Genomic DNA, 144179 nt, shown 5'->3' on the forward strand with positions numbered 1-144179 from the left:
CGCGCCGGTGACGGGCGGGCCCGCACCGAAACGCGCCGTCAAGCGACTGACCTCACGCCAGAGTGTGATTCTAGATTATCGAATCCGACGCAAAAGTGATAGTTAATTGTAACGTTCAGGGCCCCCTAATGTTGATGGAACACTCAATTGGCGTCCCGATTCAATACATCGTCTTTCAGCCGTCTTGTCTCCATGGATCGATTGCTGCCTCGGGCACCTTATGGTCGTCCTCCTGTGAGTCTAGATTATCGAATCGGACGCAAAACTGGTAGTTAATTGTAACGTTCAGGGCCTCCTAATGAAGATGGAAGACTCAAATTGCGTTCCGATTCAATACATCGTCATCCAGCTGACTTGTCTCCATGGGTCTATTGCTACCTCATGCACCTTATGGTCGTTCTCCTGTGAGTCTAGATTATCGAATCGGACGCAAAACTGATAGTTAATTGTAACGCTCACGGCCTCCTAATGACGATGGAACACTCAAATTGCGTCCCGATTCAATACATCCTTCTCTAGCCGAATTGTGTCCGAGGGTCTATTGCTGCCTCTGGCACCGTATAATCGTTCTCCTGTGAGTCTAGATTATCGAATCGGACACAAAATTAATAGTAAATTAAAACGTGCAGAGCCTCCTAATGACGATGGATCCCTCAAATTGCGTCTAGATTCAATACATCGTCCTCCAGCCGACTTGACTCCACGGGTCTATTGATGCCTCGGGTACCTTGTGGTCGTTCTCCTGTGAGTCTAGATTATCGAATCGGACGCAAAACTGATAGTTAATTGTAACGTTCAGGTCCTCCTAATGACGATGGAACACTCAAATTGCGTCCCGATTCAATACATCGTCCGCCAGCCGACTTGTCTCCATGGGTCTATTGCTGCCTCGGGCACCTTATGGTCGTTCTCCTGTCAGACAAGATTTTCGAATCGAACGCAAAAGTGATTGTTAATTATAACGTTCAGGGCCTCCTAATGACGATGGAACACTCAAATTGCGTCTAGACTCAATACATCGTCCTCCAGCCGACTTGACTACATGGGTCTATTGCTGTCTCGGGCACCTTATGGTCGTTCTCCTGTGAGACTAGATGTTCGGATCGGACGCATAACTGATAGTTAATTGTAACGTTCAGGGCCTCCTAATGACGATGAAACACTCAAATTGCGTCCCGATTCAATACATCGTCCTCCAGCCGACTTGTATCCATGGGTCTATTGCTGCCTCGGGCACCTTATGGTCGTTCTCCTTTGAGTCTGGATTATCGAATCGGACGCAAAACTGATTCTTAATTGTAACGTACAGGGCCTCCTAATGACGACGGAACACTCAAATTGCGTCCCGATTCAATACAGCGTCCTCTAGCCGACTTGTTTCCGAGGGTCTATTGCTGCCTCGGGCACCTTATGGTCGTTCTCCTGTGAGTCTAGATTATCGAATGGGACGCAAAACAGATAGTTAATTCTAACGTTCAGGGCCTCCTAATGACGATGGAACACTCAAATTGTGTCCCGATTCAATACATCGTCCTCCAGCCGACATGTCTCCATGGGTCTACTGCTGCCTCGGGCACCTTATGGTCGTTCTCCTGTGAGCCTAGATTATCGAATCGGACGCAAAACTGATTCTTAATTGTAACGTACGGGGCCTCCTAATGACGATGGAACACTCAAATTGTGTCCCGATTCAATACATCGTCCTCCAGCCGACATGTCTCCATGGGTCTACTGCTGCCTCGGGCACCTTATGGTCGTTCTCCTGTGAGTCTAGATTTTCGAATCGAACGCAAAAGTGATTGTTAATTGTAACGTTCAGGGCCTCCTAATGACGATGGAACACTCAAATTGCGTCCGGATTCAATAGTCGTCCTCCAGGCGACTTGTCTCCATGGGTCTATTGCTGCCTCGGGCACCTTATGGTCGTTCTTCTGTGAGTCTAGATTATCGAATCGGACGGGAAACTAGTAGTTAATTGTAACGTTCAGGTCCTCCTAATGACGATGGATCACTCAAATTGCGTCTAGATTCAATACATCGTCCTCCAGCCTACTTGACTCCACGGGTCTATTGATGCTTCGGGTACCTTGTGGTCGTTCTCCTGTGAGTGTAGATTATCGGATCGGACGCAAAACTGATAGTTAATTGTAACGTTCAGGACCTCCTAATGACGAAGAAACACTCAAATTGCGTCCCGATTCAATACATCGTCCTCCAGCCGACTTGTATCCATGGGTCTATTGCTGCCTCGGGCACCTTATGGTCGTTCTCCTGTGAGTCTAGATTATCGAATCGGACGCAAAAGTGATTGTTAATTGTAACGTTCAGGGCCTCCTAATGACGATGGAACACTCAAATTGCGTCCCGATCCAATACATCGTCCTCCAGCCGACATGTCTCCATGGGTCTACTGCTGCCTCGGGCACCTTATGGTCGTTCTCCTGTGAGTCTAGATTTTCGAATCGAACTCAAAAGTGATTGTTAATTGTAACGTTCAGGGCCTCCTAATGACGATGGAACACTCAAATTGCGTCCGGATTCAATACATCGTCCTCCAGGCGACTTGTCTCCATGGGTCTATTGCTGCCTCGGGCACCTTATGGTCGTTCTCCTGTGATTCTAGATTATCGAATCGGACGCAAAACTGATAGTTAATTGTAACGTTCAGGGCCAACTAATGTTGATGGAACACTCAAATGGCGTCCCGATTCAATACATCGTCTTCCAGCCGTCTTGTCTCCATGGGACTATTGCTGCCTCGGGCACATTACGGTCGTTCTCCTGTGATTCTAGATTACCGAACCGGACGCGAAACTAATAGTTAATTGTAACGTTCAGGGCCAAATAATGACGATGAATCACTCAAATTGCGTCTAGATTCAATACATCGTCCTCCAGCCGACTTGACTCCACGGGTCTATTGATGCCTCAGGTACCTTGTGGTCGTTCTCCTGTGATTCTAGATTATCGAATCGAACGAAAAACTGATAGTTAATTGTAACGTTCAGGGCCCCCTAATGTTGATGGAACACTCAAATGGCGTTCCGCTTCAATACATCGTTCTCCAGCCGACTTGTCTCCATGGGTCTATTGCTGCCTCGGGCACCTTATGGTCGTTCTCCTGTGATTCTAGATTATCGAATCGTACGCAAAACTGATAGTTAATTGTAACGTTCAGAGCCTCCTAATGACGATGGAACACTCAAACTGCGTCCCGATTCAATACATCGTCCTCCAGCCGACTTGTCTCCATGGGTCTATTGCGTATTTGGGCAGCTTATGGTCGTTCTCCTGTGAGTCTAGATTATCGAATCGGATGCAAAACTGATAGTTAAATGTAACGTTCATGGCCTCCTAATGACGATGGAACACTCAAATTGCGTCCCGTTTCAATACGTCGTCCTCTAGTCGACTTGTCTCCAAGGGTCTATTCCTGCCTCGGAGACCTTATGGTCGTTCTAGTGTAAGTCTAGATTATCGAATCGGACGCAAAACTGATAGTGAATTGTAACGTTCACGGCCTCCTAATGACGGTGGAACACTCAAATTGCGTCCCGATTCAATACATCGTCCTCCAGCCGCCTTGTCTCCATGGGTCTATTGCTGCCTCGGGCACCTTATGTTCGTTCTCCTGTGAGTCTAGATTATCGAATCGGATGGAAAACTGATAGTTAATTGTAACGTTCATGGCCTCCTAATGACGATGGAACACCCAAATTGCGTCCCGTTTCAATACGTCGTCCTCTAGTCGACTTGTCTCCAAGGGTCTATTGCTGCCTCGGAGACCTTATGGTCGTTCTACTGTAAGTCTAGATTATCGAATCGGACGCAAAACTGATAGTGAACTGTAACGATCAGGGCCTCCTAATGACGATGGAACACTCAAATTTCGTCCCGATTCAATACATCGTCCTCCAGCCGACTTGTCTCCATGGGTCTATTGCTGCCTCGGGGACCTTATGGTCGCTCTCCTGTGAGTCTAGATTTTCGAATCGGACGCAAAACTGATATTTAATTGAAACTTTCAGGGCCTCCTAATGACGATGGAACACTCAAATTGCGTCCGGATTCAATACATCGTTCTCCAGCCGACTTGTCTCCATGGGTCTATTGCTGCCTCGGGCACCTTATGGTCGTTCTCCTGTGATTCTAGATTATCGAACCGGACGCAAAAGTGATAGTTAATTGTAACGTTCAGGGCCCCCTAATGTTGATGGAACACTCAATTGGCGTCCCGATTCAATACATCGTCTTCCAGCCGTCTTGTCTCCATGGATCGATTGCTGCCTCGGGCACCTTATGGTCGTCCTCCTGTGAGTCTAGATTATCGAATCGGACGCAAAACTGGTAGTTAATTGCAACGTTCAGGGCCTCCTAATGAAGATGGGAGACTCAAATTGCGTTCCGATTCAATACATCCTTCTCTAGCCGACTTGTGTCCGAGGGTCTATTGCTGCCTCTGGCACCGTATAATCGTTCTCCTGTGAGTCTAGATTATCGAATCGGACACAAAATTAATAATAAATTAAAACGTGCAGAGCCTCCTAATGACGATGGAACACTCAAATTGCGTCCCGATTAAACACATCGTCCTCCTGCCGACTTGACTCCATGGGTCTATTGCTGCCTCGGACACCTTATGGTCGTTCTCCTGTGAGTCTAGATTTTCGAATCGGACGCAAATCTGATAGTGAATTGTAACGTTCACGGCCTCCTAATGACGATGGAACACTCAAATTCCCTCCCGATTCAATGCATCGTCCTCTAGCCGACTTGTCTCCGAGGGTCTCTTGCTGCCTCGGGCACCTTATGGTCTTTCACCTGTGGGTCTAGATTATCGAAACGGACGCAAAACTAATAGTTAATTGTAACGTTCAGCCTCTCCTAATGACGATGGGACACTCAAATTGCGTCCCTATTCAATACATCGTCCTCCAGCTGACTTGTCTCCATGGGTCTATTGCTGCTTCGGGCACCTTATGGTCGTACTCCTGTAAGTCTAGATTATCGAATCGGACGCAAAACTGATAGTATTGCTGCTTCGGGCACCTTATGGTCGTTCTTCTGTGAGTCTAGAATATCGAATCGGACGCAAAACTAATAGTTAATTGTAACTTTCAAGGTCTCCTAATGACGTTGGAACACTCAAACTGCGTCCCGATTCAATATATCGTCCTCCAGCCGACTTGTCTCCATGTGTCTATTGCTGCCTCAGGCACCTTATGGTCGTTCTCCTGTGAGTCTAGATTATCGATTCGGACGCAAAACTAACAGTTAAATGTAACGTTCAGGGCCTCCTAATGACGATGGAACACTCAAAATGCGTACTGATTCAATACATCGTCCTCCAGCAGACTTGTCTCCATGGGTCTACTGCTGCCTCGGGCACCTTATGGTCGTTCTCCTGTGAGTCTAGATTATCGAATTGGACGCAAAACTGATACTTAATTGTAACGTTCAAGGCCTTCTAATGACGATGGAACACTCAAATTGCGTACCGATTCAATACATCGTCCTCCAGCCGACATGTCTCCATGGGTCTATTGCTGCCTCGGGCGCCTTATGGTCGTTCTCCTGTGAGTCTAGATTATCGAATCGGACGCAAAACTGATAGTTAATTGTAACGTTCACGGCCTCCTAATAACGATGGAACACTCAAATTCCGTCCCGATTCAATGCATCGTCCTCTAGCCGACTTGTCTCCGAGGGTCTATTGCTGCCTCGGGCACCTTATGGTCTATCTCTTGTGGGTCTAGATTATCGAAACGGACTCAAAACTAATAGTTAATTGTAACGTTCAGCCTCTCCTAATGACGATGGGACACTCAAATTGCGTCCCTATTCAATACATCGTCCTCCAGCCGAGTTCTCTCCATGGGTCTATTGCTGCTTCGGGCACCTTATGGTCGTACTCCTGTGAGTCTAGATTATCGAATCGGACGCAAAACTGATAGTATTGCTGCTTCGGGCACCTTATGGTCGTTATTCTGTGAGTCTAGAATATCGAATCGGACGCAAAACTAATAGTTAATTGTAACTTTCAGGGTCTCCTAAGACGTTGGAACACTCAAACTGCGTCCCGATCGAATATATCGTCCTCCAGCCGACTTGTCTCCATGTGTCTATTGCTGCCTCAGGCACCTAATGGTCGTTCTCCTGTGAGTCTAGATTATCGATTCGGACGCAAAACTAACAGATAAATGTAACGTTCAGGGCCTCCTAATGACGATGGAACACTCAAATTGCGTACTGATTCAATACATCGTCCTCCAGCAGACTTGTCTCCATGGGTCTACTGCTGCCTCGGGCACCTTAAGGTCGGTCTCCTGTGAGTCTAGATTTTCGAATCGGACGCAAAACTGATACTTAATTGAAACTTTCCGGGCCTCCTAATGACGATGGAACGCTCAAATTGCGTCCGGATTTAATACATCGTCCTCCAGCCGACTTGTCTCCATGGGTTTATTGCTGCCTCGGGCACCTTATGGTTTTTCTCCTGTGAGTCTATATTATCGAATCGGACGCGAAACTAATAGTTAATTGTAACGTTCAGCGCCTCCTAATGACGATGGATCACTCAAATTGCGTCTAGATTCAATACATCGTCCTCCAGCCGACTTGACTCCACAGGTCTATTCATGCCTCGGGTACCTGATGGTCGTTCTCCTGTGAGCCTAGATTATCAAATCGGACGCAAAACTGATAGTTAATTGTAACGTTCAGGGCCTCCTAATGACGATGGAACACTCAAACTGCGTCCGGATTCAATACATCGTCCTCCAGCCGACTTGTCTCCATGGGTCTATTGCTGCCTCGGGCACCTTATGGTCGTTCTCCTGTGAGTCTAGGTTATCGAATCGGACGCAAAACTGATAGTTAATTGCAAAGTTCAGGGCCTCCTAATGACGATGGAACACTCAAATTGCGTCCCGATCAATACATCGTTCTCCAGCCGACTTGTCTCTATGGGTCTATAGCGTCCTCGGGCAGCTTATGGTCGTTCTCCTGTGAGTCTAGATTATCGAATCGGATGCAAAACTGATAGATTATTGTAACGTTCATGGCCTCCTAATGACGATGGAACACTCAAATTGCGTCCCGTTTCATTACGTCGTCCTCTAGTCGACTTTTATCCAAGGGTCTATTGCTGCTTCGGGCACCTTATGGTCGTTCTCCTGTTAGTCTAGAATATCGAATCGGACGCAAAACTAATAGTTAATTGTAACGTTCAGGGTCTCCTAATGACGTTGGAACACTCAAACTGCGTCCCGATTCAATACATCGTCCTCCAGCCGACTTGTCTCCATGGGTCTATTGCTGCCTCAGGCACCTTATCGTCGTTCTCCTGTAAGTCTAGATTATCGAATCGGACGCATAACTGATAGTTATTTCTAATGTTCAGGGCCTCCTAATGACGATGGGACACTCAAATTGCGTCCCGATTCAATACATCATTCTCCAGCAGAATTGTCTCGGGCACCTTATGGTCGTTCTCCTGTGAGTCTAGATTTTCGAATCGAACGCAAAAGTGATTGTTAATTGTAACGTTCAGGGCCTCCTAATGACGATGCAACACTCAAATTGCGTCCGGATTCAATAAGCGTCGTCCAGGCGACTTGTCTCCATGGGTCTATCTCTGCCTCGGGCACCTTATGGTCGTTCTTCTGTGAGTCTAGATTATGGAATCGAACGCGAAACTAATAGTTAATTGTAACGTTCAGGGCCGCCTAATGACGATGGATCACTCAAATTGCGTCTAGATTCAATACATCGTCTTCCAGCCGTCTTGTCTCCATGGGTCTATTGCTGCCTCGGGCACCTTACGGTCGTTCTTCTGTGAGTCTAGATTATGGAATCGAACGCGAAACTAATAGTTAATTGTAACGTTCAGGGCCTCCTAATGACGATGGATCACTCAAATTGCGTCTAGATTCAATACATCGTCCTCCAGCCGACTTGACTCCACGGGTCTATTGATGCCTCGGGTACCTTGTGGTCGTTCTCCTGTGAGTCTAGATTATCGAATCGGACGCAAAACTGATAGTTAATAGTAACGTTCAGGGCCTCCTAATGACGATGGAACACTCAAATTGCGTCCCGATTCAATGCATCGTTCTTCAGCCGACTTGTCTCCATGGGTCTACTGCTGCCTCGGGCACCTTATGGTCGTTCTCCTGTGAGACTAGATTTTCGATTCGAACGTAAAAGTGATTGTTAATTATAACGTTCAGGGCCTCCTAATGACGATGGAACACTCAAATTGCGTCTAGATACAATACATCGTCCTCCAGCCGACTTGACTCCATGGGTCTATTGCTGTCTCGGGCACCTTATGGTCGTTCTCCTGTGAGACTAGATTATCGGATCGGACGAATAACTGATAGTTAATTGTAACGTTCAGGGCCTCCTAATGACGATGAAACACTCAAATTGCGTTCCGATTCAATACATCGTCCTCCAGCCGACTTGTATCCATGGGTCTATTGCTGCCTCGGGCACCTTATGGTCGTTCTCCTGTGAGTCTAGATTATCGAATCGGACGCAAAAGTGATTGTTAATTGTAACGTTCAGGGCCTCCTAATGACGATGGAACACACACATTGCGTCCCGATTCAATACATCGTCCTCCAGCCGACATGTCTCCACGGGTCTAGTGCTGCCTCGGGCACCTTATGGTCGTTCTCCTGTGAGTCTAAATTTTCGAATCGAACGCAAAAGTGATTGTTAATTGTAACGTTCAGGGCCTCCTAATGTCGATGGAACACTCAAATTGCGTCCGGATTCAATAATCGTCCTCCAGGCGACTTGTCTCCATGGGAATATTGCTGCCTCGGGCACCTTATGGTCGTTCTCCTGTGATTCTAGATGATCGAATCGGGCGCAAAACTGATCGTTAATTGTAACGTTCAGGGCCTTCTAATGTTGATGGAACACTCAAATGGCGTCCCGATTCAATACATCGTCTTCCAGCCGTCCTGTCTCCATGGGTCTATTGCTGCCTCGGGCACCTTACGGTCGTTCTTCTGTGAGTCAAGATTATCGAATCGGACGCGAAACTAATAGTTAATTGTAACGTTCAGGGCCTCCTAATGACGATGGATCACTCAAATTGCATCTAGATTCAATACATCGTCCTCCAGCCGACTTGACTCCACGGGTCTATTGATGCGTCGGGTACCTTGTGGTCGTTCTCCTGTGAGTCTAGATTATCGAATCGGACGCAAAACTGATAGTTAATTGTAACGTTCAGGGCCTCCTAATGACGATGGAACACTCAAATTGCGTCCCGATTCAATACATCGTCTTCCAGCCGACTTGCTCCATGGGTCCATTGCTGCCTCGGGCACCTTATGGTCGTTCTCCTGTGAGACTAGATTTTCGAATCGAAGGCAAAAGTGATTGTTAATTATAATGTTCAGGGCCTCCTAATGACGATGGAACACTCAAATTGCGTCTAGATTCAATACATCGTCCTCCAGCCGACTGGACTCCATGGGTCTTTTGCTGTCTCGGGCACCTTATGGTCGTTCTCCTGTGAGACTAGATTGTCGGATCGGACGCAAAACTGATAGTTAATTGTAACGTTCAGGACTTCCTAATGACGAAGAAACACTCAAATTGCGTCCCGATTCAATACATCGTCCTCCAGCCGACTTGTATCCATGTGTCTATTGCTGCCTCGGGCACCTTATGGTCGTTCTCCTGTGAGTCTAGATTATCGAATCGGACGCAAAAGTGGTTGTTAATTGTAACGTTCAGGGCCTCCTAATGACGATGGAACACTCAAATTGCGTCCCGATTCAATACATCGTCCTCCAGCCGACATGTCTCCATGGGTCTACTGCTGCCTCGGGCACCTTATGGTCGTTCTCCTGTGAGTCTAGATTTTCGAATCGAACGCAAAAGTGATTGTTAATTGTAACGTTCAGGGCCTCCTAATGACGATGGAACACTCAAATTGCGTCCCGATTCAATACATCGTCCTCCAGCCGACTTGTCTCCATGGGTCTATTGCTGCCTCGGGCACCTTACCTTCGTTCTCCTGTGAGTCTAGATTATCGAATCGGACGCGAAACTAATAGTTAATTGTAACGTTCAGGGCCTCCTAATGACGATGGATCACTCAAATTGCGTCTAGATTCAATACATGGTCCTCCACCCGACTTGACTCCACGGGTCTAATGATGCCTCGGGTAACTTGTGGTCGTTCTCCTGTGAGTCTAGATTATCGATTCGGACGCAAAACTGATAGTTAATTGTAACGTTCAGATTCTCCTAATGACGATGGAACACTCAAATTGCGTCCCGATTCAATACATCGTCCTCCAGCAGACTTGTCTCCATGGGTCTATTGCTGCCTCGGGCACCTAATGGTCGTTCTCCTGTGAGTCTAGATTTTCGAATCGAACGCAAAAGTCATTGTTAATTGTAACGGTCAGGGCCTCCTAATGACGATGGAACACTCAAATTGCGTCCGGATTCAATACATCGTCCTCCAGCCGACTTGTCTCCATTGGTCTATTGCTGCCTCGGGCACCTTACGGTCGTTCTCCCGTGAGTCTAGATTATAGAATCGGACGCGAAACTAATTGTTAATTGTAACCTTCAGGGCCTCCTAATGACGATGGAACACTCAAATTGCGTCCCGATTCAATACATCATCCTCCAGCCGACTTATCTCCATTGGGCTATTGCTGCCTCGAGCACCTTATGGTCGTTCTCCTGTGAGTCTAGATTTTCGAATCGAACGCAAAAGTGATTGTTAATTGTAACGTTCATCGCCTCCTAATGACGATGGGTCACTCAAATTGCGTCCGGATTCAATACATCGTCCTCCAGCCGACTAGTCTCCATGGGTCTATTGCTGCCTCGGGCACCTTATGGTCGTTCTCCTGTGATTCTAGATTATCGAATCGGACGCAAAACTGCTAGTTAATTGTAACGTTCAGGGCCTCCTAATGACGATGGAACACTCAAATGGCGTCCCGATTCAATACATCGTCTTCCAGCCGTCTTGTCTCCATGGGTCTATGGCTGCCTCGGGCACCATACGGTCGTTGTGCTGTGAGTCTAGATTATCGAATCGGACGCGAAACTAATAGTTAATTGTAACGTTCAGGGCCTCCTAATGACGATGAATCACTCAAATTGCGTCCCGATTCAATACATCGTCCTCCAGCCAACTTGTCTCCATGGGTCTATTGCTGCCTCGGGCACCTTATGGTCGTTCTCCTGTGAGTCTAGGTTATCGAATCGGACGCAAAACTGATAGTTAATTGTAACGTTCAGGGCCTCTTAATGACGATGGAACACTCAAATTGCGTCCCGATTCAATACATCGTCCTCCAGCCGACTCGTCTCCATGGGTCTATTGCGTCCTCGGGCAGCTTATGGCCGTTCTCCTGTGAGTCTACATTATCGAATCGGATGGAAAACTGATAGTTAATTGTAACGTTCATGGCCTCCTAATGACGATGGAACACTCAAATTGCGTCCCGTTTCAATACGTCGTCCTCTAGTCGACTTGTCTCCAAGGGTCTATTGCTGCCTCGGAGACCTTATGGTCGTTCTACTGTAAGTCTAGATTATCGGATCGGACGCAAAACTGATAGTGAATTTTAACGTTCAGGGCCTTCTAATGACGATGGAACACTCAAATTTCGTCCCGATTCAATACATCGTCCTCCAGCCGACTTGTCTCCATGGGTCTATTGCTGCCTCGGGCACCTTATGATCGGTCTCCTGTGAGTCTAGATTTTCGAATCGGACGCAAAACTAATTCTTCATTGAAACTTTCAGGGCCTCCTAATGACGATGGAACACTCAAATTGCGTCCGGATTCAATACATCGTTCTCCAGCCGACTTGTCTCCATGGGTCTATTGCTGCCTCGGGCACCTAATGGTCGTTCTCCTGTGATTCTAGATTATCGTATCGGACGCAAAACTGATAGTTAATTGTAACGTTCAGGACCCCCTAATGTTGATGGAACACTAAATGGCGTCCCGATTCAATACATCGTTCTCCAGCCGACTTGTCTCCATGGGTCTATTGCTGCCTCGGGCACCTTATGGTCGTTCTCCTGTGAGTCTAGATTATCGAATCGGACGCAAAACTGATAGTTAATTGTAACGTTCAGAGCCTCCTAATGACGATGGAACACTCAAACTGCGTCCCGATTCAATACATCGTCCTCCAGCCGACTTGTCTCCATGGGTCTATTGCTGCCTCGGGCACCTTATGGTCGTTCTCCTGTGAGTCTATATTATCGAATCGGACGCAAAACTGATAGTTAATTGCAACGTTCAGGACCTCCTAATGACGATGGAACACTCAAACTGCGTCCCGATTCAATACATCGCCCTCCAGCCGACTTGTCTCCATGGGTCTATTGCGTCCTCGGGCAGCTTATGGTCGTTCTCCTGTGAGTCTAGATTATCGAATCGGATGCAAAACTGATAGTTAAATGTAACTTTTATGGCCTCCTAATGACGATGGAACACTCAAATTGCGTTCGGATTCAATACATCGTCCTCCAGCCGACTTGTCTCCATGGGTCTATAGCTGCCTCGGGCACCTTATGGTCGTTCTCCTGTGATTCTAGATTATCGAATCGGACGCAAAACTGCTAGTTAATTGTAACGTTCAGGGCCTCCTAATGACGATGGAACACTCAAATGGCGTCCCGATTCAATACATCGTCTTCCAGCCGTCTTGTCTCCATGGGTCTATTGCTGCCTCGGGCACCATACGGTCGTTGTCCAGTGAGTCTAGATTATCGAATCGGACGCGAAACTAATAGTTAATTGTAACGTTCAGAGCCTCCTAATGACGATGGATCACTCAAATTGCGTCCCGATTCAATACATCGTCCTCCAGCCGACTTGTCTCCATGGGTCTTTTGCTGCCTCGGGCACCTTATGGTCGTTCTCCTGTGAGTCTAGGTTATCGAATCGGACGCAAAACTGATAGTTAATTGTAACGTTCAGGGCCTCCTAATGACGATGGAACACTCAGATTGCGTCCCGATTCAATACATCGTCCTCCAGCCGACTCGTCTCCATGGGTCTATTGCGTCCTCGGGCAGCTTATGGCCGTCCTCCTGTGAGTCTACATTATCGAATCGGGTGGAAAACTGATAGTTAATTGTAACGTTCATGGCCACCTAATGACGATGGAACACTCAAATTGCGTCCCGTTTCAATACGTCGTCCTCTAGTCGACTTGTCTCCAAGGGTCTATTGCTGCCTCGGAGACCTTATGGTCGTTCTAGTGTAAGTCTAGATTATCGATTCGGACGCAAAACTGATAGTGAATTGTTACGTTCACGGCCTCCTAATGACGGTGGAACACTCAAACTGCGTCCCGATTCAATACATCGTCCTCCAGCCGACTTGTCTCCATGGGTCTATTGCTGCCTCGGGCACCTTATGGTCGTTCTCCTGTGAGTCTAGGTTATCGAATCGGACGCAAAACTGATAGTTAATTGCAACGTTCAGGGCCTCCTAATGACGATGGAACCCTCCAATTGCGTCCCGATTCAATACATCGTCCTCCAGCCGACTTGTCTCCATGGGTCTATTGCGTCCTCGGGCAGCTTATGGTCGTTCTCCTGTGAGTCTAGATTATCGAATCGGATGCAAAACTGATAGATTATTGTAACGTTCACGGCCTCCTAATGACGATGGAACACTCAAATTGCGTCCCGTTTTAATACGTCGTCCTCTAGTCGACTTGTCTCCAAGGGTGTATTCCTGCCTCGGAGACCTCATGGTCGTTCTAGTGTAAGTCTAGATTATCGAATCGGAAGCTAAACTAACAGTTAATTGTAACGTTCAGGGCCTCCTAATGACGATGGAACACTCAAATTGCGTCCCGATTCAATACATCGTCCTCCAGCAGACTTGTCTCCATGGGTCTACTGCTGCCTCGGGCACCTTATGGTCGTTCTCCTGTGAGTCTAGATTTTCGAATCGAACGCAAAAGTGATTGTTAATTGTAACGTTCAGGGCCTCCTAATGACGATGGAACACTCAAATTGCGTCTATATTCAATACATCGTCCTCCAGCCGACTTGACTCCATGGGTCTATTACTGCCTCGGGCACCTTATGGTCGTTCCGCTGTGAGTCTAGATTATCGAATCGGACGCAAAACTGATAATTAATTGTAACGTTCAGGGCCTCCTAATGACGATGAAACACTCAAATTGCGTCCCGATTCAATACATCGTCCTCCAGACGACTTGTCTCCATGGGTCTATTGCTGCCTCGGGCACCTTATGGTCGGTCTCCTGTGAGTCTAGATTTTCGAATCGGATGCAATACTGATACTTAATTGAAACTTTCAGGGCCTCCTAATGACGATGGAACACTCAAATTGTGTCCGGATTCAATGCATCGTCCTCCAGCCAACTTGTCTCCATGAGTCTATTGTTGCCTCGGGCACCTTATGGTCGTTCTCCTGTTATTCTAGATTATCGAAGCGGACGCAAAACTGATAGTTAATTGTAACGTTCAGGGCCTCATAATGTTGATGGAACACTCAAATGTCGTCCAGATTCAATACATCGTCTTCCAGCCGTATTGTTTCCATGGGTCTATTGCTGCCTCGGGCACCTTATGGTCGTTCTCCTGTGAGTCTAGATTATCGAATCGGACGCGAAACTAATTGTTAATTGTAAGGTTCAGGGCCTCCTAATGACGATGGAACTCTCAAATTGCGTCCCGATTCAATACATCGTCCTCCAGCCGACTTGTCTCCATGGGTCTATTGCTGCCTCGGGCACCTTATGGCCGTTCTCCTGTGAGTCTAGATTATCGAATGGGACGCAAAACTGGTAGTTAAATGTAACATTCAGGGCCTCCTAATGACGATGGAAGACTCAAATTGCGTTCCGATTCAATACATCGTCATCCAGCTGACTTGTCTCCATGGGTCTATTGCTACCTCATGCACCTTATGGTCGTTCTCCTGTGAGTCTAGATTATCGAATCGGATGCAAAACTGAAAGTTAATTGTAACGTTCAGGGCCTACTAATGACCATGGAACACTCAAATTGCGTCCCGATTCAGTACATCGACCTCCATCCGACTTGTCTCCATGGGTCTATTGCTGCCTCGGGCACCTTATGGTCGTTCTCCTGTGAGTCTAGATTATCGAATCGGACGCAAAACTGATAGTTAATTGTAACGCTCACGGCCTCCTTATGACGATGGAACACTCAAATTGCGTCCCGATTCAATACATCGTTCTCTAGCCGACTTGTCTCTGAGGGTCTATTGCTGCCTCTGGCACAGTATGGTCGTTATCCTGTGAGTCTAGATTATCGAATCGGACGCAAAACTAATAGTTAATTAAGACGTGCAGGACCTCCAAATGACGATGGAACACTCAAATTGCGTCCCGATTAAACACATCGTCCTCCAGCCGACTTGTCTCCATGGGTCTATTGCTGCCTCAGGCAACTTATGGTCGTTCTGCTGTGAGTCTAGGTTATCGAATCGGACGCAAAACTCATAGTTAATTGTAACGTTCAGGGCCTCCTAATGACGATGAAACACTCAAATTGCGTCCCGATTCAATACATCGTCCTCCAGACGACTTGTCTCCATGGGTCTATTGCTGCCTCGGGCACCTTATGTTCGGTCTCCTGTGAGTCTAGATTTTCGAATCGGACGCAAAACTCATAGTTAATTGTAACGTTCAGGGCCTCATAATGTTGATGGAACACTCAAATGTCGTCCAGATTCAATACATCGTCTTCCAGCCGTATTGTCTCCATGGGTCTATTGCTGCCTCGGGCACCTTACGGTCGTTCTCCTGTGAGTCTAGATTATCGAATCGGACGCGAAACTAATTGTTAATTGTAAGGTTCAGGGCCTCCTAATGACGATGGAACTCTCAAATTGCGTCCCGATTCAATACATCGTCCTCTTGCCGACTTGTCTCCATGGGTCTATTGCTGCCTCGGGCACCTTATGGTCGGTCTGCTGTGAGTCTAGATTTTCGAATCGGACGCAAAACTGATACTTAATTGAAATTTTCAGGGCCTCCTAATGACGATGGAACACTCAAATTGCGTCCGGATCCAATACATCGTCCTCCAGCCGACTTGTCTCCATGGGTTTATTGCTGCCTAGGGCACCTTATGGTCGTTCTCCTGTGATTTTAGATTATCGAATCGGACGCAAAACTGATAGTTAATTGAAACGTTCAGGGCCTCCTAATGACGATGGAACACTCAAATTGCGTCCGGATTCAATACATCGTCCTCCAGCCTACATGTCTCCATGTGTCTATTGCTGCCTCGGGCACCTTATGGTCGTTCTCCTGTTATTTTTTTTTTAAAAAAAAAGAAAAAATCTTTATTATCAAAATCATTATAATCATACAAGTTTAACCCACTACCTTAATGCATTAGTGGGTCCTAACAGTGATACATTATTTACACTTTTGCAGCTTAGTATACTTAATAGTAGGTGAGCTACAGTTAACATTAACATTAGTAACAATGGGCATCTAATCTACTTATATTGTTTATCCTAATTCCTATTTCTAATCTAGTTTATATATATATTTACTGCAGCGTCACATGCGTGCCAGTAGAGATATAAACCTACTTTTACTGCCCTGCTCTTCGAGCTAACCCCGAAGAGCATGCCCCTGGCACTGGGCGGGCCTCAATGATTATTCGCTGCAGTCCCTATCTTAATTTCCTATATCTAATTCCTACAAACTAATCTATCCTACGTCATGTCCGGTGTGTGTGTCGCAATCGGTAGTAGTTCCCTACTTCCCCTAGTCCTGCACGTGGCGGTTCCCAACTTAGAGGTAGTCGGCCAGTCCTCGCACAGGCGGTATGGGAATAGGCCTCTCAGACTCAGTTGGTGGTTATTGTCGCTCGTTATTTACTGTATCTCTCCTAGATAGTCGATTAATATTTTTCGTGATATCTCGTTTGCCAGAGTGTTCAAGGTCTGAAACGTTTCTTCTCGTCTAAGTAATTGGTGTGTGTCTCGGTTGGGTAGTCTGTCTCGTAGTTCGTTGGCGATATCATTGAAGAGAGGACGTTCATAAACCACGTGCTCGGGCGTGCCCTCCGGATCGCCACAGTCGCACGCTGGTGTTGCCCTTTTCCCAAATCGACATAAATATGTCGGGTAGGGACCATGGCCAGTGAGAAAGTGGATCAACCCTCGCGTAGGCTCAAAGTACTTCATGCCAAGTCGTTCCCTCACATCAGGTAGGAATTGGAAGGTTCTTCGTCCAGTCTCTTCTGCCTCCCAAATCTCCTGCCAGAGCTCTTCCCCTCTTATCCTTATCTCTCTTTTGTCCCTCAATCTGGTACCCATAATGTCAACTATTTTCTCATTATTTCCCTTCTTGGCCCAATACCAAGCCGCCTGTTCTCTAATCTTTATGTCCAGAGGGCAGAGCCCCATTATGATTAATAGGGCTCCCCCTGGAGATGTTCTGTAGGCACCTACGGATCTTAATATCATGCTTCTCTGAACCCTTCTCACTGCCATGGCGGGCACAACCCTCGTGAGCCTGTGCGCCCAGACTCCCGAGCCGTAGCCCACTACTGAGGTTAAAATACTGTTATGATAAAGTCTAATTAGGTGTGGAGGAAGATGAAATCTTTTGTGACCTATGGAGATTAAATTATTTAATATCTGAAGTGCTCTCTGAGTGACAGTTTCAATATGCTTCCCAAAATTTCTCCTCTCATCAATGATAACTCCCAGGTAGCGTGTCTCTCGTCGTCGGAGAACTAGTGATCCGTCTATTCTGACAGTCGGGTTTCTGATAAGATTTCCTTTTAGTAGTAAGTAGGTCGATTTACTAGGTGATATCGTCATCTTTGTCGATTGGCACCACTTCTGAAGTTTGTCTAGTGCTGTCTCTATTTTTGGTTCTATGTCTTCGCGGCTACGGCCGCCAACCAACAGAAGGAGGTCATACGCGTAGGCTATCACCTCTAGCACCTCATCGCTCCGTTGTAATCTGTCTAATAACGGCTCCATATGTATGTCCCAGAAAAGGGGTCCTAAGACTGAACCTTGGGGACATCCTTTGGTGATTTTCTTACCGATTCTTTCGCTAGATGATGATAGCCAGACCTCCCGTTCGTTGCAATAGCTCCTCAGGCAACCATATAGCGGCCCTGGACACTCTTTCTCCCGCAAGCAGGAGAAGAGCGAAGGCCACCAAAGGTTGTCGAAGGCGCCACTGATATCCACCATGATGCCAACCACGTATTTATGCGGGGTCGAGCTGCAGACCTCGGCCGCCAGGGCAATAGCATCAGATGCTGATCGCCCCGGCCTGAACCCGAACTGCCTGTCGCTCATCCCGCACAACACTCGGTGTGCCGTCAATCTGTCAGCCAGCAGTTTCTCCAATATTTTTCCGAAAATGTCCAACAAGCAAATCGGCCTGTAAGATTTCACATTAGCAGGGTCCTTATCTATTCCTTTCTTTATAATGATTACATTTGCTGTCTTCCATCTCTTCGGAAATTTCCTCTGTCGGAGACATTCATTATAAAGATGTGTTAATGGCGCGATTAACTGAGGCGCCAGGAACTGCACTACCTCCGCCACAATGCCGTCCGGCCCAGATGCTTTACCTTTTTTCAATGATCTTATATGAGCTGCCACCTCCTCCTCTGAAAAAGGGTAGACAGCCGTCTCATTATCGTATTCCTCCTGATCTTCATTTCTAAGTTGTTTCTGCCCTTCTGTTTCCCCTTCCGCGTTGTCGTCAGGCAACAGGGACCGGAGGAGGACCCCCGCAGTTTCCTGCCAGGACTCCGTCATCCCGTCCCCGTACCTGACTGTAGATAACTCCAGAGGAGAGCGGATTTTTTCCCTTACCAGCTTGTATGGAAGCCCCCATGGGTCCGTGACTAGCTGGTTAAGCACGAAATTCTCCCAACTTCGCATCCTAACTTCGCGTAGTTCCTTTTGGAACTTCAGTTTTTCCTCCCTGTATAATCTCTGCCACCTTTGGCGTTCTTGCCAGACGACACTGCGCTGGTAGTGCCTCCTTAGCCGTCTGACAGATCGACGTAGTTCACCTAGTTCTGCAGTCCATGGTGACGGAGAGGCCGCCATGGCCCTCCTCCTTGTAGGTACGGCTGCCTTCACCGCTCTTGTCACTGCGTTCACCAGTTCCTCAGTTCTTTGGTCAACGTCTATGTCTAGATACATGTCACCTTCCGGTAATGGAGGAATGTCACACTCCCTCGCTAGGCGCTCCCAGTCAGCTCTTCTGTAATTTAGTTGCACCTCCCACCCCGTGGCCCAGCGGCATTCTCTTTCACCCAAGGTGAAAGAAATCAAGTTGTGGTCGCTTGTGGTGGCATTTTCTAGGACTTTCCAATTTTGAATAAGGTTAGCCGTATTTGGTGTTACAAGGGTCACATCAATATTCGTGCCCTGTCCTCCCCCTGCAGCGTAGGTAGGAGGATTGCCAGGCCTGTTAGCCACCACAAGTTGTGATGCCATTATAAGTTCTTCAATTTTTTCACCGTTGGCATCCCTTGTGCCACTGTACCACAGGGGGGATTTTGCGTTAATGTCAGCTGTTACTACTACTTTTCTTCCCTGCAACGCCGTGGTGACTCTAGCCAGGTGGTCTATATAGAGTTCTATGTTGTCCCCATATTGGAAATACATGTTTATGAGGATTATTGTTCCCATGGGAGTTTGAAGCTCCACGACGTTGCAGTGGCTAGTTGCGAATTGTGACAATATAGTAACTCTGAGGAGCTTATTTGTGATTATAATCACCGCCTTCGGGTTATCTCCCGTGCTGACTATTTGCCAGCCTGTAGCGGCAAAAGCTATTTTTCCAGCCAGGGAGTATGGCTCCTGTAGACAGAGTACATCCAATCTCCTCTCTTCCACCTCCCTCCGGAGCTCCTGCATGACGAGTCTGCTGTTATGACTGTTTAGTTGTCCAATGGTTATTTTCGTCATTAAGGGTAGTATGTATGTATTCGGTCATGTGGCCAAGTCTTATTCCAGTCGAAAGCAATTCGTCCGTGTGCTATTACTGATTGCTCGTAAATTTCGTTAAGGTCAAATTTCTCACCTCGTCTGTCGAAAACTTTCTTAAGTAGATCACGCAAGGCTCCGAAGTCAGTGGGGAGATTCACTGATTTTAGCTGGATCCTGTCAACAGCCTCCATAACCGAGAAGGTTACCTTTCTGCCTTCTTCATGTCCTACCCGGACCACATGTCGCAAGGCCGTGGTCAGGGTTGCCGGCTGCTCCAATCTGAACAGTTGCATAGTATACTCCAAGTTGGGGTATACCCTCACCGGATCGACCAGTGGGACTCTGACAATTGGTGAGCTTAGTACAGTGGTGCTCGTGCAGGAGCTCGTCACTGTATTATCTTGAATCAGTAATTGCTTTATATGATTAATGTGAATGTCCTTTGGCGTTACTATGTGATTGTCTCTTGGCGTTACCACAGTCACAGGATGCCCTTGCCGTTGTAGATGTGATGTCGGCTTTGTTCCCCGGCATTCAGAGGAGAGAGTTTCAGTCGTGAGGGTGAGATTGGTTTGTATACCAATGTCCATTGTTGAAAAGTCAGTCTGGGTTGCTTTGTCTTGTATTTCAGATCTAGAGGCGCCAGAGAGCGACCTCAGAAACTCCTTAAATCTGTTTGCCCTCACGGCATCCCTCCTCCTTTTGCTCGGGGACTTCCGTTTTGGCATCCTCTTTGGTGTACTTGACTCAGCCATAGTCTGTTCTGGAGATAAGTCTTTGCTCCAGCATTCTATATGTAGGGCAATTCCTGCCTGTGGCTCCGCAAGACTTCTTGCCTCTATTTCTACACGGTATGCAGACCGCCGCCGCCTTACAATCTTTGCGGCTGTGACCATGTTCTCCACATTTAGTGCATGCCGGCTCCCTGGTGCACAACCTTAAGACGTGATCCAGGTCACCACAGTTGTGGCAACGAGGTACCACGACATAGTCTCTAGCGTTAACGGCGTGAAAGCCGATATATATTCTGCCCATTGTTGTAATGTTTCGCCACATTTGTGCTGACACCTCGGCGACGTGATGAACAACATCACGACCCCTTGGCCCAGTCTTAAATTTTAATTTAAAGCAGTTTCTGAATTCTTCTTCATTAATCTCTTCGAAATTTTGCAGCCTGATTGTTTCCATTAATTCCTCATTAGTCATTACTGATGGTACGTCATATAGTATGACTAAAGGATTACGTTTCCTCGGTGGTTCGCATTTGACCACCGAGTTCAGCTTTTGGTTGTTCAGCAATTTTTCTTTATCATTCTCTGAGGCAACTTCCACTATGACTGAATTTCTACTTGGTTTTATTCTTTTGATTCGTATCTTGTCTTTAACAGGATCTATATTTTTGGTAAATAATTCTTGGATCTTCTTGACACTGGTGTCCTGCCCAGGTAGTGTCCTGAGGAAGACTGCCGTGTCAGTTCTCTTTGTGATTCTGTCAATTGTGTCTTTTGTTGAGTTTTATGGGCGCTTTGTGGGCGCTTGCGCGGCCACAGCTGCCCACGTCTTAGCTGGTTGTTTCCTTAACCTGTCATTCTCTTTTTCCAGTTCTTCAGCCCTTCCTTCTAGTTTGGCGTGGGCAATAGCCCATGCTGCCAAGTCATTCTTAATAATGGCAAGACCAGCCTGGCTTATCTTGCCGTTTTTAATTTGTTGCTCCATGAGCGACGCTATCCGAGTATACCTCTCCATAACTGTTTCATTCGTTGCCTGTCCCTGCTCGTCCTGGGGAGAGGGATCAGGCGCAATGGAAGCTCGTTGAGGCGCACACGTATCACTCGTATCGTTAGCAGCCATGATTGACTAGTGATAAAAAGAAGTGGGAGCCCGTCTCTTGCCCCGGACCGGCTCCTCTGGCATGGGGGGGGGGGGGGGGGGGGGGGGGACTTCTGCAGCTCGCCCACCGACCTCGCCCCTAGGTCAAGGGCACTCCAGAGCTACCGGGTTCAGCGCGCCGTCGCCAGCGCACTGGTCCCCATCGATGGCCTCGTCGCCGACGATTTCACACGACGCTCCTCGGCAACTGCACCCCGCACTCCGGAGAGGCGGATGCACCTCTCGCCCTTCGCCGCCTACTTGCCCGAGTTTCCACCTGAAGGCCAAGGACCCACTCCTACTCAGGTGGTGGGTCGGTCCCCCAGTCGTTCGGCGGTCTGGGCCCATCTAACCTGGCCCAGGCGATGTCACCACCACCTGGGTTTGGCAGAACACGCCCCGGTTACCCAGGGGCGCGGCGAAGCACCCTTGCCGACTCGCGCCGTGATCCCACGCCGACAAACGAGGTCGCCGGCATGCAGAGCACCTGCTGGTCTGTGCCCTGCGAACAGAAAGGGACTGGTGTTCGGTCCCTCGACACAGCTCCCCCTGTGCCACGCACCCTTCGCTTTCGCATCGGGTTGGGTCGCAGCTCTCCCTTTTGACGCAAGGCAGAATGCCAAGCTTGACGTCTGGCACCACGGGAAGGCGGAAAGAGCCACTTGGGAAGGAGAGGCTGTGAGAGACGCATCACTTCCCCAAGTGAGGACTGTCGCGGCACGCTAGACGTGAAGCGATACGCTCCAGTGCGAGCATCCGTGCCTTACGGCGCGCCGGCGACGGGCGGGCCCGCACCGAAACGCGCCGTCAAGCGACTGACCTCACGCCTCACTGTGGAGCCTTATGCTGAAACTTCCTGGCAGATTAAAACTGTGTGCCGGACCGAGACTCGAACTAGGGAACTTCGCCTTTCGCGGGCAAGTGCTCTACCAACTGAGCTACCCAAGCACACAGTTTAATCTGCCAGAAAGTTTCATATCAGCGCACACTCCGCTGCAGAGTGAAAATCTCATTCTGGAGCCTTATGCTGTTCTCCAGGCATACATCCGTCGCTATAAGTGGATGCAGTATATTATATGCTCGGATTCGCTCAGCTCTCTTCTCAACCTCCAAGCTCTTTATCCCGTCTATCATCTGGTCCACCGGACTCAGAACTGCCTCCACATGCTCCACAGCGGCAAAGGCTGCCGTTCTCTCCCTCGGCCCGCTGTTGGCATGGCTTCCTTTCCCGACCTACAGAGCGCTTTATGTCGTCGTGTTGCTCTTTTATGGCACACACATTGGTCTGTATTTCCCAATAATAAATTACGGGATGTCAAACCTCTTCCCTGAGCTTGGACCTCTTCCTCTCGGCCTCGTTGTCGGGAGGAGGTAATTTTGACTCCGGATGGGGCACTGACTTTTTAGCCATCGACATCTTTTACGTGGCGATCCTCCCCCGCATTGCCCCCACTGCTCTCAACCCTGCATGGTGAGAAACTTTTTACTTCACTGCCCCTATTTTAATCTGCTATGCGCCCGTTTGCAGCTGTCGCCTGACATATCTTCCCTTTTAGCTGATGACACGCACTCAGCCGATCGCGTCCTTGAGTTTATCAGTGTCAGAGAGATCACATCGGTCATTTGCAGCTCTTTTTCGGGGAAAGCAACCCACCTTCAACTGCAGTTTTCTAAGATTTACTTCCGTTTTTAGTTTCCGTCTTTCTTGAGTTTCGCTCCCATTGCTGCTCATTTGAAATCTGATTTTTTACCCTTCGCTAAGGCACAGAATGGGCGCTTATGGCTGTAGCAGTTTTGCGCCGTAAAACTATAACAAAAAAACCCTGCAAGCACTTAATGAGGCAAACACCCAGACAATTGCTACCATTCCACCGTAAATGCACGAAGAACTGTGGAAAACTTCCTGGAAATACTTTGTAGACGTGTCAACACTGGAGGACGCCATTTACCGGACTTAATTTTAAAAAAAACAGCTAATGTAATATGGCACAGTATTTTTTGTTCAGAAATAAAAGTATTTTATCTGTATCTCCGTTTGTTTGTAACTACATTTTGGAATACGAGAGGTATTTTTGCCGTACCCCGTAAGTTTGCAGGACATAACAGCTGTTGCGAGTAAACTAGTTTTCTTTCCTTATTTTGTGTGGCTGTAAGCAAGAAAAAATTCAGATATGGTTTGAAATTATGTCTGGTGGGAGATGACCTGGGGAGTCGCTGTTACAATCTTGCGACTCTGGTTGAAAATGGGGGTGATATGCGAATACAGGAATTCAACAAGAGAGTTCATCTTAGCCTCTCTCACCCCAGTTCTCCACAATCCTATCTACACGTGGTGCCCTTGTTAAGCTTAGCAACTGACAGGATGTTGAGGACAGTGGAAGGCAACGGGATACCACCAATGGAATTACTTCCCTAGACGCTCATGGGATGGACCTCTCTGTACAATACTCCAGAGGTAAAGCTTCCCCTCAATCGGTTTTCCGGGAGGAGGACTCAAGAGATTAGGGCAAATGGAAAAGGAAGGAAGGAGATGAAGAAGGAAGACTTATTGAGGATTGGGACTTGGAATGTTTCAACATCTCCAGGAAGGGAAATTAGAAAATTCCAAATATGAAATGACAAGAAACAAATTGAATGTACTCGGAATGAGTGAGGTGAGATGGGGTGATTGTGGAGAACTAGAAAGTGCCGACATTCGATTGTACTATTCAGGTGAAGATAAAAATGGAATATATGGGGTTGGAATTTTGATAGGTAAAGCACTGAAGGATAAGGTTATCAAAGTTGAACATGTTAGTGGAAGAATAATGATGATGAGACTGAAAGGGAAAAAGAAGGAAGGAAGGTCTGTATGCCAACAAGTAATCATTCAGATGAAGAGGTAGAAGAATGTTATGAGAAAATAGAAAACTTCGCAGAGAGAGAGAAAAGAAATGCATGTATTGTTATAAAGAAATACAACAATGGACTGAAGGAAGCAGAGGCAGCAGATAGTAAAATGATGAGTGAACCCCAAGAAATAATGAGAAGATTGGAAGAATACGAGTATATATAGTGGATATACGCTGCAAACACCCGACCAAATAAGAAGACGTTGGGATAGAAGAAGAAGAAGAAGAAGAAGAAGAAGAAGGAGAAGATAAAGTAGATGACAAAAAAAATGCAATACTAACTAGTGAGATTGAAGAATCTATGAAGGAGATGAAAAATGGAAAGGCAATGGGAATCGATGACATTCCTGCGTAACTGTTAAAGTCATTGGAGAAAGAAGGGAAAAGGGAGTTAACTACATTGTGTAATCAAATATAAATGACAGGAAAATGGCCAAAGGACCTTACAGAAAGTATCTTAATATCTATAGAAAAGAAAAAGAGCAGCAAAAAGTCTGAGGAACGAAGAACCGTGAGCCTGATTTAGCATGCAAGATAAGTCTTGCTGAGGACGCTCAACAAAAGGCTATATGGAAAGCCGAATTGCGGAATAGGGGACGAACAATGTGGTTTCAGGCGAGGAGTGGGAATTAGAGATGCTATTAGGCTACTGAGAGTGATATGGGAGAAGTACATGAAGAACAAAAGGAAGCTGTATGTTGTGTTCATTGATTTTGAGAAGGCTTTTGACTATCAGATGGGACAAACTGATGGAAATCCTAAAGAAACATGAAGTTGACTGGGGGGACAGACGGCTGATTAGAAATTTATTAACCAGAGAGCAATTGTAAGAATAGGAGGTGTGATGAGTGAAGTAATTGAACTGGGAAGAGGTGTCACACAAGGTAGTTGTTTATCACCAATACTGCTCAATATCTATCTGGAGGCAATTAGTAATGAAAGTTTTGATGAAAGGAGAGGAGAGCGTATAGGGGGTCGGAGAGTGGAGTGTATAAGATTTGCAGACGACATGGTTGTGACGGCAGAGAGTGCAAGAGTGGTGGAACAAATGTTAGATGATCTAAACACAAAATTAGAAGAATATGGAATGAAGATTAACAAGAAGAAAACGAAAAGCATGGTAGCTGGAGAAAAGGGGAGAAAATGCCGCATGAAAGTATAGGGAGAGGAAATAGAGCAAGTGAATAACTTCAATTACCTGGGAAGTGTAATAATGGATGATATGTATCGCTCAACAGAAATTAGGAAAAAAATTGCAATGGCAAAAGAAGGATTCAAGAGGAAACAGAAATTATTTTGTGGACCACTAAACAAAAATCTGAGGAAAAGATTTGCCAAATGTTACATCTGGAGAGTTGCACTGTATTTTGCGGAGACCTGGACACTGAGGAAGGAAGATGAAAGACGACTGGAGGCACTAGATATGTGGATGTGGAGAAGACTGGACGAAGTGAAATCGGAAGACCGAGTAAGGTTCAAAATGGCCCTAAGCACTATGGGACTTAACATCTGAGGTCATCAGTTCCCTAGACGTAGAATTACTTAAACCTAACTAACGTAAGGACATACACACATCCATGCCATAGGCAGGATTCGAACCTGCGACCGTAGCAGACGCGTGGTTCCGGACTGAAGCACCTAGGACCGCTCAGCCACAGCGGCCGGCACCGAGTTAGGAATGAAGAAGTGTTGAGAAGAGTTGGAGAAGAAAGAAACATGCTGAAAGTCATCAGAAAGAGAAAACAGAACTGGATTGGACATTGTTTGAGGAGGGACTATTTACTGAAGGAAGGAATAGAAGGAATGGTGGAGGGAAAAAGGGGAAGAAGAAAAAGAAGATATTAAATGCTGGACATTATCAAAGGAGACAAATAATCAGAAACAAAAAGACTGGCTATGGACAGACAAAAGTGGAAGAGGCTTAACCCATGACAAGACCGGCCGTAAAGCAGAATACCATACTACTACTACTACTACTACTACCGAAAGTCGCCAAGTACTCTCCTTATCAAATACAGGAAAGTATCTAACCATTACCATCCTCACACTTTCCATTTTTCTTTTCAATATGCAAATCACATCTGAGAGCGATTAAAGGCTTGTGTAGGCCGATCGGTTCGCTATTTTTGATTCCAATCACGAGGATTACGACAGTGAGTGTATGCATCAGCCCAGAATTATTAATTTCTTTCCTCTCTGGCATCTGGAAATTGCTGCGTTCATGTAGAGTACTCGCTTGCAGTCCCAAGCTGTGAACTGCCAGCAGAAAAGGAGGGGCAGTCAGCATCAGCGACCCTAGACGGCAACCTACAGGGCAAGACACCGGCTGGGGCAAGTACGCTGGGAACGTACTGCCCAAGTGGCGAACACAGTAGCCGTCTACGGAGACATTCTGAAGGAAAAGAACTGCGCGTGCAGCCGACGGGTGCTCTAAAAGGATAGCCTGTGGAAATGTCCCTTCCGGCAGTGCTCTTCCCGCACAGGGCACTGCACACTAGCTGGCGAGTTCACAGAAGGCACGTGACGTAAAAGAAAACTTTTTCATCCCATCATCCTGGCTAGAGTTTTCTGAAAAAAGAAAGCTGAGGAATATAGTAATGGAGGCTGCTTTCAAAATATTTGAGAGGAGAGCGCGAATTGGTTCTTCAAAACTCGAGGCTCTAAGGTAGGCACGCTTTCCTGTGGTTCTCGGAACTTCTTGTTTTTTCACTGCCGCTGCTGTTCTTTGTAATAACCCGCCATCTTTAAACATAAGACGGTCCTTTCTAGCCTATATGCTGGTCTCTTAGCCGACACACAGAGCGATACCGCAGTACTCTTTGTGTCGTCGCCTGTGCCCCACCAACGTGGAGGTGGACCACTACGCCCTCTTTCTGAGTATTGATTTGCAGCCATAAACACTCATTGAAAAATGACTATACAAAGATTTGACAAAATTATAATTATAGAGTTTTAAATTAATTTTAAAGTTGGGATATTACATAAAGTTAATTAATGATTTAAGATTTTTGTCTTAACATGCAAGAGTGCACTGATAAAATTTTCGTTTCAGTTAACTATAGCTTGAACTTACAGTTCATTTAGCAAGAGTGCAAACTTTAAACCTTACCTATCTAGGACGTGATAGCATAAAACCTGATATTGACATAAGCATTGAAATTGACATAAACAGTGTTATTGAGTCAGGAGCTTAAAATTTTCATACGCAAGTGTAAAGCTTCATATATTACTACTGCGGCAGTTCATAAAACTTACAATTAGTCAGTTCATTAAACTTACAATTAGTACATCATAGCTGTAATATCTACACTCCTGGAAATTGAAATAAGAACACCGTGTATTCATTGTCCCAGGAAGGGGAAACTTTATTGGCACATTCCTGGGGTCAGATACATCACATGATCACACTGACAGAACAACAGGCACATAGACACAGGCAACAGAGCATGCACAATGTCGGCACTAGTACAGTGTATATCCACCTTTCGCAGCAATGCAGGCTGCTATTCTCCCATGGAGACGATCGTAGAGATGCTGGATGTAGTCCTGTGGAACGGCTTGCCATGCCATTTCCACCTGGCGCCTCAGTTGGACCAGTGTTCGTGCTGGACGTGCAGACCGCGTGAGACGACGCTTCATCCAGTCCCAAATATGCTCAATGGGGGAGAGATCCGGAGATCTTGCTGGCCAGGGTAGTTGACTTACACCTTCTAGAGCACGTTGGGTGGCACGGGATACATGCGGACGTGCATTGTCCTGTTGGAACAGCAAGTACCCTTGCCGGTCTAGGAATGGTAGAAAGATGGGTTCGATGACGGTTTGGATGTACCGTGCACTATTCAGTGTCCCCTCGACGATCACCAGTGGTGTACGACCAGTGTAGGAGATCGCTCCCCACACCATGATGCCGGGTGTTGGCCCTGTGTGCCTCGGTCGTATGCAGTCCTGATTGTGGCGCTCACCTGCACGGCGCCAAACACGCATACGACCATCATTGGCACCAAGGCAGTAGCGACTCTCATCGCTCAAGACGACACGTCTCCATTCGTCCCTCCATTCACGCCTGTCGCGACACCACTGGAGGCGGGCTGCACGATGTTGGGGCGTGAGCGGAAGACGGCCTAACGGTGTGCGGGACCGTAGCCCAGCTTCATGGAGACGGTTGCGAACGGTCCTCGCCGATACCCCAGGAGCAACAGTGTCCCTAATTTGCTGGTAAATGGCGGTGCGGTCCCCTACGGCACTGCGTAGGATCCTACGGTCTTGGCGTGCATCCGTGCGTCGCTGCGGTCCGGTCCCAGGTCGACGGGCACGTGCACCTTCCGCCGACCACTGGCGACAACATCGATGTACTGTGGAGACCTCACGCCCCACGTGTTGAGCAATTCGGCGGTACGTCCACCCGGCCTCCCGCATGCCCACTATACGCCCTCGCTCAAAGTCCGTCAACTGCACATACGGTTCACGTCCACGCTGTCGCGGCATGCTACCAGTGTTAAAGACTGCGATGGAGCTCCGTATGCCACGGCAAACTGGCTGACACTGACGGCGGCGGTGCACAAATGCTGCGCAGCTAGCGCCATTCGACGGCCAACACCGCGGTTCCTGGTGTGTCCGCTGTGCCGTGCGTGTGATCATTGCTTGTACAGCCCTCTCGCAGTGTCCGGAGCAAGTATGGTGGGTCTGACACACCGGTGTCAATGTGTTCTTTTTTCCATTTCCAGGAGTGTATGTGTACCGTCAGAACATTATAACTCTACAACTCTTGATTTGAGACATCGTGGTAGCTCCCGTCCCTGCCATCTTCCCTGTTTCCTCGCTGACGCTGTCGTTGCTGTGGCCAGAAATGCGCAGCTTGGCGTTGCCTTTCTCTCCTGTACTGCTCCTTAAGGGCCCTTAAGACTCTGTGTGCTTTGTCATTGATTAACTTACATTTATCAGGGTCCCGAAGCGCTCGTCTTGTAGCAGTTGTACTTCCTCACTTGGTTGATGTCTGTTGCACTGGAGAACAACATGCTCTGGTGTTCCCAGGTTTCCACATATGCAGTTGGCGGCTCTGTCCCGATGTATACGGTTAAAGTATGTTGGGTACAGTTCGCGACCTGTAAGGAAATGCATCATGCCTGCGCCTGGTCAGCATATCTCATTTTTAGGCGCTCTTCAATATTAGGAAAGAACTCAAATACACGCCTGCCTTTTACTCTGGTGTCCCTTGCCTTTGCCACTTCATCAATATCCATCGCTCTAAGTCGTGTGTAGTCGGATATCCTCGTGAGTTATCTCTTTAACTTTAATAACGGGAGATTGGAGGACAACGTTTGCGCAGGAGATAGTGGCAGCGTTTAACACTATTAAAAATTACACTACTGGGTTGCGCCAAGCGAACCTTGTGCTCATTCGTTGGCGATGTTGATCGAATGCGACTCTGAACGAAGTAAGCATGGGAGGCAGGTGCTTCGATTATTCTTGTCGCATTCCTTTGGTAGATTTCAGTCTAGTAGTAAATATCTCATGTCAGGCAGCAGTAGCCGGCCGAGACACAAGCAGCAACAGGAAAGTAACCGATTTTGTAACTTTACGAGTTCCTAACCAGGGGCGAATTTTATAATATCTTCTGTGTGTTTTGCGCTGTGTGTTTCTTGAGCTTCTGCATGTTTATTTAATATCTAATAGCCACAGTTATCACGTTTTAGTTTGCGTCGGAAAGTAAACCGATTTTGTGACATATTACAAGTTCCTAATCAGGGGCGAATTATTTACTTACACTTGAGTGCTTCGGTAGTTAGGCATTAGAATCTCTGCGTATTAATCTAATTTATTAGAGACAGTTCCTGCGTTTTCGTCAAGGTCTACAGTAGAGTTGCGCAGCACGTGTCGATAGTCCCTTTCTCAGCATAGTTTAAGTTTTCCATTGTCTTTAGTATGGACAAGGTCTGCGATTGTTGTGTGCGGATGCGAACCGAGTTGGTGAGACTTCGCCCTCAGCTTCTGGCTGTGATGGCTTCGGTTACACAACTTGAGGCTGTAGTGGATGGGCACCACGGTTGTGGGCCGTCCGTGGGAATCCAACGGACGTCCAGAACGGCCGAGTCCTCCGATACGTCCTCACCAGAGGCCAGCCCAGTTACAGCTCCCAGTGAGGTCGACCCCATACATGTGGTCGAGTGGGAGGTCGCTCCGGGTTGTAGCAGGTGGCGAAAGACTTCCCAAGCGGTCGCAAGTAAGGCCTCCCGGGTTTGTCTAACAAACGGGTTCCAGGTGCTGTCTGTGGCTGACACTGTCGCTGAGCCATATGCTGTCGCCTGTCCTTTTTCATTGAAAATCTCTCATCCTGCAAGATCTGGACAGTCACAGTGGGTGGGGTTACTGAAAGTTGGGAGCTCCAAGGTTAGGCGCGTTATGGGGCCCCTTAGCGACATGCCTGCCAGAAGGGAAAGAAAACCAATGTGTACTGCGTGTGCATATCGGGTGGAGTCATTCCAGATATGAAATGGGTTCTTACAGATACCATTCTCCCCTGGACACCAAGTGGATTTAAACCCAACCGAGAATCTGTGGACTGTTCGTGCCACGGATCACCGGCCAAGAAATTTAGCACAGTTGGCCACGGCAATGGAGCCGGCATGGCCCCACAGCCCTGTCGATACCTCGCTGACTGTCTTGTTGCACGTCTCGCAGGAGTTCACGTTGCAAAAGGTGGTTACTCAGGCCTTTACGAGGCGGTCACAATTTTCCAGGGAGGAAGACGACGCTGGGAACCTGGATTTGTGTGTCTTCATTGGTGGCTCTGAGCACTATGGGATTTAACTTCTAAGGTCATCAGTCGCCTAGAACTTAGAACTACTTAAACCTAACTAACCTAAGGACATCACAAACATCCATGCCCGAGGCAGGATTCGAACCTGCCATCGTAGCGGTCGCGCGGTTCCCGACTGTAGCGCCTTTAACCGCTTGGCCACCCCGGCAGGCTGTGTGTCTTTATTCTCACCCTAATTATAAATGACATTTAGCAGACATGTACCTATGACCACTTGTCCAAACACTGATGATCATTCATTTTGAATGAATGTGGGTGTAATAACAAATGCCTGCAACAAGGCAAATTGACGTGGAGGCTCCAGCTTTAGCTTTCCAGTAGCAGCCTGGGAAGGCAGTTGTACGTCATTTTTTAAGCCCGCTCCAGTGGTGACAATATGTCGTCAGACGTGGCGGAAAACGGTGTGTCTCCAGGAGTGGAGCCTCGTGATTGACTATTTCTAATCCGAGCATCGTGGACGTCGTCTTCAAAATTTCAGCTGTTGAATGGGATGGAAAACTTTAGGCTGGGAGGATCACACGTTTCCTCTCCTGTCTTCTGATTCGAAGAAACCCCTGCTCTTTCTAAAAGAGGCAGTTTGGGGCTTGGTCATTACACTCCCACCATTGTCGGTCTTTGTATGCAGATGAGAGGACATTGAAGGGAATAGTCACAGCAAGCAGTCGCTGCTTCGTGATCAAGTAAGTACTGATTTTGGATGGGAGTTAGTTTTGATTTCAAGCCTGGTTTCTCTATAATGATTTCTCCATCGTTTGGAGCAGTGTGGAATTCTTTCGACTAATTATTTCATTATCGTCTAAAGTAAACTAAGATGGAACAGAATTTGGTGTTTGATTGGTTATGTAGCATTCCATATAGCGTGTGCTCAGTTGATTGTCGTGATTCTTTGCACTGAGAGTCACTATCTGGGTCTGATCATTCAATTAGTAACGTAAAGTCGTGAACTTGGCTTCCGAATCGTTATGTGCCAGAAAATTCAGCCATGGTTTGGCGTAGCATCATTGATTGGTAAACATAACATCCTCGCTCCTAGGTGCGAAACTAGCCACTGCTCAAATGTTGATTAATAATCAGCATTGGCCGCCGAAGACAACCGGCATAAGAAGTCACCCCTATTCTGCTAATGGCCTTGTCAAAGAGGGCGATACAGCAGACAGAGGTTCAGCAGCAGATACAGACTCAAGTCACAATACAGTAGTGATAAGAGCAGACTGAAGTTCAAGCATTAGTCAGGAAGGATGAATACGAAAGAAATGGGATATGTAAGTACTAAGGAATGACGTGATATGCTTTCACTTCTCTAAGGGTGTAGGTACAGCAATAACGAATAGCTCAGTACGCAGTACAGATAAGAAAAATGGACATCTCTAAAAACGGCGCCGGCCAGGGTGGCCGAGCGGTTCTAGGCGCTTCAGTCTGGAACAGCGCGACCGCTACGGTCACAGGTTCGAATCCTGCCTCGGGCATGGATGTGTGTGGTGTCCTTAGGTTAGTTAGGTTTAAGTAGTTCTAAGTTCTAGGGGACTGATGACCTCAGAAGTCCCATAGTGCTCAGAGCCATTTGAACCATAGCCACCTAAGAAGGGACATCACATAAGTTGGAAAGAAAAACATAGCTACAAAGAAGGTAACTGCAACGAAACCATGGGCAACAAAATAAACACTTCAGTTCATCGATGAAAGCAGGAAGTACAAAAATTTTCCAGAAAACTCAGGAATACAGAAATACAAGTCGCTGCGGAATGAAATAAACAGGAAGTGTAAGGAAGCTAAGACGAAATGGCTGCCTGAAAAATCTGAAGAAATCGAAAAAGAAACAATTGGCAGAAGGACAGACTCAGCATACAGGAAAGTCAAAACAACCCTCGGTGACATTAAAAGCAAGGGCGATAATATTAAGAGTGCAACGGCAATTCCACTGTTAAGTGCAGAGGAGGGAGCGGATAGGTGGGAAGAATACACTGAATGCCTCTGTGAAGGGGAAGATTTGTCTGATATGATAGAAGAAGAAACAAGAGTCGATTTAGAAGAGATAGGGGACTCGGTATTAGAGTCATAATTCAAGAGAGCTTTGGAGGGCTTAGGGTCAAATAAGGCAGAGGGGATAGATAACATTCCATCAGAATTTCTTATACCATTTGGGGAAGTGGCAACAAAACTAGTATTCACGTTGGTGTGTCGAATGTATGAGTCTGGCGACATACGATCTGACTTTCGGGAAAATATCATCCACACAATTCCGAAGGTTACACGAACTGACAAGCGAAAGAATTATCGCATAATCATCTTAACAGCTCTTGCATCCAAGTTGCTGACAAGAATAATATACGGAAGAATGGGAAAGAAAATTCAGGATGTACTAGATGACGATCAGTTTTGCTTTAGGAAAGTTAAAGGCACGAGAGAGGCAATTCTGACGTTATAATGAAAGCTAGACTAATAAAAAAAATCAAGACGAATTCGTAGGATATGTCGACCTGGAAAAAGCGTTCGACAATGTAAAACGGTGCAAGATGTTCGAAATTCTGAGATAAATAGGGGTAACCTATAGGGTGAGACGGGTAATATACAATATGTACAAGAACCAAGAGGGAATAATAAGAGTGGATGACCAAGAACGAAGCACTCGGAGTAAAAAGGGTGTATGACAGGGATGTGGTCTTTCCCCTCTACTGTTCAATCTGTACATCGAAGAAGCAATAATGGAAATAAAAGAAATGTTCAGGACTGGAATTAAGATTCAAGGTGAAAGGACATCAATGATACGATTCGCTAATGACATTGCAATGCTGAGTGAAAGTGAAGAAGAATTAGATGATCTGCTGAATGAAATGAACAACCTAATGAGTACAGAATATGGACTGAGATTAAATCGAAGAAAGACAAAAGTAATGAGAAGTAGCAGAAATGAGAACAGCGAGAAACTTAAAATCAGGATTGATGGTCAGATTAGATTAGATTAGATTAGATTAATACTAGTTCCATGGATCATGAATACGATATTTCGTAATGATGTGGAACGAGTCAAATTTTCCAATACAAGACATAATTAAGTTAATTTAACAACATACTTAAGTTAATATAACAACTTTTTCATTTTTGTGTTTTTTATTTTTATTTTTTTATTAATATTTTTTTGTTTTTTTTTTAAATTTATATCTAAAAATTCCTCTATGGAGTAGGAGTTGTCATTCAGAAATTCTTTTAATTTCTTCTTAAATACTTGTTGGTTATCTGTCAGACTTTTGATACTATTTGGTAAGTGACCAAAAACTTTAGTGCCAGTATAATTCACCCCTTTCTGTGCCAAAGTTAGATTTAATCTTGAATAGTGAAGATCATCCTTTCTCCTAGTATTGTAGTTACGCACACTGCTATTACTTTTGAATTGGGTTTGGTTGTTAATAACAAATTTCATAAGAGAGTATATATACTGAGAAGCTACTGTGAATATCCCTAGATCCTTAAATAAATGTCTGCAGGATGATCTTGGGTGGACTCCAGCTATTATTCTGATTACACGCTTTTGTGCAATAAATACTTTATTCCTCAGTGATGAATTACCCCAAAATATGATGCCATATGAAAGCAACGAGTGAAAATAGGCGTAGTAAGCTAATTTACTAAGATGTTTATCACCAAAATTTGCAATGACCCTTATTGCATAAGTAGCTGAACTCAAACGTTTCAGCAGATCATCAATGTGTTTCTTCCAATTTAATCTCTCATCAATGGACACACCTGAAAATTAGGAATATTCTACCTTAGCTATATGCTTCTGATTAAGGTCTATATTTATTAATGGCGTCATACCATTCACTGTACGGAATTGTATGTACCGTGTCTTATCAAAATTCAGTGAGAGTCCGTTTACAAGGAACCACTTAGTAATTTTCTGTAGCTGAAGTAGCTGAAGTTAAAGAATTCAGCTACGTAGGCAGAAAACTAACCAATGATGGACGGAGAAGGAGGACATCAAAAGCAGACTATCAATGGCAAAAAGGGCATTCCTGGCGAAGAAAAATCTAGTGGTATCAGACATAGGCCACAGTTCCTTGAATACTGCTGTCTAAAGAAGGTAGCCTTCCTTCTTTATACAGGAGTATTCAAGGAACTGTGACTGACGCCCGAACAACAGGGAACTGACATGCATAGGGACTAGAGAATAGTGCATTGATAATGGCTAGACACTTGCCAAAATATGGATTTGCGTAATAAAACCTGCAAAAAAAAAAAAAAAAAAGGAAGACGACTGATTGCTGCGCTCTATAATTTATAGATCACATAACAGTCACTGAGTGCACCCACTTTCCTAATGGAAGGTAACCTGGTTAAGTGAATCTTGTGTTTGCTGTGTTAATTGTTCGCTAATCATTTCTGCTCCTGTCCGGCTTTCCTAAGATGACAGTTGCCACACAACTTTGTAGCCGACCCCTCTGTTTTGTAGGAAGTCGTACACAACACTCAGTTAAACTTCTCCCCCTCAACGGCCACACCGGCATATTTTGCCTCATCCCATAATCTTTAACTTCCACAGTGTTGTACCTGTTCAGTAGTTCTGGAGTTCACGAACTGAAATTAAGTCGTGCAGTTTTCTCTTTAGCATGGAGACCAGGGCTAATAATCAATTAAAATTCATGGACCTTTTAGAGATTTAGCAGTTAGGGAGAATAAATCATGTTGGGCGTGGTATTTTTTTTCCACTCAGTGCTCAACTACTGAAGGTCCTTGAGATAAGGCAACGTGAACTTTGGTATAAAAGACACAGCTAACTACTAATAGTAGGGGAGACTGTTGTACGTTAAGGATAGTGTACCTAGAAACACATGATGTATTGTGGTCGGTGTTTCAATCTGCTGATAGATTCTACAGTCACATGAATTAATGGATAACAGAGACCGCCATAAACAGTTTTCGTCCTTCTATATTGTTTTTGTTGTTGTGAGACACGAGGTTGTGTTACGTACAGCATTTGTAAATATTTCGAGTTTTGTGTGTGTAAGTGTTGTATAATATATGAAAGCTATCTTGAAGATATTGTCAATTCTTCAGTTACAGAAATTTGGGGTGGGTAAAAGTCCGTATATTAAAAAAAAAAAAATATGTAACATGTGGACAGGGAATCCATACTTCATCAGTCGCGTACAGTTTTGTACCTTGAAAACGGAAGGAGGTTGTCCGCTACAGAAAATGTGATATTCGCAAGTGAAGTGAGTTTTTTAAATGTATCAACACGTTTATCTGTCTGGAGAATGGAAATTTGTGTCAGTTTGCATAATTTCTACAGTGTTGGAATTATTTATTGCATCATATTCTATTACTTTCGTTATAATCGTTGAATATCTTCGGTAAATTGGCTGGATTTCCCTCTGTTGCTGTAGCAGGCAAATATACAGAAGAACATGTATCAAGGTATTTTATATTTCCGTAAATTCAATTGTTATTTACATTTCAACACTTTCTAAGGAGCCACGTAGAATATGTCATCAGATCTTGTTTTCGTCTAACCTATAAGTGTCGGTCTCGGAAAAAACACTTGATATTAATCTTACGACGTAACACGGATAATTTTTAGTGTTTGTACATCCATTGTTGCCATTTAATACTTGGTCAGTCACTCACGTGCCTCAAACACTGCTACGCATCGTGCAGGCAAAGAGAGAATTAACTTTTTAATCTATTCCTCGCTCAGTCCATGAAGACACCCACACCCACATACACACACACACACACACACACACACACACACACACACACACACACACACACACAAACCCAAGAGTCTTACACAATTACCGTCTATTCTTTAGTTCCTTTTGGCTACAGAATTCCCCGTAACCTTCGAACATTTCTCGATAAGATTTAGATCTGAGCTATTTCCATGTCATTCTAACCTTTGAATTCCATTTAGTTCAAGGATATTTTTAACCTGAAATGCACAAATTCCTAGCAATTAATTTGGAGTATTGTCTGCTTCATGCTTGATAGAAACGTTGATCAAAGTACTTAACCTTCAAAGTTCTGTGGCATGGAGCAGAATCATCCTGGAAAATTCAAATGGAAACGTCTCCAAACTAGTCTCTTATTACGGTCATATACTTTCTTTCGAGAATGCTGAGATATTCATTGGCATTGGCTGTAACATTTATTAGGCTCAGACGACCTACTCTGTGGGTAGAAATTCATCCCCAGACCATCTCTTCCCCTGAATGTTTGACTGGTGGTGTTATACACGAATGCAAAAATTCTTCACCTATTCTCTTATGAAAGAACGCTTTACCGTTGGAGCCATGAAGATTAAACTTAGACTCATTTGGAACGATCACTCCGTTCCACATCACGTCACATGTAGCTTTTGTCTATTTTAGCCGCTGTTGTCGCATTGTTTTTGTCTATAAAGACTTCTTTCTAGCGCAGCGACTCCAACTTCCAGCAGTCTCTTTCTAGCAGTTCTACTGGTTACTGAGGCGCCACAAGTTTCTTCAAATGGCTCTAAGTACTATGGGACTTAACATCTGAGGTCATCAGTCCCCTAGACTTAGAACTACTTAAACCTAACTAACCTAAGGACTCGAACCTGCGAGCGAAGCAGCATCGCGGTTCCAGACTGAAGCGCCTGGAACCGCTGGGCCACAGTGGCCGGCACAAGTTTCTTCCCAGTCGCGCTTTAGTTCATATGATGACAGACGACGATCGATGAGACAAAGTGTTTTCAGTATCCTTTCTTGTTTGACGGTAGACCTCTTCATTTCTCGGATCAACATTCCCTTTCTCCTTATAGTTTTCCAGTAACCTCGAAATTGTAGACTGATTAAAACCTATTTTAGAGGATACCTCTCTTTTGCCAAGAGCTACTGACGCGCAAGCAATTATAGCAGATTTCTTCCTTGGCGTCAACTCCATCGACCTGCCCATCTTTCAGTTCAGTGTATCAGCAAAAAGTTACTGTAGTTATTGTAGATGACAACAACATCAACGTAGAGTTGGACATAGCTGGGAAAAAATTGACAGGAAGGAGATGTAACAACGGACTGGTGTAACCTGAAACAAAGAGCCACCAAAAAACAATTATGAAGTAATAACTGGTGACACCATAAGTAATTCCACCACTGTATTTCAAATTGTATTTAACTTGTGCCTGGTTTTTCATAATATATCTACTTAATTTGATTTCATTCACTGATTATTGGTGAGAAGCAGAGTAATAATGTAACAGTCTATTGAATACAGTATTGACAACACTTTTCACAATTGCAACACTTTAAATTACAGTAGAATATTTGTTCGTGGGTAAATGACCATGTTCTACCTCGGAATATCTTTGTCATATTTTGAAAAATCTCAGTTTTCTGAGGTAATTTTTGTCATTTCAGAACAAGACTACAGCACTATCATATAAAAACAGAATAAAAAATTACATTAAAACTCTGCTAGAGGTGAAAACCTGGGAAGTGTTCGGAGCTACAGCGACCTGCCATAAATGATTAAACGAAGACGAAAGAGACTGAAAATTTTCATTGAGGCTGAGACGTATGCAGAAGGACGCACTGAAAGTGAAAACGGAGCAGAGGCGATGAGAGATGGAAACGGAGGTGGAAAAATAGCGGCTGACTGGTCCCGCTGTGTAATCGCAGCACAGCAGTCGCATCTGCTTCGGAAGACGTTGGGTGTAATTGAGTCTGCGAGGGAGAGAACGACAGTAAGCGACAGGAAAATAAACAGACTGCAGGGACGGCAATTAGCTGCTCCACAGAACAATTTTCCAGAGAGCCAGCCATCTCCTGAAAGCCCTGCCTCACGAGCTGCACCTCAGTAGGGGGGAGGAGGGAGGCACCTCGGGGGACTGGGCGCCAGTCAACTGTCACCCACCCACTGCATGCAGCTCACAGGCAGAGGAAACCGGCGCCGACGTGGACCTCGTCTACAGTACGATAGTAAGTGCAAATCCAATGAACTAATACTCTAGAAAAAGAGGAAATGAAAGGATATAAGTTGATGATTACACTTGGTAATGGAGCATATACATTCCTGGAAATGGAAAAAAGAACACATTGACACCGGTGTGTCAGACCCACCATACTTGCTCCGGACACTGCGAGAGGGCTGTACAAGCAATGATCACACACACGGCACAGCGGACACACCAGGAACCGCGGTGTTGGCTGCGCAGCATTTGTGCACCGCCGCCGTCAGTGTCAGCCAGTTTGCCGTGGCATACGGAGCTCCATCGCAGTCTTTAACACTGGTAGCATGCCGCGACAGCGTGGACGTGAACCGTATGTGCAGTTGACGGACTTTGAGCGAGGGCGTATAGTGGGCATGCGGGAGGCCGGGTGGACGTACCGCCGAATTGCTCAACACGTGGGGCGTGAGGTCTCCACAGTACATCGATGTTGTCGCCAGTGGTCGGCGGAAGGTGCACGTGCCCGTCGACCTGGGACCGGACCGCAGCGACGCACGGATGCACGCCAAGACCGTAGGATCCTACGCAGTGCCGTAGGGGACCGCACCGCCACTTCCCAGCAAATTAGGGACACTGTTGCTCCTGGGGTATCGGCGAGGACCATTCGCAACCGTCTCCATGAAGCTGGGCTACGGTCCCGCACACCGTTAGGCCGTCTTCCGCTCACGCCCCAACATCGTGCAGCCCGCCTCCAGTGGTGTCGCGACAGGCGTGAATGGAGGGACGAATGGAGACGTGTCGTCTTCAGCGATGAGAGTCGCTTCTGCCTTGGTGCCAGTGATGGTCGTATGCGTGTTTGGCGCCGTGCAGGTGAGCGCCACAATCAGGACTGCATACGACCGAGGCACACAGGGCCAACACCCGGCATCATGGTGTGGGGAGCGATCTCCTACACTGGCCGTACACCACTGGTGATCGTCGAGGGGACACTGAATAGTGCACGGTACATCCAAACCGTCATCGAACCCATCGTTCTACCATTCCTAGACCGGCAAGGGAACTTGCTGTTCCAACAGGACAATGCACGTCCGCATGTATCCCGTGCCACCCAACGTGCTCTAGAAGGTGTAAGTCAACTACCCTGGCCAGCAAGATCTCCGGATCTGTCCCCCATTGAGCATGTTTGGGACTGGATGAAGCGTCGTCTCACGCGGTCTGCACGTCCAGCACGAACGCTGGTCCAACTGAGGCGCCAGGTGGAAATGGCATGGCAAGCCGTTCCACAGGACTACATCCAGCATCTCTACGATCGTCTCCATGGGAGAATACCAGCCTGCATTGCTGCGAAAGGTGGATATACACTGTACTAGTGCCGACATTGTGCGTGCTCTGTTGCCTGTGTCTATGTGCCTGTGGTTCTGTCAGTGTGATCATGTGATGTATCTGACCACAGGAATGTGTCAATAAAGTTTCCCCTTCCTGGGACAATGAATTCACGGTGTTCTTATTTTAATTTCGAGGAGTGTACTTTACACAAATTTCAGCTAGCTAAATTACAACAAAAATTTTATCCTCTTCCAGTTTCGGTTGAAAAAATGTGGAATTTGTTGGCGGACGTCATAGACTCCCGCTTCAGTCCCTACAGTTTCATGAAGCTCTAATAGATGGCGGCACTATGCGTAGCCTTCAAAATGGCGTCGGCATCGGAGATGCGTCCCAAGCCGAGAGGCTTCTTTTGGCGGAAAATCAGAGCTTCGCTGATGTTCATAGGCGCCCATACAGACTGTCTACAGGGACCCGGCAGTGAATAAAAGCACGGTGAGTCGTTGACCGTGGCGTCTGTCGCCGTCAGAACAAGATCTCGCAAACCTGTCCGACCTCCCGCGTGGCTGCCGCCCTCACATAATTGTGACTCTGGAATGTTGGAACGTGAGGACACTCTCATTCGAGGTGATCACTGGATCACAAATACTTCGTTGCACAACTGGACGTCTGTGACAGTACTGCTGACACACCCGTCCACCAGTTGTTGTTGTTGTGGTCTTCAGTCCAGAGACTGGTTTGATGCAGCTCTCCAAGCTACTCTATCCTGTGCAAGCTTTTTAATGTCCCAGTATTTACTGCAACGTACATTCTTCTGAATCTGTTTAGTGTATTCATCTCTTGGTCTCCCTCAACGACTTTTACACTCCACACTGCCTCCAATACTAAATTGGTGATCCCTTGATGCCTCAGAATATGTCCTACCAACCGATCCCTTCTTCTAGTCAAGCTGTGCCGCAAATTTCACTTCTCACCAATTCCGTTCAATACCTCCTCATTAGTTATGTGATCTACACACCTTATCTTCAGCATTCTTCTGTAGCACCACATTTCGAAAGCTTCTATTCTCTTCTTGTCTAAACTATTTATCGTCCACGTTTCACTTGCATACATGGCTACACTCCATACAAATACTTTCAGAAAGGGCTTCCTGACACTCAAATCTATACTCGATGTTAACATATTTCTCTTCTTCAGAAATGCTTTCATTCGCAGTCTACATTTTCTATCTTCTCTACTTCGACCATCATCAGTTATTTTGCTCCCCAAACAGCAAAACTCATTTACTACTTTAAGCGTCTCATTTCCTACTCTAATTCCCGCAACATCACCCGATTTAATTCGACTACATTCCATTATCCTCGTCCACCAGTAGGGGCGTTCAGAGGCGTGCGTCCGCTGGGTTCCTCGTCACCTAACAGAGGACCATAACGACCAATGAAGCCACATCTGTGCAGAATTGCTTGAGCTCTAAAAGGCTGATCGTGACAATTTTTTGTCGAACATCGTCACAGGTGATGAAACGTGGGTTCATCACTTCGAATCGAAAACAAAACGGCAATTCATGAAGTGGCGTCACACCAGCTCTCCCCCAAAGTAAAAGTTCAAAGCCGCATTCTCAGCTGGCAAAGTCACGGCGAGGGTCTTCTGGGGCACCACAGGCGCTACTGTTTGATGTCTTCTCTCATTGTGCAACTGTCAACTCCGAAGTGTATTGTGCTACCCTCAGAAAATTAAAGATTTTAGCGTGTTCGTCGTCACAAAAGACGCTAACGATCTTCTTCTCTTCCATGACAACGCAAGGCCTCAACAAGTCTCATACACCGTACAGCCATGGTATCGGATCTTCCGACATCTATCTATTTTCCCACTGAGGGATGCACTTCGTGGGGAGCAGTACGTGGGTGATGGGAAGGCCACTGATCCAGCAAAACGTTGGTTCCAATGTCGACCAGTAGAGTCGTACCATGCGGGCGTACAGGCCCTGCCAGTAAGGTGGTGTAAGGTCGTCACGTTGAACGGAGATTGTGTTGCAGAGAAGGGTTTTGTCGCTAAAAGAGTGGGGATAATATGGTGTATCAGATTCCCTAATAAAACAAACTTGCTTTCAGAAAAGAAGCGCTGCATTACTTACTAAACGTCCCTCGTACATTACAGTAACGTTTGATTTGCCCTTGGCTGATGTTCGAAATCGTGCACAGCAAATGAATTGCCGATGATTAATCTAGAGTTCAATGCTTACCTTAGAATTCTGAAAAGTACCAGAGGCATATTTGCTATGGGCACACAACAGCGAACTGCACAGTCTACATAACCCACCAGACAAGTATCTTACAGCACTCTTTAAAATTTTAAGATTCTACTCAAGCTAAAAATGGAATTTTAAGTTCTCAATTGGCACTGGTGTGAATTGGTGGCATCCACTCTGATGAAAATCTCGATGTAACAGAAAAAGACTAATACAAATGTCCTAATCTGGACGGACGCGTGGTTCTAGGGCAGCAAACATTTAATGGAAGTAACACGGAATACTGAATTGAAAAACGTATTACTCAACTTTAGCAACGCTGCTTTACAGCAAATGTAGAGGGCTGGTGTCGCCTGTCTATCCTGCGTTGACTACAGTGCCATGAACACAAACTAAAAGTGGTTCTCTGTACTAAAATCGGAAGAAAAGTATTGTTCTGTCTATATGTATTATTCGAAGAACAGTTCCAATTGCAGTACTCGGCGAATCTGTAGGCAGACGCCCTGTGTTCATACACCAGAATTCTATTCACTGTCTTGTTTCTGTTGAAGACTAACAACTGTCTGTCTATCGGCCACTGTTTCTACCTCACTCGAAGACTTGGAGACAAGACGAAAGTTCTACAGGAACTCTCCAGCAAGACTCGGACCGACGTACGACCTCCAACTGAGAACTTCTGCTCTTGCACGGTTACTTAAGCGCGCGTCTCCATTCGTGATTGCGCTGCCGCTCCTGAGGGCGTGATTCTCGCGAACAGCGTGATTGGTTTACGCCCAGCGACGCTCCTGCTGCGGACGGACTTCTGGTACCAACGGTCGCAAACTCTCCTTCTGTGGTATCTCTGTACAATGCAGGCACGTCCCTTGCTGGGAATAATTTAGAGCATCATCAAAGGTGCGTCATATTGCTGTAATCCATTTTATTGCTTACTTCTAGACAAATTGTTTCATAAAACAGGTGACCGTTTCTTTTTCAGTTTTTATTTTTTTGTTTCTCCAATTTTAATCAGAAAGGCAAGAGAGAAAACGTAAACTTTTGATACAAAACTCGTCAGTCTAGTGTCCGCTGTTCTCGAAATGTACTAAATGTAATACATGATTCGAAGGAAGCCAGGGAATCTATTTTAAAATCAAATACCACAAAAGCGCACATTTCGTACTCAAAATAGCTATCCCTGGAAGAGATGATTTTTCTGACACGTCAATTTGCTATCGAAGGGTCTTCTCCTCTCGAAATGTTCTGATTCAGAACTTAATGTAATGGATGTCATTTTGACTAAATACCACAGCAATGTAAGTTTTTGTGCACGATCCGTGAACGCTTCGAAGAGATGATCTTTTTGACACTTCGTGCGCATAGCTAGCAGCTGTTCGTCAAATATTTCAATTTTACCTCAAATTAACAATTAAGCTTCTTTCAATTACCCTGATTACTTTCAATCGATTAAACCTTTTTTTTTTTCAAAACTAGACCTCAGTTCGGTCTGTTTGATAACCCAGCTGTCCACTTCCTACTCTGCCTTTGGCTGTGAAAATTTTGACAGTAATCCATTGTGTAACTTCTAGAGAGTATTGTTACCTATAGAGGGTGAGTCGCCTAACGTTACCGCTGGATATATTTCGTAAACCACATCAAATACTGACGAACCGATTCCACAGACCGAACGTGAGGGGAGGGGCTAGTGTAATTGTTTAATACAAACCATACAAAATTGCACAGAAGTATGTTTTTTAACACAAACCTACGTTTTTTTAATGGAACCACGTTAGTTTTGTTAGCACATCTGAACATATAAACAAATATGTAATCAGTGCCGTTTGTTGCATTGTAAAATGTTAATTACATCCGGAGATATTGTAACCTAAATTTGACGCTTGAAACCTCCGACGTTCAGTTGCGTGTTGTAACAAACACGGGCCACGGTCGGCGAGCAGCAGTGACATGTTTACGATGACGACCGTGTTTACTAGTATGGCTGTAGTGCACTGTTGTGGTTTGGTCTAGCTGTCGCAGTGTCCGCATGTAGCGCTTGCTGCTATTGTTGTTCTGCATTCGTCTCCGCAAGCAGACCAACTGTAGTACACCAGACGTCTGTGATAGTGTAGTGTTGTAGGAACTGTGATCATGGTGTATTCGAACTCTGAAAAGGCGGAGATGATGCTCATCTATGGCGAGTGTCGACGAAATGCAGCTGAAGCCTGCAGGGTGTATGCAGAACGGTACCCGGACAGAGAGCATCCAACGTGCCGCACATTGCAAAACATCTACCGCCAACTGTATGCAACAGGTATGGTCGTAGCACGCAAACGGATCCGTAACAGGCCCGTCGCAGGAGAAGCGGGTGCAGTTGGTGTGTTAACTGCTGTTGCCATGAACCCTCACATGAGTACACGGGACATTGCGAGAGCCGGTGGACTGAGTCAAAGTAGTGTCATGCGCATACTGCATCGTCACCGCTTTCACCCGTTCAATGTGTCGCTACATCAGCAATTACATGGTGATGACTTTAATCATCGAGTGCAATTCTGTCAATGGGCATTAACAGAGAATGCGTTGCAGTTCTACCTGTTTACCGATGAAGCGGGTTTCAATAACCATGGGGCAGTGAATCTACGGAACATGCATTACTGGTCCGTGGACTATCCTCGCTGGCTCAGACAGGTAGAGCGACAGCGACCGTGGACTGTCAATGTATGGTGCGGAATCATTGGCGACCACCTCATTGGTCCTAACTTCATTGCAGGGGCCCAAACAGCTGCAACATACACTCCTGGAAATGGAAAAAAGAACACATTGACACCGGTGTGTCAGACCCACCATACTTGCTCCGGACACTGCGAGAGGGCTGTACAAGCAATGATCACACGCACGGCACAGCGGACACACCAGGAACCGCGGTGTTGGCCGTCGAATAGCGCTAGCTGCTCAGCATTTGTGCACCGCCGCTGTCAGTGTGATCATGTGATGTATCTGACCCCAGGAATGTGTCAATAAAATTTCCCCTTCCTGGGACAATGAATTCACGGTGTTCTTATTTCAATTTCCAGGAGTGTAGAAGTTGTGGCTAGTATTGGGCACACTGATGGAATTTCTTTTATCCAGCGCCGATTAGCATCTCTGTGCACGAACCCGGATGAAGGCGGTGGTACGTGAGATGACCAGAAGTTTGCTTCTCACCACGTTCCCACGGTGACTCTGAATCTTGCACAATGTCCCATATCTTAAGGTTGTCGTTGGATCTCGCAATGCCTGTGCGCAGTCTATTTAAGAACTTCCACGCACACTAACCCTCTTCATGGCCAAGTGTAAAGCCTTGAGCAGTTTTGATATGTTACAGAAGAACAGGATATATCCGTTTCCAGACGTCACCCCTCCCTTTTCTCGGAAGTTATTCAAGCACAAGACTGTAAGAAATTTTTCCTGGAGCCTCATGTTCATCAAGAGGATGGGCTGAGGTGTTATAATAGCTTTTTCTGCCTATATTAACAAGCACTTTGCGTATGATATTGGGTTATGCCTGCATGTGAATACAATTTCTGTGTACGTGCTAGTTTTAAAGGGCCTGTGCGTCACGTGCTGGTTTCATTCAAGGTAATACAGACTTTTTTTTTTTGCATGATATCATTTGAAAGACACAGGGCTAGCATAACGATCAGCACAGTAACGTAGTACGGGGGACGTTCGGTAAGTAATGCAACACAATTTTTTTCTGAAAACATGTTGGTCTTGTTCAGGATCCCAGTACATATTATTCCCCACTATTTTGGCTGCGACACCCTATTTTTAACATAATCTCCGTTGAATGAGGCGGCCTCTTATTCCGCGTTACTGACAAGGGAACCTCCCCATCGCACCCCCCTCAGGTTTAGTTATAAGTTGGCACAGTGGATAGGCCTTGAAAAACTGAACACAGATCAATCGAGAAAACAGGAAGAAGTTGTGCGGAACTACGAAAAAATAAGCAAAATATACAAACTGAGTAGTCCATGCGTAATATAGGCAACATCAAGGATAATGTGAGCTCGGGAGCACCGTGGTCCCGTGGTTAGCGTGAGCAGCTGTGGAGTGAGAGGTCCTTGGTTCAAGTCTTCCCTCGACTAAAACTTTTACTTTCTTTATTTTCGCGAAGTTATGATCTGTCCGTTCCTTCATTGACGTCTCTGTTCACTGTAATAAGTTTAGTGTCTGTGCTTTCCAGCCGCACCGCAAAACCGTGCGATTAGTAGACGAAAAGACGCGCCTCTCCAATGGGAACCGAAAACATTTGATCGCAAGGTCATAGGTCAACCGATTCCTCCACAGAAAAACACGTCTGATATATTCTATACGACACTGGTGACGGCATGTGCATCACATGACAGGAATATGTTGTCGACCCACCTAACTTGTACACTTAGCGAATGGGTAAAAAGATTCTTCTACCTTGCCCGATTTAGGTTTTCTTGTGGAAGTGATAATCACTCCCAAAAAAGTGATGAAAACATATGAGTTTGTCACATAAACTGCAACAAATGAATGTAACAGTTCCACAGTCGCACAGTTTTCCATGTTCTCTGTCAAAACGTATGTTTTTAACGTTTTCAAATTTTTCCGTGAGTAGACCGTCAAATCCTGCATATGTCCTAGCAAACCTGAAAATGTCCTGGAATTTTGGAGAGCGAAGTTGATTATGTGTCAGTGCCTGAACTTTGATAATTGTCTGAAAATAAAAAAATTAAACTTTTCACTCGGGGGAGGACCTGAACCACGGACCTATTGTTCCGCAGCTGCTCACGCTAACCACGGGACCACAGCGCTCCTGAGCTCACATTATCCTGGATGTTGCTTATGTTACACATGGACTACTCAGTTTGTATATTTTGCTTATTTTTTCATTGTTCCACACAACTTCTTCCTGTTTTCTCGATTGATCTGAGTTCAATTTTTCAAGGCCTATCCACTGTGCCAACTTATAACGAAATCTGAGGGGGGTGCAATGGGGAGGTTCCCTTGTGAGAGACCCTGTATGCCCGCGTGGTACCACTCTGCTGGTCGACGTCAGATCGAATGTCTGGCTGCATCAATAACTTCCCTATCATCCACGTACTGCTTCCCGCGAAGGGCATCCTTCATTGGGCCAAACAGATGGAAGACGACAGGTGCGAGATCAGGGTTGTAGGGAGGTCGAAGAAGAACAGACCAGTGAAATTCTCTGAGCTCCGTGTCGGGTGCACAGCCTTGTGTCAGGTCTTGCGTTGTGAACAAGGAGGAGGAATTCGCTTCCATTTTTGCGGTGACGAACACCGCAAAAGTCACAGATGTGTGTGGCTGATCGGCAAGAGGAAGATCAGACAGGTTTGCGGGATCTTGTTGCGATAATGACAGACGCTCACTTCAGCCTAAAAAAGGTGCAGCTCTAACACCAACTACTATAGGAATTTTTCCATGAGTGATCCCACCACCACCGGCCGGAGTGGCCGTGCAGTTCTAGGAGCTTCAGTCCGGAGCAGCGCGACTGCTGTGGTCGCAGGTTCGAATCCTGCCTCGGGCATGGATGTGTGTGATGTCTTTAGGTTAGTTAGGTTTAAGTAGTTCTAAGTTCTGATGACCTCAGATGTTAAGTCCCATAGTGCCCAGAGTCACTTGAACCATTTGATCCCACCGCCACCCACCAGACTGTCACCTATAAGCTTTGGCAGCCTCCACTTCCAATACCTATTGAGGTGCAAGCCATGTCTAGTGAAACCCTCAACTGACATCACTGTAATGCGATCCACGCCCTCTGCCATCAATGCCTTCTCCATCCCAATGAAAACGCGCCTAACAGCCGCATTAAGAAGAGGCCGATCATGACGCTGAAACAGTTGCGCGAAATGCACATTAGTGCCACCAGTTCGAGTAGCTGTCCTTACCATGTTGCCACCTACATCATATTCCCTGTCCCTATCAAGACTACACTGAAGGGATTGCAGAGAGTGAATGTCTCTTCTTCTGTATTTCTTTGAAGCTTTGGTGGTCGTTCTCGATTACCTGTTTTTTTATCATGTATTACGTGCTGATAAGCCTTCTGATTGGCTATAATGTTCGAGCGTAGAGGGCCGTTCCTTCGGCCATTCTTCAGACGCCTCAAGAGCTTCCATGTTTCTCTACTTCTTTTGTCATGTCTAGCTCTTCCACCAACTTAATCCAACGTTTTCTCTTTCTTTCACCCGTAAACTGGATTAGCGCTTGATCAATCTGAATTGTACTCACTAAATGGTTTGTTCTCAAAGAGGGAGAAATATTCGTTAAACTGATCTGCTGAACTGTTGTCTGAAGCTGGTACGAGACCTACAACCTCTTCGGACCTAGTTATGGAGCATTCTTGTAGAACATCTATAAGAGCGTCCTATGGGTTCGGGACGGATTCGATATCCGCTACTACTATTTCATGTAAAAAACACGTCGTGTGTTTCACCCAGTCAGCAGTCTTGAAGTTATATCGCTTCTTCAATTTTATACATTGTGGGTATACCACTAAGACATATGATGGATCTATGTTGTGTATTTGGTACGGCTGAACTCACAAAAATGAGATTGGATTGCACTGACGTTTAATTGACCACAATTAAGAGAGGCGGGAAGCTTACTGTCTTGTGTTAAGGACAGATGGCTGGACTCCTCCCATATAATCACAGCTTCACCATTTTCACTGTTTCCACTACATACTCGTAGGCGTGTATGGCTATTGAAATCACCCTCCTCTCACGTTGCAGCTGTTCAGGAAGGTGGAAAGGAACACTCGCAGGTTTATGGATAGATGTTAGACACAATCTGATAGTTCTACTTATAATAATTCTATATCATTGTTGAGTGCGATGGCAGTAGCTGTTATGATTAGTTCTGGCCTTGTGAATATAGCGCTGCTGTACTTTTCGTGGTCTTTCAACTACGAAGCCAATTTGCTGTTGGTTGCTACTCCTGTGGGTGTAGTGAACACAGAGCATCCCAGAGAAGGCCTCTTCTGGCAGTTTCAAATGCTTGTATGACCGTTCTGTGTGTTCTATTGACATGGGAAAGACTATGTACGGCACCTGAAGCGTTGCACAGCCATCTTAACTTTTTCTGTATTTTTTATTAATCCAGTCTCGAAACTTTATAGGCTGACAGGGTATAAAATGGGACCTGGTATCGGTGATTTATCGGTAAAAATATCTTACTTTATGAACACTTTATGTAAAAAGTCAATAAGGTAGCATCACATTTTACTGAAAACTGTAATTAAACGTAAATTTTTATTTCATAGGTTTTTTCAGGCAATTTTCAACAGTCGATATACGTTTCAAAAATTCGTGACACGGAACTGCATTAACTCGGTTTTACTAGTGCTACCGGTTTCGGTCGTAAGCCATCACCTGGTACGATATTCACTTAAAACATTTCATTTGTCATGATTATTGGAACACAAATCACTGGATATTTTAATCCACATGAAACACGTAATAAAAAACTCATTCATAGCATTTACATGTAAAGACAGAACGATTTCTGCAGTTGTAAATGCTAAAAAGAGATTTTTGTTACATGTTTCACTTGGATAAAAATGTTCAATGCTTTGTGTTTCAGTATTCATGACAAGTGAAATGTTTTAAATGATTTTCGTACCAGACGATGGCTAACATCCAAAATCGGCAGTGCTAATAAAATCTGGTTCATGCAGTTCAGTGTGATGAGTCTTTTATTTTTTATTTTAGTTTGTAACACCATACATAGCTACATTAGAGTTATTCTACAGTCAGTGACATTTCTTTTTGGTAGAGTCGTTCATTCTTTGTGTAACTGTGCTGTAAAATGTTGACATAGCAGTACACAATACCAAGCTCTTAGTTTTGTAAGCTATGTCAATACCTCATATTTTCAGTACATATGTTGACAGGCCAAAATATTATGACCACTGCGATGCTGGATGCCGCCTGTTAGCGTTGTGGGCGCGTGACGCGGTGACAAAAGTATGCAAGCGGAGCAGACACGGACGGGGGACGATCCTAGCGAAGACATGGACTGCAAATGGCAAAATCCATTGAGATAAGCGACTTTGACAAAGGTCAGATACTTATTACGCAGAGCCTGTGAACGAGTATCTCGAAAACGCTGGCAGTTCACGTGCTACTGTCGTGAGCGTCTACGGAAAGTGGTAGAAGAACGGTGAAACTACCACTAAGCGTTAAGTGGTTGGATGTCCACGATTCTTCACGGAACGTGGAGTTCGGAGGCTTGTCTGCTCTATGAAGTAGGATATACGGGTATCTGTCGTATCTCTGCCGAGAGAGCACAACGCTGTTGCACGAACAAGTCTTTCGGAGTACGTCGTTCATCGTACATTGTTGAAAATGGAGTTCCGCAGCAGACCACCATTACTGTTTACATGTTGACCAGACGGCGTCGTCAGTTACGTTTGTAGTGGGCAGGGAACCATCGGGATTCGACCGTCGACCAATGGAAAAGGGTCGGCTCTTCGGGTGAGTCGCATTTTTTGCTACACTAGCTCTATGGACGTCTCCACAAACGCCGTCATCGTGTGAACGGAGGCTCGAAACGCTCAGCACGCCACAGATGCAGGCTGGTGAGAGCAGTATTGTGCTCTGGGAAACATCCTCCTGCGCTTGCACGGTACCTGTGGTAGTGATCGAAGACACGCTGACAGCTGTGAACCGCCTGCATCGCTTCATGCTTGATGACTTCCCCCGACTATGGTGTCGTGTCTCAGCAGTATAATTGTCCGTGTCCCGGAGCCAGAACCGTGTGGTTTGAGGCACAGTATAGTGAACTCACGTTGATATCTCGGCGACAGTCGCTTGATGTAAATCCTGGGGAACTCATCTCGGTCGCTATCGGACGCCATCACCGCGTACGCAAATCACCAGACCGCGTTAATCAAGTGTTCAAATGTGTGTGAGTTCCTCAGGGACCACTGCTCAGGTGATCGGTCCATAGACTCACACACTACTTAAAATAACTTATGCTAAGTACAACACACACACACACCCGTACCCGTGGCAGGACTCGAACCTCGGGCGGGAGCGGCCGCGCAGTCCGTAAGATGCCGCCTCAAACCGCGCGGCTAGCCCGTCCTTCACGGGAATTACGTAACCTGTGCGTAATGCCACATACCTCCACAAACGTACCAACAAAATGTCGGATCCCTGATACGCAGAATCAGTAATGTATTTCGATCCAAAGACGGACGTATAACCTATTATGCAGGTGTTCATAATGTTTTTACTCATCAATTTATCACGTCTGTGTGTTTCTACAAATGTTGAAATATCTGTTGTATGTAGTTTCATATTATTTATGGATCATATGTTGAAAACAATAGACTGGCTGGGTGAGATTTCGATATGTGAACACAAAATAAGCAGTCTTGCATATGCGGATGACTTAGTTGTGATGGCAGATTCGATTGAAAGTTTGCAAAGTAATATTTCAGAGCTAGATCAGAAATGTAAGGACTATGGTATGAAGATTAGCATCTCCAAAACGAAAGTAATGTCAGTGGGAAAGAAATATAAACGGATTGAGTGCCAAATAGGAGGAACAGAGTTAGAACAGGTGGACGGCTTCAAGTACTTAGGATGCATATTCTCACAGGATGGCAACATAGTGAAAGAACTGGAAGCGAGTTGTAGCAAAGCTAATGCAGTGAGCGCTTAGCTACGATCTACTCTCTTCTGCAAGAAGGAAGTCAGTACCAAGACTAAGTTATCTGTGCACCGTTCGATATTTCGATCAACTTTGTTGTATGGGAGTGAAAGCTGGGTGGATTCAGGTTACCTTATCAACAAGGTTGAGGTTACAGATATGAAAGTAGCTAGGATGATTGCAGGTACTAGTAGATGGGAACAATGGCAGGAGGGTGTCCACAATGAGGAAATCAAAGAAAAACTGGGAATGAACTCTATAGATGTAGCAGTCAGGGCGAACAGGCTTAGATGGTGGGGTCATGTTACACGCATGGGAGAAGCAAGGTTACCCAAGAGACTCATGGATTCAGCAGTAGAGGGTAGGAGGAGTCGGGGCAGACAGAGGAGAAGTACCTGGATTCGGTTAAGAATGATTTTGAAGTAACAGGTTTAACATCAGAAGAGGCACCAATGTTAGCACTGAATAGGGGATGATGGAGGAACTGTATGAGGGGGGCTATGCTCCAGACTGAACGCTGAAAGGCATAATCAGTCTTAAATGATGATGATGATGATGATGATGATGATTATGTAGTTTCATCTTTACTGTTCTAGCTTCTGTCTGTAGTGTAAATATTCCTCTCAATGTTAATACACATTTAAGAAATATTTGCAGCTGTTTCTTCGAATAAGTCTTTTTTTCTTTCGGGCTACGATATGATATTGAGCTTAGGGATTTTTAAGGTGTGGTGTCAATCATTGGCTTACTTCCCTGTGTGATGACGACCGGTTTCCGCTCTCAAGTTACGCGAGCTTTCAGACCGCGGTGTGTGAGTGCCCCTCGTACCGTGATGCTTCTGACCCGGCCATTTACACCACAGTTTTTCCTACAACGGGTTTCGTCGTTGCTGATTCACGCTAGTCGTCATCAGCAGCGGGTGTGTCAGCAGCATGTGCCCTCGTCCACAGCCTTCGTTTCCATGTAGTTTTGTACGCCGAAACCTCTTAGTCCTATACACTGACAGTAATTGAATTACGAGGTAAGTCAACAATTACGCCTAAATTTCATAAAACACTTTATTTACCTCAAAAAGAGAGTTAGGTTTACACATTATTTTTCAATAGAGTCTCCCTTCTTTGAAATACACTTAGCCCAGCGGTCCACAAGCTTGTGTATTGCTGCCGAAAAGAAGGTTTTCGGTTCATTGCAAAGCCACTGATGCCCGCTTCTTGCACCTCTGAGTCTGGGGAAAATGGATGAGCTCAAAAAGCATATTTCAGCCGTCCAAACAAATTAAAGTGTGAAGTAGCTTGACCTGGAGAGTAAGGTGGCTGTTTCAGCATCTCAAAACACAGATTCTGTTTGGTTTCAGAGCTGAGGTGTGTCGTGTGAGAATAGGGGTTATCGTGCAACAGCAACAATTTCTGCGACAAAAGACTTGTTCGTTTGCTGCGAACTGCTGGTTTAAGTTTGTTAGTCAACTATGCACAGTAACAGTCTTTGTTGATGGTTTTCTTCTTCTTCATGTAATCTTCCAGCATAGGACCTTTTGCGTACCAAAACACCATTAGCATATCCTCTCCCGACGATGCCACAAACTTGAATTTTTTCTTCAGTAGTGTTTCGGGGTGCTTCCCCTCCATACTCAGGTGGAGTCTGGCTTATAGTGATGAGCCCACATTTAATCACAGGTCACTATTCTTTCGAAAAATTGCCTGCGTCCTCTGTTACGGTCGAGCTCAATATCATATCGTTGCCTGAAAAAAAAGTACTTCTTCGAAGAAACAGTTACAAATATTTCTTAAATGTGTATTAATATTGAGAGGCATTTGTACGCTACAGACGCAAGCTAGAACAGTAGGAATGACACTACGTGCAAGATACATTTCGATATTTAAAGACAAATGGCAAGACGTCTGAGTTTGTCTTCGTCAGCGAGTTGTCGTAGCATCCATCGCCAACAAACTTTATGGGAGCCAAGTTCGTCATGGATAATGGTAAAGGCAGAACCATGACTGATATTCAACGCAGGCGCTACACCATCGATAGTAAGTCACCTATTCGTCAAAACCATCAACTGAGCCTGCCACATTTTGTCGGCCATTGTGGACGTTGACGGGCGCCCTGTTTCCTTTTCTTGCGTCACATTTGTGCGGCTCTTTTGGACTTAACTGCGGCAATGCATTGTCCCAGTACTGGTGCTAACAGTTTACGACGATTTTCAGACCCTGCACTCCTTTTGACCAAAGAAATCATATCACTGCCCTTTGTTCTTCCTTCCCGTAAACTGCTAGCGGAGCGGACATGTTTCCACTGCCACTGCCGTCTCACTTCTGTTGAGATGAGGGCCACGCGTGGCGCGCGTCGCCACAGTAGTACCAAGTATAAGCACGCATTCGTGGAATGCAGTACGACTACTGCAAAAGTGTTTTTTTTAAGAAACTCGGGATAATTTTTTACTTACTCTCGTAGTTATAACAAGGAAAGGCAAGCAATGATTTGTCAGGGATGGGTCATCGCTACCAGGTGCACAGAAAATATGATGACTGTACGAACTGCGCGAATTCCGAACGGAGTAAGTCCCAAGACTGTTTAAAAATTGCAAGTGGAAGAATCACAACTGAGTAGCAACACTGTAGACCACTTGACGAGGCAGATGTGCAGATTAAGAAACGAATGAATAACTGCAGGAAAATAGTCCACGAAGAATATAAAGTCCCTATTTTCTACATACATAAAGAAAAATTTCAAAATCTTGAATATAATGCCTTAGATTTAGTCTCAAATGTCAGATATTGAGAACACCGCGACTGCATTGCGTAAAGCGAGAACGGAAGCTATTGAGACGATCCAGAACCCTGGCACTAGTTCGGAGGTTCAACTGACGAAAGACATTCAGAAATTAATAGATGGTAAGAGTTCTTTTTTAAACCATTTTTTTTTTCAGTGAGACTGTTCCTGGCAAATCAATCCTAGTATTCCGTTGTGGAGAAGCTGAGACAGTTCTGTGTGAATGTGGAACTGTTCTTATGGTCGGGACATTTGACAGTTGTTCGAAATAACTTAAATAGTTATACACCATAGACATTAACATCGGAAGCACTTAATAAATGAAGTATTTCCTGTTTTATTTGGTTTGCTACCATGCAAAAGTCAAAATACATGAGAGGGTATGCTGAAAAGTAAGGCCTCCGAGTTTTTATGTAAAAATTCATAAAGCTTTTTAAATAAAACTAACCTTGTTAAAATTATACGTTTTTATTCTTCATGTTTACATATTTATTTCTCGAGATAGTCACCCTGGCGTACGCATTTCTCCTAATGAGAGACAAGTTTTTTCACACCATCACAGGACAATGTCTGACTTTGTTGACGAAGCTGCAACCCCACTCTGCTTGCACCGCTTCATCGTTACCAAAGTGAAGTCCTTGAAGGCATTCTTTAAATTTGGGAACAAATGAAAACCGGATGTGGACGAACTCTTCGAATTTGAAACACTATTACCGCACCCTGTTTGTCACGCACCGAAATACACTCCTGGAAATGGAAAAAAGAACACATTGACACCGGTGTGTCAGACCCACCATACTTGAACCGGACACTGCGAGAGGGCTGTACAAGCAATGATCACACGCACGGCACAGTGGACACACCAGGAACCGCGGTGTTGGCCGTCGAATGGCGCTACCTGCGCACCATTTGTGCACCGCCGCCGTCAGTGTCAGCCAGTTTGCCGTGGCATACGGAGCTCCATCGCAGTCTTTAACACTGGTAGCATGCCGCGACAGCGTGGACGTGAACCGTATGCGCAGTTGACGGACTTTGAGCGAGGGCGTATAGTGGGCATGCGGGAGGCCGGGTGGACGTACCGCCGAATTGCTCAACACGTGGGGCGTGAGGTCTCCACAGTACATCGATGTTGTCGCCAGTGGTCGGCGGAAGGTGCAAGTGCCCGTCGACCTGGGACCGGACCGCAGCGACGCACGGATGCACGCCAAGACCGTAGGATCCTACGCAGTGCCGTAGGGGACCGCACCGCCACTTCCCAGCAAATTAGGGACACTGTTGCTCCTGGGGTATCGGCGAGGACCATTCGCAGCCGTCTCCATGAAGCTGGGCTACGGTCCCGCACACCGTTAGGCCGTCTTCCGCTCACACCCCAACATCGTGCAGCCCGCCTCCAGTGGTGTCGCGACAGGCGTGAATGGAGGGACGAATGGAGACGTGTCGTCTTCAGCGATGAGAGTCGCTTCTGCCTTGGTGCCAATGATGGTCGTATGCGTGTTTGGCACCGTGCAGGTGAGCGCCACAATCAGGACTGCATACGACCGAGGCACACAGGGCCAACACCCGGCATCATGGTGTGGGGAGCGATCTCCTACACTGGCCGTACACCACTGGTGATCGTCGAGGGGACACTGAATAGTGCACGGTACATCCAAACCGTCATCGAACCCATCGTTCTACCATTCCTAGACCGGCAAGGGAACTTGCTGTTCCAACAGGACAATGCACGTCCGCATGTATCCCGTGCCACCCAACGTGCTCTAGAAGGTGTAAGTCAACTACCCTGGCCAGCAAGATCTCCGGATCTGTCCCCCATTGAGCATGTTTGGGACTGGATGAAGCGTCGTCTCACGCGGTCTGCACGTCCAGCACGAACGCTGGTCCAACTGAGGCGCCAGGTGGAAATGGCATGGCAAGCCGTTCCACAGGACTACATCCAGCATCTCTACGATCGTCTCCATGGGAGAATAGCAGCCTGCATTGCTGCGAAAGGTGGATATACACTGTACTAGTGCCGACATTGTGCATGCTCTGTTGCCTGTGTCTATGTGCCTGTGGTTCTGTCAGTGTGATCATGTGATGTATCTGACCCCAGGAATGTGTCAATAAAATTTCCCCTTCCTGGGACAATGAATTCACGGTGTTCTTATTTCAATTTCCAGGAGTGTAGTTACGTTGACATTGCCATATCACACGCTACAATTCGGAGCCCTCTAACGGTGGAGGGCTGCAAATACGTAGACGTGAATAATAAAGATGTAGGATGTTAACAGCGTTTGTTTTGCTTAAAAAGCTTTCATATAAAAAATTCGAAAGCACTGCTTTTCTGTAAGCATTCGTATGATACATCTTTCTCTGTATTGCAGAACGAGGTGCCTGAGAGGTCACCGAAAAGAGTAGTGCTAGCCTTTCAAATGGCTACAATTAAAGCCATAAAAACAGTGGTCACCGAAACATTTGCAATTTTCGCTTCAACCACTGTCTGCGGAAGAATGTACAAGAACTGCGATTAACGGAGGAATACAGGGATAGAGAAAAAATTCGACTGCTTGCCACAAGTGTGCCGCAGTGGCACGCAATCCACAAAACATTGTTAATTAAGCGTGCGCGGAGGAAATATCCAGTGGAGAACAGGTCGTGAAATTCGCATAATATACAGGGTGTTACAAAAAGGTACGGCCAAACTTTCAGGAAACATTCCTCACACACAAAGAAAGAAAATATGTTATGTGGACATTGTCCGGAAACGCTTACTTTCCATGTTAGAGCTTATTTTATTACTTCTCTTCAAATCACAATAATCATGGAATGGAAACATACAGCAACAGAACGTACACTTTGTTACAGGAAATGTTCAAAATGTCCTCCGTTAGCGAGAATACATGCATCCACCCTCCGTCGCATGGAATCTCTGATGCGCTGATGCAGCCCTGGAGAATGGAGTATTGAATCACAGCCGTCCACAATACGAGCACGAAGAGTCTCTATATTTGGTACCAGGGTTGCGTAGACAAGAGCTTTCAAATGCCCCCATAAATGAAAGTCAAGAGGGTTGAGGTCAGGAGAGCGTGGAGGCCATGGAATTGGTCCGCCTCTACCAATCCATCGGTCACCGAATTTGTTGTTGAGAAGCGTACGAACACTTCGACTGAAATACGCAGGAGCTCCATCGTGCATGAACCACATGTTGTGTCGTACTTGTAAAAGGCATATGTTCTAGCAGCACAGGTAGAGTATCCCGTATGAAATCATGATAACGTGCTCCATTGAGCGTAGGTGGAAGAACATGGGGCCCAATCAAGACATCACCAACAATGCCTGCCCAAACGTTCACAGAAAATCTGTGTTGATGACGTGATTGCACAATTGCACAATTGCGTGCGGATTCTCGTCAGCCCACACATGTTGATTGTGAAAAGCTACAATTTGATCACGTTGGAATGAAGCCTCATCCGTAAAGAGAACATTTGCACTGAAATGGGGATTGACACATTGGTGGATGAACCATTCGCAGAAGTGTACCCGTGGAGGCCAATCAGCTGCTGATAGTGCCTGCACACGCTGTACATGGTACGGAAACAACTGGTTCTCCCGGAGCACTCTCCATACAGTGACGCGGTCAACGTTACCTTGTACAGCAGCAACTTCTCTGACGCTGACATTGGGGTTATCGTCAACTGCACGAAGAATTGCCTCGTCCATTGCAGGTGTCCTCGTGGTTCTAGGTCTTCCCCAGTCGCGAGTCATAGGCTGGAATGTTCCGTGCTCCCTAAGACGCCGATCAATTGCTTCGATCGTCTTCCTGTCGGGACACCTTCGTTCTGGAAATCTGTCTCGATACAAAAGTACCGCGCCACGGCTATTGCCCCGTGCTAATCCATATATCAAATGGGCATCTGCCAACACCGCATTTGTAAACATTGCACTGACTGCAAAACCACGTTCGTGATGAACACTAACCTGTTGATGCTACTTACTGATGTGCTTGATGCTAGTACTGTAGAGCAATGAGTCGCATGTCAACACAAGCACCGAAGTCAACATTACCTTCCTTCAATTGGACCAACTGGCGGTGAATCGAGGAAGTACAGTACATACTGACGAAACTGAAATGAGCTCTAACATGGAAATTAAGTGTTTCCGGACACATTTCCTCATAACATCTTTTCTTTATTTGTGTGTGAGGAATGTTTCCTGAAAGTTTGGCCGTACCTTTTTGTAACACCCTGTATACTCAATCAATGGCTAGAAAATCCTTGAATACCGATTGACATGTGGATTGTCTTAAACTAGTGCCACCGGACTACGAATACTGTCGAAGTTCGGCATAGGAAACTAAACTCCTCCATAACTCAAAAAACATCCGAATGTATATTTCTAACACACAAGCCGAAGAAAGCAGAAATGAATGCTATATTTGACATTAAAAGAGGTTGTACTGGCTTGCCTCTGCAAAAAACAACTTGACAGGAGATTAAAATGTATTAAAAGAAGATATAACGAGTCTGTAGGATTTAAGATGTTTAAAATCTCTGGCGTCATTGCAAAAAGCTGAGTGATAGATCAAAATTCACAAAATAAGACTAGAAGTTTATTACTTTACTGTAGTAATGTTTTAGAAACAGAAAAGGTAAATATAAAAAAATAAAACATTGTAAAAAGAAAAATTAAAAAGCCTTTAAATATGCCTACGTACTTTATGTACAGGCAATCCTAGATAAAATGTGAAGCGATATTATTACAAAGCGGTCGACAGTGGCTGCCTCACTGTTTGTGGCTTCCTTTGACGGCCGGATGAGATATTTAAAGTCGGAAACAAGACGCTGACGTCACGGGTTGGAAACCCCACTGTCGGAAGGCCCACCACACCCTGTGACGTTATTTCCATTGTGAGTAGTCTTCCGCGTGCGTAAAGAGTTGCCGTCGACTGAGAAGAAAAAGATGTTGCAAGGGAATTCTTTCCCAGAAAAAGTCATGAACGCTGTAAGCCGCTGGCGGTGCGAGAAGCAACCACATTTTATAATCTTCTTCCAGAGCTCGCAAGAGGATTATTAAGTTTCCCCTATTGATATCTTTCGTCCATCGAAATTCTTCTCTCCATTACCCATTACGTCTCAGTATGTTAAACATTTCCCTCAATAGCGTAACTGAAATTTTCTTTAACTTTACTAGTCGAACACCTAACTTCATCCTATCAAGAAATGAACGTTTCATAGTTCTTTCTCTCTGACGTCTGTGTGAAAGTACATTCACATAACACAAAAATCACTTGTCTCTTAGAAACAGTCGTTCCGTCGCAAGCAGTTTGCGCCGTTAATTTCATTTTCAGTTGATTTTTACTTCCATTAATTGTCATTTCATGTTCTCCACAGCTGATGTTAAGTTCTTTTGAGATAACTACCTTTTCTTCTCAGTAATAGCATGTCATCAACAAATACTATGTATTTAATGATCTTTCCTTCTATTTTCACACCATCCGTTCTTGAAAGCAGTTTTTAACTGTCTCATATTAACAAATATTAAACAGAGAAAGAGAGTAAGTATAGCTTTCTTTTTTTTCTAAGTACTGCAAAATGCTATTCTAGGCAGACTGTTCACAGTCATTCCTACTGTATGATCAGCACAGCTCAGCCTTCTCTTCTTTAAAACTTCGACGATATTACCGTGTACATACAGCACTCATAGTTCTTTAATTCTTATTCTTCATTCCATATTTTCAAAAAAAACGTCGTCCAAAAGTTTTTCTTAATGTCTTCCTTTCGAATATCAACAGTTTTAAATAATTCTTTATATATTGTACCCGTACAGTTACTGAATGATACAACTTAATTTTTTTCTTTTCCTTTCCTCTCTTTTCCTCAAGACATTGGTACAACTAAAAAGTGCTTTGTTCGCTGCTCCTAGACGGACATCTATTTCGGTACCCGATCTGTTATTGTTAGCGAAAAGAGTCCCTCAGTACTTGAAGCGGTTAAGTGACTTGAACGTAAATTTATCTACAAAGGTGCCTCATCTAGGATTTTCTTACTTATGACCATACATTCCGTCCTCATACATAATACTGCTTTCTCGGCAATTTTGTAATAATTTTGCCTTGTTCTGAATTATTCTGATTTGAAATTACTTATTAATGCTACGTCACATGCGTGGGCAAGTCTAGTAACGCTCACCGCCTGCAGTTGGATCTCTTGTGGATCAGTTTTAGAAAATTCTCTGTCGATCTTCTTTAAGAGAAGGTGAAATAGAAAGGATAAAATAGCGTCCCGCTCGTCTCAGTCTAGCGTACAGCTTAAAATTTACACTTACTCCTACAAATGTCTTATACGACATGAAGTTTTTTTCTACGCAAATTTAACTAAATTGATTAACGTTGAGGGTGTTTCATGTTTCAGATTCCCTCATTATGTTCTGAAGTGTCTGTCGGTGTATACCATCACAGGCCTTCTTGAGCTCTAAAACTGCATGTGGATATCTACACTGAATTTCCATGACTTTTCAGTTTCTTTGTCTTACAGAGAATAAATGATCTATTTCTGCAGAAACTGCATTTTTACTTCGCAGTTAGTTCTTCAGTTACAGGGATCAGCCTGTTTAATAGGCAAAAGAATAAGTTTTCGTGAGTGAAAAATGAAATGAAATAGGCGTATGGCATCTCTGGCCGAGAGGCCCCATCCGAGGAAGTTCAGCCACCAAGTGCAAGTCTCATTTCAGTCGACGCCACATTGGGCGAATGGCGCGCCAGTGATGGAGATGAAATGATGATGAGGTCAACACAACACCGAGTCCCCGAGCGGAGAAAACCTTGCTGGGAATCGAACCCGGGCCCGTTTGTATGGGAGGCGAGCACGTTACCACCCAGCTAAGGAGGCGGACTTTGTGACATGCAGCAAAGTAGTTCCTCGGTGGCCATCGCACACAAGGGCTTCATTCATCTTAAAAATGCGTCGTACAATTGCGGTTCTCAAACCTGTAGGCATACATTCTCTCCTCCAAATTGTTTCTGTTCAAGACCACAGCTCTAATTCCAGTTGTGGGCTGTCATTTTTGAACAGCTCAGCTTACGTCTGGTCTTCACCGCAAGCCTTGTTATTCTTCAAATTTCTTATTGCTTTCTGTAATTCGTTTACTGATGGCGTAGTGACTTTTACATCAACTGTGTCAAGTTCTTCGCATTTAAAGTTTGACTGTGGATCGCTGCGGTTAAGTCACAGTGAAAATTGTGTCTTCTATGTTTCTGATATGCCACTCTGACTGATTAGTATTTTCCCAAGGTGATCCTTTATAAACTGTTCTGCCGCCCGCGGTGGTCTAGCGGTTCTGGCGCTGCAGTCCGGAACCGCGGGACTGCTACGGTCGCAGGTTCGAATCCTGCCTCGGGCATGGGTGTGTGTGATGTCCTTAGGTTAGTTAGGTTTAAGTAGTTCTAAGTCCTAGGGGACTTATGACCTAAGATGTTGAGTCCCATAGTGCTCAGAGCCATTTGAACCATTTTTTTAATAAACTGTTCTCTTTTAGAGAATTTACCAAAATATTTTTGTTTGTATTTCGAAACACCTGCCTCATCGCCTTGTGACGCTCGAAACAATTCTACATTTACGTTAGCATGTTGTTGTGGTGTTTTTTTCCTCTGTCTTAGGGCTAATTCTGTTTCCTGGTGGATTTTGTGGTAACTTGCCTTCAGCGAATTCGTGATTTTCTTCGCATTTCTTTTCTCCGGCACATTTCTTGGCACCTTGTGGTCTACATCTACATCTGCATGATTACTCTGCAATTCACAGTTAAGTGACTGGCTGAGGGTTCATTGAACCACCTTCAAGCTAATTCTCTGCTGTTCCACTCTAGAACAACGCGCGGGAAAAAACGCACACTTAAATATTTCTGTGGGACCTCTGATTCCTTCTATTTTATTATGATGATTATTCCTCCCTATGTTGGTGGACGCCAACAAAATATTTTCACAGTGTGAGGAGAAAGTTGGTGATAGAAATTTCACAAGAAGGTCCTGCTACAACGAAAAACGCTTTTTCTTAAAATGATACTGTTGTGACTTGGCAAGACAGCCAAGCCACTATGATTGGTAGCCGAAAGGCACGCGTTAAGCTCACGCAGGCTGGCGTGAGGTCTGGAACAGTTATAGGAGTTTATAGTAGGAGGAAAAGTACGTAGCTTCTGGAATACTTAACTTTAATCCATAATTGGTGAACATCGGTCTGACGGTACATGCATCACAAGATAAGTAGCAAATGATAATGGCGCCTTGCTAGGTCGTAGCAAATGACGTAGCTGAAGGCTATGTTAACTATCGTCTCGGCAAATGAGAGCGTAATTTGTCAGTGAACCATCTCTAGCAAAGTCGTCTGTACAACTGGGGCGAGTGCTAGGACGTCTCTCTAGACCTGCCGTGTGGCGGCGCTCGGTCTGCAATCACTGATAGTGGCGGCACGCGGGTCCGACGTATATTAGCGGACCGCGGCCGATTTAAAGGCTACCACCTAGCAAGTGTGGTGTCTGGCGGTGACACCACAGATACCACCGTAACTCACGTATCGTATCCATGGCGCTCTCTTCCTTATTTCGCGACAGTACAAAACGAGATGCACTTCTTTCAACTTGTTCGTGTCCTCCGTCGATCCTGCCTGATGCGGATTCCACACTGCACGGCAGAACTCCAGAAGAGGACGGACAAGCGTAGTGCCAGCAGTCTCTTTAGTAGTCCCGTTGCATTTTCTTGGTGTTCTGCTTTTGATTTGCTTTACCCACAATGTTATCTATGTCATCGTTCCAAATTAAGTTATTCGTAATTGCAATTCCTAAGCATTTAGTTGAATTTACAGTCTTTAGATTTTTGTGATTTCCTGTGTAGCCGAAATTTAGCGGATTCCTTTTGGTACTGATGTGAATGACTTTCCTTGGCATTATTTTGAGTCAATTGCCACTTTTCGCACAATACAGATACTTTGTCTAAATCATTTTACAATTTGCTTTGATCGTCTGATGACTTTATGTGACGGTAAATGCTAACAGCCTAAGAGTGCTACTCAAGTTATCTCCTAAATCAGGAGCAGTCGAGGGCCTCTAACACTTCCTTGGGAAACGCCGTATATTACTTCTGTTTTACTCGATGACATTCCGTCAGCTACAACGAACTGTGACCTCTCAGACAGAAAATCACGAATCTAATCGCACAAGTGAGACGATAGTCCATAGACACGTAATTTGATTAGAAGTCGATTGTGAGATACAGAGTCAAAAGCCTTCTGGAAATTAATAAATATGGAATCAGTTTGACATCCCCTGTCAACAGCACTTATTACGTCATGAGAATAAAGAACTAGCTGTGTTTCACAAGAACGATTAGCTTCTGAATCCGAATTGGCTATTTGTCAGTAAATCGTTCTCTTCGAGATAACTCATAAGTTTAAACATGGTATATGATCCACAACCCTACTGAAAATCGATGTCAGCGATATGGGTCCGTAATTTAGCGGATTACGCGTATTTCCTTTCTTGGGTATTGGTATGACTTTTGCAAAAAATGGTTCAAATGGTTCTGAGCACTATGGGACTCAACATTTTAGGTCATAAGTCCCCTGGAACTTAGAACTACTTAAACCTAACTAACCTAAGGACATCACACACACCCATGCCCGAGGCAGGATTCGAACCTGCGACCGTAGCAGTCCCGCGGTTCCGGACTGCAGCGCCAGAACCACACGGCCACCGCGGCCGGCTGACTTTTGCAACTTTCCAGCCTCTAGGTACAGATCTTTCAATAAGCGATCGGTTGCATATGATTACTATATATGGTGCTGTTGTATCAGCATATTCTGAGAGGAACCTGACTGGCAGACGATCAGGACAGGAGGCTTTGCCTTTATTAAGTCGTTTAAGTTGCTTTACTACACCGACGATGTCTACTGAGTTACCTTTGTTGACAGTTGTTATTGGTTCGAATACGATATTATTTACTTCGTTTTATTTGGTGAAGGAATTCCGGAAAGCGGTATTTAGTACCTCTGCTTTAGTGGGTTGTCATGAATATCATCACTATTGTTACCTTGCAGTGACGGTATTGACTGTATCTTTCCGCTCATGTACTATACGTACGACCAGGGTCTCTTTGAATCTTCTGCCAAATTTCGAGACAGAGTTTCTTTGCGGAGAGTACTGAAAGCATCTAGCACTGAAGTTCGTTCTACATTTCGAGCTTCTGTGTAACTTCGCCAATCCTGAGGGTTTCACTTTCTTTGAAATTTTGCGTGGGTGTTTCGTTGATTCTGCCACAGTGTATTGACCTGTTTAGTGTACTATGGAGTATCACTACTCTATCTTATTAATTTATTTGATATAGGTCTCTCGACAGCCGTCGATACTATTTCTTTGAATTTAAACCATATTTGATCTACATGTTGAGATTAGAAGGAGTCGAGACTATTTCCTAGGACGGCCTCAAGCAAAACAAAATTTTGGTAGGTCGTTTTCTTTTTCCTACTAGTCTGAAAGTTACTTCTTGAATACTGTTCTTGTTTTTGCCTATAGGCAAATCTAGCTTTTGTTCAGTTATTTCCTATTTCGTTTTTAAAGTTATTTTAATATTATTTTCCGCCAGATTTTCTATGTAGTACCCAATAATTTCCTTTTTATTTATATTTATTAGGGGCAGTCATATGAAATCAAGATACGTTGAAAAAAATAAATAAAGTGCTTATTATGTCAAAATCAATCACTATAACTGTTAATGAATTTATTCCACGGTGAGACAGGAGGATCAATGCATTCATGGAAAAATATTTGCGTTTGCCTACGGAACAATGTTTGTACCCAGGCGTGCAGCTCTCCGGCCGAAGAAAGTGGACGGCCGCGAGTGTCTTCCTTGAGGACTGCAGAAATGTGGAAATCGCATGGGACAGAGATCGCCACAAATAACGCACAGCGATACGCGTACACTTGGCAAAAACTGAAGCACGAAATCAAGTCCAGTCGGGCGGGTGGACGGACGGAATCATTCTGTTGCAGGATAATGCTCTCCCACATGTTGCCATGGCTCGACTTTTCTGTAGAAGTTTCACTGGAAGCCCTTACACATCACCCATACAGTCCCGATACCTACTCACGCGATTTACGTGTTTTTGGATTCCTGAAGAAAGGCGTTCGCCGCCGACGATTTGCTCTGGAGGAAAGGTTGTGCGCTTGGGTACAACTATGGTTCGGTAGGCAACCGCAAACATTTTCCTGTGACGGCGCCGGCCGTTTCGTCTCACAATGGAATAAATGTATTAATAGTTATGGGAGTTACTCTGGAAACAACGAACAATTTACTAACTTTTTCCCATCTGCATCGTTTTCATTTGGCTACACCTTATAGTTTCCCTTTTAAGGTTTCTAGCTCATTTTAGGCATTCAAGAAAAGTGATGTAAGCTCTTTTTTTATTCGATGTGCCATACTTCATAACTGCGTACTGAATATTCCTCAAACAGTGGTTTTCAATAGTCGATGTGTTTCGCCATAGAGGTCCTCAGTATAAACTACGTGATCTTCCGTTGCTAATAAGTGTTGTTGCTGTAGCATTCTAAGAGAAGCTAATGGGTTGGGTATTGGTCATTCTACTGAGGGGTTTGCAAATAGCTCGCAGAACATTAAGATAAAGATACAAAGGACGTTGAATTTTGGAAATGTGATTTGCTAAAGATTAATTTGAGAAGTAATGATTCCTAGGTACTCTTGTTGCTGCGCTCTTGCTTGCGCTTAATTTATGATGTGTCTGCAAAAATAATTTTTTTGGTAGGATATTTCTTTATTGGTTTGGCTTAGTGTTATCGTTGAGACGTGATAAAGTACTTAGCTCTCAGCGTTTGCACTCTGAAGGTATAGATTTACCACACCTTTACCATTTCATTACCTAATTAATTTGTCAAAATAGTTATACGTTTTAGTAAGAAGTAATTTTTGTAAAAGTGATTGCAGTAGCTGAAGAATGAATTTCATTATTCACAATGTACAGTAGCGACAATAAGTATTTTACAAACACATGCTCGTATTTGGGGCTAGGGTGTGCGTAGTACGTTTCTCTGCCAAGCCAGCCCGTCTCTGTGCCCCAGAGATGTGAAAACCACTGTTATGATCGATTTATCAATCGATTTTTCTTTCGTTCAGTCGGTTGTTTCAGTCGAATGAAACAACCGAATGAAACTAGTCTTTGCAGCCATGGCAGCTATACGAATGTTTTCACTCCCTCGCCGGGTTTGACTGGTTTTACTCAATGCGAGGCAACCGACTGAAACAAGTCTCCGTCCGCTGCGGCCTTCGTGTGAATGTTTCCACTCTATCATCAGGTTTGAGTGGTTTCATTCGATGTCAGACAACCGAAATGTACAACTGTCTGTCGCTTGCAAACGTTATACGAATTTTTTCACTCACTGGCCGCATTTGAGTTACTTTGTTCACATACTTTTCCAGCCTTTTCGGTTATAGATGAACCAACACTAGGATTGAAAACATAAAACGTGCATTTTTAAAAATAGTATTTTCAAAATAAAAATATTTACTTACTTAAACACGAATTTTCATATATGTGGTGTTAAGTATCAACTTTGATTGGTTTTAAAAGTTTAATGTCTGCCACTGCACTGTAAATTTGTGCATATATAAATGAACAGTTGTAAGTAGGCTGTTTATGTTTTCTTTATGTAAGTAGGCTGTTTATGTTTTCTTATTGGCAACGTTACGTAGCGCTCTGTGTGCTAGTTTGCATTGTTGTCTGCCATTGTAGTGTTGGGCAGCGGCAGCTGGATGTGAACAGCGCGTAGCGTTGCGCAGTTGGAGGTGAGCCGCCAGCAGTGGTGGATGTGGGGAGAGAGATGGCGGAAGTTTTCAAATTGAACTGCTATATTTATTATGATTATTAAGGTAAATACAGTGTTTGTTCTCTATTAAAATCTTTCATTTGCTAACTATCCCTATCAGTAGTTAGTGCCTTCAGTAGTTTGAATCTTTTATTTAGCTGGCAGTAGTGGCGCTCGCTGTATTGCAGTAGTTCCAGTAATGAAGATTTTTGTGAGGTAAGTGATTTGTGAAAGGTATAGGTTAATGTTAGTCAGGGCCATTCTTTTGTAGGGATTTTTGAAAGTCAGATTGCGTTGCGCTAAATAATATTGTGTGTCAGTTTAAGCACAATCTTGTATAATTTGTTCTAAGGGGACGTTTCACAGTCACTTTTCAACACGTTTTTATTAGGTCGGAATCTTGTCTGCTTATTCAGAGCAAATTTTACATCTGATTTTAAGATAACTTCCAGAAAAGCTAGACAACAGAAAATTCCAACATCGCTCAGAACTGGATGCCACACAATATTAACTCTCTTTCAAGTCCTGTGCGTGGCGGTCTAGAGTACTTTGTTTTTCGGTCTGTCTGCCTGTACGGTACAAATTTTGCAGCTGATTTTAAATTAACTTCCCGATAACTTAAAAATGGAAACTTTCAATTTAGCTCAGAAATGGTTGATAACCCAATATTAACTCGCTTCCTTTTCTCTTGTATGGCACTATAAGTGGCAGCATGCCTACCCCAGTGATACAACAGCTTAATTAGTTAGGCGCTAATGGAACCTGGGACCACACTTAATCCACAATTATATATGAATCAGTTTTAAGCAATGAAAAGAAAAATTACTCCACTCAGTAGATAATTAATTGAACATGTATAGTGCTTATTTCAACTTCAGCATACCGCCTGAGACATGTCTTCACTTACCCCCGGGGGTAGGACTAACTTTTGGCAGCATAATGTAGCACAGCTTTAGTTCATTTACTGAAAGTACTGCAGGCTGATTTCACTCAGAAGAATGAATGAGTATTCCAGCCGACTGAATCGATTGTTTTCATTCGGTTGCTCCCACAAACCAGTTTCATTCAAAAGAATGAATGAAAAATTCAGTCAGTACATAAAACTACAGCCGAATGAGTCGATTGTTTTCCAACAACCGAATGAGTCGATTGTTTTCATTCGGTTGTTCCCTTCACTGCTGTGCAGCGACACGCGTCCATGTAAACACATACATCTGCATTCAGGGCAGTGGCGGAAATTACAACACTGGATTTTGACACTGTGCTTTATTATCGGGACACAAATGCCCTACAGCGAGGCAAATTTCAGATAGATGTTGCTCGGGATTCTGGTTTGTCCAAACAATTTGAGTGTCTAGAATAAGAAGAAATGATTAACAGGGACCATAGACAATAAACAGACACACACCAAACGAAGAACCTTGTAAGGAGGATATCAAAGGGCAACGTAAGGAAGACTACTGTTGACTTGAAGAGACAGCTGCGTAAATTCCGCAACGTGGAAATATAGAACAGTGCCGCAAAACGGATTCTCGGAGAGTCTAACCTTCATAGACCGCGCCCAAGCGAAAAGCCATTAATATCGGCAAAGAATGGGAAAGCCTGACTTCAGTTTGCCAGAGCACTTAAGGACTGGATAAGTCAACAGTGATGGCGTGTGCTCTGAAGTGATGAAAATAAGTTTGTTTTCTTGCGATGGGATTCGGTACGTTAGAAGACCGGTCAGTACCAAGTACCCAAGCAGCATGGTAGTGCGAACTTCGTGGTGCGGGGACGCTTATCCCGCTCAGATTTTGGCCCTCTGGTGCCTTTTGAAGGCATTATCGATTGTTGCAAATATTGAGAAATCTTGAAAACCCAAGTGTTGCCCCATAAAAAAGATAAACTGCGACTAAACTGGCAATTTCAGCACGCAATTATCCTAAACACACCTCTACTCATGTCACGAACTTTTTGAGAAGGATGTGAGTAAGAATACTTAAGTGGCCTAGCCAGAGCCCATATCCCATTCCCATTGAACACCTATGGTCGGAACTCGATCGAAGGACGAAAATTCTCCAGCCGCGACGAACTATTACAATCTTTGATTACAGTATGGCAGAAAATCCCCCCCCCCCCCCCGCATCTTCTGGCTCCCTCTTTCAGTCCACTCCATCACGCTGTGCGGCTGTAATTGAGGCGAAAGGATATACAACCAAGAAATATAGACAATTCGAGTTCCACAAGTCTTTCAAGCTGTAACATGAGTCTGGAAAATGTAATTTTGTAGCACTGTGATATTACCAGTTACGGAACACACTGTTCCTTGTTTTGTGATATTAGCACAATTAGCGCTATTAATCGAGTGGCATAACATTTATAAAGATTCTCCTTTGAGTAATTTATTTTTCTTATGGAAATATGTTTGTCCAAATACGTGTTCGCTAATGTAGCTCTTTGAGATAGGTTATTCTTATTCCATTCATTCAGTAAACTTTCATTCATTCTAGCACCGTCTCCTCACAAAATTTTATTTTTCTAGTTATATGTATCAAGGCATTGCACTGAGTGGAACACAATTGCTTAAAAAAGTAAGCAAGATCTGTTTAGAAGAGGTTGCAAGTCCTTGCATTGGACTGCGCGAAGCTTATGCTTTTATTTAGCTAATCAGCTGTGTGCTACATATTTATGTTCATCACTTCGAGCAGAACTGCATTTCCGTTGCCAGAGGTAAACCAGGAAAATTTGTTAGGGCCACTTACGTTACAGTAAAGACAATAAGATAATTCATAGTTAGGTGTTGCACTTCAAAACTGTCAGTGTCAGATTAAGTAAAGTTCATTTCAGGTCTAATCTCTGATGCAAACGGTTTCATTCTCACTGTGCTGCCTCACATTTTCATGTGTACCATGCAGAGTTTGGAAATTCGTTTGGTCAGTTTGCGTTGGCAAAATTACTGGGTATTTCACAGAAATATGACTACAAGCATCTGCATATGTGCATATGCTATCCCATCATTTCGTCTCACCAGTGTAGTTCACAATCAATAAAAATACGATATCGCAGCGCCGGTGTTATTCTGAATTACGAAGCAAAGTTCTTTTGGACACGGTGTCCGTGCACGGATAGCCAAATCAAATGAAATGGGCGTGTAGTATGGTTGACCGGGAGGCCCTTATTCGGGGAAGTGCGGCCGGCAAGTGGAAGTCTTTATTTCATTCGTCGCCAAATTGGGCGACCTGCGCGCCTGCCATGAGGATGAAATGATGATGAGGACAACACAACACCCAGTCCCCGATCGGATAAAATCTCCAAGCCGGCCGGGAATCGAACCTGGGCCCGCTTTCACGGGAGGCGAGCACGTTAATCCCCCAGCTAAGTAGGCGGACACGGATAGCCAAATGATCAGTCGACCGCACGCGATAAAGGATGTACCAGTACAGGGTGTAGACGAGTGTTTGGCGACATAGGGGAGCTTGGTTGTGGTCTTGAGTTGTGTGCGTATAGCCAGCTGGTTAGGTGACCACTCGTGTGGTAAGCGGGTAATCCGTGTTCGAGTCCCGGTCCCTACAAATTTTCATTGTCGTCTTTCCATTGTACAGCTGATGAAGTCCATATTCGCAATTGAAAATATGTACGAATAAAAACTGTTACTGTTTCAGCTTTATTTTCATTTGTGATACTGTTAATACAAATAGTCTGTGTCTCAGTCCTCTCCTCTAAAACTTCTGACATCGTTAACACTGTTCTGAAATCTTTCTGGATAGTTACATAGTCAATCTGATTCACTACTTCTTCAGACATCGGTAAGCCACAGCGCAATCTGGCAACGTTTGGTCGTCCTCGAAGCTTCCACACATGGATACCACTATCGTGGTGCTATAGAGACCATATGGCGCCACGGCTGCCTCCAGTATAGTCTTTGGTTTAGGAGCACCACCGGCTCTGCGCCTGTATCAAGGCGACCCGCAGCAATGCTCGCCGTACTGACAGACACTCCATGATTCTGCAGACCTCGTCGCACTCTATGTATGGCTACATTTTTTTTTTTTTTTTTTTTTTTTTGCACACAAGATCATTTACTGACTCAGAGTACTTGATTGGTTCTACGATCCTGTACGGGCATGCAAGTAATAAGTGTTTTTGGAAAAACAGAATATTTTTCTATTTACTTTGAGAAATAACAGATAAACAATTAAACGTATTATGTTTGTTATTCAAACAGTGTGTACTGACAGAGCAATAAACTGAACATTTTACTGCATTTAATGACTCACAAAACACATGTGATTCCCTATTTACTTGAAATGACATAGATTTGTCTTCGCAAAAGTTTTGGGACAAAGTGCAGAAATAAACCGAAAACTAGGAAACAATGAGAAATTAGTATTTTGTACTTCTACCGTGACGTTGTAATACTTGTGTCAGCCGTTTTGGCAGCCTTTGTACAAGCTTCTGTAAGTACGAAATACTTAGATTTTTCCCATTCTTCTTGCAGCCGTCTCCTGACGTCTTGTCTGGACTGGCTGAAATGGCTCTGAGCACTGTGGGAAGTAACATCTGAGGTCTTTAGTCCCATAGAACTTAGAACTACCTAAACCTTACTAACATAAGGACATCACACACATCCATGCCTGAGGCAGAATTCGAAATAGCGACCCTAGCCTTGTTTGGACTGTATGGAGACTTTTCGAACATTTCTTTCAAACTCTGCCCGTAAATTCTCTATGGGGTTAATGTCCGGATTTTGTGGAGGGGTGATTTACAACTTTTGCACAGCTGTACAGGAGGCACAACCGTACAATATAGGCGGTATATTTGGGTTCGTTGTCCTGACAAAATTTGAAACAGTCTCCATTTCCGATATTTTCTGCGTTCTTCTTCAAATTGTTCCTTAAAATCTGCAGGTATACGTTTTATCCATTGTTTCGTCAAGGAAGACCTGCTCACCCATTCCATGGGCAGCCATACAACGCCAAACCATAACATGGCCCCTGCCATGTTTCACTGTAGCTTGCACAATTTTTCTTCCAGCCCTTTGTTGGGCTGCCCCCAGACCGTTATTCGTCCATCCGGTCCTGATATGTTACACTTTGATTCGTTCGAAAAAATTACTTGATTCCACGACTCCATGCTCTTGTTCATGTGTTGCCTTGCGAATAGCAGCCTCTCCTTCCTATTGGCAGGACTGATGTAACGCTTCCTTCTTTCTGTTCGCCCGTGGTAATTTTCTCTGTACAGTACTCGTCTGATTCTGTAGGTCTGGCCTTCTTCCCAAACTCTTCCTCAGCCTCAATGACAATTCGTGTAGCTGTGATTCGTGAATCTTTTTTGATCTTTTTTACTATTGCCTTCTCTTCTCTCTCCGCAAATATCCTTGGACGGGCTGTCTGTGGCAGATTTTCTATTTTGTCTTAACATTCATGTCGACGATCGATGTTCCCTACAGTACTTTTCTTTATATCCGGTAATGTTGCTATTTCACGGAATGTTCTTCCATTTTCGTGGTGGAATGTTATCAACAGCTTCTGTTCAGAAGTACTCTTTTTACGTCTCCGTACCATTGTATACAAAGACACTTGTGTTTCCTTTCAGCTCTCGACAGGTAATGACTGACATTGCAAGAACTAACGAATAACAGAATATGCACACTGACACTGTTGCCAACATTTGTCCCAAAACTTTTGAAGTACAGAGTTTCGTATCTCGCAGTAAGAAATCGGTCTTGTTCTGTTGCAAACAAGCAAACATATATTGTTGCACTTTCCATCATCCATAATTATATGTGCAATTTGCACACGTACATCTGTACTGCGTACTAACCGTTATGAGTTCTTTCATACCCAGAATTACTGTATACACTGTGTGTCCCAAAACATATGAGAGGCATTGTAGCTGTCATCTCAGGTGCTAGTCACGTGGGTGGGGCCTTTGAGACCTGCGCCAATTCGTAGACAGCATAACAAGTGTCGACAGGTTTTTGTAATGCCATTAACTTGTAAAGAGCGTCCCTCCTCGTGCTTTTGTCGGAAGGACTGACTCAGCATACAGAAAAGGACTCACTCATCATACACACAGGCGAAAAAAAAATCGTAACGCCCAAAATTAATTATAGTAGAATAAAATTTAGCGATTACTTCTGTCTTGGTAACTTATTTAAGTGATTAACATTGCAATATCACAGGTTAATGGAAGCGCGAGATGAGCCATTGCAAATGTGAAATGCTGGTACGTTCATAACCGGTGTAATGAATACGAACAAGCAAACGTCCATGCGTTGTGTTGTACACGTGCCGGATGTCAATATATGGGATGGAGTTGCATGCCTGTTTCACTTGCTCGGAAAATACAGGGGCGGTTAATGCTGGTCGCGGATGACGCTGGGTTGTCGTCCGATGATATCCCATATGCATTCGATTGGAGACAGATCTGGTGGTCGAACAGGCCAAGGCAACATGTCGACACTCTGTAGAGCATAGTGGGCTACAACATCGATATAAGGGCGAGCGTTAGCATGCTGGAAAAGGCTTCCCAAAACGATGTTCATAAATGGCAGCACGACAGGCTGAATCACCAGATTCATTTGCAGTCAGGATGTGCGGGATAGCAACTAGAGTGCTCCTGCTGTCTTACGAAATCGCACCCCACACGATAAATCCAGGTGTAGATCCAGCGTGTCTACAACACGGACAGGTTGGTTGCCGGTCCTCAGCCGGTCTCTTTCTAACCAACACACGACCATCACTGGCACACAGTCAGAACCAGCTTTTATCATAAATCACGACAGACCTCCATCCGACGTTCCAATGAACTCTCGCTTAAGGGGCTCCGGAACGCCCTATACTTGCAATGTTATAATAACGCTTATAAATTACATCTTTCCTCACAAAGTATTTGAGGTAGGAAGTTGAACTTTTTACAGATTATTTATTGGAATATGGGCTACAACTTAACACAGGGATTTTACAAAATTTTAGTTCACTTATTAAAGATGATTTTTTTCAATTGTAATGAAAATTCACAACATTTTTTTGCAATTTTTTATTTATATATTTAAAAATATACAGTTTTTTGGCAAAAGGCTGTGTTAAATTATGCAGAAGGTACTGTGTAACATTTACTGAAAGTTTGAAACAAATATGTTTGGAAGATCCTTAGAAAACATGTAATTAGTATGAGAAAATAAAAGTTTTGGGAATCGAGCGACAAAGATTGGATTAACTTTTTAGTGCATTCCAGGTCCATAGGATGGATTATCTTCATCCTCTGCAAACTCCTCCTCCAGCGTCCTCTTGTTCCTCCTCCTGTTTACTCTTGCTTGTATTTCTAGACTTTACAGTCCTGTCTGCAGCCCGAAGGCGTTCCTTGTCTAAAGCAAGCATCGCTCGTACCATGTTAGAACCTATCTTCATTCCCATATTTCTAAATACCTTGCACCTTACAATGTTGCCATCATTGAAAGTCGCAACAGCAACTTTACTTTTAGTCATTATTATACTTCAACAAAACAGAGACTCAAGAAACAGAATTAATTACGAATATTTTCGAGATAACGACAGAGTAAATAAACAATCGACAATCACACCAGCGATATAATATATTGAACCATCACAGGTTAGCCACAACACATACTTTATCTCACATCACTAAAATGTAGCTGATGAACACGGACGTTAATAATAACACCATTTGACAGCAGTTTAACAGCGCCACAGTGGGTCACGCCCATGTAGAACACATTTAAAAAAAAAATTAAAAATAGTTGTAGTCTTCGTAATTGAATAAATTATATATCTATTAAAAGGTAATAGTCTGCAGATTCAGAAAAAGCAAAAAAGTAAAAATTGAACTTTTCATGATTTTGAGCCTTTCCGGAGCCCCTTAACACCACTGAAGTCGCAAATGGCGGTGGTTTGGGATTGGTGGAATGCACGCTACAGGGCGTCTGGCTCGGAGCTGTACTCCAAATGACCCGTTTGTAACAGTTCGTAGCGTCACTATGGTGCCAACTGATGCTCAAACTGTTGCTCAAGATGAAGTACGATGCGCCACAACCCTACGTCGAACTGGACGGCCTTCCCTCTCGGTAGTGCCACGTGGCCGCCCGGAGCCCGGTCTTCTTGCGATGCTACCTTCCCGTAACATCGCTGCCAGCCAACATGTACAGTGGCTACATTCCTGCCAAATCTTTCTGTACGAGGTGCATTCAAGTTCTAAGGCCCCCGATTTTTTTTCTCCGGACTGGAAAGAGATAGAAACATGCGCATTGTTTTAGAATGAGGCCGCGTTCATTGTCAATACGACCCAGAGATGGCAGCACCGTACGGCAGATGGAATTTTACCGCCAGCGGCGAGAATGAGAACTGTTTTACATACTTAAAATGGCGACGTTTTCCTTACTTGAACAGCGTGCAATCATTCGTTTTCTGAATTTGCGTGGTGTGAAACCAACTGAAATTCATCGACAGTTGAAGGAGACATGTGGTGATGGAGTTATGGATGTGTCGAAAGTGCGTTCGTGGGTGCGACAGTTTAATGAAGGCAGAACATTGTCTGACAACAAACCGAAACTACCTCGGGCTCGCACAAGCCGGTCTGACGACATGACTGAGAAAGTGGAGAGAATTGTTTTGGGGGATCGCCGAATGACTGTTGAACAGATCGCCTGCAGAGTTGGCATTTCTGTGGGTTCTGTGCACACAATCCTGCATGACGACCTGAAATTGCGAAGAGTGTCATCCAGGTGGGTGCCACGAATGCTGACGGACGACCACATGGCTGCCCTTGTGGCACGTTGCCAAGCATTGTTGACGCGCAACGACAGCATGAATGGGACTTTCTTTTCGTCGGTTGTGACAATGGATGAGACGTGGATGCCATTTTTCAATCCAGAAACAAAGCGCCAGTCAGCTCAATGGAAGCACACAGATTCACCGCCACCAAAAAAATTTCGGGTAACCGACAGTGCTGAAAAACTGATGGTGTCCATGTACTGGGACAGCGAGGGCGTAATCCTTACCCATTGTGTTCCAAAGGGCACTACGGTAACAGGTGCATCCTACGAAAATGTTTCGAAGAACAAATTCCTTCGTTCACTGCAACAAAAACGTCCGGCAAGGGCTGCGCGTGTGCTGTTTCACCAAGACAACGCACCCGCACATCGAGCTAACGTTACGCAACAGTTTCTTCGAGATAAGAACTTTGAAGTGATTCCTCATGCTCCCTACTCACCTGACCTGGCTCCTAGTGACTTTTGGCTTTTCCCAACAATGAAAGACACTCTCCGTGGCCGCACATTCACCAGCCGTGCTGCTATTGGCTCAGCAATTTTCCAGTGGTCAAAACAGACTCCTAAAGAAGCCTTCACCGCTGCCATGGAATCATGGCGTCAGCGTTGTGAAAAATGTGTACGTCTGCAGGGCGATTACGTGGAGAAGTAACGCCAGTTTCATCGATTTCGGATGAGTAGTTAATTAGAAAAAAAATCGGAGGCCTTAGAACTTGAATGCACCTCGTAGTATCGCGGAAGGAACATTCAGCATCTCATAGTCCTATTGCACAACCACGTTCAAACTCAAGACAGCCATAATGATGTCGTTGTCACCTTAGAGATATTCTAGACTAATATCAGCTCACCACGTCCAATCTCAACAGTAACCAACGCTCACGACCGTTACAGCGCGTATTTAAAGCAAACCTGATTTCCATCCTCATATTGGTGATGCTAGTGCCACTCTCATGCAACTGGTGCGAAATTTTAATGGATATCGTCTTTGAGATGTAGAAACACGCCTACTAACTTTTGTTTATGTTGCACAACTCGTTCTTAGTGTTGCAATTTCTTTTACGCCCGAGTAGAAAAATGAAAACAACCCTAGACGAGAGCAGTCAAATTAAGAGTTGAATGGGAATTCCACTGTTAAATGCAGAGCAGAGCGCAGATAGAAAGAGTAGATTGGAGGCGTCTATGAAGGGGATGAGTTGTCTTATGATGTGATAGAAGAACAAACACAAGTCCCCCCCTGCGGGTCCGGGGTAAGAATAGGCCCGAGGTATTCCTGCCTGTCGTACGAGGCGACTAAAAGGAGTTTCAACCGTTTCGGCCTTCCATGTGATGGTCCCCCTTGGGGTTTGACCTCCCTTTTTCTAAATTTCTACAGAAGTACGAGCCTTTTGGGGAAGGACACCTTACGTGGTGTACCACTGGTCCTAAGTGCACTTAGACCTTGGCACTCAGCATTGCACCGGCGTTGTAACCATACCCACTATTACTCAAATTGGGCCTAAACGCCTTTTGGGTTGTCCCAGTTACGCCCATAGTGCGTCTCCATCTGCACCAGCGATCATGATGGACTTTCCATGGCACCAGAAATCCAGCACGGTAGCCAGCCCGTTGTGGTGGGGTCGTCATGTACCCTCTAGGTTGTAGCCCCCTGACAACACAGGGATCGTACTGCCGATACCTGAGCTGCACCCTCCCCACGTCGGCCAAGGAGTAGATGCCCGTCTCCTTGGGGCATCAGGACTCCCGGCAATGGTCATCCTGCCAGGTGGCCCTTGCTGCGGCTGGGTGGCGCCCGAGGGGAGAGCCCCTGGTCGGAGTGGGTGGTATCGGGGCGGACGTTTCGCAGATGAAACGTCACCACGTATCGGGTCGCTCTGCGGCCGAGTCTTTCAAAAGAAAAGGTACCGTTTCTAGTTCTGGTTCTCCTGCCCCTTCCCCCTTGGCCACTCCATGGGAGGAGGGACAGGCCCGCCGGCTTGGAGCGAAGTACTTCCCCCGCTATTTGGTCTGTTCTCGAGCCGATGGGGGGACATTCGCCACCTCCAAGCCCATGTTCTTTGTTCAGCACATTGAGGACATCTTCGGGGAAATCGAGGCTCTCAGCAAGATGCGTTCAGGGTCCGTTCTTATCAAGACCACCTCCGCCACACAGTCGGCGGCGCTCCAGGCGTGCGACCGCCTAGGGGACATCCCAGTCTCCATTGTCCCACATCTGGCACTCAATAGGACGCAGGGGTTATTTTTCATCGTGACCTCCTGCTACAATCTGATGAGGAGCTCAGGGCCAACCTGGAGCGCCGAGGCGTGCATTTCGTCCGGCGAGTCCAGCGCGGCCCCAAAGACCGTCGCATCGACACTGGGGCCTTTATCCTCGCCTTCGAGGGGGACGTTCTCCCGGAGAAGGTAAAGGTAATGTGCTACCGGTGTGACGTGCGACCCTACGTTCCGCCTCCTATGCGCTGTTTTAGGTGTTTGCGCTTTGGGCACATGTCGTCACGGTGTGAGGCTGAGCCCCTCTGTGGCGATTGTGGACGTCCTCTTCGTGAGGAACATACATGCACCCCACCACCTCGGTGCGTTAATTGTCCTGGCGTCCACTCGCCTAGATCCTCAGACTGCCCCGCATATCAGAAGGAGAAGAAGATACAAGAAATCAAAACTTTGGATCGGCTGTCTTATTCTGAGGCCAGGAAGAAGTACGACCGTCTCCATCCCGTGCCATTGACCACTTCGTTTGCCTCAGTTGTGTCCACTCCTTCCGCGGTATCCTCACCCCTCTCCTGTCCCCCCTCCGCCTCCTCCGCCCATCAGGGGGCTCTGCCTCCGCCTCCCAAATCCCTCCCTTCCAAATCCTCCTCCCCCGTGGCCCCCACCCCCTCTGCCCCAGGGGCCACCCTTCCTCCTCCTTCTCCCCACATGCCACCTGAGAAGCGATCCTCTTCTCAGGCGTCTATCGGGGAAACGTTCCGGACCCCGGCTTCCGGGGTCCGGCGTTCCAAAACGGACCCCGCGCGTGAGGACCTTCTTCGGGTCCAGCCCACCATCCCTGTGCCTCCTCGGCCTTCCAAGAAGGCCTCCAAGAAGAAGTCTCTATCCCCCTCTCCACCCCGACGCGTTTCGACTGACGCTCCATCCGTGAGTCGCCGCTCCCGGCCATCCTCAGTTTCGCCGGGACGCTCTGCTGCCAGGCGCTCAGCTGGCCTTTCGTCGGCAAATGATGATGCCCCTCCTACACAACCAGGGACAGCGGCTGCAGCTGGTGACCAGTCGATGGAACCGGATCCGCCTCCCGTCGGTTGTAGCGTTGTTCCCTCGCAACCTGGCCCTCCGCGGCCGTCGAGGTGACCAGCTCTTCCCCCGTCTCGTTCCCCCAACTTTTTGACTAGCGATGGCGTTGTTTCATTGGAACATAAGAGGTATTCGATCTCATCGGGAGGAATTACAACTGCTCCTCCGCCTGCACTGTCCGCTTGTCCTTGGACTCCAGGAAACCAAGTTGCGCCCGACTGACCGTATTGCCTTTACCCACTATACCTCGGAGCGGTATGACCTCACCCCTGTGGACGGTGTCCCAGCTCATGGTGGGGTCATGTTGCTCATTCGGGACGACGTCTATTACCATCCCATCCCATTGACCACCCCACTCCAAGCAATAGCTGTCCGCATTACTCTTTCTGCTTTTACTTTTTCAGTTTGTACCATCTACACTCCACCATCGTCTGCTGTTATTCGGGCTGACATGATGCACCTGATCGTTCAGCTTCCCCCGCCGTTTTTATTGTTTGGCGACTTCAATGCCCATCATCCCCTTTGGGGCTCTCCTGCATCCTGTCCAAGAGGCTCACTCTTGGCAGATGTCTTCAACCATCTCAATCTTGTCTGCCTCAATACCGGCGCCCCGACTTTCCTCTCGGACTCCACTCATACCTACTCCCACTTGGACCTCTCGATATGTTCTACCACTCTTGCCCGTCGGTTCGAGTGGTATGTCCTTTCTGACACCTATTCGAGCGACCACTTCCCCTGTGTCGTTCGTCTGCTGCACCACACCCCATCCCAACGTCCTTCGAGCTGGAACATACTGAAAGCTGACTGGGGACTTTACTCATCCCTGGCGACCTTTCCGGACCACGATTTTCCCAGTTGTGACAGTCAGGTCGAATACCTCACGGCTGTTATCATCCATGCTGCCGAACGTTCCATTCCTCGTACTACTTCTTCACGTCGAGTTTCCGTCCCCTGGTGGAACGAGGCTTGTAGGGACGCTATCCGTGCTCGACGACGTGCTTTACGCACCTTTCGCCGCCATCCTACGTTGGCGAATTGTATTGAATACAAACGACTGCGAGCGCAATGCCGTAGAGTCATCAAAGACAGCAAAAAAGCTTGTTGGGCCTCTTTCACCGGCTCCTTTAACAGTTTTACTCCCTCTTCCGTCGTTTGGGGTAGCCTGCGCCGGCTGTCGGGCATTAAGGCCCACTCCTCGGTACCTGGCCTGACCTCAGGTAATGCGGTCCTTGTTGATCCGGTGGCTGTCTCCAACGCCTTTGGCCGCTTTTTCGAGGAGGTTTCAAGCTCCGCCCATTACCATCCTGCCTTCCTTCCCAGGAAAGAGGCAGAAGAGGCTCGGCGACCTTCCTTCCACTCGCTGAATCTGGAAACCTATAATGCCCCCTTTACTATGCGGGAACTCGAATGTGCGCTTGCACTGTCCCGGTCCTCTGCTCCGGGGCCAGATGCCATTCACGTTCAGATGCTGGCACACCTTTCTCCGGCGGGCAAAAGCTTCCTTCTCCGTACCTACAATCGCGTCTGGACCGAAGGTCAAGTCCCCATGCGTTGGCGTGACGCCGTTGTTGTTCCAATACCCAAACCCGGGAAGGATAGACACCTTCCTTCTAGTTACCGCCCCATTTCTCTTACAAGCTGTGTCTGTAAGGTGATGGAGCGCATGGTTAATGCTCGGTTAGTCTGGATTCTTGAATCTCGACGGCTACTTACTAATGTCCAATGCGGCTTTCGTCGCCGCCGCTCCGCTGTTGACCACCTCGTGACCTTGTCGACATTCATCATGAACAACTTTTTGCGAAGGCGCCAAACGGTAGCCGTGTTCTTCGACTTGGAGAAGGCTTATGACACCTGTTGGAGAGGAGGTATCCTCCGCACTATGCACAGGTGGGGCCTACGCGGTCGCCTGCCCCTTTTTATTGATTCCTTTTTAACGGATCGAAAGTTTAGGGTACGTGTGGGCTCCGTATTGTCCGACGTCTTCCTCCAGGAGAACGGAGTGCCTCAGGGCTCCGTCTTGAGCGTAGCCCTTTTTGCCATCGCGATCAATCCAATTATGGATTGCATTCCACCTAATGTCTCAGGCTCTCTCTTTGTCGATGACTTCGCGATCTACTGCAGTGCCCAGAGAACATGCCTCCTGGAGCGCTGCCTTCAGCGTTGTCTAGACAGCCTCTACTCATGGAGCGTGGCAAATGGCTTCCGGTTCTCTGAAGAAAAGACGGTTTGTATCAACTTTTGGCGATATAAAGCGTTCCTTCCGCCATCCTTACATCTCGGTCCCGTTGTTCTCCCATTCGTGGACACAACTAAGTTTCTAGGGCTCACGTTGGACAGGAAACTGTGTTGGTCTCCACATGTCTCTTATTTGGCGGCCCGTTGTACACATTCCCTTAATGTCCTCAGAGTTCTTAGCGGTTCATCTTGGGGAGCGGATCGCACTGTCCTGCTTCGCTTGTATCGGTCCATAGTCCGATCGAAGCTGGATTATGGGAGCTTCGTCTACTCGTCCGCTCGGCCGTCCCTCTTACGCCGGCTCAACTCCATCCACCATCAGGGGATACGTCTTGCGACCGGAGCCTTCTACACTAGTCCTGTCGAGAGCCTTTATGCTGAAGCTGCCGAGTTACCGTTGACCTACCGGCGCGACGTACTGCTGTGTCGGTATGCCTGCCGGCTGTCGTCTATGCCCGACCACCCCTCTTACAAGTCCTTCTTCGCCGATTCTCTCGACCGTCAGTACGGGTTGTATGTGTCTGCCCTGCTGCCCCCCGGAGTCCGCTTCCGTCGCCTGCTTCGCCAATTGGATTTTGCCCTCCCTACCACCTTCAGAGAGGGTGAGAGCCCGACACCACCTTGGCTCCAGGCTCCGGTTCATATTTATCTCGACCTCAGCTCACTCCCGAAGGATGGTACTCCGGCTGCAGTGTATTGCTCACGGTTTGCCGAACTTCGTGCTCGACTTGCCGGTCACACCTTTATTTACACCGATGGCTCCAAAACCGACGATGGTGTCGGCTGTGTCTTTGTCGTCGGGGCCGCCACATTTAAATACCGGCTCCTCGACCAATGTTCCAGCTTTACGGCCGAGCTTTTTGCTCTCCATCAGGCCGTTCAGTATGCCCGCCGCCACCACCATTCATCATATGTAATCTGCTCTGACTCACTCAGTGCTCTTCAGAGCCTTGGAGCTCCCTATCCGGTCCATCCCTTGATTCAACGGATACAGCAGTCCCTCCATTCTTTCGCTGATAACGGTGGTTCTGTCAGCTTTCTGTGGGTTCCCGGACATGTGGGAGTGCCTGGGAATGAGGCTGCGGATGCTGCAGCCAAGGCTGCAGTCCTCCTGCCTCGGCCAGCCTCACATTGTGTCCCGTCATCCGACGTTCGTGGGGATGTCTGTAAGAGGCTTGTGTCGTTGTGGTGGGATGCTTGGTCATCCCTCCAAGGAAACAAGCTCCGGGCAGTAAAACCGCTACCAACTGCTTGGACAACATCCTCCCGACCATCTCGGCGCGAGGAGGTCCTTCTGACCAGGTTGCGGATTGGGCATTGCCGGTTTAGCCACCGCTACCTGCTCTCCGGTGACCCAGCCCCGCAGTGCCCTTGTGGTCAGGCATTAACAGTGTGCCATGTTTTATTGTCGTGTCCCCGTTTTAGTCAATTTCGTGTTGTCCTGTCCCTGCCATCTACTTTACCGGATGTTTTAGCTGATGACGCTCGAGCAGCTGCTCGTATTCTGCGTTTTATAACTTTAACTGGCTTGTCCAAAGACATTTAATCTTTTTACTTATTTTGTCTGCATCTTTGTCGGGTCCTTCTGGTGTCCCCTCCATCCCCTTGAGTTTTACCAGATTCCATGTGCTCTAACAACAGTGACTGGGCGCTAATAACCTCAGCAGTTGAGCGCCCTTAAACCCAACCAAAAAAAAAAAAAAAAAAACACAAGTCGACAGGGAACAAATAGGGGATCCAGTATTAGAATCAGAATTTAAAACAGCTTTGGAAGACTAAGGCAGAAGGGATAGATACCATTCCAGCAGAATTTCCAAAATCGTTGGGTGGCATGACAACAATATGACTGTTTATGTTGGTGTTCAAACGGTTCAAATGGCTCTGAGCACTATGCGACTTAACTTCTGAGGTCATCAGTCGCCTAGAACTTAGAACTAATTAAACCTAACTAACCTAAGGCCATCACACACATCAATGCCCGAGGCAGGATTCGAACCTGCGACCGTAGCGGTCACGCGGTTCCAAACTGAAGCGCCTTTAACCGCACGGCCACACCGGCCGGCTATGTTGGTGTGTACGATGTATTAGACTTTCGGAAAAACATCATCCACACAATTCCCAAGATTGCAAGAGAGAATTACCGCACATTCAGCTTAACAGCTCGTACATCCAAGTTTCTGACAAGAATAATACACGGAAGAATAGAAAGGAAAATTGAAAATGTGATAGAAAATGTCCAAATGTGTTTGAATTTCTAAGGGACCAAACTGCTTAGGTCATCGGTCTCTAGACTTAAACAGTACTTACACTAACTTATACTAACAACAACAACACACACACCCATGCCCGAAGGAGGACTCGAACCTCCGGCGGGAGAGGCCGCGCATTCCGTGACATGACGCCCCAAACCGAGCGGCCACTCTGATGTGTTAGAGCACGATCGGTTTGGCTTTAGGAAAGGTAACGACACAATGGAGGCAGTTCTGACGTTGCGGTTGATAATGGAGGCAAGAACGAACAAATATCAAGACATGTTCATAGGATTTGTTGACCTCAGAAAAATAGGAGTCAACTATAGGGAAAGATGGGTAACGTACAATACGTACCAGAACCAAGAGGGAACAGTAAGAGTGGAAGATCAAGAACGAAGTCCTCTGATTAAAAAGGGTGTAAGACAAGGATGTCCTCTTTCCTCCCTACTGTTCAGTCTACACATCGAAGAAGCAATGACGGAAGTAGAAGGTTAAAGGCGCTGCAGTCTGGAACCGCAAGACCGCTACGGTCGCGGGTTCGAATCCTGCCTCGGGCATGGATGTTTGTGATGTCCTTAGGTTAGTTAGGTTTAACTAGTTCTAAGTTCTAGGGGACTAATGACCTCAGCAGTTGAGTCCCATAGTGCTCAGAGCCATTTGAACAATTTGAACGGAAATAGAAGAAAGGCTCAAGAGTGGAAATGAAATTGTAGGTGAAAGGATATCAGCAATAAGTTTCGCTGATGGCATTGCTACCCTCAGTGAAAGTAAAGGGAATTACAAGATGTGCTAAACGGAATAAACAGTCTAATGAGTACAGAATATGGATTGAGAGTAAATCGAAGAAAGACTAAAGCAAGGAGAAGTAGCAGAAACGCGAACAGTGAGAAATTGGTGATCATGAAGTAGACTAAGTTAAGGAATTCTTGGCGGGTCGCATCAAACCAATCAGAAGACGGATGCCAATAAATCAAAAATAAAAAAAGCGATGGCTAATCGAAGGCCAGTGGAAAGTTACCTCTTAGGGGTTACTGCTGGAGTGTGTTCCTACATTAGTTACCCTCCGTACACTAGGGAGGCTTTTTCTACTCTTAAGATGCAGCTCTTTGTGTTGCGTATGAAAGAGAGTACCGCAGATTACTATGCTGATTTTCCACTTCGAAAGACTTAATTATAATTATCATCATTTCATGCGCTTTACTGCGTAAAATTTCAATCCTTTTTCATACAGGAGTGGTATGAGATGACATTTCCCTCAATGTTCCAGCATCCACTAATTTTTGATCACCTCGGAAACTGTATTCGAACAAGATACAAAATACACCAAAGGCATACGGAATGTCGAGAACAATGCTGGTGAACACAGCAATGTAGTGAAGCCAGTGGCGGCTGCTGTGTAAGAGCACAAGAGCACGTGAACACCCTAACTTTCGATACCTTGCCGATTTATTGGACATTTTTCTTTGAATTCTGTTAAATGTAACTTAGATGCTGCAATCTGAAACATACGGCACTAAAATCTATCGCGCTACTGCTCCTCCAAATTCTGTGAAACTTGGCATGAGCACACCTTCAGCTGTGCACATTTAAAGGAGCTTTTGCACATGCGTAACTCCCGTGGAGTAATTGCCTTATGGACCGAATACATAAGGATTTGATAAACAATGTGTACGGTTCACGATGTGCTCAGCTAGCCCATGAAGTTTACGTCAGTACCACCAGATGGTAGCACACTGCGGCAGACTTTATCCCCGTTCGCTCGACATGAATCCTACTAGGTGATAGCACACGCTAATTCACTCACTACATACTATAGTAAAATTAGATCGGATGTCAGTAAGTGTTAAAGTTGTACTGACAGTAAACGTATTTTATGGGTTTCTGAATGAGTAATAGTGTATTGAATTATGAATTTTATCGTACAGTATTCCATGTGAGACGCTGAAAATCACAAGGGTCTAAAGCACATCACAGTCGAATGCGGGATTATAGCATTTATTCATGCTGCTGAAATTTGTTGTTTACCTTACGGTGAGTCAGGTTTATCTGTGCTGTAGGCCTACATCGTATATACGAAAATTCACAAAAAGCTCTATCACAGGTTTCTCTGATATTCACTTAAATGTGGGATCTACGGCGGTGTGCCTTAGGCCCTTATCGATTTCAGCGCATCTTTTGTATTCTACTCAAGTGACCATGTTGGTAGACATTACTACTTGAATTTAATCATTTCCACAAACGGTACTTTGTGTGGTGTCACCGCCAGACACCACACTTGCTAGGTGGTAGCCTTTAAATCGACCGCGGTCCGTTAGTATACGTCGGACCCGCGTGTCGCCACTATCAGTGATTGCAGACCGATGCCGCCACACGGCAGGTCTAGAGAGACTTCCTAGCACTCGCCCCAGTTGTACAACCGACTTCGCTAGCGACAGTTCACTGACAAAATACGCTCTCATTTGCCGAGATGGTAGTTAGCATATCCTTCAGCTACGTCATTTGCTACGACCTAGCAAGGCGCCATTACCAGTTACTATTGATACTGTGAATCATATACCGTCAAGAGCGACGTTCACCATAAATGGATTGAAGTTAAGTATCACCAGCAACGTCCGTTTTTTCTAAATTCTAATTTCCTTGTCCTGTTCCAGACCTCACGCCAGCCTGCGTGAGGTAAAACGCGTGCCTTTCGGCTTCCTCTAGTAACACGGTGTTGGCTCTCCTGCCAACCACAACACTTTGTACTTGGAGTTGGCTGTTTACGGTGCGGGAATCAGCTTTCGTCTGCAGTCTAAACGTGAACTATGTTGAATCTGTTTTAAATGCTGACAGAAAAGTAAAGCTGTGCTTGGATACTTCAGTAAGTAAAGCACATGCCCGCGAAAAACAAAGGTCCCGAATTCGAGTCTCGGTCTGGCACACAGCTTTAATCTTCCAGGAACGTATGAGCGCACACTTCACTGCAGAGTGAAAATCTCATTCTGGAAACAGAAAGGTAAATTACCAGGGAAAGTTACCCGCAAAGGGACTAGGGCCTCCGACAAGAGATCCTTTGATTGGGAGAGTGACGAACTCAAATAAGCGTGAATACAAGCGAACATTTAACAAGGAAGTGTACTGTTCGTTGTTGTATGGGTACAGCGTAATAATATCTGATTTTCAGCCTGGAAGTAAATTCGTGAGCTAATACATCTGTTAGGGATCTTGTACATTTTTCCGAAAAAATGCAAAAGTGCGAAAACTTCCAGTTACACAAAAATACGAAATGGAGAGTGGCGAAAGCTTACGCAGTGTTTCGTTATTGCCCTACACTATACTTAATTATGTACAAAATAACAGAATTCCGCAAAATATATTTTTCTTTTGTCCGGTAAGTTATGTATCGTATCATTACTGTTATTTTTATCGGCAGTGGCTGTAGCTGTGTAAACTTAGTGATAAGCATAACTGCTATGCAGCGGACGCTATTAATTTTACACTATCACATTTATCTGAAGCTAAAAATTTCTGCACCAGACTGTATACTCACGAGCCGCCACTGAGTATACCATATTGCAACTATTGACAATTCTGCTACTCCCATCAACCACTGCGCATCGTCAGCTTGGACTGCGCGAATAGTATACTGCAGTTGCGACCAGCAGCATCAACAATCGTCTTCCATCTGAACCTCAGCAATGATCCTTGGGCTACGCCAGCGACATCCCTGCAATCTGGTTGGCTTCTTTTCCTTCCTTTCAATTTTAACACTATTCGTTTTGTGTGTGTTTGATAAAATGTACAAAAAATACAAAAGGCAATCAAGGTCTCCTGCCTCGCCGCCTCCTTTCGTCTCGGTGCTCTAGGCCGGTGCCTTCGCGGCCTATGTGTAAATCCGGTCCTGTACGCGAAATAGGCAGGTTCTTACGGACCAGTAATAGATATTTTAACCAGTAGAAAGCCTCATCCACCGTTATTTCCCGTGCATCCCCTTAGTACTTCCAGGAAATGTCATCAAGGCGACTGACTTTGACAGACAAATTAACTTCTGTGTGTTCAGATGTTCCGCGCTGCACAAAATGTGCGTCGGCAAAGGAAAGGAAAGAAAGACGAGATCTTTGCTTGCCGTCAGTCCATTTAGCGGTTAATTAAAGGGAAACGGGCTTTCCTCGTAGTACGCCACATAATTACAGGCTTAATGAGTGCTGTATTTGGAATTTCGCAGTAGGGAACCCATTCTCCCAGCAGACTCGCCAAGAACCATTATTAACCTTGTCTGTGTTTATTCCTATTCAAACATCCAAAAAATATTCCGCACTCTTCAGTTAAATATCAGTTCATTTACTTTAAATTTAAGAGCCCTGTCCAGCAGCCCACGGGACATATAATTAAAACAAAATACCATATTTTCTGTACATAATGTGCAAACCATTGCGAAGAGGGTAATTAGCATTTTAACGCAAGTTGGAATATTTTTTCCCCGTTCCGATAGCGGATGGAGCGATAAAAAAGCGACTGCTTAAATGTCTCTATACCTGCTATAATTAATCTTGTCCTTGCAAATAGTAGAGCTAGGTACACACGAGCACAACGGGCCAGTTGTTCTCTTTATGTAAACAATGAAGTCACTTTACCTCACCCTTGTATTAACAAGATAGGCACTTCGCTGAGGCCCTGATGTAAAGAAAGTGGCAGCAAACGTTTTGATTCCTGATGCTTTGATCCTCATGTAAACAAACCATGGATGTGTGCTCTTAAGTTATGTTTATGCAAGTGTAATTTCTGATTCCAGAGTAAACAAACTGCGCTCTTTCAAGTTTCTACCTCCTCCTCCTCCTCCTCCTCCCCTCCCACCCTAAACCACTCGCCACATTCCTCCAGGATAACTGGATGACGTATAAATGTTGGATTGGGTTGAATTATCCTAATTATCATAATTTTTACTCAAAAAAACATCAAACACTTTGACTGTACAGTGGATGTGTGGAAAATAGCGAGGCGTTTCCTATTAGCTGAAGTTTAGTAGCATTCATCACCTATAGTTTATTACCCAGTTACATAAGCACTATATTTATGTCACTCTTATCTTAATTACTATAAATTGTACAATTACACTTACCTTAATTAACATAATTGTTGACCACTGGCCGGCCGATGTGGCCGAGCGGTTCTAGGCGCTTCAGTCTGGAACCGCGCGACCGCTACGGTCGCAGGTTCGAATCCTGCCTCGGGCATGGTTGTGTGTGATGTCCTTAGGTTAGTTATGTTTAAGTAGTTCTACGTTCTAGGGGACTGATGATCTCAGATGTTAAGTCCCGTGGTACTCAGAGCCATTTGATGACCACCATCGAAATGTGGCTGCCTCTATCACACCCTTACGTCTCTATGATTTATGACCAAAAAAATGACATCAGGCACTTAGACAGCACAGTGTACATGTGAAAAATGATGGAGGGCTGTTTTCCTACCGGCTGAATTACTAAAATTTCACGATATCATGGCTTTCTAGTGACATCTTCTGCAGTGTATGACCACCTTCCATTTATATTTACAGTTTTGGAGAAACCTGTAACAATTTTAGTCGCTTTTCTGCCAGTATTCAAAATACACACTTTTCAGAATCACGGATAAATACGAGAGTTTAAATCCTTAACAATTATCACAATGCATTATTTCAACAAATTACACAGACATCTCGCATTTATAACTTTTGACGTTGTTAAACAGAAGACACATCCACTGCAGCTCTCACACCAGATATCGCTCACATCCCATGTTTAAATAATTTCTCACGCTGTCACAGTCTTCAAACATAGTTCACAGTCGGTTGTAGTATGAGTGCAGCAGGATGAGAGACTAAGCGCTGTATTTAAAACAAGCAAAGATGTGGAGGGTTATCTTCCGTCGTTTGCTTAGTGTGCACCGCATAACTCCGGCGAACGTTTACTCTGTTCCTGGTCACTGCCCACTTCTGGTCAGCTACCGCTGTGGCGGAGAGAGAGCCACAGAGCCCGCTAGTGCAGGCGGAATAACGCCGCTGAACCTAGCGCTCGGAGATCAGTTAGCCTCTGTTCAGCAGCCATCTGCCAGAACCATGATCTTCCACGACCACCGTTTCTGGCCGATGGAACTGCCGCAACTCTTAAGCACACTCTAAGAATTTTATGTGTCATGTTTGGCTGTCACTGCGGATTATTCAAGAAACGTGACACTAAAAATATTTCTTCATCCTGAGGTCAGGTATACTATGTTTAAATGAGTTATGGTGGCTATCCCGATGTCACTGAACTGGCACACTTCAAGCAGACAGGGATGCACTGGCATCGAACGTCGTCATATATAATCCATCTTTCCTTAGGACACCGAATCTTCAGTACATGTTAAACAACTCCACGCACGCTCGCACGCAAACACACACACACACACACACAGACACACACACACACACACACACTCTCTTTTCCGACGAACACTGACTACCACAGATAAAAAAAAAGATGAAACTCTTGTACAATAACGACATAGTGACTGCATCAACCGTCACCAATATCATGGGTCGTTGATAGTCACTAGCTGGGCCTTTACTAGCTGACCAAACAGTTCTTTTACTACCGCCAAGTTTGGAAAAAAGTTACTTTATAGCCAAATTCTTTACTTACATTTCGTTCCAAAGACGGAAATTCTGGTACTATATTATTTAACACCAGTCGCTGCTGGTACCACCGTTTAATCCATGTTGTGGTGTCACCGCCAGACACCACACTTGCTAGGTGGTAGCCTTTAAATCGGCCACGGTCCGTTAGTATACGCATGACCCGCGTGTCGCCACTATCAGTGATTGCAGACCGAGCGCCGCCACACGGCAGGTCTAGAGAGACTTCCTAGCACTCGCCCCAGTTGTACAGCCGACTTTGCTAGCGATGGTTCACTGACAAAATACGCTCTCATTTGCCGAGACGATAGTTAGCATAGCCTTCAGCTACGTCATTTGCTACGACCTAGCAAGGCGCCATTACCAGGTACTATTGATACTGAGTCATGTACAGTCAAGAGCGACGCTCATCATTAATGGATTGAAGATGAGTATTCCACCAGCTACGTCCGTTTTTCTAAAGTCTAATTTCCTTGTCCTGTTCCAGACCTCACGCCAGCCTGCGTGAGCTAAAACGCGTGCATTTCGACTTCCTCTAATAATACGGTGTTGGCTCTCCTGCCAACCCACAACATTGGCGACGAGGCAACACCGCGTTCGTAACTATACTGCCCTGATTTACTTGTGTAATGGCTTCGCCACCATCTCCAGATGTACTGTCCGAAATTTATCGCTTACAGAATCAGCAGACGCAGGCCTTACTGGATGCCCTTGGACAGCTCATCCAGGGTCAACGTCCAATGCAAAACGATGCGGCAGCCGCCGCTCCACAGCTAAAGCAGCCACAACACGCTGGTGCACCAACTTTTCGTCCTTTTGATGCGGCACTGGAAAGCTGGACGGAGTGTTCACGCCAATTTGGATTCCCTCTCGCCGCCTACAGAATTCAAGGTAACGAGCGGCAGCCTTTTTTTATTGTCCTCCGTAGGGGTGCACACGTACCGTGTGATAGTGAAATTATTTCCCTGACGCGACGTCGCAACTCTGTCCTACGACGAAATTTTGTCTGCATTAGATGCATATTTCAAAGAATCAATCAATGTAGTTGCCAAACGGTATACCTTCTTTCGTACAAAACGTACGGCAGGTCAGACTAATCGGGAGTGGGTTGCAACCTTGCAAGGCCTTACTAGGGATTGTGCTTTTGAGTGTCAATGTGGACTCCCTTATTCAGATACTATGGTACGTGATGCAATTGCACAGAACGTTTCTGATGTTAGTATACGGGAACAGATTTTGAAACTAGTTAATCCCTCCCTTCAACAAGTGATGGACATATTGGATCGGCAGGACACACTTGACTTGGCTCAGGAATCATTTGAACCTTCGCCACCCATGTGTCCGGTTAACCGGCCCACCAAGCGAGCTGCACGGAATAGTAAACAGTCCTCGCGTCCGACCGCGCCTCTGCCGCCAGGCTCTCAGCCACGTGTACCGCGCCGGCAAGCAAATGCAGTGCTAAAATCATGCCGGCAGTGTGCTACTAGACATTCGCGTGAGAATTGCCCGTCACACCAAGCTATTTGCTTTTACTGTAATAAAAAAGGACATGTTCAAAGTGTTTGCCAGAAAAAGCTCAGATCGGAAGCTCAAAACCATTCCAGGCCCTTTGCTTCGTGCCGGAATCGGAATCGAACCAAGGATACTCAGGCTCGCGACACTTCGCCCATGGAAATTCATATAGTTCATGCCACTCCGCCCAGTGCCACTCTCTCTAACAGTGACTGTGTTCATCCCACAAATAATGTGCGTCTATGTCGCCGGCACTCCCGTCAAGTTGCAAGTGATTTTGTACCAGCGTCAGTTCACGCTGCACGAGACAGTCGCTCTTGTCGTCAGCAGGATAATAAACTTTTTGTGGACTTGGACATTAACGGCAAAGTGATACCATTCTAGCTCGATACCAGGGCTGCAGTTTCACTGCTCAATCAAGACACTTACAAACTGCTGGGCACACCTCCGTTGCGTGCCGCAACTGTTAACTAGCTATTCGGCTCACAAGATCCCTGTGTTAGGACAGTGCACACTTCTTGCAACATACAAGGGACAAACAAAACTTGTGTCATTTTACGTCCTTCGTTCTTCTTCTGCAGTGAACTTGTTTGGTTTCGATTTGTTTCAGTTGTTTATAGTAAATCGGGTCCTATCAGTGAACCAGACTGTGCCTTCAGACAGTGTTTCTCGTCTATGTGACGAATTTGCAGACATTTTTGCACCGGGCCTCGGTTGCGCTAAGAACTATAAAGCACATTTGGAACTGAAAGTAAACGCGCAACCGAAATTTTTCAGAGCGCGCAATGTTCCCCACGCATTGCGTGATGAGGTCTCAAAAAAATTACACCATTTGGAATCACAAGGTGTAATTGAACATGTGCAGGCTTCTCTCTCGGCATCACCCTTAGTAATTTTGCCTAAACCTTCGGGAAAATTGAGACTTTGTGTGGACTTCAAGGCAACAGTGAATCCACAACTAGTGATTGCAACTTTTCCTTTACCCCGCCAGGAAGATCTTTTTGACAAACTGTGCCCGGGTAAATATTTTTCGAAGTTGGACCTAGCAGATGCGTACTTGCAAATACCGATGGACGAAGAATGCCAGCGCGTTTTGGTGGTTAACACGCATTTTGGTTTGTATCGATTCAAACGACTGCCATTCGGGTGTGCATCCGCCCCTGCATTGTTTCAGCAATATCTACAAACTGTTTGTGCGTTGGTCCCTACTGCAGCAAACTATCTGGACGATATTGTGATCTCCGGAAAGACGGAAGAAGAACATTTAGCCAATCTCAGAACATTATTTCAGGTCTTGCGACAAAATGGTCTTCGCTTGCGGAAGCCCAAATGTGTGTTTTTTGCTCGTGACTTACCCTATCTGGGACATGTACTCAATGCCCAAGGCACACGTCCCAGTCCAGAGCACCTCCGTGCCATACAAGGTTTGCCTTCGCCGCAGAATTTGAAGCAGCTACAGAGTGTGCAGGGAAAAATAAATTACTATAACAAATATGTGCCCCATGCCTCTTCCATTTCAGCTCCGCTTCATCGCTTCCGCAGTAAAGGTGTTCCGTTCGTCTGGACGACGGAATGCGAACGCGCCTTTCGCCAGTTGAAATCGGCGTTGCTTTCCAGTACTTGCCTTACGCCATTCGATCCCCGGAAGCCCCTTTTGTTGATGGTGGATGCATCGGATTTCGGGATCGGTGCTGTGCTTGCGCACAAAGATGGTTCGCACGATCGCCCTATTGCCTTTGCGTCCAAATCGCTCTCGTCTGCGCAACGAAATTATTCACAGATCGAGAAAGAAGCATTGGCTCTCGTATTTGGTGTCACAAAGTTTTATGATTTCTTGTATGGTCGTCACTTTACCATCATCACAGACCAAAAACCTTTGACATCGCTTTTTCATCCGACCAAGCCTGTACCTCCACGCACAGCGCAGAAATTCATTCGCTGGTCTATTTTCCTCTCGCAGTACCGCTACGATATCTTGTATCGGTCCACTGCTAAGCACAGAAACGCCGATGCGTTGTCCCGTTTACCTGCTGCTGAGGATAGAGCATTCGTTTCCTCCGAACTTGCTTGCATGTTCGTTGTTTCGGAAACAGATGACGTGGTCGAATCGTTTACGATTGATTTTCGTCGTGTAGCAGCAGCCACAGCTGCTGACCCTGTCCTTGCTACCGTACTGAGTTTTGTTGCTACGCAATGGCCCTTGTCAAAGTCACGGATCGGGGATCCGTTGGTTCGCCGATTTTTTGCTCACAAAGAGAGACTTTTTGTACGACGTGGTGTTTTGCTGTTGCGTTCAGATAATGATCACTCCAGGGTCGTGGTCCCACGTTCGTTACAGTCCTCTGTCTTACAGCTTCTCCACCAAGGACATTGGGGTATAGTGAGAACGAAACAGCTTGTTCGTCAGCACTGTACTTGGTTCGGAATCGATGCCGCGATTACGAATATGTGCTCTTCTTGCATGGTGTGTGCCGAACAAGAATCAGCACCACCGCGAAAATTCTTTGCATGGCCGAAAGCAACTTCTCCTTGGCAACGCTTACACATCGATTTTGCTGGTCCATTCTGGAATACTCGATGGTTGGTTGTGGTAGATTTATTCAGTAATTTTCCTTTTGTTGTCCGGATGTCTTCCACGACGTCATCTGCCGCCATATAAGCGTTATCCGCTTTCTTTTGCATTGAAGGTCTTCCACAGACTATTGTTTCCGACAATGGCCCACAATTCATGTCCGCAGAATTTCAGTCATTCTGCAAGGCCAATGGTATTCAACATCTGACGTCCGCGCCGTTTTCGCCACAGTCAAACGGTGCCGCTGAACGACTGGTCAGGACTTTCAAGTCACAGATGTTGAAGTTGAAAGAGTCTCATTCTCGGGAGGACGCATTGTTGCTCTTTTTGTCCTCGTAACGCTCTCAGCCCCAAGATGGTCGCTCGCCGTCTGAGTTGCTCCACAGACGCCCTCATCGAACCTTGATGTCTTTGCTACATCCGCCGCATCAGGTTCCTGTGCAGCGGCAGACACCTGCTTTTGCCCCAGGCGACGTTGTCTATTACCGCAACTATCGAGGTTCACGGCGTTGGCTCAAAGGGCGCATTCTTCGCTGCCTCGGCCGCGCGATATATCTGGTTTTGGGGGCCACTCGTGTGGTGCGTCGGCATCTCAATCAGCTGCGGATCTGTCGTCGCACGGGATCTGCCGCTCCCCGTCTGCTTTCAGCGACGGTGTCATCCGGTCAGCGCCCTGGGGACCCAACTACTGGCTCGCCTCAGCCCCAGGTGTTACCGACGCTGCCTTCCGTATTGCCCCATGGCGACGCGCCGCCGCCGCCGCCGCCTGTTCTCCCGCCGGCGACGCCCGCAGTGGACGCGTCGCTGCAACCGCCGGGTGCCTCCCTGGGTCACTCGCCGCCGGTCGCTTCCCGTGACAAGTTGTCCTCCGACATGGAACTCTTGCCCGCTCCGGACCATATGTCGTCTTCGCCCGATGGAGGTCGACCCTTCGGCCCCTCCTGTCTCTCTGCGGGTGTATACACCGCATGTTGGCGTGCACCCTGGAGCAGGTTTTCAGGCGTTTCCTAGCTCCCCGCGGTCCGAATGGCAGGGTGCGGGTGGCACAGCCTCGCCTGTTGTTAGACTCCCCACCTCGTCGCATACGTCAACATGTGGTCCTCCCCACGGCGGGCGGAAGCCTTATGCCACAACCATGCGCCGATTTGCGGGGGAGGAATGTGGTGTCACCACCAGACACCACACTTGCTAGGTGGTAGCCTTTAAATCGGACGCGGTCCGTTAGTATACGTCGGACCCGCGTGTCGCCACTATCAGTGATTGCAGACCGAGCGCCGCCACACGGCAGGTCTAGAGAGACTTCCTAGCACTCGCCTCAGTTGTACAGCCGACTTTGCTAGCGATGGTTCACTGACAAAATACGCTCTCATTTGCCGAGACGATAGTTAGCATAGCCTTCAGCTACGTCATTTGCTACGACCTAGCAAGGCGCCATTACCAGGTACTATTGATACTGAGTCATGTACAGTCAAGAGCGACGCTCATCATTAATGGATTGAAGATGAGTATTCCACCAGCTATGTCCGTTTTTCTAAAGTCTAATTTCCTTGTCCTGTTCCAGACCTCACGCCAGCCTGCGTGAGCTAAAACGCGTGCCTTTCGACTTCCTCTAATAATACGGTGTTGGCTCTCCTGCCAACCCACAACACATGTTCCTGTTCCACTCATCACTGCAGCATGCATAGGATGTTTGTCGGTAGGCCTCCATATTAATTTCAATTTCTCGCCATGCTTATACCGCCAGATATGTCTAGGAGGAAGTAATATAAGACTTATTTTATAAACAAGTCGGTAACTCACATTTCGTTAAGAAGACACAGTCTTTGTGAGCAGAGTGTAATCTGTTACTACTGTATAAATCTAATGCTAGAAAGAGGTCAATTATATTTTGCTTCACAGAGTAGAATCCTCCAGTACCAAGGTATCGCATACTCCATCAGCGATGACGTCGCTTCCCTTTTAGCTGACCTTATCGGACTCTGCGATCTACATTGTGCATGCACTGTATGATGAGAAGTATGTGGGTATCTACTGGTAGACATTAATACAGTGTGTGTCTACCAGTCAAAATGCAGATCATATTAAGGTCGCAGATTTAATAAAAATCATTGATACAGCCACGGCGGAATTTTCTTTGGAAAAATTTATTAAGGAGTATTGTGGAAAAACATGGAAGACGGAATCTACTGTATGTCTCGAAGAGAATGGTTGTGATAGTGAGGATAGGGACAGCAAGACTAATAGTTCTGCAGAGGACCGATGGCCATCGCAGTCTGGTCCCTTTAACCCCACAAACCCACAATTCTGCAGAGAAATGATCAAATAACCTTTGCTGTTACGCATTTAATTATACATTGTGAAAGACTTGCATCTACCTTGCACTTCTTTCATTTATTTACGATTTACGATATTGTAGTCATACTGTCATTACTAATACGAAAATAGCATGCGTGCTATTCTGCTCATTTTTCAGTATCGACAGCATAATGAAACTGGAGGGAGGATTGGAGCAAGGTACCTTCATTTTATTTTCGTATTCAGTAGTCTACATCAGATAGCCGTGTTGGTTTTCCTTTTCCCGCGCTGACCTTTGAGCTTGGAAGCATGGGCCGGTAGTTTAAACGACTTGGAGAAGCCAAAGTAGTCCTGTGTCGTATTCTTCTGAGTAGCAGTAGCAACCTAAAACTCAGTTTCTCCTGGACGTTTGGCTCTTTAAAGAGGCGTCCCTGACGAATCCCTGACTAAATTCTATCCAATCACGAGTCACTCCGCCAGGTCAGGAATGTCTGCTTGAACGGCAGCTAATTCGGTAGCAAATCCGTTCTCCATGATTGGCCGGCGAAAAGTGCGCCAATTCGCTCCCATAGAAGGCCCGGCTCCGCTGGAGCAAAGCCAGTCAGTGGTTAGCAGTCGCGGGGAGTCGGTGGTGAGATCCAGAAGAAGACGGTTGCAAGCTGGTAAGTATGCGAGCTCTTGCTATGTTCAGAAGTGGACTGAGTCGCGAGTGTTAGGTGATCTTTAATTTTTGGAGGATTTGCGCCTCAAAGCTTCTGATTCTTTCTCATTTTGCAATTTTGTTTTTGGCGGCAGAGCCTAGTCGGCTGCAGTATGCAAAATATACGTGGGTCTCTCATCCACCACGTTCGGTAAAATTCAGCCCCCCCTTGTTACCACTTCGCTTTCATGATATTAGTGAACATTCCATAACGGTCTTTTGCGCATTTTGGTTTCCCTTCTTTGTCGCCTATGTGTGAACACGTGGCGAGTAGTACCGGACACGATATCTAAATTGAGCCAGAAGTAGCATGGTGCACTTTTCTTGTTATTCGTATTTGTAAATCAAGGTGTTGCGGAATGATTTTTATGAATTTTATTAGTTTAGGACTGGAGGCCGCTTTAATAACGTGCATCCACGAGTAGTTCGTAGTTTGCCTTTTAAATACATTTACCTATTAGCTATTGGATCCTGTCCCTTACCTTTCACTTATTATTAGAGTAAATTCTTTTCTGGATGGTCATCTCCCACTTTTCCTTGTCCATTGTGGGTGACTGATGAATTTAGGCCATATCCCTCCCCCCCCCATGCCCCCCAAACATGTATTAACATCCATATGTAACAAACTATGTATACTCAATAATTATACTTCGCTTGTGCAACAGTAATTTCGATTTGGAATAAATTGTTGGGCTTTTAATCCAGCTTTCAATGAAAATTGTTAACCCCATTTATAGAGATATCAATGAAATTATACTATTGAAAAGCCCCCTGTTGAAAATGCTCGTCTTAACAAGGTAAATTAATTGTAAATTCAATTAGTAGTTTTTGTTTGATCGTGGTGGATATTTTTTTATGCAGTCGGATACACGACCCTTGCGCCAAGCCCTAATCCTTTCTCATGCGCCGACGACTCTCGTATGTGGGGATCTGTGTGAAATTCAATCCCTGTCCTCCCTTCTAGGTAAGGTAATGTCACACTAACAGGGCAGTTGTGAGTAAAATCCACGTTATGTAGTGAAAGGGGGGGTTTGTTATTCCCTATCCCTTTTAATGGGCAGGGCATCTCTTTTAATTGCTTAGGATAACATCAACACGTCTCACCGGCCAACCTCTGTGTGCTACACTGCTCTGCGGCAGACCTTCTAGTAATCGAATCTGGTAAGGCTGGTAGTTTAGCCAGTAATGATCTCTAGACCACCACATTTATTTACGTTCTGCTCCCTTTGCAAGCACCACTCGTCAATGCTCTGCAGGTCTTCGGTAAACTGCTGCAGCCCACCGGTCTTGCAAGCCTCCTATAGAGATCAGCATCATCTGCAAAACAACCAACATCCAAACACATATTCTTCTAGCGACTATACCGTGTATGATAGTGGGGTGGATCGTAACAGTACTGCCGATTTTTTTTGCTTATCTCACACACGTCCAGACTGCCTCTGTATGTACCCCAATTTCTTTTACCTTATTCTTATGATATACTCTGAAGAGCCAAAGAAACTGGTACACCCGCCTAACATTGTGAAGTGCCGCAACACGACGTTGCATGGACTCTACAAATGCCTGAAGTAGTGCTGGATGAATCCTACAGGACTGTCCATAGATCCGTGAGAGTACGAGGGGATGGAGATCTCTTCTGAACAGCACGTTGCAAGGCATCCCAGATGTGCTCAATAATGTTCATGTCTGGGGAGTTTGCTGGCCAGCGGAAGTGTTTAAACTCAGAAGAGTGTTTCTCGAGCCTTTCTGTAGCGATTGTGGGCGTGTGGGGTGTCACACTGTCCTGATGGAATTGCCCAAGTCACAATGGACATTAATGGATGCAGCTGATCAGACTGGATGCTTACGTACACTCTTTGACATAAAACTCGACCGGGGGCCGGCCGCTTCAGAGGCTAAGTCCGCGCCGATCGCGACATGGGACAAAAAAACTGGCCAACTCGCTAATTCTGTAAGTCCGGTTATCTGCACAATCTGGCAACACTGTAGACTGCGGCACTTCCTGGAGGAAAACTTGTCCCAAGATAGAGAGACTCTAGACTGATTACGCCTGTGGTCTAGCGGTAGCGTGCGTTGTTTCTGTTCATAATGTCAGTGGATCGAGAGCAGCTGGCATAAAATATTTTTATAGCCTCTTCTGTCTGAATGCTGAAGACGTGAATGTAATGGTAGCGCAGATTCAATCTATTTCGCTTTGTGACGCATCGATATCAAAATTTTATCTAGTAACGATTTTGCGGCAGATTTCCTGCAGACTGTCCTCCTCTGGACGCCGTATGCGGCAAAGCTCCGGGATCCATTTGCTGGCTACTGGCAGCGGCCGTGGCGACAGCAGCGGCGCTGCACTCCCCCGTTCTCTATCGAAAGCGCCTGCTACCGCTCATCGCTTTTGATGATTTAAAACGCTTTATTATTAAATGTTGCTCCACAGAAAATTTCTACAATTTCCATTCACGCTCAAAAGCAACGGAGACAGACGCCCTGAATAGTAGGCGGGTAATCGGCAAGAGCTGAGTATGGCCCGAAATTAATTTTATAGACTGGGACGAAATTAAACCACCTCACTACATTCGATGAATTTATAAATGCTTCATACCTCGTTTCTTTTCCTTTCAAACTTAATTATTTGTGCAACTTTTGGTCACTGTTTGGATGTTTTCGTCAAGCCAGAGTGAGCGTCTGCGGTGTAAAGTGTATTACAGTTCTTTTTTCATTCCTTATGGTAAGTCTATGCGATAAACTGTGTGAATACCTTTTTGCAATGCATGCTCTGTAGCAGTGCAGGCACACTGCACATTTGGAGTTCCATGTATGGGTTCATGAAGTATTTATTGTTGATCGGAAGTGATAGTTAAGGTCATCAGATTTAAATCAGAAAAATTTGTCGTTTTGAAGGTTTCACAGAACGGAAAGGAATTGCTAACGCCGGTGTTAGAAAACGTCTACAGTTAAATGCTATTGCAAAAATTTAGAAGATGGGAACTATATTAATGAACATGTGCACCTCATAAACAACCTTCTGACATGTTAGACCTATATGACGAACAAAGCTCAAATTTATATCGTTGACAGTCGGTTTGAATCTTTTCAGGACCTATTTTACAGTGAAGCACCTTGGAATTTGCAAAGCAGAAATCCATGATATTAACTTAATTTACTAAGTCGAAATCGGACGAAGATTGATGTTTAAAGGCATTCTTCAGATTTCGCATAAGAAATTTTTACTAGCAGTTTGCAACTCCATTAATTAAAATGGAAAATAAAAAGTTGTAGTCAGCGGCTTCTACCGTGATTCGAACTTATAGTACAAGCACTGCAACGCACAAGGGAACCTCTGAGCTAACGACACACTGGCGGCCAGAGGCGGACTATAGTCACTGCGATGTTGCCTGAGCCTCAAAACGCAACCTTAAACACACTAACAGAGGAGGTGGAGATTACTGTTTTAACGTCCCGTCGACAACGATGTCATTAGAGACGGAGCACAAGCTCGGATTAGGGAAGGATGGGGAAGGAAATCGGCCGTGCCCTTCCTAAGGAACCATCCCGGCATTTGCCTGAAGCGATTTAGGGAAATCATTGAAAACCTAAATCAGGATGGCCGGGCGCGGGATTGCACCGTCGTCCTCCCGAATGCACACACAAACAGGTGTTACTTATGTGAAGAACGCCGTTCTTGGAGTCCAGAAATTAAATATACTTTCTAATTGTGTCATCTTGCAGTGGATTATATCGTACGAGTCTTCGATGTGGAAAACGAATGTCAAGTGAATTTAGCGAGGTAACGCCGACCTACACCCGGAAGTAAATGAACTATCAGAGTGTTGACAAATACTTGCTACGACGCTGCCATTTCTCGGCTCTCTGACGAGGCAGCTCTTCAGCGAAATGCTTGCCGTGATTCTCCGATACGGTTCTTCAGAGTGGAGACGCGCGCGCACGTTAGTTTTTTATGCGGCGTTCTCCCCTGATGGTTTCTGACGTCGCCTTGTGGGCTATGTATACATATGAGACATTCAATTATCATTAATCCAGAATGATACAAGTTTCAGCTTCCGGCGTGGAAGAAGGCTGTTGACGCCGACATTATATCATTTCAACGTAGGGAAAGCAAAACGGATCATTCAATGTTTCTCATTCAACATAAAGCATGTGAGATAAATTTCCGTAACGTTCATAATCATCTAAAAATACAAACGAAGTAAAAATACACCGGAAGCTTATTCGAATTGAATATAATGTAAGATTCCAAACGCTTTGCACCTCGATGTCGAATTTGTCCACTTGCAATCGTTTGCAGCATGCACATAGAATGTCATGATTACCACGAGAATGAAGAAATATGTTGGTAAGGATGGAAGCAAGAAGAGACGCAGTCAACAAATATTCTATTCCTCATGGCATTTATTTCATTTGACACGTAAGAAGAGGTAAAGCGGGAATTTACTTTCGTTAACACGAAAGATATGCCGCACATATTGATAACGAGGAAGTCTGCGTCTTCATACGTTTCCTCTCTTTGAAATCTGTATGCTCTATTATATACTAAGTAGCCCGATCATTGTTTCAGTAATGTTACCCTCTTGTTTGACCCCGTAACGATGAACAGATTCCAAATGCATGTCTCTGCGTGAAAGTAGCTGTTCGAACCCTTCCTGGGTTGTTTTTTGTGTTTTATTGCTTGGAATTCCTGAAGCAGACCACTGTGCCTTCCCCCCTCGTGGGTTAGGTCTCAAAACTAAACCGCTTTGTATCCAATGGCATAATTTATTCATACTGCATCAGCATAAGACTCTTGCGAGTGAGAGAATGACAATAACAATCGTAACAAGAACAAGCAAATAATGAATGATGTTTATTCCAATGCAGAACGAGAATGGCTTTAAATATAAAAATCTATATCTATATCCATATCTATTGATCTTTGAGTTGGCACAATGCAAATATATTCTTAGCATTTAGTTACTGAATTTAGTTCTGGATGTTTGCAGAGAAAAGGAAAAGTCGGTACTTCTCGCTAGTGTAATATAATGTGAACCAGCAACTACCCTTTCCTTAGAACACGAGTCAAGCAGGTCCTCAAGTAGGCACTGCTGCATTCTGTTCCCTGACATTGCTCTGATGACGGTTAATGCAGATAGTTCCGATTATGAAATACAAAACGTATTGCAGGTTAGTTCCTAGGATAGTAACATTAAATTTGCGTTGTAGACGGCACATGAACGTGACGACTATCCATATTACTCATCAATATAAAAAGACAATATTTTGGGAATTTAGCAGGATTACTCAAAATGAATTCTGAAATTGGGTGACTGACCGCACAGGTGCTAAACGTCGTCAAGAGTATACGACGTCCTAATCGCATTAGGAATATGAAGATCGTCTTCGACAGCTCGCAACTTTCACATTTCTATCTCCACCCTACTCCAGACAGCTCTCGGTGGAGTTGCACTACGTTGCCGATGTTATGGAAGGCCTTCAAACCGACAACAGACCACATATTGAAAAATACAAGCGAATTCTCTTGCAGCGTAAGCTTATTGTAACTAATCTAAAAATTATTGGAGAGGAACATTGTCCTATTCAAAAAAAGTAAAATGTTACACACTGTTGACGTCAAACGGACATTATCTATGTCCTGTCTTGTGTCCTACTCATCTATAATATCAAGTGTACTATGAAAATGATTATATATGGTGGATTATAAGGTAATGCATTGATACCAGATGGTGGGGGCCGGCCGATGTGGCCGTGCGGTTCTAGGCGCTTCAGTCTGGAACCGCGTGACCGCTACGGTCGCAGGTTCGAATCCTGCCTCGGGCATGGATGTGTGTTATGTCCTTAGGTTAGTTAGGTTTAAGTAGTTCTAAGTACTAGGGGACTGATGACCTTAGAAGTTAAGTCCCATAGTGCTCAGAGCCATTTGAACCATTTGAACTATTTAACACAAAATGACAATAAAATTTAAGTTATTCACGAGCAGCTAGTTGAGAATATGTATGAACATTAAATGACACGACGAACCGTCTTGTTCTGCATATGGATTCAAACCCAGCTCATGCAGACCAAGCAAAGATTTCGTGACTGACGGAAACTAAGAGTCATTCCTGATTAGGCATACAGAGAGTGATATACCTCGATTTTAGACAGTATCAGTTAGCAAATATCAACTTTAAATTGCATAACGCAAACATTTTTAACAGACGCGAATTCCTACCCAACATCTATTGTCCCTGTTAACGAACTACGAGAGATGTTAAATATTGCTTCTTCACAAGTAACTTACTTGAAATGCCGTGAAGTAAAGCTGTGTGTTGGACACGGATTCGAACCCGGAACCTAATCGGATTGCTATCGAAGCACAGTCAAATGTGACATATCGGAATTTCGCGGCAGTAACTAGATGTTTTAACTGAAATGACGAGACGAAACATTAATTTTTTCCTTCCCAGGACTCCAACCCGGCACCTATCGCTGTTATATTCTAGAGAAAACTAACGTTAAATATGGGTTTGTTGCACCAGCAGTGGCATGTGAGCATTCCCAGCGCTCACTGGGAATAGAGCCCCACACATATCGTTGTTGACTACACACAAAGAGACGTCAGCTACGGAATTTTTCTCCACCAGCTGCTCAGAATAGCATCTTGAACTTACAGTCATCTCGCAAATAGTTCTGTGTCTCACTGGGAGTTAAAAACGTCAGATATCGTTAGTGTTGACAGCGAATGAAAATACATTAAAAATCAAAATTATTATCTACCAGCAGATAGGTGTTCTCATGCTAGAGCTTGATAATACATAATTAAATCTTTAGTGCCGGGCCAGGATTCGATCCCATTCACGCATAATATGTGAAGGTGTTGAGGAATCTGCAGTTTTGAACAAACAACAAATTGCAGGCGAGCTGTATTGCCACGAAGGGATCAAATTCCGCGTTAAGGGCGGTCTGAGTTGCATTCCCAGTTCAGAACCAATTTTATCGACATACAGAAGCTCAAATAAAAGATGGAATAAGTGTCCTGTGACCATACATAGCGTTTGTGTCGTCACTTGAAATAAATAACTAGTATAAGAAAGGTTACTGGTGATAGTTTCTACATGTCGCCACTCCAGACTTTATTGTGGTTCAACCTACCGTCTACTTGGTAAAGAAGGAATATCATCTTTAATGTGAATTTTCAGACCACGCAGCCATTATATCTCCTTCACTTGGTGTAGCCAGGAGAGAATGGAATCTGTCTCTCCCTATCTAAAATCATTGACAGAAGTGGGAATCGAACCCAGACCATAGGTATAACAACCTACCATCCGTCCAACAGACCACGAAATCCTCTTCTCTGCGAGTCATTTTTCTATCGTAACGCAGTTGCGCCACACTGGATGAGAATTCTGACACACAGGCTCCCTGTAGTAATTTGCAGCATGTTCAGTAAATTCATTTACTTGGTTGACCGAATCACCATGAACTAGCTGCCTCGGCTACCCAGTGCATACATTCGACTATTTTGTAATCACAGAAATAAAATCACGTTACTGCCACCTACACACAACTGCCAACATTGTAGGATGCAGAAGTTTAAATAGGAAGTGTTCCTTTCCACTTGAGCTATTCTATTGCGCTATCTGTTACTAGAAAACGTCGTTCAGTCCAAAAGAAAAGCTGTAACTGTTTGTCTCTCAGAAGTCAAGACCTGGCCATATGCATAATCTCACAGTGCTGTGGAATCCAAAAGTTCTGTAGGAATAGTTGCCGAGCTCTGGAGCTGTTGTAGCTACGTGTCAGCTTGTAGCATAGATAAGATGTCGCGAGTTCGAATACATTCAGTGCTACATTTTTTAAAACGCAATTCTGCTCTCTGCTGAAGTTATCAATCTAATGGAACTTTGAACATAATTCCCTTCACTTCTCAACCCAAAGTAGTCGCATGTGGAAAAAGGACTAACTACTGTGACATTTTGTTCTATTCAGGTTTAATAGACAGCAGGCAGCAGATGCATCTCGAAGATGCGCAGGGAGAGCGCATCGTGCCATAATATGTCAGAAAATTATTTTCTACATTAGCCGTCGTGTGGTAGTGATATTTTATTCTTCTTCAAACTTTGATTGACAGCTTTAACTCAGAACAAATTTTCTACATGCATGTAATCAATAAACTGCATGTGCATTGTCAGACTGTCATAGGTATCATCAGAGAATTCGCATATATCGTTGATGATTAATTTCTCTCTCATGTTTACTATTGTTTTAACAACACTAAAGGAAACCTTACGAAAATTGTGCACTGTATTATAAGAAATGAAATAAAACTAACCATGATAACCTTACGACGAAAGTATCTGTACACAAGCATGCCTCTATCGACACGAATTAGTAAAATACTACTCACTTAGATTTTGATTGGGTCTGTGTTTAATTGGTATACTGTGTCATACTCAAGAGGTATGCAAATGTGGCATTTCATAAATATAGTTACGTATTCCTAGAAACCCAAAATTCGCTTGTCAGCAGCGGAAAGAGGCGTTACCTGTTGTGCAGCATTGTAAGTTTTTCAACATTGCACTATGAGCTGAAAGCATTTTCTTGCGATTTCCTTATTGATGTTTGATCTGACTGCTTGTAGCTCTTTCACAGAAGCGATAAAAACGTTTCAGTCAGTGAGACTGGAAGGGCGAACCGTAACAGACGCTGTTTCACAGGTCAGCACGTTACCACAGAGCTGGCGAGGAGGTATGGGGTTCAGCTTCCTATTACGACGGCAATAGTAACTAGAACTCGTAAACCACTATTTAAAGGTCGAGATTAGTTGCGATTTCCACCTGCAACGACTTTCCTGAGCTGAAAACCGTAAATTTTCAATCTTTTGTTACCCTTCAAGCTATAATAACTCAGATTATTCAATGGAAATGACAGGTAAAATCAAGTGAACTTTGAGGCTTAATTCCGTGCACACCAGGAAGTAACTCGTCGATCACAGAGTTGCCAAACATACGTTGCCTTGTTGCCAAATCTCAGTTACAGTACCAGCAGGAAGAAGACGAACCGATGTGATCCTACAGCGGTCTGGGAAGTGACCATAGCTGGTGTCTCCAAGTCGCGGCTGCTACGGCCTGGAATACGTAATGCGTCTGATTCGCTTTCTGTAACTAGATTTAGGGACTGGAGCGTAGTTACTAATAATACTCATAACTTACTGCAAACTGAGCATCATAAATCAGTAACTCTCATTGTTGTTTTTATATTTCTTTCGTAAGTGCACTCAAAACAAAGAAAGTCATTCACAGGCGTTTTCGTGCCTCGCCGATAGTCGAGCACAACATACAAATAAAAATAAAAAAGAATGTGTGTGTGTGTGTGTGTGTGTGTGTGTGTGTGTGTGTGTGTGTGTGTGTGTGTGTGAGAGAGAGAGAGAGAGAGAGAGAGAGATAAATAAAAAGCAATGAAAGAGAGTGTAAAAAATTGTTGTAAAGAAACTGAAACATGGTATTTAAAGAAATCTTTCATTGAAATGACAGGTTCCACATCATTACGAAATGTCGTATTCATGATCTATGGAACAAGAGTTAATCTAATGTAATCTAATCTAATCTAATCATATCATATTGATGATTAGCCATGAAGAGTCATGAATTACCGAAATTTTTGCCAATACCAGTAACCAAATCTAAACTTGAAAATAAAAGACGACAATTTTTGTAATAAACCGTGACTCCTATCAAGACCCTTTCATCCCTGTTATCTAACCACGAAAGATGTCTGATATACCTTCATTCTGAAGTAACAAAGTGTGCATGCATTTAAAGATGAAGTGCATGATGTGAAGTTCTGTGACGGAGATACGAACCCAACACGTAATCCGATTGTTAACTAAGAAAAATCAAATGTTACGTATCGGTTTTTCTTACGAGCCGCTAGGTGTCTGAATCTAAAATAAGGATACAAACTTTTGTGCCTAAGCGACAATCGAACTGCACACCTACCGTGCATCCACGAATATAGCTTAAGTATCAGTTGCTTACTCATAAACAGTAAGATGTGTGCGTGTTTGACCAGAAATAACGACACCTGTTGCGATTGTTGGCAACACATGAACAGACATTGAAATTGCGCGTTAATTTTCACTAGCAGGTGGGTGTGCACTTGATAAAGCTAGAAATGAAATTATGAATATTTTTGTACTGGATCAGGTTTCAGACCCACATACTTACCTTTGGAGGAGACCTAGAGAAGATTGCAGTCTTGGGAAAAGGAACGAAATGACTGAACTATACTGTTCCGAGAGATTCAGATCCTCGAAAGAGGAGATACGAATTCGAATCACAGTCCAGCACCAAATTTTTAAACGTCTCTAGTTTAATCAAGTACAAGTAAAATAAGAGCCCTGTCCCTTTAAATGGCTATCGGTTCATCAAATAAAATAAAATTTTCTAATGTAAGTAAGCTTACTGGCGACTGTATTTCTTTTTACCATGACTTCCGCTGTGTCATTTCCCAACGTAAACCTGCTCTGCCCAGTTGGTAATGAAGGAATGTGATGTTTAATGCGGATTCTGGATTATAACGTCTTTCTCTTGAGGTTACCAGAGGTAAAATAAATCTGTTTGTGCCTCTTAAAAGTAAATGCCTGAACCCACGCATTGCACCTGTGATAGCTCGTTCCACCAGACCATTGTGGCCACATTACCCAGCCCCAGGAGTGTGCTGTAACGGATGATGTGCTTAGCTTACAAAATTAGTCACGGTGGAAAAAATGCGAGTCTATTAAATGGTCAAGTAGAAGCAAGCTTCTCACGCAGAGATTATGCTATTCTCATGTCAGCAGGATGTAAAGACTCTTCTAGGCATCATAGGCTGGATGTGAAGCCATTTTGATTTTTCACAAATTCAGCAAATTTCTTAGTTCGAGAAAATCCACTGTCAAGTGTGAAGTTGCCGGATAATTCGATTATTACTGTTATTATTAATATCATTTTATTCAGCATCAGATCAAACATCAATAAGGAAATCGCAAGAAAATGCTTTCAGCTCATAGTGCAATGTTGAAAAACTTACAATGCTGCACAACAGGTAACGCCTCTTTCCGCTGCTGACAAGCGAATTTTGGGTTTCTAGGAATACGTAACTATATTTATGAAATGCCACATTTGCATACCTCTTGAGTATGACACAGCATACCAATTAAACACAGACCCAATCAAAATCTAAGTGAGTAGTATTTTACTAATTCGTGTCGATAGAGGCATGCTTGTGTACAGATACTTTCGTCGTAAGGTTATCATGGTTAGTTTTATTTCATTTCTTATAATACAGTGCACAATTTTCGTAAGGTTTCCTTTAGTGTTGTTAAAACAATAGTAAACATGAGAGAGAAATTAATCATCAACGATATATGCGAATTCTCTGATGATACCTATGACAGTCTGACAATGCACATGCAGTTTATTGATTACATGCATGTAGAAAATTTGTTCTGAGTTAAAGCTGTCAATCAAAGTTTGAAGAAGAATAAAATATCACTACCACACGACGGCTAATGTAGAAAATAATTTTCTGACATATTATGGCACGATGCGCTCTCCCTGCGCATCTTCGAGATGCATCTGCTGCCTGCTGTCTATTAAACCTGAATAGAACAAAATGTTACAATAAGCTTACGCTGCAAGAGAATTCGCTTGTATTTTTCAATATGTGGTCTGTTGTCGGTTTGAAGGCCTTCCATAACATCGGCAACGTAGTGCAACTCCACCGAGAGCTGTCTGGAGTAGGGTGGAGATAGAAATGTGAAAGTTGCGAGCTGTCGAAGACGATCTTCATATTCCTAATGCGATTAGGACATCGTATACTCTTGACGACGTTTAGCACCTGTGCGGTCAGTCACCCAATTTCAGAATTCATTTTGAGTAATCCTGCTAAATTCCCAAAATATTGTCTTTTTATATTGATGAGTAATATGGATAGTCGTCACGTTCATGTGCCGTCTACAACGCAAATTTAATGTTACTATCCTAGGAACTAACCTGCAATACGTTTTGTATTTCATAATCGGAACTATCTGCATTAACCGTCATCAGAGCAATGTCAGGGAACAGAATGCAGCAGTGCCTACTTGAGGACCTGCTTGACTCGTGTTCTAAGGAAAGGGTAGTTGCTGGTTCACATTATATTACACTAGCGAGAAGTACCGACTTTTCCTTTTCTCTGCAAACATCCAGAACTAAATTCAGTAACTAAATGCTAAGAATATATTTGCATTGTGCCAACTCAAAGATCAATAGATATGGATATAGATATAGATTTTTATATTTAAAGCCATTCTCGTTCTGCATTGGAATAAACATCATTCATTATTTGCTTGTTCTTGTTACGATTGTTATTGTCATTCTCTCACTCGCAAGAGTCTTATGCTGATGCAGTATGAATAAATTATGCCATTGGATACAAAGCGGTTTAGTTTTGAGACCTAACCCACGAGGGGGGAAGGCACAGTGGTCTGCTTCAGGAATTCCAAGCAATAAAACACAAAAAACAACCCAGGAAGGGTTCGAACAGCTACTTTCACGCAGAGACATGCATTTGGAATCTGTTCATCGTTACGGGGTCAAACAAGAGGGTAACATTACTGAAACAATGATCGGGCTACTTAGTACATAATAGAGCATACAGATTTCAAAGAGAGGAAACGTATGAAGACGCAGACTTCCTCGTTATCAATATGTGCGGCATATCTTTCGTGTTAACGAAAGTAAATTCCCGCTTTACCTCTTCTTACGTGTCAAATGAAATGAATGCCATGAGGAATAGAATATTTGTTGACTGCGTCTCTTCTTGCTTCCATCCTTACCAACATATTTCTTCATTCTCGTGGTAATCATGACATTCTATGTGCATGCTGCAAACGATTGCAAGTGGACAAATTCGACATCGAGGTGCAAAGCGTTTGGAATCTTACATTATATTCAATTCGAATAAGCTTCCGGTGTATTTTTACTTCGTTTGTATTTTTAGATGATTATGAACGTTACGGAAATTTATCTCACATGCTTTATGTTGAATGAGAAACATTGAATGATCCGTTTTGCTTTCCCTACGTTGAAATGATATAATGTCGGCGTCAACAGCCTTCTTCCACGCCGGAAGCTGAAACTTGTATCATTCTGGATTAATGATAATTGAATGTCTCATATGTATACATAGCCCACAAGGCGACGTCAGAAACCATCAGGGGAGAACGCCGCATAAAAAACTAACGTGCGCGCGCGTCTCCACTCTGAAGAACCGTATCGGAGAATCACGGCAAGCATTTCGCTGAAGAGCTGCCTCGTCAGAGAGCCGAGAAATGGCAGCGTCGTAGCAAGTATTTGTCAACACTCTGATAGTTCATTTACTTCCGGGTGTAGGTCGGCGTTACCTCGCTAAATTCACTTGACATTCGTTTTCCACATCGAAGACTCGTACGATATAATCCACTGCAAGATGACACAATTAGAAAGTATATTTAATTTCTGGACTCCAAGAACGGCGTTCTTCACATAAGTAACACCTGTTTGTGTGTGCATTCGGGAGGACGACGGTGCAATCCCGCGCCCGGCCATCCTGATTTAGGTTTTCAATGATTTCCCTAAATCGCTTCAGGCAAATGCCGGGATGGTTCCTTAGGAAGGGCACGGCCGATTTCCTTCCCCGTCCTTCCCTAATCCGAGCTTGTGCTCCGTCTCTAATGACATCGTTGTCGACGGGACGTTAAAACAGTAATCTCCACCTCCTCTGTTAGTGTGTTTAAGGTTGCGTTTTGAGGCTCAGGCAACATCGCAGTGACTATAGTCCGCCTCTGGCCGCCAGTGTGTCGTTAGCTCAGAGGTTCCCTTGTGCGTTGCAGTGGCTGGCTGGCTCTGAGCGTTATGGGACTTAACTACTGAGGTCATCAGTCCCCTAGAACTTAGAACTACTTAAACCTAACGAACCTAAGGACATCACACACATCCATGCCCGAGGCAGGATTCGAACCTGCGACCGTAGCGGTCACGCGGCTCCAAACTGACGCGCTTAGAACCGCACGGCCACACCGGCCGGCGTGTGCGTTGCAGTGCTTGTACTATAAGTTCGAATCACGGTAGAAGCCGCTGACTACAACTTTTTATTTTCCATTTTAATTAATGGAGTTGCAAACTGCTAGTAAAAATTTCTTATGCGAAATCTGAAGAATGCCTTTAAACATCAATCTTCGTCCGATTTCGACTTAGTAAATTAAGTTAATATCATGGATTTCTGATTTGCAAATTCCAAGGTGCTTCACTGTAAAATAGGTCCTGAAAAGATTCAAACCGACTGTCAACGATATAAATTTGAGCTTTGTTCGTCATATAGGTCTAACATGTCAGAAGGTTGTTTATGAGGTGCACATGTTCATTAATATAGTTCCCATCTTCTAAATTTTTGCAATAGCATTTAACTGTAGACGTTTTCTAACACCGGCGTTAGCAATTCCTTTCCGTTCTGTGAAACCTTCAAAACGACAAATTTTTCTGATTTAAATCTGATGACCTTAACTATCACTTCCGATCAACAATAAATACTTCATGAACCCATACATGGAACTCCAAATGTGCAGTGTGCCTGCACTGCTACAGAGCATGCATTGCAAGGTATTCACACAGTTTATCGCATAGACTTACCATAAGGAATGAAAAAAGAACTGTAATACACTTTACACCGCAGACGCTCACTCTGGCTTGACGAAAACATCCAAACAGTGACCAAAAGTTGCACAAATAATTAAGTTTGAAAGGAAAAGAAACGAGGTATGAAGCATTTATAAATTCATCGAATGTAGTGAGGTGGTTTAATTTCGTCCCAGTCTATAAAATTAATTTCGGGCCATACTCAGCTCTTGCCGATTACCCGCCTACTAATCAGGGCGTCTGTCTCCGTTGCTTTTGAGCGTGAATGGAAATTGTAGAAATTTTCTGTGGAGCAACATTTAATAATAAAGCGTTTTAAATCATCAAAAGCGATGAGCGGTAGCAGGCGCTTTCGATAGAGAACGGGGGAGTGCAGCGCCGCTGCTGTCGCCACGGCCGCTGCCAGTAGCCAGCAAATGGATCCCGGAGCTTTGCCGCATACGGCGTCCAGAGGAGGACAGTCTGCAGGAAATCTGCCGCAAAATCGTTACTAGATAAAATTTTGATATCGATGCGTCACAAAGCGAAATAGATTGAATCTGCGCTACCATTACATTCACGTCTTCAGCATTCAGACAGAAGAGGCTATAAAAATATTTTATGCCAGCTGCTCTCGATCCACTGACATTATGAACAGAAACAACGCACGCTACCGCTAGACCACAGGCGTAATCAGTCTAGAGTCTCTCTATCTTGGGACAAGTTTTCCTCCAGGAAGTGCCGCAGTCTACAGTGTTGCCAGATTGTGCAGATAACCGGACTTACAGAATTAGCGAGTTGGCCAGTTTTTTTGTCCCATGTCGCGATCGGCGCGGACTTAGCCTCTGAAGCGGCCGGCCGCCGGTCGAGTTTTATGTCAAAGAGTGTACGTGTCACCTGTCAGTCGTATTTAGACGTATCAGCGGTCCAATATCACTCCAACTGCACATGCCCCTCACCATTACAGATCCTCCACCAGCTTGAACAGTCCCCTGTTGACATGCAGGGCCCATTGATTCATGACATTGTCTCCATACCCGTACACGTCCAACCGGTCGATACAATTTGATTCTGGCGCTGCAGTCCGGAACCGCGGGACTGCTACGGTCGTAGGTTCGAATCCTGCCTCGGGCATGGGTGTGTGTGATGTCCTTAGGTTAGTTAGGTTTAAGTAGTTCTAAGTTATAGGGGACTTATGACCTAAGATGTTGAGTCCCATAGTGCTCAGAGCCATTTGAGCCAATTCGATACAATTTGAAACAACAGTCGTTCGACCAGGCAGCATGTTTTCAGTCATCAACGGCCTATTATCGGTGTTGAGGGGTCCAGGCGAGACGTAAGGCTTTGTGTCGTACAGTCATCGAGGGTACACGAGGGGGTGTTCGGCTCCGAAAGCCCTTATCGATGATATTTCGTTGAATGGTTCGCACCCTGACACTTGTTGATCGCCCAGCATTGAAATGTGAATCAATTTGCGGAAGGGTTGCACCGATTCTCCTCAGTCAGCGTTGGTCTCATTTTTGCAAGGTCTATTTACGGGCACAGCAATGTCGGATATTTAATGTTTTACCGGATTCCTGATATTCACGGTACACATGTGAAATGGACGTATGGGAAAATCCCCACTTCATCGTTACCTCAGAGATGATGTGTCCTATCTCTCAAGCGCCGGCGATAACACCGCCTTGAAATTCATTTAAATAGTTATAACCTACCACTGTAGCAGCAGTAACCAATCTAACAACTGCGCCAGACACTTGTTGTCCTATACAGGCGTTGCCGACCGCAGAGCCGTATTCTGCCTATTTACGTATCTCTGTATTTGAATACGCATGCCCATACCAGTTTCTTTGGCGCTTCAGTGTGTAATGCTACTACAGTCGTCTATGAATGCAATTTCTTTAAATTTTCTGAATAATTTTTCGCACCAAGGAAGCACCATGAGCTTCTACTGTATCCCACAAATAATTTTAATCCATGTAACATAAGTAGGCTTTTTTGGATATTCTGCTTAGTTTACATTGCATTAGAAATATGTAGTCACAAATCCTAGATTAAATTTAGAAACAAAATGCTACATAACTGTATACACCCAAAGGATATCACTGGTTTTTGTTACGGTGATATACTAAAAATCAACATTCTGTATCAATACACGCAGGTCAACTCTTAATATGACGGCTATTATTGCATCATGAGCTTAATATTTCATTCGAAAACACTGACAACAGCCAAGACTCGTGATTATAGTCTCAAAATGTATAACTGACAGTCAAGGCCACCGTTCCATAGGGTAAAAACAATCATTTTATTGCTAAAAGAGTGCTATTGTTAATACCTGTGCTACACAGTTCCCAATCATCCAGTAACGAGTTATTTTCGATGTGAGAATAGCATGTCAGAGGCAACTTGTGTACCTGCTAACCTTGTAACCTAGCAACGATACGAGGTTGCTGTGGGAGGTACCCCATGGCGAATATCCATCTCCAGCACATAACATTTGAGCCGTGTGGCTCGAGCAGCGATATTGCCGCCGCCGGTATGGGTCATCTTTCCGGTGGTGTGCGCAGAGCACGCGGTGGGGCTACCTACCGGGCCAATCGGGGAGCGAGGGGTAAGCCCTAGCAAGTACCGAGGATTTTGCTCTGGGACGTCTGGCAGCAACGTCGTTTGGAAAGTCTGGCGGACAGCACAGGCGCAGTCCGAGGCAGCAGGAAGAGCACTTCTAAAAGGGGCTGTTTACCCGGGTGACGGCACAGTAGTAAATATCGCCGGCTTGGAAGCAATCGCGTTACTGGGAAGCCGTCGGTCTGTTTCGCTTCCTGTATGTCTCCTGGCACCGGGATCTGTGGCGGCTGGCTTCATCGAACAAGAAAGAGACTACGGGCCTTGCTTGTGCTGTAAATTGTGGCCGGAATCGACTACTGGGTGCAGTGCTGTTGACTTCATTTTCTTGGCCGACCATTGCTACTCCTACTGCGTCTGTCCTCGAATGTGTTAATTTCAACTTGCTTAGTACGCATGGTTCTAGTGAGAGCTGTATGTGATGTGATGATCGACATTTACTAGGGCATGGAGTTCTGATACATTCTGTTTGTAGATGGCTACTCTCAGTGTTAACCGCCATTGAAAACAGTTTGGATGGTCCTTCTCTAAGTGCCACATGGTTATTGTATTTATATCACACGACGGAGTTAAGCTGGCCAATTACTATAGATATACGTGGGTAAAATTTACTCTGGATAAATTTTGCTGCGAATTGCAATAACATTACAGTTACGTTTCTATCTGAAGTGATAGTGTGTCTGAGAGACACGTGTCTAACTCTAAACGGGTAGTTTCATAAATTCTTAGGTTACTGAGAGGCCAGTTGTTATTGTGCTGAAATAGTTCGAAACTGATTATATTAACGGAAGTCCAAGAATTTCAATGGCAGTATAAGGATATGGTAATTGATTTAATCACGAATTTGTGACTAATTGCTGTAAGTCGCCTTGTGTTTTGCGTTTGTGTGTGTGTGGGGGGGGGGGGGGGAGGGGGGGCGGCGGCGGTCCGAGATACACCGTTACCCTGCACGCTAGTTACTTGCATTTGATTTCGTTTTATCGGGACCTCTGCTGTTGTCTTGGTAGCGGGTGCGGGCTTTGGGTTGCGTCCTGCTTGTGCTGCTGTATGTTTTCCGTCCCCCTTTGCCCGCGCGTGCCGTTCGCTCGTGGCTTAATGTATAATTGGCCTTACGCACATAAGATAATAGATTTGTACTGATTATCTGATGTTCATTAATAGGTTGATTAATTTTACAGATGTGATGTAATGAATTGTTTTTCTAGCTACTTTAGGCAGATGACAGTCTGTTGTAGATACCCACTAGTTCTGGGATTTTTCGTGCCTATTCGTGACCGTTGCTGCTCCCGTTTGAGGGTCCATACCGAGCCTGTATTGGAAACAGCTGAGTGGGCGGGCGTCCGCTTCTGGGCGTAGTTTGTTGAATCCCACGAGGTTGCTTGGTCACATGAAATTTTATATTTTATATCCCACATTGCAGGGTGCCTGCCATTTAAGTAACGTGGTTGTGTGCCATGGTATCTGATTTGTTGCTGCCTGTACTCTGAATTCTTTGGTAATACCAATCACTGCAGTAATGAAATACTAAATTTCCTTAAGTTGTAGTAAATTGATCATACTTTTTGAGTAAATTTTTAACTCATTTCACTAAGTGTATAATAGACCATGAGTGGCGTGGTTTATGAATGTTTAAATCTTGAAGTAACTTGCTCTCACCGAAATGGTAATTTTAAAAATGTGTTGGTTTTATTTGTTATGTCTTGTTTAAATGTGCAAAATGTTCAGTGCAACTGACGATGGTTGCTGCCTGATGTGTTACTTGGTCCAGTCCTACCACCCCACCGCCTGTTGTGCTGAGCTTGTATCGTTGTGTAAAAGTTGAATTCCATGCTGTGCTGACACATCATCGGTTGCAGAACGTGGTTGTTTCTGGGTCCCTGGGTCAGGCATCAGTATCCATTGTTGTGTCTGGTGATAAATTAGGTTATTTATCTTGAATTTTTTTGTGTGAGCTATCTCTGTTGGCTGTATTATATTAAAGGACGACGAAGGCAGTCACCCGCGGCCCCGGGGGTGTCCGTAACTTAGCCAGTTGAGGAGAGAGCAGCCAGTTCATGAGCTTAAGATAAGTGGGGCGCCGCGTGATGGGGCGGACCTGAGAGCGCGTTTGCGGGGAGTCTTGGACCGTCCGGTACGCCTCGCTGGGGAGGGCAACGGTGAGGTAGGTTCGGTGTTGTCTGTGTGCTGCGTCACTTTCCGGTGTGCGGGAGAACCTAGTTTATGAGGGATAGTAACCCTTTCCGTACACAGATTAGTCGGGTTCAATCCCAGCTCATCCACTGGGTTAATAGATTGTGAGGTTTAGAACAGTTGGTTACCCCTGAACAGGAGGCCAATTTTCGCGAGTTGCGTCAAAGAGCTATGGCATTGCAGCTCGATCTCTATGCAGTAGGGTTGCAGGGGGAAGTACATCGGTACAAGACCCGGTTAATGAATCAGTGCTGACAGGGAGCTTAACGAAAGTTGGGCAGCCATTGTTCGAGCCATTTGCTAAGTTACCCAATCCTATACTTCTTTTCATTCAGGGATTGGGCGTTCTGGTGGTAGACGAGTTGCAGCGTTTTGTCGAGGTTCTGTGGTTACTGGTACGTTTAGAAACGCACGACGATTCAATAGGTATTGACTACCGAGTTATTCTTAAACTGATTCATCCTTTGGTGAAGGTGTTATTTGGTATTATTAGTGAAGTATTGAGAGTTAATGGTAGCCTTCCTGATTTGCGGCGGAAGATCATTGAACGTAAATTCACTCCACGCATTAAGCATAATTTGACAGGCCAATATTTTTATCGCGTCCAGCGTCAAACCGAAATCCTCGAACAGCATATTCATGAAATTCGTGTCGCCATTACAGCGCTGGACTTGAATATAACTGAGAGGGAGGCTGTAGAGCGTTTATTACAGGGCATCAGACCGGAGAACAGGTCGTGGCTCATGTTCGCCCCTAAGCCAACTACCTTCAGTGAACTTCAGTTTGGTTTATCAGATCGAGGGGCTCCGCTTTGCTGATAGTAAGAGAGCCAGGGTGCGAGAGGTGGAACCTATAACTACCTGGGTGCAACCTGATCCTATTGAAGGAAAGACAAATGTTGGGAATAGGAGCTGTTTTTGTTGTCGGAGTTTCGAGCATTTGGTGCGTGCTTGCCCGGAGAGACTGCAACCGCGCCCGAGTAGCTGACGGTTAATGAACAGGGACACCTTTAGTCAGAAGCGTCCGATGAAGTGATGTAATCGCGTAAGTTGGTAGCCAGTGGCTGCCGTTCGTTTGAGGCACCTTGAACCATGAACCAATCTGTGTTAGTACATTCTGCCAGTAGTGTGTCCTTGTTAGACCATCAATGGTATCAGAGGTATCGTTCAGTATACGAGGTGCATTCGAGTTCTAAGGTCTCCGATTTTTTTCTCCGGATTGGAAAGAGATAGAAACATGCGCATTGTTTTAAAATGAGGCCGCGTTCATTGTCAATACGTCCCAGAGATGGCAGCACCGTACGGCAGATGAAATTTTACCGCCAGCAGCGAGAATGAGAACTGTTTTAAATACTCAAAATGGCGACGTTTTCCTTACTTGAACAGCATGCAATCATTCATTTTCTGAATTTGCGTGGTGTGAAACCAATTGAAATTCATCGACAGTTGAAGGAGACATGTGGTGATGGAGTTACGGATGTGTCGAAAGTGCGTTCGTGGGTGCGACAGTTTAATGAAGGCAGAACATTGTCTGACAACAAACCGAAACTACCTCGGGCTCGCACAAGCCGGTCTGACGACATGATCGAGAAAGTGGAGAGAATTGTTTTGGGGGATCGCCGAATGACTGTTGAACAGATCGCCTGCAGAGTTGGCATTTCTGTGGGTTCTGTGCACACAATCCTGCATGACGACCTGAAATTGCGAAGAGTGTCATCCAGGTGGGTGCCACGAATGCTGACGGACGACCACATGGCTGCCCTTGTGGCATGTTGCCAAGCAATGTTGACGCGCAACGACAGCACGAATGGGACTTTCTTTTCGTCGGTTGTGACAATGGATGAGACGTGGATGCCATTTTTCAATCCAGAAACAAAGCGCCAGTCAGCTCAATGGAAGCACACAGATTCACCGCCACCAAAAAAATTTCGGGTAACCGCCAGTGCTGAAAAACTGATGGTGTCCATGTTCTGGGACAGCGAGGGCGTAATCCTTACCCATTGTGTTCCAAAGGGCACTACGGTAACAGGTGCATCCTACGAAAATGTTTCGAAGAACAAATTCCTTCCTGCACTGCAACAAAAACGTCCGGGAAGGGCTGCGCGTGTGCAGTTTCACCAAGACAACGCACCCGCACATCGAGCTAACGTTACGCAATAGTTTCTTCGAGATAAGAACTTTGAAGTGATTCCTCATGCTCCCTACTCACCTGACCTGGCTCCTAGTGACTTTTGGCTTTTTCCAACAATGAAAGACACTCTCCGTGGCCGCACATTCACCAGCCGTGCTGCTATTGGCTCTGCAATTTTCCAGTGGTCAAAACAGACTCCTAAAGAAGCCTTCGCCGCTGCCATGCAATCATGGCGTCAGCGTTGTGAAAAATGTGTACGTCTGCAGGGCGATTACGTCGAGAAGTAACGCCAGTTTCATCGATTTCGGGTGAGTAGTTAGTTAGAAAAAAAAATAGGAGGCCTTAGAACTTGAATGCACCTCGTATAAGCTGCCTCCCTTGCAACCGACCTCAGAGGTATGTCGTGCTGTTCATTGGGCAAAAGTTGCCCCTCATGGGCTGATGCCGGGGAATTGTCGATATAGGGGTTTATGTGGCCGATTCATTTGTTAGTGGTGGAAAACCTGTCCGTTAATTTGTTATTGGGCTGCGATTCGATACGACGGATGGGTTTAGTATTAGATTACGCCAGTAGGCTGTTTCATTTTACGGTTCGCACCCGCTAAGTAGTTTAGTTTGTGTTCATGCCAGGGTCAGACCGAGATAAACAATATGTCTATTCAGGATTGTGAATTTGAGCTCAGTAATTTGTCAGGTAGTCAGGAAGATGAATTATTGGCGCTTCTGAGTCGTTTTCTTGATGTGCTGACTAATAAGCTCTGTGTGACGGATAAAATTCGTTACCATATCCGCTTTACCGATGATGTGCCAGTTCGAACACCAGCGTACAGTCAGTCACCGCCGAAGGTGCAGGCTTTGCGCCAGTTAGTCAAGATTTTGGAGGAAGGTGTGATCAGGAAGTAGACTTCTTACGCTTCTCCGATTTTTTGCCAAGAAGGAAATGCACCTTATTTCTTGTTTCTCAGCCGGAAACAATGCTACGGATGTTTAACGTTACATGTGCAAGCTTGCGTCACTTCCGAAAGAGAGCATAGCTGCAGAACAGTTTCAAAATGGCGTCTACAGGCTATGTACGTTACAAGCAACGTGCCCTCGTCGAATTGCGGAGAAAGAAACTGTGCGGAATATTCACAAAAGCTTGTGCGGAGTCTATGGAGCATCTGCTGTCGACGAAGTACAGTTAGCCGCTGGGCACGGAGTGGTAGGTCATCAGAAGGTGGTACGGCCGAGCTCGACGATTTGCAGCGGTCGGGCAGACCATCCACGACTGTCACGCCTGACATATTGCAGCGAGGCGATATTGTCATTCGCCAGGACAGACTTCCACTTGATCGGGCCATTAAAGGACGCCATTCGTGGAAGACATTTCTAGGACGATGAGGTGATTCCGCGCCCAGGACAAGGATTGGTACCGACAGGGCACACACGCCCTTGTTTCGCGCTGGAGGAAGGCAACAGAGCGGGATGGAGATTACGTGGAAAAGTGGGGTGTATAGATAAAACTCCATTCTTTCGTGTGTGTGATTGTCATTATGTTCAATAAAGAATTGTGACAGAAAAAAATGCGGTGAATGACATTCTGGGCGACCGCCGTAACTGTGGGGAATATCAGACTCCTATATACCAATTACAATTCATTTCCTACACCTGTATGCCATATTATAGCCGTTTATGCACTTAGGAAAAGCAGTCAGCGCAGGGAGTAATCAGGATTTGCAAAAAAAGCTGGGGCATATGAGGCAGATGACATCACGTATGTGTACTATTATTTAGGGGAGATGATGGTTATAATGCATAAATAAAATTATGTAGCGCATGGTTTCAACAGACTACGGAAGCACATGCTGTTAGATAAAATTATGCAGCAATATGTTAGAGGGATGACATCCCATAAGAGAGCTCAAGTGCAAATTAAGCAGGGGTATGCTCTTTTAAGCTGCCATCACAACACTTATCTACTCAGTGATTCCTTCATGTTGTCATAATCAACAAAAACATTCCACGTAGACTGGGATTTTGCCGTATGTATCAAGGTAGTAAACTATGTGATTTTCTACAAGAAGATAGTGAACTGTAGAAGATGGGTGATCATTACAGGGATCCGGATGCACGTAAATCTGCTACAACTAATGTACACTCCTGGAAATTGAAATAAGAACACCGTGAATTCATTGTCCCAGGAAGGGGAAACTTTATTGACACATTCCTGGGGTCAGATACATCACATGATCACACTGACAGAACCAGAGGCACATAGACACAGGCAACAGAGCATGCACAATGTCGGCACTAGTACAGTGTATATCCACCTTTCGCAGCAATGCAGGCTGCTATTCTCCCATGAAGACGATCGTAGAGATGCTGGATGTAGTCCTGTGGAATGGCTTGCCATGCCATTTCCACCTGGCGCCTCAGTTGGACCAGCGTTCGTGCTGGACGTGCAGACCGCGTTAGACGACGCTTGATCCAGTCCCAAACATGCTCAATGGGGGACAGATCCGGAGATCTTGCTGGCCAGGGTAGTTGACTAACACCTTCTAGAGCACGTTGGGTGGCACGGGATACATGCGGACGTGCATTGTCCTGTTGAAACAGCAAGTTCCCTTGCCGGTCTAGGAATGGTAGAACGATTGGTTCGATGACGGTTTGGATGTACCGTGCACTATTCAGTGTCCCCTCGACGATCACCAGTGGTGTACGGCCAGTGTAGGAGATCGCTCCCCACACCATGATGCCGGGTGTTGGCCCTGTGTGCCTCGGTCGTATGCAGTCCTGATTGTGGCGTTCACCTGCACGGCGCCAAACACGCATACGACCATCATTGGCACCAAGGCAGAAGCGACTCTCATCGCTGAAGACGACACGTCTCCATTCGTCCCTCCATTCACGCCTGTCGCGACACCACTGGAGGCGGGCTGCACGATGTTGGGGCGTGAGCGGAAGACGGCCTAACGGTGTGCGGGACCGTAGCCCAGCTTCATGGAGACGGTTGCGAATGGTCCTCGCCGATACCCCAGGAGCAACAGTGTCCCTAATTTGCTGGGAAGTGGCGGTGCGGTCCCCTACGGCACTGCGTAGGATCCTACGGTCTCGGCGTGCATCCGTGCGTCGCTGCGGTCCGGTCCCAGGTCGACGGGCACGTGCACCTTCCGCCGACCACTGGCGACAACATCGATGTACTGTGGAGACCTCACGCCCCACGTGTTGAGCAATTCGATGGTACGTCCACCCGGCCTCCCGCATGCCCACTATACGCCCTCGCTCAAAGTCCGTCAACTGCACATACGGTTCACGTCCACGCTGTCGCGGCATGCTACCAGTGTTAAAGACTGCGATGGAGCTCCGTATGCCACGGCAAACTGGCTGACACTGACGGCGGCGGTGCACAAATGCTGCGCAGCTAGCGCCATTCGACGGCCAACACCGCGGTTCCTGGTGTGTCCGCTGTGCCGTGCGTGTGATCATTGCTTGTACAGCCCTCTCGCAGTGTCCGGAGCAAGTATGGTGGGTCTGACACACCGGTGTCAATGTGTTCTTTTTTCCATTTGCAGGAGTGTATATAAGCTCCTCAAGCCAGCATACAGTGCGTGGCGCAGGATACCCTGTACCACTACCGGTCGTTTCCCTTCCTGTTCCACTCGCAAACAGAGCGAGGAAAAAGCGATTGCCTGTATGCCTCCATATGAGCCCTAATTTCTCGAGTCTTATTTTCGTGGTCGTTACGCAAAATGGATGTTGGCGGCAGTAGAATCGTTCTCCAGCCAGCTTCGAATGACGGTTCCCTAAATTTTCTCGGTAGTGTTCCTCAAAAAGAACGTCACCTTCTCTTCAGCGAATCTCATCTGAGTCCCCGAAATATCTCCATAATACTTGCGTGGTATTCAAACCTACAGGTAACAAACGTAGCAGCCCGCCTCTGAACTTCGATGTATTCGTTTAATCCGATATGGTTCGGATCCCAAAAACTCGAGCAGTACTCAAGAATAGATCTCACTAACTTCCTATTGACAGATGTGAAAATTACCGAACAATCAGTTTAATAAGCCACAGCTGCAAAATACTAACACGAATTCTTTACAGACGAATGGAAAAACTAGTAGAAGCCAACCTCGGGGAAGATCAGTTTGGATACCGTAGAAATACTGGAGCACGTGAGGCAATACTGACCTTACGACTTATCTTAGAAGAAAGATTAAGGAAAGGCAAACCTACGTTTCTAGCATTTGTAGACTTAGAGAAAGCTTTTGACAATGTTGACTGGAATACTCTCTTTCAAATTCTGAAGGTGGCAGGGGTAAAATACAGGGAGCGAAAGGCTATTTATAATTTGTACAGAAACCAGATGGCAGTTATAAGAGTCGAGGGACATGAAAGGGAAGCAGCAGTGGGGATGGGAGTAAGACAGGGATGTAGCCTCTCCCCGATGTTATTCAATCTGTATATTGAGCAAGCAGTAAAGGAAACAAAAGAAATTTTCGGAGTAGGTATTAAAATCCATGGAGAAGAAATAAAAACTTTGAGGTTTGCCGATGACATTGTAATTCTGTCAGAGACAGCAAAGGACTTGGAAGAGCAGTTGAACGGAATGGATGGTATCCTGAAGGAAGGATATAAGATGAACATCAACAAAAGCAAAACGAGGATAATGGAATGTAGTGGAATTAAGTCGGGTGATGCTGAGGGAATTAGATTAGGAAATGAGACACTTAAAGTAGTAAAGGAGTTTTGCTATTTGGGGAGCAAAGTAACTGATGATGGTCGAAGTAGAGAGGATATAAAATGTAGACTGGCAATGGGAAGGAAAGCGTTTCTGAAGAAGAGAAATTTGTTAACATTGAGTATAGATTTAAGTGTCAGGAAGTCATTTCTGAAAGTATTTGTATGGAGTGTAGCCATGTATGGAAGTGAAACATGGACGGTAAATAGTTTGGACAAGAAGAGAATAGAAGCTTTCGAAATGTGGTGCTACAGAAGAATGCTGAAGATTAGATGGGTAGATCACATAACTAATGAAGTATTGAATAGGATTGGGGAGAAGAGAAGTTTGTGGCACAACTTGACCAGAAGAAGGGATCGGTTGGTAGGACATATTCTGAGGCATCAAGGGATCACCAATTTAGTATTGGAGGGCAGCGTGGAGGGTAAAAATCGTAGGGGGAGACCAAGAGATGAATACACTAAGCAGATTCTGAAGGATGTAGGTTGCAGTAGGTACTGGGAGATGAAGAAGCTTGCACAGGATAGAGTAGCATGAAGAGCTGCATCAAACCAGTCTCAGGACTGAAGACCACAACAACAACAACAACTTTCTATATGCTGTTTCCTTTATACACTCCTGGAAATGGAAAAAAGAACACATTGACACCGGTGTGTCAGACCCACCATACTTGCTCCGGACACTGCGAGAGGGTTGTACAAGCAATGATCACACGCACGCCACAGCGGACACACCAGGAACCGCGGTGTTGGCCGTCGAATGGCGCTAACTGCGCAGCATTTGTGCACCGCCGCCGTCAGTGTCAGCCAGTTTGCCGTGGCATACGGAGCTCCATCGCAGTCTTTAACACTGGTAGCATGCCGCGACAGCGAGGACGTGAACCGTATGTGCAGTTGACGGACTTTGAGCGAGGGCGTATAGTGGGCATGCGGGAGGCCGGGTGGACGTACCGCCGAATTGCTCAACACGTGGGGCGTGAGGTCTCCACAGTACATCGATGTTGTCGCCAGTGGTCGGCGGAAGGTGCACGTGCCCGTCGACCTGGGACCGGACCGCAGCGACGCACGGATGCACGCCAAGACCGTAGGATCCTACGCAGTGCCGTAGGGGACCGCACCGCCACTTCCCAGCAAATTAGGGACACTGTTGCTCCTGGGCTATCGGCGAGGACCATTCGCAACCGTCTCCATGAAGCTGGGCTACGGTCCCGCACACCGTTAGGCCGTCTTCCGCTCACGCCCCAACATCGTGCAGTCCGCCTCCAGTGGTGTCGCGACAGGCGTGAATGGAGGGACGAATGGAGACGTGTCGTCTTCAGCGATGAGAGTCGCTTCTGCCTTGGTGCCAATGATGGTCGTATGCGTCGAGGGGACACTGAATAGTGCACGGTACATCCAAACCGTCATCGAACCCATCGTTCTACCATTCCTAGACCGGCAAGGGAACTTGCTGTTCCAACAGGACAATGCACGTCCGCATGTATCCCGTGCCACCCAACGTGCTCTAGAAGGTGTAAGTCAACTACCCTGGCCAGCAAGATCTCCGGATCTGTCCCCCATTGAGCATGTTTGGGACTGGATGAAGCGTCGTCTCACGTGGTCTGCACGTCCAGCACGAACGCTGGTCCAACTGAGGCGCCAGGTGGAAATGGCATGGCAAGCCGTTCCACACGACTACATCCAGCATCTCTACGATCGTCTCCATGGGAGAATAGCAGCCTGCATTGCTGCGAAAGGTGGATATACACTGTACTAGTGCCGACATTGTGCATGCTCTGTTGCCTGTGTCTATGTGCCTGTGGTTCTGTCAGTGTGATCATGTGATGTATCTGACCCCAGGAATGTGTCAATAAAGTTTCCCCTTCCTGGGACAATGAATTCACGGTGTTCTTATTTCAATTTCCAGGAGTGTAGCTGAACCATACTTTCCTAAAATTCTCCCCATAAACCGAAGTCGACCATTCGTCTTCCCTCCCACAATCCGCACATGCTTGTTCCATTTCATTTGTAACGTTACACGCAAATATTTAAAAGACGTGACCATGTAAAGTATGACACTACTAGTGATGTTTTGGAACAGCACGGGTTTGTTTATCCTACTCAGCCTCGTTAACTTAAATTTTCCTATATTTAGAGCAAGTTTCCACTCATCTCATCAACTACAAATTTTGTTAAGTCATCTTGTATCCTCCCACAGCCACTCAATTCCGACACCTTCCCGTTCACCACAGCATCATCAGCCAACAGCCGCAGATTGCTGCCCATCCTATCCTTCAGACTATTTACGTATGTAGAAAATAATAGCGGTCATATCACATTTCCCTGGGGAACTCATGACGATACACTTGTCTCTGAACACACGCCGTCGAGGAAAATATACTGTGTTCTATTACTTTGCAAGTCTTCGAGCTACTCATATATCTGGTAACCTGTTCCATCAGCTCGCACTTTTGTTTAGAGTCTGCAGTGCGGTACTCAATGTGGACAAGTGTAATGTGCTGCGAATACACAGAAAGATAGATCCCATATCTTGTAGCTACAATATAGCAGGTCAGCAACTGGAAGCAGTTAATTCCATAAATTATCTGGGAGTACACATTAGGAGTGATTTAAAATGGAATGATCATATAATGTTGATCGTCGGTAAAGCAGATGCCACACTGAGATTCATTGGAAGAATCCTAAGGAAATGCAATCCGAAAACAAAGGAAGTAGGTTACAGTACGCTTGTTCGCCCACTGCTTGAATACTGCTCAGCAGTGTGGGATCCGTACCAGATAGGGTTGATACAAGACATAGAGAAGATCCAACGGAGAGCAGCGCGCTTCGTTACAGGATCATTTAGTAATCGCGAAAGCGTTACGGAGATGATAGATAAACTCCAGTGGTAGACTCTGCAGGAGAGACGCTCAGTAGCTCGGTACGGGCTTTTGTCAAAGTTTCGGGAACATACCTTCACCGAAGAGTCAAGCAGTATATTGCTCCCTCCTACGTATATCTCGCGAAGAGACCATGAGGATAAAATCAGAGAGATTAGAGCCCACACAGAGGCATACCGACAATCCTTCTTTCCACGAACAATACGAGACTGGAATAGAAGGGAGAACCGATAGAGGTACTAAAGGTACCCTCCGCCTCACACCGTCAGGTGGCTTGCGGAGTATGGATGTAGATGTAGATGTAGAAATGCTTTTTCGAAATCTAGTAATATGGAATATGCCTGTTGCCCCTCAACCCCAACGATGTTAAAGATACAGGTTCTGTAGTTCTGCGGATCCGTTCCTTTTCCCTTCTTTTGTACGGGAGTCATCTGCAATTTTCTCCACTCGCTTGGGACTTTGCACCGGGCAAGAAATTTGCCGTGTACCGGGCCAATGCCGTACAGTATTCTTTGTAAAAGTGAACTCTAGCCAGACCTGGCGACTTATTTGCTTTCAATTCGTACAGTTGTTTCTTTACACCAGCAGTGTTATTACTATGTTCTCCGCACTGGAGTCTGTGCGAAGGCAAAACGACGGTATGTAGTATATTTGTACGATTCTCCTGTGTGAAAGATTCTTAAACGCCAATTTTAAAACTTGGGCTTTCCTTTCGCTATCTTCTCCTATCACACCAGACTGGTCATCAGATGACCGGATAGAAGCCATAGACCCGCTTGAGGTTTTGACATAGAACCAGAACTTTCTCGGGTTGGTAACACTTTTTTGGTAATGCATGACGGTGGTAGCTGTATGCTTTGCGCATCAATCTTGTTATAGGCGCACGAATCTAACTTTTGCCCGTCGTCATTTGCTCGTTCTTTTGAACGGAGAGTGCAACAGCCTTTCATTATGCAGCATTTTCTGAGTATCGTGAAACAACGATGGGTTTTTACCGTCCTTTGTTATTATATCATCAGTCTTCAGACTGGTTTGATGCGGCTCGCCACGAATTCCTTCCCTATGCCAAACTCTTCATCTCAGAGCAGCACTTGCAACCCACTTTCTCACTTATTTGCTGGACGTATTACACTCTCTACTTCCCCCTACAGTTTTTAGCCTCTACCGGTCTCTCTAGTACCATGGACATTATTCCTTGATGTGTTAACAGACGTCCTGTCACCCTGTCTCATCTTCTTGTCAGTGCTTTCAATATATTCCTTTCCTCTCCGATTCTGCGCGGAACCCCCCCATTCCACCTAATTTTCAACATTCGTCTGTAGCACCACATCTCAAATGCTTTGATTCTCTTCAGTCCCGGTTTTTCCACAGTCTTTGGTTCACTAACATACAATGTAGGGCTCAAAGCGTTCATTCGCAAAAATTTCTTCCACAAATTAAGGCCTATGTTTGATACTAGTAGACTTCTGTTGGTCACGAATGCCGTTTATACGAGTACTATTTTGCTTTTGATGTCCTCCTTGCTCCGTCTGTCAATGGTTATTTTTCTGCCTAGGTAGTAGAATTCCTGAACTTCGTCTACCTTGTAACCATCAGTCCAGGTATTAAGTTTCTCGCTGTTCTTATTCCTGTTATTTCTCATTACTTTCGGCTTTCATCAGCTTATTTTCAATCCATATTCTGTATTCATTAGGAATTAATTCCATTCAGCAGATCATATAATTCTTCTTCATCTTCACTGAGGACAGCAATGTCATCAGCGAATCGTACCACCTTTTCATCTTGAATTTTAATTCTACTCCTAAACCTTTCTTTTACTTCCGTCATTGCGTTTTCGATGTACAGATGGAACAGTAGGAGCGAAAGACTACATCCCTGTCTTACTTCCCCTTTAATCCTCGCACTTCTTTCTTGGTCTTCCGCTCTTGGCCCTTGTATATGTTGTATATTACCCATTCCTTCCTATGGTTTACCTCTATTTTTCTGAGAATTTCGAGCATCTTGCACCATTTGACACTGTCGAACTTTTTTTTTGTGTGTTCGACAAAGCCTATGAACCTGTCTTGATTTTCTTTAGTCTTGCTTCCATTATCAACCACAACGTCATAACTGCCTCTCTGGTGCCTTTACCTTTCCTAAAGCCAAACTAAACCTCATCTAACTTATCCTAGATTTTCTTTTGCATCCTTCTGTGTATTACTCTTGTCAGCAACTTGGATACGTGAGCTCTTAACCTGATTGTGCGATAATTCTTGTCAGATGTTGCAGTCTTCGGAACTGTGTGGATGACATTTTTGCCGAAAGTCAGATGTGTATCGCTGACTGATACATTCTGCACACCAATGTAAATAATCGTTTTATTACCACATCCCCCATGATTTTAGTGATTCTGATGGAATGTTACCTATTCCATCTGCCTTATTTCATCTTCCAAAGCTCTTTTAAATTGTGGTTCTAATACTGGATCTCGTTCTATCACATCAGACAAATCTTCCCCCTCATAGAGGACTTCAATGTACTCTTTCAATCTATCCGCTCTCTCCTCTGCATATAATAGTGGAATTCCCGTTACACTCTTAATGTTACCAACCTTGCTTTTAATTTCACCGAAGGTTAATTTAACTGTCTTAGATGCTGAGTCACTCCTTCCAACAATTATTTCTTTTTTCGATTTCTTCACTTTTTCATTAGCCATTGCGTCTTAGCTTTCCTGCTCTTCTTATTTATTTCATTACTCAGCGACTTGCTTTTCTGTATTCCTGAATTTCTCTGAACATTTTTTTACTTCCACCTTTCATCGATTAACTGAAGTATTTCTTCGGTTACTCTTGGTATCTTTGCGTCTTCGCTCTCATCTACTTTGTACCTATGTTATTCTTTCCAACGTCTGTGATTGCCCTTTTCCTAGATGTCCATTCCTCTTCAACTCTACTGCGTACTGAGCTATTCCTTATTGCTATATCTATAACCTTAGAGTACTTCCCACTTCTTTTCGTATTGATTCTTCCTGGCTAATCTCTTAAACTTCAGCCCACTCTGCTTCAGTACTGTATTGTGATCTGTGTCTATATCTGCTCTTGGTTACACCTTACAATGCGGTATCTGATTTCGAAACCTCTGTCTAACCACGATGTAATCTGATATCGTCCAGTGTCTCCTGGCCTTTTCGAAGTATAGCTCCGCTTGTTGTGATTCTTGAACAAAGTGTTCGCTATTACTAGCTGCAATTTATTGCAGAACTCCATTAGCCATTCTTCGCTGCAATTTCTGATACCAAGCCCATATTACCCTGGAATTTCTACTCCTTCCCCGACAACCGCATTCAAGTCCCCCATGACTATTACATTTTCATCTCCCTTTACATACCTCATTCCCCGTTCAATATCCTCATATACTTTATCTATCTCATATTCAGCTTACGACGTCGGCATGTATACACGAACTACCGTTGTCCGTGCTCTTTTGCTGTAGATTCTCTGAACTGTTCACAATAACGCACTCTTTACCCTACCTTCCTATTCACTAGGAACACTATTCCCGTTATACCATTTCCTGCTGCTGTTAATGTTACTCTATACTCATCCGACCAGAAATAGTTGTCTTCTTTCCAGTTCTCTTCACTGACTCCCACCATATCTAGAATTAGCCTTTGTATTTACGTTTTCAGATTTTCGAGATTATCTACCTCGTTCAAGCTTCTGACATTCCACGCTCCGACTAGTAGAACGTTATCTTTTCGTTTGTTATTCAGGCTTTTATTCATGGTCTCCTTCCCCTTGCCTGTCCACTCCTGTAGATCCTAAAGGGGGACTATTCCGGAATCTTTGCCAATGGAGAGATCATGATGACACTTTCCTAAGAAAAGGTCACATGTCCTGTGAAGATATATTATGTGTCTCTAATCCAGCGTTTTCCATTGTTTACAGCATCCTCAGGCCGTTGGTCATTGTCGATTCTTCCGCCTTTAAGGACAGTTTCCCACCCCAATGTCAAGACAGTGCCCTGAACCTGTGCCGGCTCCTCTGCCCTCTTTTACAAGGTCCTTGGCAGAATGAGGGGGATGACATGCAGGAAGTCTTCGGCCGTCAATGAAGAGTATTATTCAAAATTTAAGTGATAGCGGGGTTCGAATTCGGAAACGAGGCCCGTTTCATTATTCACCAAAGACGCTACCCCAAGACCATCCGTAAAAAAAAATGTGTGTGAAATCTTATGGGACTTAACTGCTAAGGTCATCAGTCCCTAAGCTTACACACTATTTAACCTAAATTATCCTAAGGACAAACACACACCCATGCCCGAGGGAGGACTCGAACCTCCACCGGAACCAGAGACCATCCGTACTAGTCAGTTCTGCGGAGCACTATTTACAATCCTGTAAACTTAGCTCATAATTGCTCTGCGACTCTTGTACTGGAACAAAATGATTTCAGTTCATTTTCTAAGTGAGATGCTACCAACTGCTCATCTGCTCTTTCTAGCAGGAACACTGTTCTCGCCTTCTTAACTGATTTATTAAATTTCGTAACCTTAGTCGCCATGAAGACATCATGATCACTAATCCCCAGTTCTACAATGACGCCATTGATTACGTCCTGTCTGTTTGTACCTACAAGGTCTGATATTTCCATTGCCCATGGGCTGCCGAACTAGTAAGCCTAAATTATTGCATAAAATACACTCCTGGAAATTGAAATAAGAACACCGTGAATTCATTGTCCCAGGAAGGGGAAACTTTATTGACACATTCCTGGGGTCAGATACATCACATGATCACACTGACAGAACCACAGGCACATAGACACAGGCAACAGAGCATGCACAATGTCGGCACTAGTACAGTGTATATCCACCTTTCGCAGCAATGCAGGCTGCTACTCTCCCATGGAGACGATCGTAGAGATGCTGGATGTAGTCCTGTGGAACGGCTTGCCATGCCATTTCCACCTGGCGCCTCAGTTGGACCAGCGTTCGTGCTGGACGTGCAGACCGCGTGAGACGACGCTTCATCCAGTCCCAAACATGCTCAATGGGGGACAGATCCGGAGATCTTGCTGGCCAGGGTAGTTGACTTACACCTTCTAGAGCACGTTGGGTGGCACGGGATACATGCGGACGTGCATTGTCCTGTTGGAACAGCAAGTTCCCTTGCCGGTCTAGGAATGGTAGAACGATGGGTTCGATGACGGTTTGGATGTACCGTGCACTATTCAGTGTCCCCTCGACGATCACCAGTGGTGTACGGCCAGTGTAGGAGATCGCTCCCCACCCCATGATGCCGGGTGTTGGCCCTGTGTGCCTCGGTCGTATGCAGTCCTGATTGTGGCGCTCACCTGCACGGCGCCAAACACGCATACGACCATCATTGGCACCAAGGCAGAAGCGACTCTCATCGCTGAAGACGACACGTCTCCATTCGTCTCTCCATTCACGCCTGTCGCGACACCACTGGAGGCGGGCTGCACGATGTTGGGGCGTGAGCGGAAGACGGCCTAACGGTGTGCGGGACCGTAGCCCAGCTTCATGGAGACGGTTGCGAATGGTCCTCGCCGATACCCCAGGAGCAACAGTGTCCCTAATTTGCTGGGAAGTGGCGGTGCGGTCCCCTACGGCACTGCGTAGGATCCTACGGTCTTGGCGTGCATCCGTGCGTCGCTGCGGTCCGGTCCCAGGTCGACGGGCACCACTGGCGACAACATCGATGTACTGTGGAGACCTCACGCCCCATGTGTTGAGCAATTCGGCGGTACGTCCACCCGGCCTCCCGCATGCCCACTATACGCCCTCGCTCAAAGTCCGTCAACTGCACATACGGTTCACGTCCACGCTGTCGCGGCATGCTACCAGTGTTAAAGACTGCGATGGAGCTCCGTATGCCACGGCAAACTGGCTGACACTGACGGAGGCGGTGCACAAATGCTGCGCAGCTAGCGCCATTCGACGGCCAACACCGCGGTTCCTGGTGTGTCCGCTGTGCCGTGCGTGTGATCATTGCTTGTACAGCCCTCTCGCAGTGTCCGGAACAAGTATGGTGGGTCTGACACACCGGTGTCAATGTGTTCTTTTTTCCATTTCCAGGAGTGTAGATGAAGGGGCCCACTACTGTTCTATTACACTATTGATGATACGTCACTGGCAGCAGTAAAATGGCTACAAGTAACCATTCGAGCCGACATGAGTGTAATGACTTCGTAAGATAAATAGCAGGAAAAGCAGGCCCCAGAAATCTTTCCCAAAAAAGAAGTGGTTTACAGAACACCACTCAATGCTTGGCATAGAGAGTGGTTGTGAATAAACGTAACGTATCCTGCCTACACAGAATAAGAAATAGAGTACTGTTCTATTACACTACTGCTGGAAACAGTAAGTAATGTAAATTACCTAGGAGTGAGTGTCTAATGCGACCTCAAAATGGTTCAAATGGCTCTGAACACTATGGGACTTAACATCTGTGGTCATCAGTCCCCTAGAACTTAGAACTACTTAAACCTAACTAACCTAAGGACATCACACACATCCATGCCCGAGGCAGGATTCGAACCTGCGACCGTAGCAGTCCCGAGGTTCCGGACTGAGCGCCTAGAACCGCTAGACCACCGCGGCCGGCAATGCGACCTCAAATTGAATGGCTACGTGATGCAACTTCAGATGCCTGGCTGAGAGAAATCTTAAGGAGATGCATTTCATTCACGAAATATGTGGTTTACAAAACATTACTACCGATAAAACAGCATTACGTGATAAGTTGTGGCTGATCAGAGAAGCAGCCACATCAATGTAAATGACAAAGTGGATATGCCACCACAATTACATAACTGGTGTAGCAATCATAGGAATAAGGTAAGAGAAGTTAGTGTACATAGTCATAGAAATAGTCACTCGTTTTCCTCAATGAGCACGTGTGTAAGATACGAAAGAAATTGGGCAGTATTGTTGCGATCTGTCCCTCCCCATTGCATTGTATAGTGGCTAACACAATATGTGTTTGGATGCAGATTGTTTGCAGTATGTTGGAGCAGTTTACCTGAAGACCTGCAGAGTATTGACGAATGGTGCTTGCAAAGGTAGATAAACGTAAATAAATGTGGTGGACTGAAGATTATCACTCGCCAAACTAGGAGCCTGGAGTAATAGATCTGTCTCAGAAAGTCGTTTAGTAAGCATGGCTTCTGTGGTAGCTGCTGGAAGAGGAGTGGTGACATAGTACACAGAGGTTGGGGCTCGAGGCGTGGATGTTATACTAAGCAATGTATAGTTAAAGGTGCAGCAGCAAGGGTTATTTGATTACTGCTCTGGAGAACTATTAGTCTTGTCTTCCCTGTGTCCTCAGCTTTACAACTACCATCTTCCGTACTTTTTCACTACAGTCCTTTATACGCACCGCATTTTGACTGGTGAACACACACTGTATTAGTTACAATAGGGTCAGCCAGAAGCGAAGCAACATCGTCACTGCTGGTGTACTGGACATCTAGTTATCGGAGAAATCTACTCTCTAAAGCAAAATATAATGGTCCTCTTTCTAGGATTAGGTGTATACACCAGTAACAGTTTACACTCCACTCACAGAGACAGTGTCTTCTGAAGGAAATGTGAGTCATCGACTTGTTTATAAAATAACTCTTATATTAATTATTCGCATACACGTCTCACAAAATAGCACGACAATAAATTCGATTAAATGCGGGAAGTTTACTGTCAAATATGTTTTCCATGCTTCATTCTAGAATGGGACAGGAGTAGATGTTAAATGATGGTAGTAAAAGAAGTTCTGTGTTTCTAATGAGATACATGTAATTAACATGGTTATAAATAATTTGTTCTAAGCTTATAAGTACAGCCAGCGAGGGGAAGTCCAACTAGCATTAGTATCAGAGTCCCATGGTCTTGGCTGTTGCCGGTGCATTCCTAATGTCATTACTGGAAAGGAGTTCCATAATTTTTTTAATCAGTAGTAGTCAACCTCGTCCCAGGAGTGGGCGTTTCAGCTTTCATGGTGGGCTGCAGGGGGTAAGGTTTTTAAAAAATATTTCCATTAGGTTTTCAGAAAGTTTTGACATAAAATGTAATGTAATTATTATTTTATGATTTAACTTGCTGTAACTCTGCATTATTAATATAATGACGAAAAGTTGCGATTACTTCATAACTCGCTATTACTGTGGTACCAATGGGAGGTCAGAAAAGTTTACTAGTAACAGAAATACAAACGTGGACAAAGCGTAAAAAAGCTGACTACCGCTGGTTTTAATGTTCATACCTGAAATGTGTGTGTGAATTTCTATACTGGAAAATGTTTAATATGCACTACATATTAGGTGTGTTGAGAAAAGACGAATTACACGTAACAGTGTTCGAAGTCAGAGCATCCCTGGCTGTTGACGTTGGGACAGCCATGATTACTCATTTGAATGTAGTACAGCTGACACAAAAAATGGCTATTGTACTGGTCTTTCTATGGAGAAAATATTTCAGGGTGTCTGAATGTTTATGATGTCTCATTCCTGGAAACGTCCCCAATGGTTAATAGACAACTTGTGTAAAATTATTAAAGTGTGTTTAGGACTCGCGGCTACTCCGTCCATCACAAAAGATGGCCATGCCAGTGGATGGCTCAGGCAGATGGCAAATCGAACAACGGCTATCTGCTCTCAAAGCGCTAGACTGGGAGGGCTCTATTCTGCTTGCATGAACCAGCAGTCACACTGGCTGCATCACACCAGGGGGTCCACAACTCTTTTGTGGATACGTGCGTAGCGAGCACGGGACCCCGAGCTAATGTGGCCCTCCTTCCTTTCCGGGCTGCATACCTTCCCTTTCCTCATCCTTCCCCCTCCCCCATCTTCGCCCCCCCCTCACCTCTGGCTCTTTCCTTCCCTTTCTCCCCCTCTGGGAGTATGGTTTGTGCCTACGTCCGGAGACGGACGCTCTTAACTGTTACAAATTCCTTGCTTTCTATACTTGCAAGTCTTCGTCCTTCCTCTGCCCTTCTCTTTTCCTTCCCGCTTCTCTCTGCACTTTTCTCCGCTGCGGCGTTTGAGACCCCTCTTCTTTCCTTTCCCTTTCTCTTTTTTCCTCCCTGTGCGTGTCTGAAGGCCGACCCACGCACTTCCATGCGTAGCCGGTGACGGGGTAACGTGTAATTCACCGCCCCGGGTAGACAGGTAGGACACGTACGTACCCCCTGGTAACGGCCAGGCCCAGGGAGAGGTGATTACCTGCGCTGATACCTTCCGAAAGTGCCGATTGGTCCCTCCGTCCGTTTGTCGGGAGGTGTGACCTCAGGTGTGAACAATCACCTAAGGCGGGAGTGCCCTCAGTGAGGGCCCCCACAAGGGAGGAGCACGCCATCGGAGACGCTGGTAATCATGGGGGATTCTTCCGCAATGGTTTCCTCACCTTCCACTATGTCTGCTCACAAACGTAAGTTCACTGAGTCTCAGCCACAGACAGTTCTTCCATCGTTGCCACAGTTCCTTGTTGTTTCTCGGTCTGACAAAGGTCACGACTTCTCCACGATCAACCCTTTCATTATTCAGAAAGGTGTCGACGCAATTGCAGGTCCTGTAAAGTCTTGTTCCAGATTACGGAATGGCACCCTGTTGTTAGAAACAGTCAGTGCCCTCCAGGCACAAAAATTGCTGCGTACTTCTCTGCTCCACACCTTCCCTGTCCGGGTGGAACCACACCGTACCTTAAATTCCTCAGGTGGGGTCGTTTATACACGCTCCCTCGATGGATTGTCTGACGAAGAAATTCAGCACTACCTGTCTGACCAGGGCGTAACGGCTGTTCATAGTGTTATGAAAAGGGTTGACATGAACATCATTCCAACCCGCACTGTCCTCTTGACATTTGACAAAGTTCAACTCCCATCGAAAATCAAAGCAGGCTATGAGATAATTTCCGTTCGCCCTTACGTCCCAAACCCTACGCGTTGCTATCGATGTCAGCGGTTCAATCACACCAGCCAGTCCGGTTCCAATCCGGCCAAATGTGTTACGTGTGGCAAGGATGCCCATGAGGGTGCTTGTCCACCTCCATCCCCTCGCTGCATCAACTGTATGGGTGACCATGCTGCTTCCTCTCGCGATTGCCCCGTTTTTAAGGACGAAAAGCTCATCCAGGAAATAAGAGTGAAGGAAAAGGTGTCGACCTTTGCTGCTCGAAAATTATTCGCCAGTCGCCGGCCCACCGTGCCTCAGACAGGAAAATACAGCACTGTCCTTGCTTCTCCTCGGCCAACAAAGGAGGCGGCCACGCAGACTTACGACCTCACCTTTAGTGCCACGGTCGTCAGATCGGCCAGCGCAAAGATCGCCCGTTCAACCTCACCACTTTCGCCTGCCCACTCTATGGCTCACCCTTCATCGCGTTCTGCTAAATCTCGAGCCCAAAAGTCAGACACCAAGCCTTCCAAAAAAGAGCATACTCGTGAAGAGTACATCATACTTCTAAGAAGGCTACAAAGAAACCCAGTTCCTCTCCTTCTCCGCCAAGGCGTGTCCCATCTACAGCACCACCTGGCGGAAATCGCCCTCGGCCGTCTTCTGTGTCGCCGAGACGCACTGCTGGTGGCCGGTCAACCGGCCGATCGCTGGTGGCAGGAGCTGCTCCTGACCAACCTATGGATCAGGATCTTCTGCCTTCGGCTGACTGCCATTCCATGCTGTCGGTCGCTAGCTCCGAGCAGTCTTTGAGTTGACAGCAACTTTGGTCACATTCCTCCATTTTCTGTTCACCCATGTCCATTATCCACTGGAATATCCGCGGCATTCGAGCCAATAGGGATGAATTGTCGATCCTCTTACGATCCTACTCGCCGGTCATCTTCTGTCTTCAGGAAACAAAGCTGCGTCCCCATGACCGCTTTGTTCTCCCTCTTTTACAGTCCGTCCGATATGATCTCCCCTCTGTTGAAGGCTCTCCAGCCCATGGAGGACTCATGATTCTTCTCCATGATACTCTCCATTATCACCCAATCCCCTTAAACACTTCCTTCCAAGCTGTCGCCGTCTGTCTTTCCCTTTCCGGATACACGTTCTCTCTTTGTACTGTATACATTCCATCGTCCACACCAATGGCACGAGCTGATCTCCTTCATCTTCTTGGTCAGCTTCTACCCCCCTATTTGCTGGTTGGGGGGACTTCAATGCCCACCACCCGCTTTGGGGATCACCACACCCTTGTCCACGTGGCTCCATATTGCTAGACGTCTTCCACCAAGCGGATCTAGTTTGCCTCAACACTGGGGTCCCCACATTTTTGTCTGCCTCCACGACAAATTTATCTCATTTGGACCTTGCGGTCGGTACTGTTCCGCTAGCTCGGCGCTCCGAATGGTTCGCCCTTGATGATACACACTCGAGTGACCACTTTCCATGTGTCCTCAGACTGCAGCCTCAACTGCCATATATGCGCCCGCGACGATGGAAGTTCGCCCAAGCCAATTGGACACTTTTTACGTCTCTAGCGACATTCGATGACCGTCCCTTTCCCAGCGTCGACGATGAGGTCACACATATTACCGACGTTAATCTTACAGCTGCGGAACGTTCAATACCACGCACCTCCGAATTGCCCCGGCGCCCCCCAATTCCTTGGTGGAACGAGGCATGCCGTGACGCACTACGTGAGCGGCGACGTGCTCTTCGCATTTTCCGTCACCATCCTACTTTGGCCAACTGTATCCGCTATAAGCAGCTCCGTGCGCGATGCCGTCGCGTCATCCGCGATAGCAAGAAGGCAAGCTGGAAATTCTTTATTAGCTCATTTAACACCTTAACTCCCTCCTCGGCAGTTTGGAGTCGGCTTCGACGGTTCTCAGGCGCGCCTAGTTTCTCCACGGTCTCTGGGCTCACTGTCGCGCATGATACATTCGTGGACCCCGTCGCAATTTCTAACTCGTTGGGTCAGCACTTTGCTGAGATTTCGAGCTCTTCCAATTACCCGCCAGCGTTTCTCCCGAAGAAACGTGCAGCGGAAGTGCGACCTCTTGCTTTCTCCTCTCCAAATCGCGAAAGCTATAATACTGTTTTCTCCATGCGGGGACTCCAACATGCACTCTCTTCTTCTCGCTCCTTCGCCCCAGGACCGGATGGTATCCACGTCCAAATGTTGCTGCATTTATCAACCCATAGTCTGCATAACCTCCTTCGCCTTTATAATCGAATTTGGACCGACAGTACTTTTCCCAGACGATGGCGGGAAGCTATCGTCGTTCCCGTTCCGAAACCTGGAAAGGACAAACATCTCCCCTCTAGCTATCGCCCCATTTCTCTCACGAGTAGTGTCTGTAAGGTTTTCGAGCGTATGGTGAATTACCGTCTAGCGTGGTGGCTGGAGTCCCGCAGTCTTTTAACACCTGCCCAATGCGGATTCCGGAAGCATCGTTCTGCCGTTGACCATCTTGTTGCTCTCTCCACTTATATCATGAACAATTTTCTCCGGAAACGCCAAACAGTAGCAATCTTTTTTGATCTGGAGAGAGCATACGATACCTGTTGGAGGACGGGCATCCTCCGCACACTGTTCTCTTGGGGCTTTCGAGGTCGGCTGCCCCTTTTTCTTCGCGAATTTATGGCAGAGCGCACATTTAGGGTGCGGGTGAACACTACTCTCTCCCGTACTTTCTCCCAAGAAAACGGGGTACCCCAGGGCTCCGTGCTGAGTGTTGTACTGTTTGCCATTACCATCAATCCAATTATGGATTGTCTCCTTCCTGATGTCTCGGGCTCCCTCTTTGTGGACGATTTTGCGATCTACTACAGCTCTCAACGGACCAGCCTTCTTGAACGACGTCTTCAAGGATGTCTCGATCGCCTCCACTCTTGGAGCATCGAAACCGGCTTCCATTTTTCTCCCAGTAAGACCGTTTGTGTTAATTTTTGGCGACGTAAGTAGTTTCTTCCACCCTCCTTACATCTAGGACCTGTCAACCTTCCGTTTTCAGACGTCGCTAAATTCTTGGGTCTTATGTTTGACAGAAAACTATGCTGGTCCTCCCACATTTCGTATCTTTCGGCTCGCTGTCTGCGATCCCTCAACACCCTCCGTGTCCTGAATGGTACCTCGTGGGGAGTGGACCGAGTGGTCCTTCTCCGCCTCTATCGCGCCTTAGTGCGCTCGAAATTGGACTATGGAAGCATAGTCTACTCCTCTGCTCGGCCGTCTATTCTTCGGCGTCTCGACTCTATCCACCACTGTGGATTACGTTTAGTGTCTGGAGCTTTTTACACCAGCCCTGTGGAAAGCCTTTATGCTGAGACTGCTGAACCTCCGCTGTCCAATCGGCGAGCAGTCCTTCTGAGTCGTTATGCCAGCCATCTGTCTTCCATGCCTGCTAATCCAGCCCATGACATATTTTTCGACGCCTCCTTTGATGTAGGGTATGCAGGCCGCCCCTCCTCCCTACTACCACCGGGAGTCCGCTTCCGTCAACTGCTCCATTCTCTTTCCTTCCGCTTTCCTAAAACCTTCTTGACAACTTGGGGTACAGCACCGCCTTGGCTCCGTCCCCGAATCTGCCTGCTCCGTGACCTTTGTCGATTTCCCAAGGATGGTACCCATTCACTTGTTTATCGTCGGGCATTTGCTGCTCTATGTGCACAAATGACGGACGCCACATTTATTTACACCGACGGCTCGAAAACATCGTTAGGTGTAGGGAGTGCCTATATTGTTGGCGACACCCCAAATCACTTTCGGTTTCCCGACCAGTGTTCGGTCTATACTGCGGAGCTTTACGCTGTTCTCCAGGCTGTCCACTACATCCGCCGCCATCAGCGGATACAGTACGTTATCTGCTCCGATTCTCTCAGCTCTCTCCTCAGTCTCCAAGCTCTTTACCCTGTGCCTCTGGTCCACCGGATTCAGGACTGTCTGCACTTGCTCCACCTGGGGGGCGTCTCGGTGGCGTTCCTCTGGCTCCCGGGACACGTTGGTATCTGCGGAAATGAGGCGGCCGATATTGCAGCCAAGGCTGCAGTCTCTCTTCTTCGGCCAGCTATTCCATCGATTCCCGTCGCTGATCTACGGAGCGTCTTATGTCGTCATGTTGTTCATTTATGGCACGCGCACTGGTCGACACTTCCCCAAAATAAATTGCGGGACGTAAAAACTCTTCCTTGTGCTTGGTCCTCTTCCTCCCGAACGCGTCGTCGGGAGGAGGTAATTTTAACTAGACTCCGGATAGGGCACTGTCTTTTTAGCCATCGACATCTTTTAAGCGGCGATCCTCCCCCACTCTGCCCCCACTGCTCTCAGTTGTGGACGGTAAGACACCTTTTAATTGAGTGCCCCTATTTTACTCCGTTACGCGCCCGTCTACAGCTGTCGCCTGATATATCGTCAATTTTAGTAGATGACACGCGATCGGCCGATCGCGTTCTAGAGTTCATTCGTGCCAGTGAAATGACGTCAGTCATTTGAAGTTTTTTTTGGGGATAACCAACCCCTTTCTGTAGTGGATTTTTAAGCCTTCCTTCTGCTTTTAGTTTCTCCAATTTTATGCCTTTCGTTCCCACTGCTGCTGGTTTCTATTTTAGGTTTTTTACTGTCTATTAAGTCCCGGACCGGGCGCTAATGACCGTAGCAGTTTTGCGCCCTAAAACCACAACCCAAAAAAAAAAAAAAAAAAAAAAACACTGGCTGCATTCACCACAGTGGTGGGCGGTGGCTGTGAGCAGTGTAGAGTTTTGTTGCTATTAACATGGTGCATACAAAGTACACAACGAAAGATAACATCCTTTATTTTTGATTATTTCAAATAAAGTGCATACATTTTCCGTTTGTTCCTACTACAAACTACTGTGACCTGTGTTTGAGATTGCGCCATTGTGGTAAATTAATATGACATCAAATATGAAAGATATCTTGTGTGTGACCTGCTGTGGATGCGTACTCAGATTAATAATATTAAGTTATAAAAATGTGATATCAGAGTAATTTGTTTAAATAATGCATTGGGCTTAACTGTTAAACATTTAATTTAAAGTCTCGCATATATGTGTGTCTGAATGATGATATTGAAAAGTGGGTATCTTAAATACTGGAAGAAAATCAGCAAAACTTGTAACAAGATTGTAACAGATTTCCCCAAAACTGTAAACACAAATGGGAGGTTGTCATGCATTGCAAAAATGCTATTAGATAGCGATGACGTCATTAAATTACAGTAATTCAGCCAATAGGATAACACCCCATCATTTTTCACTGATTCGCTGTACTGCCAACATATTGGACGTATTTTTTTGAAGGAGACAGGAAACATCGTAATATCAGCACAAACAAAAGTTTACCCAACTGACTTTGGGGAATGGGGCGAGAGGTTGAGAGGGATGAGAGACGAAATGAGGTCACAACTTGAAATAGTATCGTACAACAGGGTCACATGTTACACTTGAATGAAAGTAACTTAAGTTCACACATGTGCGGTTTGTTTGCATAATTATCAAATCATCTGGCCGCCACCCTAGTGACCATTAAAATTGTTGCACCACGAAGATGACGTGCTACAGCAGCGAAATTTAATCGATAGGAAGAAGATGCTGTGATATGCAAATGATTAGCTTTTCAGAGCATTCACACAATGTTGGCGCCGGTGGCGACACCTACAACGTGCTGACATGAGGAAAGTTTTCAACCGATTTCTCATACACAAACAGCAGCTGACCGGCGTTGCCTGATGAAACGTTGTTGTGATGCCTCGTGTAAGGAGAAGAAATGCGTACCATCACGTTTCCGACTTTGATATAGGTCGGATTGTAGCCTATCGCGATTGCGGTTTATCGCATCGCGACATTGGTGCTCGCGTTGGTAGAGATCCAATGACTGTTTGCAGAATATGGAGTCGGTGGGTTCAGGAGGGCAATACGGAACGCCGTGCTGGATCCCAACGGCCTCGTATCACTAGCAGTCGAGATGACAGGCATCTTATCCGCATGGCTGTAACGAATCGTGCAGCCACGTCTCGATCCCTAAGTCAACAGATGGGGACGTTTGCAAGATAACAACCATCTGCACGAACAGTTCGACGACGTTTGCAGCACCATGGACTATCAGCTCTGAGGCCATGGCTGCGGTTATTCTTGACGCTGCATGACAGACAGGAGCGCCTGCGATGGTGTACCCAACGACGAACTTGGGTGCACGAATGGCAAAACGTCATTTCTTCGGATGAACCCAGGTTCTGTTTACAGTATCATGGTGGTCGCATCCGTGTTTGGCGACATCGCGGTGAACGCACATTGGAAGCGTGTATTCGTCATCACCATACTGGCGTATCACTCGGCGTGATGGTATGAGGTGCCATTGGTTACACGTGTCGGTCACCTCTTTTTCGCATTTACTGCACTTTGAACAGTTGACGTTACATTTCAAATGTGTTACGACCCGAGGA

This window comes from Schistocerca cancellata, chromosome 2 (genome assembly GCF_023864275.1).
Source record: "Schistocerca cancellata isolate TAMUIC-IGC-003103 chromosome 2, iqSchCanc2.1, whole genome shotgun sequence".
Taxonomy (NCBI): Eukaryota; Metazoa; Arthropoda; class Insecta; order Orthoptera; family Acrididae; genus Schistocerca; species Schistocerca cancellata.